Genomic DNA, 121,896 nt, shown 5'->3' with positions numbered 1-121,896 from the left:
TCCGGCCGCACAGAGAGTCCTGATTTTCATGTGTGAGTAGGAGCCTGTCTGCACGGAGGAAATCAGAGCTGGCCTGCAAAAGGCGATCATACCCGTGCTCCGACTGGAGGCCCCTGGGCGCCCCGGGATCCTCATACCCCACCATCACAGCTCACCTGGTGCGGGGACCCCCCTTCTTCTGGCTCAGCTGTGCTGAGTGCACCCCTGGGACTCCCTGCTCCTGAGGTACCGGCAGTGGCTCACCCTGAGTCCCAGGGCATCCGCCGCCGAGTTCTGAGCCACTTCCGATTCGCTCCTTTCGTTGCTTGTGCTTTTGACAAGCCAGAGCCGGAAAGGCCACATGGAGCTGTCGTCCTCCATGTGCCCTGAGCCTTCTAGAATCCTGAGGGAGGAAGGGTCACGTGGAAGAGCGTTACAGGTCACTTGGCACGTCCCAAGGGTGCCAGGGTCTCTCTTGGAACTTACAGAGAACAGGGTTGTTTTATAACTAAAGCGTTTATTTCCATTCAATTCACTAACCGATTGTTCTGCTCAGGTGCCTGCGTTTGCTCACAGGAGGGAGTCTGAGGCCAGACCTCTTGGCGGATGGCTCCCCACGGCCAAGACCTTCAGACCTGGCCCAGTTCTGGTGGAGGGAAGGAGGTGGGAGAGAAATCACACGCTTTCTCCCCAGGGGAGGAAGGAGCATGCCTGCCCCTGTCTCTGGGGGCACCCTCGGGAGGGCTGGCATATCACAGTGAATGATCCGGGTCCCGGCCTCCAGTGCAGCCTGGTTTAGGCTCCCCGAGGCAGAACTGGGGTTTGGCCATCTGAGGGCACGCAGGAACCCCAAAGGGGCCTATTTGCCTGGGAAGTACTAGACAGATCGGGGCAGGAGAGTGGGGAAGTGGGCGAGGACTTCCAGCCCTGCAGCCTCAGGGCCCACTTCCTCCGCAATCTGTCACTTTCATAAACAGTCCTGGAGTGGGATGCACCTCCCCCTGCCCACCCAAATCTCACTCAAGTCTCTGAAGGGCCCAGATGGCCCCGTGGCAGTTGGCTTTGGTGAGGCCTGGTGGCAGGTGGGAGGAGGGAAGGGTGTCAATGAAAACCATATAAAAAATCCAGAAATGTGCATATAAAATCTCGCCCTTGGTGTATTGCCTAAGTCAATAAGCAGAAAGCACCTTCTTCCTGGAGAAGGATCAAGTCCTCAAAAGGTAGGAAATGTCAAAGTGTCACTTCATTGTCATAAAAAAAAAACCCCAACAAACAAACCCCCCAAACCAAAACCACCCCTGACCAAAATACCCCGAGTTCTCGAATCGCTGTAAACAAACCCAGATGCAGGATCAACCCTTCTCGGTGGCAGTCGTAGCTGACGGCCGTCACTGCAGCATCAGCCCTCGAGGTGGGGGCTGGCGGGAGCGGGTGCCAGGCGGGTTGGGGCCGCCGGGCTGTGCGCGTGATCTGTACGTGAAGCTGCAGACCCGGGGGGCCATCCTCAGGAAGGCTGGCCTTTCTGGTGTCCCCGTGTTCTCCCTGACCAGGAGGACAAAAGCCCCTTTTCATCCCCATGAGCCGACGGGAGAAACGGTCTCTTTCATTGGAGTTTCTAAAATATTCTCCAAAGACAGAAAAATGCTTCTGTTTGCCCAGTGGCAGCAGGAATGGATTTTCCCAGAGGGGTTCCAGGGCTGCCTGTCCGCCTGCCCCATCCGCCTGGCACTTGGCTGTGGATGGAGGCCCAGAGGAGCAGCCAGGGACAGGAGAGAAGGGCGGCCCCGTCTCTCCCCTTCACATTTGTTTTCCTGAAAGTGTTTCTTGGCTCTAGCCAGGTCACCTTCCCAGAGGGAGTTGGAGAGAAACTGCTTTTGGTCTCTGATTGGACGAATCGCACGAATCTCCCAAGCCCTTTCTTTTCCCCCCAAGAACGGTCATCGCTTTCCTTATGAGAATCCTCTTGAAAAATTATTCCTTGTATCCCACCCCCTCCCAAGATCGAGTTTCTTTTTTCCCAATTCCCTTTTTTCCGTCGTTTGAGTTGCGTGTGTTCTCGGTGACGTCTCGTGGCTGGAGCGCTGCTTGGTTCTTCCTGTTGCCCGTGGCCTCCTGGCAGGTGGCTGACCCTGCGGTGGACGAGCACCAGGAGGGCCGGCGTGGGGGGCGGAGGGGGCGGGGCCTGGAGGAAGAGGTGAGCCGAGGCCGCTGAGTGTCAAACCTCCACAGACTGAATCTGGTTCATCTGTGCCCGCATCACCTGGATACTGTTCAGGATTTTTTTCTGGTGGCCAGCCAAAGTGACCCCAACCCGGAGAATGTCCCTTTGGGAGAGAAGCACGTGTGTTAGGGAAATGTGGGGGTCAGGGGGGCTCTGTGCCTGGTTGGGAGCTGCCTGGGCTTCCCCAGGGGGTTCGTGCTGAAGGTAGCGAGGGAGGGGGTGCTGGGATGGGGAGTGGGTGGGCGGCCAAAGCTGGAGCGAGTGACGTGGTGAGGTGGAGAGCACTTGACTGGAGTCCGGGCACCGAGATGCCCTTCCCTGCCCTGCTACGGGGAAGGGGAAGGCAATTTGCATTTACTGAGTACCTACTTCCTTTATATCTCCTTGGACCTTCCTGCTAACCCCCAGTTTACAGATGAGAAAACTGAGGTTGATTTGTCCAAGGTCACACACTTCCAGGCAGGCAGACCTGGAAGTCAGTCTGGACGTGACTCCAAAGTTGCCCATCTTGCCCCTTGGTCCCCCAGATCCCTGCTGGGCCACTGTCTATTTCTCACCTTCCAGAGCAGCCCCCTTGGCCGGTGGGGTGGGGGGAGGGGGCACTTACTCCATCATCATCTGAGACACGACGTCGAAGGAGGTGAAGCCGGCGTTGGCGAAGCTCTCCTTGTACTGCCCCATCTTTATGGCCTCCAGCCACTCGTCCACCGTGTTAAAGCTGGTATAGTCGGGGATCGTGCGGTCCAGCAGCGGCAGGTTAATGCTGGTGGGGGCCGGGGTGACAGAGATGGTCAGGGCACATGCTTGCAGGAAGTATGCGGGTTAAGTACGTGCATGGATACTGTGTGTGCACGTGCCCTGTGCCTGAGCGCGGGCATGAGTTTGAGCCTGTGTGGACGAACATGCCCATATGTGTGAGTATGTGAGAGTGGGTGTGTGCAGGTCTCACGGCTGGGGCCACCCGGGAAGTCTAGGGAAGGCCCTGCAGGGGTTGCTGAGAGGCAGGCCTACAGGAGCCAGGAGGGGAAGACACTTGTCATGTTTCTTATTTTCAGGAGGAGGGATTTCAGCTGGACTAACCAGCTCATTATTCATTGTTTCCTCCCCCAGTGCCATTCTCCGTCCTTCTCCGCCCTGGTTTGTGCTATAGGAGGCTGATCTTGGGGACGGCGTCTCCAAAGTCCAGCTCAGGCTGGTGGTGCTCTGGGAATCACCTCCTGGCTTGCAAGTAGTGAAATGACTCTCACGAGGTTAAAAGCCCCCAGTGACTTTATCTGGGGACTCAGGAGTGGCTGACGCAGGGTGACGGTGAGGAGTGACAGGCAGAGGCCAGCATGAAGATCTCTTGGCCACAAGAACTTGGTGGAGGAAGGACTTTGGGCCGAGGAATCTCTGGCCAGAGCCAGCCCTAGATCCTGAGGACACCTGGCTGGACGGCCCTCGGAAACCCTGCTTGATTGTGGGTCCTGGAGAGTGAGTGTGTGCAATGCCAGCAGTGTGACCTGGGCAGCCCCCAAGGAAGGCAGTGGTGAGCTGCAGCCCGGGGGAGCTGCCCTGGGGCCTTGGGGAGAAGGGAAGCACGGGGGTACCTGAGCTGATGCCCCTCAGGCTAAGCCCAGCTCTTATGCATGGGGGCGCTGAGCCAGTAGGGGGCATATACGGGTATGTGATGGGTACTAACTTCTGAATGGGGCTGTATGTGCAGGTGCCTGCGGATGTGTGTATATGTGAGAGCCTGAGACTGTATGTGTATCCGTGTGTGAGATCATGTGTGTGTGAGCAAGCATGAGCATTTGTGCTGAACTGTGTTCATCTGTGTGTGTAGGACTGTATTTGTGCAAGCGTGTATGTGTGTGTGTGTGAGAAGAGGATGGAAATGGAAGTTAGAGGGTTCAGGTTTGAGTGTGAGGATAGCTGGGGAGTAAATCTATTCACCAACTAAGATTCTGGATCCTTTGGTAATATTTCTTTTTTTTTTGAGACAGAGTCTTGCTCTGTTGCCCGGGCTAGAGTGCCGTGGCGTCAGCCTAGCTCACAGCAACCTCAAACTCCTGGGCTCAAGCAATCCTCCTCCCTCAGCCTCCTGAATAGCTGGGACTACAGGCATGCACCACCATGCCTGGCTAATTTTTTCTATATATATTTTTAGTTGGCCAGATAATTTCTTTCTATTTTTTAGTAGAGACGGGGGTCTCGCTCTTGCCCAGGCTGGTCTCGCTCTTGCCCAGGCTGGTCTCGAACTCCTGACCTTGAGCGATCCACCCGCCTCGGCCTCCCAGAGTGCTAGGACTACAGGCGTGAGCCACCGCGCCCGGCCGGTAATATTTCTTAAATGCTGTCCTCTCTGACCATACTTTGAAAGGTGCTTTCTCTACCACCCGCAGGGTGTGTGCCCTTCTACTCAGGACAGTCTGTGTCCTACACTTCCCCGCACCGAAAAGGCAAGGCAGATGCCCAACAAACACTAGTCCTGTTCATCCCCATCCCAGGCTGCAGTGGAGAAGAGCATCTGCCTGAAGCAGGGGACAGCCCTGGCGGGAAAGGGGAAGGACCGGCTGGGCGGAGCCCGGTAGCCAAGGAGAGGGGCGGGGCCAGGGCAGGGCCGACACTGAGAGGAGGGGCGGGACCGTACCCAGAGGGGAGGGGCGGGGCTGGGGCGGGGCTTGGGCGGGGCCGACACTGAGAGGAGGAGCAGGACCGTACCCAGAGGAGAGGGGCGCCATGGCTTTGAGGCTGTTGGGGTTGCGGATCATCTTGTCCAGCGTGTTGACTATCTGGCCGAACTTGGGCCGGTGGTTGCGGTCCTTCTGCCAGCAGTCCAGCATGAGCTGGTGCAGGGCGCTCGGGCAGTCCATGGGCGGTGGCAGCCGATAGTCCTGCTCAATGGCGTTGATTACCTGGGGACAAGGTAGGGGCGGAATGGGGTTGGGTGGATGGGCTGAGGGCATCTGCCCCCTGCCAGGCCCATCTTGCCCCCAGTGCATTGCAGGCCTGACCTATTTGGCGGCTGTGGCAACCACCTGTACTTCCTGGACACAGCTCCCTGGATGGCCCTGACCTGGCTTCCCACCATCTTCAGCCTCAGTCTGGCCTGGCGGCTGGGTTCCTGCCCTACCCTCTGCTAATCTGGGGAAATCGAGCACCCTGAAGTAGCCTCTCCCCCAGGGGTCCACCAGGCTGACCCTCCTGTGCCCCCCTCCACCAGCCCTTCCTCTTTCCCATCTGTGAGCCCCTCCTGGCTTTGATGGCCCTGAGGACTCCCCTCTCTGGCCTCTTGCTTGACCCCAGGAGGTCACATACTCCATGTCAGTGCCACTTACAGCTGCAGGTAAGAGTCACCTCCCCTGTCAGGCCCCACAGCCCCTTCCCACCACCCCCACCTGTTCCTCTGTGGGAAAGGAGCTTGGACGCACCTCTCCAGTCTGTCCTGCTGCCACGGCCAGATTCAGATTTATCCTCCATACCTCGACTGTGGGTCACCCTCCCTGTTCAAGAAGCTTCTTCGAGTCCTTCCTGTCTGCATTTTTGCTAATGGAAATCCCTTGGGTTGACTTTGAAACGCTCTCCAACATGACCCCTCATTATCCCACCTCTGGGCACAGCCTGTTCTTTCCGACCGGAGGCCCTCACGTCTCCAGGTCCTTTTGCCATTTGAGCCCCACCTGTTCTGTGGATGCTTCCTGGCTGCCCGTGCCTCGATGCCTACAGCTAGACCTCTGCCTTCTCCAGCTTAGCACCTGATCATAAAAGGTCCTGATAACTATATCTGTTTCCTTGAATAGTTGTCCCCTCAATTAGGTGGCAAACACCTGAGCGGATATGGTCTCATTCAGGGCTGGCCACGAGGTCCATGCATCCTGAAGATGTGCTGATTTGTGGGCAGGTGGCCTTTCCTACTCCCTTCCCCTGGGAGATTCCGGGGTCCCATGCAGACATTTGAATCGGCCACCGTCTGGCTGGCAGCCAGGCTCTCGATCTCAGGGGCCTATCTCCCTCTCCCTGGGAGACTGGCACAAGGCCAGGAGTCGCCCTTTTCCCCTCCCCCAGCTGGCTGGCCAGAGAGGCTCTGCGTACCCCCTTGGAGACTTACGTCCTGGTTGGTCATGTCCCAGTAGGGCCGCTCCCCGTAGGACATCACCTCCCACATGACGATGCCGTAGCTCCACACATCGCTGGCTGAGGTGAACTTCCGGTACTGGATGGCTTCTGGGGCTGTCCAGCGGATGGGGATCTTCCCCCCCTGGGGGGAAGAGGGGTGGGTTTATGGGTAGGAGGCTGACCTGCCTGGCACCTTCTCTCGATACTCCCCACTCTGTGCCCTGTGCTGCACCAATCTCATGACGCACCTCTTTGTTCCCCAAACTCACTGTGCTGCTTCAGACCACTGGGCATTTGCACACGCTGTGCCCCCTGCATAAAGTGCCTTTTCCCACTCCGCCCTCTGGAAACCTCCTTCTCATCCTTAAAGCCTTTCCCTAGCTCCCAAACAGTTGCTCACTCTCCTTACTCCCACATCTGTGCCTCACATCTCCCCACGAAGGAGGCCGGTCTCATACAGCACAGCACTGAAATTAATTGCCCGTGGGGAACCTGCGGCCTTCTGCTTTCAAGATTGTTCTTTTTTAAGCACCAAAGGGGGGCAAGAAAACCTTCATCTTTCTCTGCCGCACCCCTTTTAATAAAAGGATTTGTTCTGTAAAATTTAGATTCAGTCAAAAGGCCACACTCAAGGATCTAGAAGCCCACAGGCTCCCCAAGGCCGTGGGCTCCCCACCCCTGAGCAGCGGCTCTGAGCTCTTTGAGGGGAGGGACTGTGTCTTATTTCTTTCCATTTAAAACCGTTCAACAACCCTCGCTGTTTTCAGGAGTGAGTCTGGGCATTCAAGGGCCTCAAAGATCTGGCCCTGGCCACCTCTCCAGCACTGGTGCTCACCGCCTTCCCCGTACAGCCAGAATTCCAGGCCCAGGACCTGCCCCGAGAACACGGCATCTGAGACACTTTTACTGGCCCTTCAGCTCTCGGCTCAGATATCACCCGCTCTGGCAAGCTGCATTCTGCCTCCAAGGCTGGCTGCCCCGGCTCATTGCCCTGTCACTGCTGTACTTCCGTGTTCCCCACCAGCCTGGGGGCTCCAAGAGGGCAGGATGTCTCTCTGTGTCTCCAGGGCCCAGCATGGTGCTTGGCACGAGCAGGGGTCAGTGACAGTGTACGGGAGGGAGAGATGGACATTTATGCCCTTTTCTCTAGCGCTATGACTCCCGTGGTCCTTGCCTCCCTCTTACCAGGGCACTGGTGTAGGTGGGGTCTGAGGTATCGTCCTCCAGAAAGCGTGAGAGCCCGAAGTCAGACACCTTGCAGACCAGGTTGCTGTTGACGAGGATGTTGCGGGCGGCCAGGTCACGGTGCACGTAGTTCATGTCTGCCAGGTACTTCATGCCGGCCGCGATGCCCCGTAGCATGCCCACCAGCTGGATGACTGTGAACTGCCCGTCGTTTTGCTTGGGGAGAAGTGGAGAAAACACAGAGTAAATGGAAGAGCAGGCACCAGAGCTCTGGATCATCCTCGCAATGGGGAACCAGAGCAGGACCCTGCCAACCTGGCTTTGGGCTCCCTTCGGGAAGGACTCAGATGCCCAGGCACTTTGGAGAGGCCACCTTCAAGGTGGTGGAGCAAACATGGGCTTTGAACAAGACACACCTGGTTTGATTCTGGCTCTGCCCTTTCCTGGCTGTGCAACCTGGGACATGTGACCTACCTGAGTTGTTTCCTCATTCATGTGTTAAATGGGGATAAGTAATATGCACTTCCCATGGCTGTTCAGAGTTAAACAAGAAGGTACATGGCACATAGAGGTACTTTTACTGAATGGCAGCTAGTCCAGTGGCCTGCTTCTGACAGTCCAGTGCTCTTTGTCTAGCTGGTTGACTGGGATCTCCTGGGAGTGGCCTTGAAACTTTCCTCTGTTGGCCTAGTGCTCTGAACTCCTCCCCCCACAGCCTATGCAGCTTTGGGGAAGTCCAAAATCTGGCAAAAATTCTGAAGGAGGGGTCAAGACACCTGGTTCCAGTGCAAGCTCTTACCTTGATCCTCTAGGTGACCCTGGGCAAACTCTACCTCTCTTTGAGCCTGTTTTCTCCTGTGCACAATGAGAAGGCTGGCTAAGGGCATGGATGGAAACAGATTTCAGGTTGTGTGCCAACTCTGATCAATGGTGTGGCTTCCTGGGGAACCATATTGGGAAGGATTCTGAGATTGCTTCTGGGCTTAGTGGAAGAGAGTGCTAGGATTGATTAGCAATGTCTGCCATGGGTAGGGGAATGGCAAGTGACAGCCTGTAAACAATTCCTGACCCAGTGCTTTTCTAAGACCCCTTCAGGCTCTGACAGTATGAAAATATGTCCACAATTCCTTTTCCTGCCCCACTCATGGGCCCCTGGCACTCTTGGCTTCCCCTACCCGGAGGAAGGAGTCCAGGGAGCCGTTCTCCATGAACTCAGTGATGATCATCACAGGTGTGCTCTTGGTGACAACACCCTCCAGGTGGATGACGTTGGGGTGGTCGAACTGGCCCATAATGGAGGCCTCACTCAGGAAGTCCCGGCGCTGCTTCTCCGTGTAGCCCGACTTGAGCGTCTTGATGGCCACGAAGATCTCTCTCTTGCCTGGCAGCTTCAGGTGGCCACTGCAGACCTCACCAAACTCCCCTGGGACAGATACACCAAGAGAGGCAGAATGTCACTTGCCAGGTGGAAGTGCCACCTCCCTGTTCCCTGTCACTTCCATTCCTGGGGCCTGCTGGTGCTCTTTCTCCTCAATGGTCAACTCATTGCAGACACAGAACCCGTTTGAGAATGTGGGGGCCAGAAAAGTCCCAGCCACCTTTGGGAGAAGAGAGTATTAATGAATTCTCAGGACTGCCCCATGGTATCTGTCTGGGCACGGGGGTGAGGACGCAGGGGAACCTGGGGAGATGGGGACGGGCCCCCGGGATGAATGGCAGGAAGAAGGAAAAGCACTGGATTGAGTCCAGAGAACCGGGCTCCAGACCCAGCTCAATCTCTGACTTGCTGTGCAAGCCCCTTCCCAGCTTTGTGCCTCAATTTCCCCTTCTGTCGGTGAGGTGACCTTTGGGGGCCCTTCTTCCTTGGGCATTCTGAGCCTTCAGGCCTTGAAGGGTCCTTTGAGGTCCCTGTCCCACATCCTGCCCGCTGCCCCAGGAGAACACACTGGAGTGGTCTCTCCACCCATGGCTGAGGCCATGGAACCTATGAGGGTACCAGCCACCTACCTGCTCCGATCACCTGCTCAATCTTGACACAGGAGATGTCAATTTCCTTGGCAAACTCCCGCACTGCCTCATTGGGGTCCTCATAGGTGAAAGGGTCGATGTAGATCTTCATGCCTGGGGTCACTAGGGGACAAGACCGGGCTTGGTCACAGATGGACTCGAGATGCGCACAAATGGAAAAGCGGGAGCCAGTCCCTCCACGGAGGGAATCCACTCCCATGTGGCCCCCGCAAGGAACTGGGCAACCCCTGCAGGTGACTTGACCTCTCTGGGCCTCACTAGCAGAGCAGAAGGGAGAGGGGGTCAGAGAGGCCAGCAGGGTGGCAAATGGGTTCTGGCTCTTGCTCCAGCTCTACCTGTTGCTAATGGCTTTCTGGGCAGCAGAGAGACGGTTAGGACTGATAAGCAGCGTCCGGTATGGGCGTAGGCATAGAAGGGTGAAAGGGTTGATAGGTTTTCTGCCCTTATGTAGAGAATCAAGGGGTGCAAAGTAAAGGAAGAGGAAGGCAAAAGGAAGAGAGAGAACCGGAAGTAAATAATCGAGAGAGTAAACAGCAGGCAACAGGCCTGCTGTTCTTGGGATCTGGCCAAGGAGATTAATTCACGCCTCCCCTCCCAGAGGAGCCCTTCCTGTTGGCCCGGCCCTCCCAGGCAGGGCCCAGAGCCTGGAGGGGCCACCCCACTCACCAGGGGCTGAGGACCCGTGGCTCCTGGGTCCCTCACAAGTCTCACACTTGCCAAGTCTTAACCCTTTCTGGTCCCTGATTCCCTGGTGATCAGCATGAGGCCAGACATGGGGCATATTAATGTGATTTCTAACCTGATGTAGATTTTTATCTTTTGATGCAGAAAGAGAAGAAGGCAACCTGGGTGTCAAAAACTCAATTCTGACTTGCCACGAATCAGCACAACACTTTGAAGGAAGGGAACCCAAACATATTCCTCCTTCTGGATGGATAATGGGTCTTCCACTGCCCACACTTTCTGGCCTTCTCCCAGCCCAGGCCTTCCCCCGGCTTCTCCAGGCCCTGGCTAACATTCTCCCACTGTTCCAGGAACTGTGACTTTGGAGGCAGCAGCTCTAGGAGTTGGGAACAGGAATCCCTGGGTCACCATAAAGCTTGGTTGGTTGGTGAGCGGGGCTATCAACCCTGCTCAGCTGTGTGACCTTGGACATGTGAGTTGACCACTCTCAGCCTCTATGTCAGACATTCTGGGCATCTAGGAGTTGGAGCCCCTAACACAGGGGCTGGCAAATTGGCCAACTGTCTGTTTTATAAATAAAGTTTTATTGGAACACACTATGCTCATTCCTTTGCCTATGCTGTTTTCATGCTACAACAGCAGAGATGAGTAGTTACAACAGAGACCCAGCAAGCCTAAAATATTTATGATCTGGCCCCTATAGAAAAGTTTGCCAAGTGCTGCTCCAGCACATCAGCTTTATGTGGGATTATTTGTGTGGGTGTTTGTCTAGCTTGTTAGGTCAGGGGTTCTTAATTTGTGTCTGTGAGCCAACTTGGCATTCCTGGGATGGGCTTTGGGAGGTCTGTTCACCTCCTGAAATGGAATGCGTTTGATATTATTGCCTTTCTGGACCCAAAAAGTAATTCATGCTCCTTCTAAATAAAAAAATTATGGAAATAAATATTGTCAAAAATAAAAGTTCTTAAAAATCCATCCCTGTGTATAGACATCTGGATTTCTCTATGTTAAAATTTTATGCATATACACACATAGAAAAGATTGTGTTTTTCTGGCCACAGGCTCTAAAACTTTCAGCAGTCTCCCAGGAGTCTGAGACCCCAAAGAGGTTAAGAAGACTGTGAGTTCCTGGAAAAGGGGGTGGGTGCGTGATCTTTTCTCATTTCTCCCGCCCTGGCACACTGCATAAAGCTCTGCACACGACAGACTCTTGGTGTCTGCAGAGCTGAGCAGAATCCAGATGGCACAGAGAATAATAACAGCATCAGCTGTCACTTCCTGAGCCCTTTGTCTGTGCCCAACACTGTGCCAGGCTCTTATACGCTTTATCTCATCTCCTCTGCCCCACGACTCTTGGAGAAAAGGGTAATTATTCCCATTTTACATATAAAGGAAACTGCAGCTCAGAGAGGCCAAGTCATCTGGCCAAGGCCACACAGCTAGCAAATGGTGCAGCCAGGGTTCGAACGCAGGTCTGTCAGACTTGAGCCCAGGGCCAGTATTCTTAGTCGCTATGCTCACTGCCTCCTGGATGAAATACAATGAAGATCTGGTCCATGTCTCCTCCTGGAGTATTCAGCCTTGACTGCCTCCTTCCCCGAGTCAGTAGCCTCAGAGCTGGAGGATCTGCTCCCTGGGGATGCTCTCTTTCTTGTGCAGACTCAATGCATGGCCTGTGGTTCCTGGCGCCTGGCTTTCAGCCCTAGCAGAACAGGGGGAGGCCCCTCTGGCCGGCCAGCCAGGTAGGGAGGGCAGGGATGGCTCGACAGGGAGGTAAGGGGAAGCACAGCAGGAGCTCAAAGCCTCCTGGATCACATCTGCTGCTAACCAGTTAGTCGCCATCCCCCAGCCGTGGCCAGGAGCACTGGTCAGGCGGGCTCGTCACCACTTACAGGACAAAGACAAGTGCCTCTGCCTGGCATTCCCAGCTCCCCAGGACTGGCCCTGTGTCTAGCTCCCTGCCCTCCTTCATGCCGGCTAAAAGGACTTATTTACCTAGGAGTTCCAGACACACTTCACAATTTCTTGCCTCTGAGCTTTTGTTCATGTTGTTCTCTCCACCTGCAGCATCCTCTCCTCTTCCTCTTTGTGACAAGATCAAATGCCATCTCCTCTGTGAAGCCTGCCTGGATTCCTCCAGTGGAGACCTGTGCCCTCTCTTTAGGCTCCTATAGCCCTGTCCCCACTCTTACAGCCCTGATGTTGGTGTGGCTTTTCCACCTTGTACTGGGTCTCCCAGATATGCCTGCCTGCAGGCCCTGCTGCTCCTTTGTGGAACACTCTGCTGCCCTGGAGGGCTTGCTTTACCCTCTCCCCTAGGAGGACAGACGCCAGGTCTGTCTTGTTCATTCTGAATCCCAGGAACTGGCATATAGTGGGTGCTCAATAAATGCTTATTGCATGAATAATAGCACTACTCATTTATGTGCCTTCATTCTCTCTTTCTACCTGTTTGGGGTCATGAATGCATTTGAGAATTTGATGAAAGCTACATATCTGCTCCTTGGGAAAGTATTCCCATGTGTGCACACATCTATACTCCCCATTAATTTTGGGGTGTTCACAGGTCCTTGGAAGCTCTAGGGGTCTGTAAGCCCCAAGTTGTGAGTCCTTGCTCTAGAATGTTGTCTCTGGAGTACATACGTGAAGATTGTATACAGTAGATGCTTAATAAACACTTAGTGAATGTATGTTCAGTGTGGATTCACTAGGTACCAGGCCCTGATCTAGGTACTTTATAGTTTTGGACCCAATTACTCCTCCTAGCAAGCCTACTAGGTAAGTGCTATTATCAGGCTGAACCTTATGAAATTGTCAATATTTGTTTCTGACCTACACAAATAGCAATTTCATTGAGTACGACCCAATATTATCTGTATTTTTCAGATGAAGAAACCGTGGCATAAGAAATGTTAAGTGACCCACTCATGGGGACATGAACCCGGCTCATAAATGGCAGAAGTGGGGTTTGAACCCAGGCCGGCTGCAGAGTCTCCATTTGCAGTTTCTTCTGGGCGCTGCCCTGTCTGTCTCCTAGGACAGAAGCTGAGCCCCTCCTGGCCGGAGCTTCACACAGGGCCTGGCCCCCAGGACGCATTTGCTGAGCTGAGGTTGCATAGGGACCTCTGCAGGCAGAGTCTACAGAAATACCAGGCGTTGTTTGGGTGATTTCTGCCTGGCAGAGCCACTGACCGTCGTCCTGAACTCAAAGGGGGAATTCACGAGGAGGGACGAGGACCCAGGTGTGCAGAGTCCCGAGTTTGAATCCTGGTTCTCCTGCTGCTGATGCTCCCTAATAAGCTGCTTTGTGAGTTTGAATCCAGATCAACCACTGTGTGATCCAGCTGTGTGCCCTTGGGCAGGTTACTTAACCTCTGTGCCTCACTTTTTTCTCCCACCAAATGGGTATAAGAAACAGAACCTATTTCATAAGGGGATTGCAAGGGTTAAGTGAGCGTATCTTGTTCAAGGGTTTAGTACAGTAGTTGGCAAATAGAAAGCACTGAATAATTGTTACCTGTTGCAAAGAAGAGCTGTCTATTATTAAATATCATTATTACAAAGCACTTTAATATCCCTTAATTCATTTAATCCTCACAACCCTGTGAAAGAAGCATCATTCTCGCTACTTCCCACATAAAGATGCCAAGGCTCAGAGGTTTGATGACTTGCCTGAGGTCACCCAGCCGGCCAGAGGCAGAGCAGGGATGAGAAACCAGGTCAGTCCCTCTGGCTCCACATCCAGGCACCAAAGACCGTGGTACTCACTCAGCACCTGCTGAGCAACGGAAAACATGCGACCGTGTGGGTGACTACAAGCCAGTCACACACGTCTCTGGGCCTCAGCTTCCTCCTCTGTCCTGGCCACGCAGGGGTGCTGGGTGGTTCACAGGGCTGGCCGCGCTTTGAAAAGAACAAAGCCCTGCTCAGATCTAATGCTGCCGCTCAGGATGCAGGGAGTGGGAACTCAGGCTTTAAAATGTGTTGATCTGTGAACAAATCCTGGGGGTTATTTTTAAAATAAATCTCACCTATTTTCTTATTACTGACCCACGCTCCAAATAACAACGCTCCCAACGGGCTCCAGGTGACGGAGCACGTGAGCCTATCCTGTCCCAGCTCAGCAGAATGTAGATGGCACAGGGTGGCTGAGAGTGCACTCTGGAGCCAAACAGCCGGGTTCACACCCCAGCTCCTTTCTGAGCAGCTGTGCAACCTCTGTGCCTCAGTTTCCTCATACTCGAAGTGGGAAAGTATAAGGATTAAATGCATAAATATACATAAAGCATGAAGACGATTCTTGGCACATAGAATGTACTCAGCCTATCTAGCCTTTCCACGATCATGATTTTATTACTTGGGGAGAAGGAGGAAGGGACATGACTTATGACTTTTATTTTTAACCTACAGGTGATTTTTATTTCGGTGTAGTTAAATGTGTCCACCTTTTTCTCCTGGACTTTCCATTGCTTTTATGCTTAGAAAGTCCTTTTCCATTTCCATATCCATTAAATAAGTTACCTAAATTATCTTCTAGAAATTTTAATGGTTTAATTATTTTTGCATGTATGTCCGAAAATATTTTTAAACCCAGGAAATCTTGCTTCAGAGCAATGCTAACCCAGAGGCTTAATATCTAGAACTCCCTGACCCTGCTCTTTCTTGCATACCCTAAATCCAATCCTGCAGCAAATCTAGTGGCCCTACCCTCAAAGTATGTCAGAATCCAACGCTTCCCACCACGTCCACCACTGCCACGTGGTCTGGTCACTGTCATATATTCCCTGGATTATTCCACAGCTACTTCACTGGGCTTCCTGCCTCAGCCCCTTCAGTCCATTTTCCACACAGCAGCCAGAGAAGTGCTGCCAAGACTGTAACTCAGCATGTCGGTTTCTGCTCAGAACCTGCTAGCAGCTCCCCATTTCACTCAAGGAAGAGCCAAAGCCTGGCCAAGGCTGGCAGGAATCTGCACGTCGGGCTCCCTCATATGTCTCCTACCCCCCTGTTCACTCTGTTCCAGTCACACTGGCCCCTTTGCTGTGCCTGAAACCTGCCAGGCATGCTCCAGCCTCAGGGCCTTTGCACCAGCTGTTCCACCTGCCTGGAATGCTCTTCCCTCAGATACCTCCGAGCAGCTCACTCCCCCAGCTCTTTTGTCTCTTTGTTCAGATAACACCCCCCAACATGAGGCCAGCCCCAACTGCCCTATTTAAAAATGCAACCCCGACCCCCACAACTCGCAGTCCATTGCCTGTTCCACTGCGCCCTTCCCCACGGCACTTTCATCTCCCAACATGCCACATGCTTTACGCATTTACGACATGTACTTTTTTATTCCCTGTCCCTCCCATTAAATATAAGTTCTTTAAAGGTCAGGACATTTGGTTTGTTTGCTCAGGCATCCCCACACCTAGAACAGGGCCTGGCACACATAGTAGGCCCACAGATGTGTGATAATTGCAGGGATATGACAATGGCCTTCCTTGCCTGGAGGCAGCCACCTGAGGAACCCCTGAGGTGTCCCACTGAGTACCATTTGAGAACCTATACTGGACCGTTCCGAATTCCTTTCTGCTGAACCAGCCGGAGTAAGGACCGGGCTCCCCCAGCCCTGAACTCCCACTACCCGATCGCTGGTTCAGCCAAGGTCAAGTGGAGAGAGGAACCTGCGATCTACTTCTCCCTCTGGCCCTTCAGGAGGGCCACCTGGTTTGGGGGGGTGTGTGGCACGTACACCCCCAGCCCTGGCCTGATGCAGGATGGGACGGCGGGGAAATGGGTGGGGGGAAGCGGCAACCAGCAGAGTCCCCAGGGAGGAACAGGGGAGGGGGCTGGAGCCCCAGAGTGAGAGGAAGGGGCACCTCCTGGGCCAGAGCCTGGGGTCCTCATCGTCTCATTCATTCGTTCAGTTCAATTCACTTATTTATTCTGCGAATGTGTACCTAGTGCCTGCCACGTGCCGGGCACCGTGCTGGTGCCGGGGAGGCGGTGGCAAACGTCAGACACGGGTCCAGGGCTGCAGGGGTCCCACCACAGTGGCAGAGAGACGAGGAAATGCCGTCACAGGCAGCCTGGCCAGAGGGGCTGTGCACGCACAGCTGGGGGCCTAAGGCCAGGGTGGGTGGGGTCAGGGCGCTCTCGGAGGGCTGCGTGGGATGAGGGAAGGGAACGGAGAGGTGCTCCAGGCGGGGGCACAGCACGTGCCAGGGCCGAGAGGCGAGTGAGCCTGGCACATTTCAGCCTGGCTGCAGCACGGTAGGAGGAGGTGAGAGAAGGTTCTAGAGGTCCCTGGGGAACTGACAGGGAGGGGCCCAGGGGAGCCAGCCCCGCTGGGGTGTGTACATACTGTGGCCACTGGTGTAGTGCTGCAGCTTGTCCGTGTACTCCGAGTCGGCACGCTCAAACCCCCGTCTTCTGGAACAAGAGCAAAGGGCTGGAGCCACCTGGAGGCGCCCAGGGAGCTGGGAGCCACAGTAGGTGATAGGGAGAGAGTGGGCAGACCCTGGAAGCCACGCCCCTTCCAGAGGGCTCCCTGCCTGCCCCTTCTGGCCCTACCCGTCCCTTCCCACCTGTCCTGCCTCAAGTCCAGGCTCACTCTTGCCCCCTCCTCTCTCCAGCCACGCCCCTTTCAGAAAGCACAGTCATGTTCCAGCCACGGCTCTGGCCCCGGAAGCCCCGGAGGCTTCTGTCCATCTGGCCTTCTGGTCTGGTCTGAGCGGGGAACTCGGTAAGGAAGAGAGTCTCTCTTTGCTCTGTGCCCAGCGGAAGTCCGGGAACTGGTCCCACCCTCCTGCCTCTGCTTGTGCTGTGCTGGCCACTTGGGGGTCCTTTCCCCACCTCCTCCTGTCTAGGTCCTCCCCACCTTTCCAGCAGCTCAGCCAGGGGGCCTGAACTCGTACAGAAAGCGGGGTGCTCTGTACTCCCCTTCTGCCAGCCCCAAAGCTCCCAGCACCCTGCAGTCCTTGCCCACTGTTCTGAGACATTCCTTCACGCCGCAGTGTTAGCGTCTCAACGTGCCACCCCTCGGGATAGTGGGCTTGTCAAGGGCAAGGCCAAACCCAAAGGGGGCACCGTTTAGGCAGTGAGAGGCCACTTGGCCCGAGTCTCTCCCTGCCCCTGACGACCATGGGAATGCCTGTTCTGTCCCCCAGGTGTTCACGCATGGCTGAATGGATGGAGAGAGCCCATCTTGGACAGCAAGGCCTGGAGCAGGCCTGGGGCCCCCACCCACCTGTTACACACGATGGCGATGACAACCACGGCAATGAGGAAGACCAGGCCAGCGGCCGAGGAGCCGATGATGAGTGGCAGCTTCTCCTGGATGCTTGTCTGGTACTCGGCTGGGGAGAGAGCACAGCGGGGTGTTCTCAGCCCGGCTCTGGGAGTCCTAACACCCACCCCCACCTCCCCACATCCTGCTGGGTCTTCTGGGATCCCAGGCTCTGCTCCTGTCCCTGACAGAGCACCTGTCACATGCCCATGTGGAGATCAGCCGTCACTCATTCACAACCTTGGAAGAGTCCACGAACCATTCCAATCCTCAATTTCTCATCTATAAAATGGGTGTAGTAATACGCACATCTCGATGTTGGTGTGAAAACCAACAATGGCAATAGCTGAGACACACACAGGCAGGTACAAGTGCAGACTCTGGAGCCAACCCCCCCGGCTGTGAGTCCTGAAGGTGTCACTTACTGTCTTCATGAACTCTTAACTCTGTGCCTCAATTTCCTTGTCTGTAAAATGGGCAGAATACTAGTTCCCCTCTCCTAGGATTACTGTGTAAAGCACTTAGAACAACACCTGGCACCTAGCAAGCACTCAATAAATATGAACTATTACTGTTATTGTTTCATGTGTCAATCACTGTGCTAAGTATGTTACGTATCTTGTTTGAGTCCCAGCACAGTCCCATGATGTACTTCCTAGGCACACCTCATTTCCAGATGAGGAAACTGAACTTAGTGAGGTCGTGATTTGGCTCAGGTCACACACACTAAGAAAGGGGCCCCAAAGCCAGCACTTGAACCCAGGTCTGCTTGACCCAAAGCTGGGATTTAAATGAGATCATGCATAAGATGCACTTGGCATTGGCCTGGCTCTGGGAAACCACTTGGTCCATTCTCAATGCCATCGACACCATCGTCGTTTTAAATTTCATTACTTTTACTTCTCATCTGCTCCCTGACCATACCAGGAGCTTGTGAAGGTCAGGGACGGGTCAACTCTAGGTCCTTAGCACCTGCACATGGTGTGGCAAATGGCAGGGCCCCAGCGCACATTTGTTGAATTAATAAAGAAGGGATCTTAGAAAAGTCCCCCAGTTCCCAGTCAGTGACACTCATCCAAGGGCTTAGACAGGGGGAAACAGCTGGCCATGAGGAAGAGGGAGATCTTACAAAGGAGGTAAGTGCTGGAGGAGACGGTGGAGCCCTAGGGATAAGACAAGAATTCAGGAGCCTCTGAAATGTTCAACCAGATAAAGGCCAAGGCCTGTGCCCAGTGGCTGAACGCAGATGCTAACCCAAGGAGGGATGCTGGAATCCGGTCATAGGTAAAGCTACCCTGGAGCTTGGCTGGCTGGGGAAAGGGCTCCCAGACTCATAGCAATGACAGCTATGACATAATATGATTTGGTGAGTGCTAACTATGTGTGGGACCTAGTGCTAACCCTGTGCTTGGTCCCTCATCTTATACTAGTTTGACAATTATTGTGATAATGAGACTGTTGTTGTCTGCCCCATATATGGATGAGAAAACTGAGGGTCACAGAAGTAAGGTGACTTATTCAGGACCACATAGTTAGGGCTGAATCGGCAATGAAACTCCCATCTGTCTGGCTTCAGAGCTTATACTCCTTAAATTATGCTGCTCCTCAAAGATTACTGGAGCGCAGGAATGGTGCTTAGAGACGATGCAGAGAGGGAAACACACAGCACATGGGTTGCAACCTCCCATTCCCTTGCCTAGGGCAGACATTACTAATCCAACCCAGCAGCTCTTCCTGCTGAACTCAGATGTGGCTTCAGAATCCTTCTCAATCTAACTGCAAGTCTTTGGAGTTGTGTATGGACAAAATAGGTTTACTCGCTCAGATTGAATATGATGCTTTCCTTTTATAGATGAGAAAAATTTGGAGCAGGGAATGAGTGACTTGCTCAGCGTGGCTCTGCAAATTAGAGCTGAGCTCCCCAGAATCCCGGCTGACACGATGGTAACAGAGGAGTCCCCATCTTTTCTGGACCACAGAAACAAGGCCCCTCTATATGGCTGTGCAGTTCGTACGGTGCACAAAGGTCTGAGGCCAGGAGGGAGGGAGGGCCCACACCTAGACCAGGGGGTGCCTTTTCTAATCTGCACAAAGGCGCGTCATAGGAATGGTGGCCCTCGAGTTTGCTCTGTGTGTGGAGTCAGTGCCCTCCTCTTGCCCGTTGGACTCCGCTCACCTTCCGTCATGGTCTGGAAGTACATCTTGCCACTGTAGCGCCCATAGCCCGCCACGGTGCGTGCCCGCACCTGGAAGACATAGATGGCGCCGGCTTTGAGGCCCTGCACAGTGACCGTGTTGGTGGGGCTTTTTATGGCTGTGGCGTTGTACTCACTGAGCTCCTGCCGAGGAACAGAGAACAAGGTTAGTGAGGTTGTTGCCCACAGCGGGCCCGGAGCCCACTGCCCGCTCCTGCCACGTGGGGGCACGTCTGGTCACTGGATGCACATCTGTGGCTCCTAATACTTCACTCCCTCGCTGTGATAGAATCGCACGCCCATGCCTTTTGCCACGCGCCTTTGCAACACTTCTCGCCAAAGCAGGCAGAGTATATTTCTCTGCCTCATGGATGTTGGATTTGTCCATGTGACTTGTGTTGGCCAGTGGAACTTCCTAGTGGACATGACCAAGCAGAGGCTTTATGTGTGCCCGCTGATCTGGCTTGGTCTCTTGTGCTTCTGCCATCTGCCCTGGGTAACAGCTGGCTCTAGAATGACAGACATGTGGAGACCCTGACCCAACTCCTAGGATGAAACAGGGCCACCCCAGTTGACTCACAGACAGAAAGCCATGAGTAAGAAAAATAGCCACTTGTTGTTACAAGCCATTGGATTTGGGGGATTGTTTGTTTTGCAGTGTTGTCTCAGCAACAGCTGACTGATACACACATATCGAGTGGTCACTGTGTGCAGACCCTGAGGACTAGACTGTGAGTTCCTGGAGACAGCAGGGAGAGGGCCCACCTCAATCACGTCTGCATGCCCCTCCCTGCCCTGTGCCTTGATGAGCTAAATGGAAGGACCCCCACTCGTCCTCAGCACACGTGGGTGAGGCAAGAACTAAGGCCCCAAAATGGAAAATGATGCTCAAAGCCACACATATCAGTTGGTGGCTGCTTTGGGACTCAAAACCAGGCTCTTGCATGGAGCCACTTCTAATGTCTACACCTTTGGGTACCCAGAACCTGATGTCCCTGTTCTGAGAGATGAAGAGCACTAATCCTGGCCTCCCGAGTACTGCCTAGGGTCACCGTGGGGTCTGCGCCGGGACAAAGACCCAGCTGTTGCTACAGGAGTGACGTGGTCAGGTCGGAGGCTGATGACGCTCATTCGGGCACCTGTCAGCCACCCGGCAGACCTTTCTCAAAGACCCTTTTTGCACTAGGCCTGCGCTGGGCACTGGGGTCCCACAGGGAACAGGCCCCGGCCTTGGGGAGCTCAGTCCAGGAAAGCTAACAGTGTGGGGATTCCGATCCTTTGAAGACCACGACACTCTTCGAGAAGCTGATGAAAATCTGTGAACCCTTATCCAGAAACACACACACATAATCATCATGCTGAACATGTACCTATCACGGGGCGCAGAGCCCCTGAAAACCCTCCTGAAACAATGAAAGCTCAGTGTGAGCGACGTTGTTACAGGCATTATAGCGCAGAGGTTGAGATCACGCACTGGAACCAGATTTCCTGGGTGCAAATCCTGGCTCTGCTGCTTAATTACCTCTGCGACCTTGGGCGAGTTCCATAACTTCTGTGTCTTCATCCATAAAATGGGGTTAGGGACAGGAGCGCCTCAAAGGGTTGTTTAGAGCATACGATAAATCGATATGGACAAAACGCTCACACTGGCAGGGTAAGCACAATGGGCCTGTGACCTCGTCTGGGTGGGGGCCTATCAGGTGAACTCAGGGAAAGCTCCCTGGCAAGTGGGGGGCAATGGACTGGATCTTAAAGAACAAATAGGGCTGGGTGTGATGGCTCACACCTGTAATCCCAGCACTTTGGGAAGCCAAGGCAGGAGGACTGCTTGAGGCCAGGAGTTCTAGACCAGACTGGGCAACATAGTGAGACCCTCATCTCTGCAAGAAAATAAAGAAAGTAGCCAGGCATGGTGATGCGCACCTGTAGTCCTGACTACTCGGGAGGCTGAACTGGGAGGATCGTTTGAGCCAGATCATAGCTCACTAGAGGCTGCAGTGAGCTATGATCGTGCCACTGCATTCTGGCCTGGGTGACAGAGCAACACTTGGTCTCTCTAAAAAAACAAAAACAAAAACAAGTAGGAGTCACCCAGGCAAAGAAGGGCGTTCCTGACAGAAGGAGCAGCAGGTTTAAAGGCAAGAAGGTGAGAAAAAGCTTGGGATGGGGGGATAGAGAAGGGGCTGACCTGCGAGTGTGTCTCCCCACCCATATGGGGGAGGCAGGGATGGCTCGTGTGGGGCAGCAGCAGATAGGAAATCTCTTTTGCTGAGCCAGATCATCTGCCTCCTCCTCCAGGAAGCCTCCTTGACTTCCCAGCCAGATGTGCCTCTCCCTTCTCTGAGCCCAGAGCACTTGCTGGGGGTGCCACAGGAGGAGGTTCCTGCCACACCCCCTCACCTGGGGCGGAGGCTCCTCTTGCGCCCTTGACTGTAAGCTCACGAGGGAGGTGAAGGCTGACCCCTTAGCCTGGCATTCCAGGCCCTGCAGGACATGTCCTTTGCCAGGCTCTCCTGCCACACCCGCAATGTCCTTTGGGCTCCAGCCATCCCCAGCTCCTTCCCCTCTCTTGGCAGGGCTGCCAGATTTAGAAATTAAAATTCAGGATGCTGCTCAGTTAAATTTAAATTTCAGACCAATGACAAATAATTTTTAGCATAAATATGTCCCATGAAACATTTGGGACACACTTATACTAAAAATAAATTTTTTTAAATTTAAATTTAATCTCACGTTCTGTATTTTATCTGGTAACCCTACCTTCCCTGGACACTCTGAGCTTTTGCAAGCACTGTTGCCGCTGTCTGAAATACCCTTTCCTCACCTGTCTGGCAGTTCCCTACTTGTCATTCAAGACTCAGCACAAGGGCCACCTCTGCTGGGGAGACTTCCCAGACGTCCCAGCCTGGGGTTGCATATCCGCTGTCTCCTTTCCCACTGATTGTTCTGATGATGTGGGTTCCCTGAGGGCAGGGACCATGTCTTGTTCATCTCTGGACCCCCAGGCTTGGCACACAGTAGGTGCTCACTAACTACTGACATAATGAATGAACATTAAACCAGTCTTCAAAAAAAAAAAACCAAAACAAAACCGGAACTGCAGTACCAGATGTGACCACGTGGTGCCGCTGTCCAACATGGTATCTGCTCGGGCTTGAAAGAGGTTCGAGTCTGTGCGCTGGGCGGGTGCCCACTTAGAGATGCTGGAGGTTTTAAGTTCCTGATCATACAAGGGAGACGAGAAGTAATTGCTGGTGCCATAGGTGCCTCGGGAGACTGAGGAACCCCCTTAAGCAGATCCCTTCTCTAAAGTGGGGCACAGCAGAGCAGAGGATCGAAGCTCCGTCCTGTGACCCGCCCGGTTCTTCCACTCACCTGCACTGTGACCTTGGGAAAGACCCCTCACTTCCTGATCCCCTGTTTTCTATTCCGGAAAATGGAGCAATACGTGCCAATCTCTAGGGCTGCCGTGAAGATAAAATTTGATCAGGTAGTGGCTGGCACGCTGGGGAAGCTCTAGAGACAGCAATTCCCTCCCGTCTCCTCTCTCTGGAGTGCTTCACCTCGGCAGTGATTAAACACCAAGGGCGATGGGAGCAAGCTCAGTGTGAAATGCCCCAGTCAGTCCTCAGCCTGAGCCCTTGCCTGGAAACCGAGGGCCAGTGAGGCGCTGGCTACGTGTCTCAAGCCTTCTGAGCCTCGGTTTGCTCATCTCTAAAGTGGGATCGCACCAGTAGGTATCACACAGGGTGGTTGTGGGGACTCAGTAGCAAAATACGGGTAGAGCTTTCGGCGCAGGCTCTAGCGCACATAAGGCCCTAATAAACGTGGGCTATCACCATCATCGTTACCGTCAGCACCTTGTAAAGCAGCCCTCGCCGATGCTCACTGAATGGACGCATGGATGCAAAAGTGAACGGATGAGCGAACAAACCCCTCCAGGCAGGTCCTGCTGCAGGGATGCCGGCTCCGACCTGAGTGCAGCCCGGACTGTCACAGTTCACCCCTCTCACCCAAGCCTTGCTCCCTCTGCCTGGGGTGTCCTAACCCTGCACTTCTGCCAAGTAGACACTTCTGTTGAATAAACGCTGAAATCCATGTGGCCCACAAGAGCCACAGGCGGCCTTATGAGTGACTCTTCCCCTCGAGCTCTTGGGGGGCCACGCGGAGCCAGAACCTGTGTGCTCTGGGGTAGCTGCCAAAAGAGGCCACCTCCCCCAGGACGCTGGAACTGACGGAAACAGCCAGCCCTGGGTCTCCAGCGAGGCCAACGCCATTCATCAACGGCACCCAGGAGCCTTCCGGCAAGGTGACAGCTCTGGGCAGGCTGGGAAATCCCGGCGGAGCTGGGGAGAGGCCAAACGGAGAGCCCTGCTCCAAAAGAGCCCTTTCCAAAGAAGGCAGGAGGAGCGGGAAAGAGGTGGGGACAGGGCCCACATGGGCCTGCAGGGCCCAGTATCCGATGCCCCTTCCCAGAAGACTGGAGCCCAGGGAAGGAGGGAACGGCAGTGCAGGGAAGATTCCTGCCTTAGGTGGGAGCCGGCTGTGGACGTGTCAGAATAAATCTCCCACGTGCAGCCTGGCTGTTCCTCCCTGATGGAGGGGGTTAGAGGTGGTGGCTGGGATGTCACAGTCTTGGCTGAGAGGTCAGGGACAGAAACCGCTCCTAGTTCTCCTCCTATCCCTCCGCCTGCGCCAACTCTGACACTTTCATCAATTCTGCCTCCTTTCCCTCTGTAAACCTTGACGTTCTCCTGGAGTCTGTCCTGTTCTGTCCACCCTCTGCACACCCCCCTCCCTGCTCTTAGCTACCCTCCACCCCGGCAAGCACCACGCCTACACCTGACAAGTCACAAACCCACATCTGCCCCAGGAAAAGGTGCCCCATCCTCCGGGCGTCGCCTTTCACATCTCCCCGGTCCCCTGGTCTCTGCCGCCAACACCCCTGGTCCATGCCACCATCGCTTCTCACTTGGTGTCCCATTAGAGCCCTGCACAGGGTCTCCCTGGGGCTCCAGGTCCCCGGCAGTCTATTCTCCACACAGCAAACTACAGGGATCTTTAAAGCAATCTGAGCCATATTGCATCATTCTAGAACTTTCCCAACATACTTTTAATCGAATCCAGACTTCCAAGGCTGGAAGGCCCACCACAACCCGGCCCTGCCTCCCTCTCCACCCTCCTCCCCTGCTGCTCCCTCTTGCTCATGTTGCTCTGCCGCACTTGCCTTCTCTGTGCCCTGAATGCAGCCTGCACATTCCTGCCCCAGGGCCTTTGAGCACGCTGTTCCTCCGCCTGGAAGGACTCCGCTCGCATCACGTGTCTGTCTGGCAAACTCCTGGCATCTTTCAAGGGTCAGCTCAAATGTCACCGAGTGAAGGCTTCCCCTCACCCACGCCAGGATTGCGGCCCCCCATTGGTACCCCTGTGGGACCTTCGCTGGCCCTTCTGTGGCAGTGTCACACCTTGTCTCATGGCTATGAGTGTCTGAGCCTGTCTTTTTCCCTGGACTGTGAAGTCCTCTGGGCCACCTGGTCACGCTCAGTATCCCTGGTACCCAGCTTACGGATGGGCCCAAAGCTGGTGACGGTGAGAGTCGAGTGGACTGGTGTCCATCTCCCTTGGCAGACGCCAAGCTGTCCCCTCTGCACCCCAGGCCCTGCGGGAGGGCCTGGCAGAAGCGAGGCCATGTCTCATCACCGCTGTTCCTCAGGCCGCTGTGCCCTCAGCCCTGTTCCTCTTGCCCTGTCAGAATCTTCAGGGTCCCAAATCTGTGCTTAAAATTCTCCATGGCCGGGGCTGGTCCTGTCAACTTCTTAACAGTCATTCCAGGAAAAACAGGGACAAAACTGGGAGGCAGGAGAGCCAGGCCAGGCCAAGAACAAGAGCACAGGTCCACGTCCTTGCTGGGCACTCTTGGAGAAGTCACATAACTTCTCTGTGCCTCAGTTTCCCCTCCACCCAGAAGATGGATGAGATGCTGGAGGTAACGTGCCTGGCTCATAGTGAGCACTTGTGAAATGTGTGCAGGCGGCGACCTCGGCTGCTGCGGAGCCTGCTGGTCCCACCAGCCGTGGCGGGGCCGGGGATGCCGGGGCAGCGGCAGGAAGTAGGGCACAGCTACCTCCCGGGTCGCACCACCGCCGGCGTCCTCAGGCCTGCCCGCGGTGGTAGGAAGTGGGTCGCAGGCGGGACCCGCGCTGGGATTCCTCATTTCCGTTCCCCTCTTTGGGGACAAACATTTTCAGTTTCATTTAATCACAAAGCTTCTTAATTAGGTTTTTTTTTTTTTTTTTTTTTTCCCCTTTTTCAGTTCTGAGTTGCTAAGCTGTCCCTGCTGGAAGGAGCAGAAACGCCACCCAGGACACCTGGCTCCTTCAAGGCCCACCAGGGCCTGGCGAGGGGTGATACGGCTCCCTCACACCAGCCACGGCTCAGGTGGTCACTTCCTGAGTCAGCCAACAAACACCTCTTGAGCACCTACTGTGTGCCAGGTGTTGGGGACACAGCAGAGGTAACAGCAAGGTCTCCACCCTCAAGGAACTTACTCTCTAGCTCAAAGCAGAAGTAGTAAATGTCTAATTACTCGATAACACTTAAAAAATTATAATTGTGATAAACGCTATGCAGAAAGGCGAGGTACGAGGAGATAAAATGCGGGTCCTGGATGGGGGTCTGGGCAGCGAGGGGGCTTCCCCGAGGAAGTGACATTTAGGCTGAGTCTCAGCTGGCCAGGCGGAGCTGAGGGGCAGGGAGTGGTCTGGATGGAAGGGACCCATCCGTCCACCCACCCCTCACCCATTCATCCAGTCATCCAGCCGCCCATTCGGGTCCCTCTTTCATCCAAAGGCCCCATCACTCACTTTTCTCATTCATTCATTCACTCATTCAGTGTTCACAGTTTGCTGGGGGACACGTGGGCCCCCGCTGCCAGCTTGCGGTGCTTTAACAGAGGGGCAGAGTCTGGGGAAGAAGACGTTCGCTCCTGGTGGGGGTGACATTTGGGTGGGACCCTGAGGATTCTGACAGGCAGAGATGAGGGGAGGGTGGAGGGAACCGTGGGGACAGCAAGGTGGGCAGGTGGGGGCTGGGGCATGAGGTCCCAGGGGTGTTCTGGGGCTCTCTGATGAGCGGGGCACAGGCCACAGGGAGGGACTCGTCCTCTGATTCATTCAACCAACGCTGACAAAGTGTCTCCTTGGTGGCTGGAGAGACGGAGGCGAACGGAGAAGTGTGGCCCCGACTTCTCAGAACGCACTGCCAAGAGGAGGGGACGAGCACCCAATTACGAGGTGCTGGCTCAGGCTGGAGAAGTGTTTGAGGAGCTCCGGGGACTCCCCAGCGTCTGGCTGATCCAGCAGTTAATAGAGTGCCAGGCCCGGGCTGGGCCTCAGAGAGTGGGATTTGGGGGACTGAGTCCATCCCTCTTCCTCTCGGCCTCCAAGGAGAGCCTGTCCCTCCACATCTGGTTCCCAGTGCGCTTGCTCTCAACTAAAGGCCTTCCTATCAGTCATTTACACCTTAGTCTGAATGGAAGCCCAGCGACACCATTACCAGGGGCCTTTGCAGCCTCTGTGGCTGTTTGGTGCCCCAGGAAACAGGTAAGAGAAGTTATTATTCAGAAAAGAGGCTTTCTGGGGCCTCTGAGGTCCAGCCGTATGGGTGGCCAGCTTCTCTCTCTTTCTCCCAGCCCCCATATCGTGCAGGCCTCACGTTCACCTGGCCTTACGTCCTGCTGCCCCTGCCCACTGTACAGCAGGCAGGGCGGGGGAGGACGGAGAGGGAGGCCGGGTACCGTGCTGGGCACCACACCTCGACCTGCACAGCCTCCCACAAGGGACACGTCCCATCTGCACTCGACACAGGTGGACACCAGGGCTCACAGGGAGAAAGACACCTGCCCAGAGTCACACAGCTGGTTAAGGATGGAGCTGGGATTTGAACCTGTGGCTTCATTCCTAGTCCAATGCTCCTACTACAGCCGGGGCCTCCAACCTCGGGTCCCTGAAGGGAGTAATGAGGGTCTGATTTAAAATTGCCCTTTCCCCACACGAAGGGCACGCAGGCGAGTGGCAACAAGAGCTTTAGCTGGGACCAGAGCAACACAGAAGGAGGCTGCAGCGCTCTTACCCTGCACAGAAGCTCTCGAGCAGTTTCAAATCCCTGCTGAAGGACAGGAGAATGACTAATTAGCACTTAATAAGTGCAACTTTCGGAAAACCAGTCTCTTACTGCATCGGGCCCACTGAAGTTAAGATGAAAGGGGTCTTGGTGGGGAAAGGATGTGACTGTTGCCTGCTCCCGAGATCACTGGCTGGATCCCCCAGGCGAGAACAGCAAGACTCAGAGAGGTCAAGGCACCCGCCTGAGGTCTCACAGCCAGGGAGGGCTGGAGCCAGATCGGGGGCCAGGCGGCCTGACTCTGAGGCCAGAGCTCTTTCTGCTGCACCAGCGTGTGTCGTCTTGCAGGAGGGTGGAACCCCCAGGCCCCATCCTGGGACAGGGGCCCTCGGGAAGGCGGGCGGCAGGGAGAGCACCGGGCGCATAGGTACCTTCTCATAGTACTGCAGCTCATAGTCCAGGATCACGCCGTTGGGCTGGTCTGGCTGGGACCACGACAGGGTGATGCTGTCCACCGTGCGGCTCACCTGATGCATGATGGACACAGCCGACGGAGCTGGAAGAGAGGCCAGAGGTCAGGGGTCGGGGCAGGCATGAGAAGGTGCAGCTTCTGGCCTGGCCTTAGAGGTACCTGGATAGATGGAGAGCTGTGGGACCAGAGAGGGCAAGGCACCTGGCCAAGGCCACACAGCCAGTCTAGGGAGCCGACTGGGCAGAGGGGCTTATGCAAGGCTTCGGGGGCTGCTGCTGAGCTGTTATGGGACACTTGTGGGTTACAGACACTGACAACTTCAGCCAGCCCTGGGGAAGCCGGGCCACATCAACTGGAGAGAGACTGTACATGTTGAAATGGTTAACTGTATGTCATGTAAATTTCACCTCAATAAAATTGATCGATCAATCAGTCAATCAGTCGTTTGTCCCCTCCCAGGGATGCTGTTCGTGCTCTCACAGAGGGTGGTTAGACGAAGGAGACAAGAAGTCGAGGGGGCTGTGCTGAGTGCTAGAAGGACGCTCAGCAATAAATCAGTCTAATTCTCCCATTTCACAGATGGAAACTGAGGTCCAGAGAAGGTGTGAGCTGCCTGAGATTCCCCCCGCCCCAAGCAGGTTCACGGCACGAAGCCCTTTCTTGAGTCCTGATTTTGTAACACACCCCAGCCTGCTGTTTTTGCCTCCTTCTCAAGTAGAACAAATGCGCAAAGCACCTACTACGTGTAGCCATGTTCCTGGGCCCTTTACATATGTGTTTTCTGCATCGATTGTTTCTGAGGAGGCAGGATTAGCCTTTCAGGGGTCAGCTTCCCATTGAAACGACACAGTAAGTCCCTTCTGGAGTGTCACAGACTCGGCCAATCTGGGGGACCCCGACTGGGGGCTCATCCCTCTTGCTGGCCCAGGAAGCACCCCCTGCCCCTGATGCCCCCCCTCAGCTTCCCAGCCCCTCTCGGCCGACCCACAGGGCCCTGTCCGCTCAGGTCTGAGTGTGTGTGGCGGGGTGGGGTGGGGTGGGGTGGGGGTGCTCTGAGAAGCCAAGGAGGTTGCTTTTAACTGGCTGCCACAGATCCTGGGGTGACGCCCCTGCCCCCGCCTCCAGGGGCCTGAGGACATTTCTGGCAGGAAGGGCTGGGCGAGGCCATCTCCAGGGCTGCCTGGAAGGCTGATTCCTGTCCCAGAGGGCCGACCAAGCAGGCTGGGGGATGTGTGAAGCTGCCACCCTGCCTTATGTCAGTGGAGCCACAGGGAAGGGTGAGGAGTATTTTGATGCATCTGCTTCCATGTGCTCCCTAGTGCTCCATGCATCTCTGGTGCTCCACGCTTAGACTGCAGAGTGCTCCGGCCAGGACATCCACCAGGCCCCAGAAGGGCCGTCCAGCCTCGCGGCGGGAGCCCTGCGGGTGGAGCCACAGACCTGCACGCAACTCCCCACTCCTCCTCTCACTGATGGGCGGCCTCCAGCAGGTTCCCTTCACCTCTGCGAGCCTCAGTTTCCACACCTGCCAAGTGGGAAGCCTTGGCTGGCGAGGATGCCGTGGGTATGGAAGGGGAAACAGGTGGAAAGGTCTGAGTGTGTGTCGGGCACCCTTCCGGAGGGACACACTGTGAAGGGTACTTCAGTTCGTGGAGTCACCACGGTGCCAGCATGAGGAGAGCCTCACGGGGTCCCCCCTTCCAGGGACTCACGGCTCAGAGGGAGAAGTTTTTCTCAAATCCGTGGCGCCTGCTCCAGGCTGGGCCGCGCTGAGCCCCAGGGCAGCCGTCAGACTCAGAAGCGGGGGCAGCTCCTGGGTTCGAGCCCCGGCTCAGGACTCAGCCAGGGCGACTCGGCCCTGAGCTAGGGCAGGGGCTGCTCCGTTCACCCTGCCATTCGCCTCCCAGCAATGCAGAAAGTGGTAGAATGTGTCCCTCTAGGTGAGTACGCTCTTCAAATTTGAGCAGGCGCGAGAAGACCAGGAGACTGAGTTAAAATTCACTTTGCTGGGCTCCGCCCCCCCCCCCCCCCCCGAGATTCCGAGTCAACAGGTCTGGGGTGGGGGTTGCAGTGTACATTTCCCAGCTCCCAGGCGACGCTGACATTGCTGGTCTGGGGACCACACTTTGGGGAGTAGTGGAGGGAAGTGACCTGTCCAAGGCCACACAGCAGGCAGTGGAGGGGCTGGGACTAGAGCCCGGAGCAGCTGAGTCCTGATCTAGCATGTTGTCTACCTACCCCATGGCTCCTCACACCCTGGCTTCTGCCCTCACCTGCCCCCTCACCTGCCCCCTCACCTGCCCCTGACCTGCCCAGGCTGCACTTGTCACACAGGGCCCTGGAGCTCACAGAGTCTCGAAGCAGTGGCAGAAGAAGTTCTGTGAGGGGGCACAGACCAGGCTGCTCAGCAGGTGGGAGCCCAGGAGCCTGGCCTAGTCCCAAAGGCACCGGGGACTGCAGCAGGGGTGGCGACAAGCGTGCCATCTGGCTTGCCATTCTGACAGCCCCGTGTGCCCCAGGATGTGCAGCCAAAGGGAAAGCCCACTCAGTCACCGCTAACCAAATGCTTTACATCGGTTAGCTCACTCAAACTCCCATCAACCCTGTGAGGCTGGCGTTATTGTTAGACCCATTTTACAGATGAGGAAGTGGAGGCGCAGAGGTGTGAAGTAACTTGCCCTAGGTCACACAGCGAGCATGGAGCCTGGATTTGAACCCAGGGCCACCCAGGTCCAACATCTCCTTTCCCTGCCACTGGCTGGGGCGATGCCGGCTGACCAGGGAGGTCTGGAAACCAGCAGCCCTCGCAGGGCCTCTGAGGACACCCTGGTCCAGCTCCCATCCTGCTGCGCACGGCTCGCTCCACCCGGCTCCCGCTGACTCACCCACCACCCACCCGGCCGCCCCAGCTCTGGGGGTTCAGCTGCTGGCAAAGGCAGGTCCCGCACGGCCATGGGGGTCTGGGCCTGGCGGGCTTAGCTGGCAGGCTTGGGTTACAGGCAGCGAACCCGGGCTCTGATCCCATAAGCCCCGTAACCCTGGGCGCGGCAAGGAGGCGGCATTTGCCAGGAAGATGATCAAGGCGGGCCGGCGGGGGCTGAGCAGGGCTGGCCTTTCTCCTGGAATCCGGGGGGATTAACGGTGGGGAAGGGGGAACAGCTGGACGTTCTCCCACCCCTCCTGCCGCCCGCTGCCCACCCTGGGGTGTCAGGTTTCCCTGTAAGCTGGTCAGCAGGGAGTTCTGGTATTTTCAATTACCAGCCGGGCACGCCGGCAGGGGGATAGGGTCAGCGGTGCCCTGTGACCCCTGCGAGGAGATGGAACCCCAGGGAGCAAGCACAAAGGAGGCTTGTGGACGAGAGGGGCAGCGGAGGCCGGCTGGGGGGGGCCTGCGTGGCTGGAGCAGGTGGTCAGGGGCCCCGCTGCCCCCGGCAAGCCCTGGGGGGAGGTCAGGCCCTTCCTCGGCTGAGACTCGGGGAAGTGGCCTTCCCTCCGTGGGCCTCCGTTCCCTTCCCGGGGCGTGAAGGGGTTGAACAAGGTGGTCTCTAAGGTCCTTCTAGGACTAGGATCCCAGGACAGGACAGGGAGCCAGGAGGCCTGTGACCCTGGCTACTGCAAGAGGGGCTTGGGGGTTGTTCAGCTTCACCTCCAAGCCCTGAGCTCTGAGAGAGGAAGGGGACCCCTAACCTGTCACTAGGCAGAAGAGCCCGTGAGCTAGGGTCGTGCGGAGAGGTCTCAGGGCATTGGGCACCCCAAGCCCCAGACTCGCAGATCCCAGCGCCTCTCTGACATCTTTGCTCCCTGTGGACGGCCCTCCGTGGCTTCCCACTGCTCCCGGATAAACACGGATGCTCTGGCACGGCCTGCAACGCCCACCTGCCTGGCGTCTGCCCCTCGCTCCCGTGCACCATGCGCACCGGCCGCCTTTCTGTTCCCAAACGCACTGAGGTCGCTCCTGCCTCAGGGCCTTGGCTTCTGCCTGGAGACCTCTCCCCCCACATCCTCCACAGCCAGATCCTTCCCGTTATTTAGGTCTCGGCTCAAACATCACCTCCTCAGAGATGCCCTCCGGGACTACCCCTCCCCTCCAGTGGCTCCCATCTCGCACAGCTTTGTTTCTTCACAGCACCAACACCTGTCTCTCACTCGGTCCTTCAGCCCCAGTGCCTGGAACGGTGTGTGGCTCAGAGTAGGCGCTTGACCAATATTTTATAGGAGGAAAAAAAGGAAGGAACGAAGGAGGGAGGGACGGATGGGGGAGGGCAGGAAGGTCTCACCTTTTCTGGCCCCCTCAGGAACCTAAGGGAGTCCACTGACCTTGTGGGCTCAGGCAGTGGTCCCTGAGCAGCGGGTGGAGGCAGCATGGCTCGTGTGACAGCCACTAGCATTCGCTCTCCCCTAGACCCCAGGCCCACCTGCAGTTGCGACCTGCTGCGTGACATGGGCCCCTTGCTGAACGGCCAGCCTATGACACCACGACAACTGCTTGTCATCGTACTCGCCTTCTCCAGGGTCTGCAGCAGGGACACTTTACTCAGGATGGGACTCTTAGAATCCCCAGCTGAAGATGCGACAGCTGCTTTTTGAGTGTTCGTCTCTCAAACCCGTAGCAACGAGGTTAACTTCCAATGTTCCGACTGCAATTCTGGGCGGCCTGGTGATAATTCTCACAACAGAATTTTTGCAAATAAAACTCTTTCAGAAAATGAGCCTTTGTTACTTTGTGATAGGACCAAGGCTCTTAGAGAGTGGCCCGGGCAAGGGAAGAAGGAAAAGCTGGGAACTGGGGCTAGGGTGGCACTGGGTATTTCCTGGCCAAGAAAGTCTGAGAAATACAGAGTTCTAGACCCCTGCTTGTAGAGACTCAGGCTGCAGACTTGTTTATGCAAGGCTCTGAGAAGTCCTGCAGGGGAGAAACCCAGTTAACTTGGCTTAACCTGGGGGTCCCAGTCTCATTTGGCTTCAGAAACCTTTTTTCACATAATAGTTATTAATGTCTTTTGGAACCAGCAATCTGTGGAATATATTAAACAACAAAACAAAAAACTGGGTCCAGGAGACATTATTATAATGTTTTTCCTTGAACTTGAGAAAAGCGCCTCTCTAGGGTGGCAGTTGGCTCTTGGGCTGCTCATTCACGCTTCCCTTGATTCGGCAGATATTTACCGGAGCCTGCCGGGTGCCAGGCCGCTTCCTCCCAATCGGATGGGGTCGGGGTTAATAACCCCCATTCTAAAGACGAGGAAAGGAAGAGGCAGGTAGCAGCGATGGGCTGGGGCCCAGGTCTGCCTGACTCGAAAGCCCAGGTTGGTTTTCTGTCCCCCTGAGTACCTGGATCTGTCTCCGAGTGGGATTTGAGCAGGCGGAGGCCGGGCCCCGGGCCTCGTGCTGGGGAAACATCCAATCGCCCACTTCCCGGTGCGCGGCTGCCTGGCGGGACCAGTCCTACCCCGGCGCCTGGACTGGCAAGACGGCAAGGGCCTCCCAGGCGACTTACCTCAACCCTCTGTGCCTCAGTTTCTCCTCTGTAGAATGGGGACAAAGGTTAAATGAAAACCTGTTCGTAAGGTGCTTGACACAGGACTTGGCCCAGATGAAAGGGTCAGGGGATGATGTCAGCCACATGCAGCCGTCTGGGCCGCTCAGATTCTCAAACAGCAACCCGAGTAGCTGAGTGCTCAGCAAAGGCTCTCGGGTGGTGGGAAGGGGGAGGAGGCGGCGTCCAGGGTTCGGACCCCAGATCTCCCGCTCCCGGGCCACTGTGTGACCTCAGGCAAGTTACTCTCTCCCTGAACCTAGGTTCCTCCCGGTAAAATGGGATGTGGCAGGCATTACTCTCTGCCTATCAAATATCCATTCTCTCTTTCTCATTAACAAAATCCTGGTTATAAGCTAGGCACATCATGTACAAATAAAAGACATTTTCCCAACCCCTCTGGTAGCTAGAAGTGCCACGTGACAATGTGCTGGCCAATGAGATATAAGCTGAAGCATTGTGTCTCCTTCAAAGGGAGGAGCCCTACCCTCTCACTCTCCATCCATCCTGCTACCTGAGACGCGGATGTGATAGCCGGGGGTCTCGCAGCCATTTTGGTCCATAAGGACAAGAAGCTGCGTGCTGAGGAGTCCAGATCCCCGATGATTCCATGGAGTTGCCATAACTCCTATCTTCTGACATTCTTTACACACCAGAAAAAGAAACTTGCATTTTGTCTAAGCCACCTTGTTAGACTGGTTGTATTAACCCCCTTCCCTCCCGTATCTGCACTTTTTGCCCTGTAACTTGTGTAGTCCTCTCTCTCTCTGACTCTGGGCTTGGCCAACAGAATATAAGCAAACGTGATATAGACAGAGGTGTGAAGAAGCACTTGCGTGTGTCTGCCTGCTGTCTTGCTTCCCCGTGGCTGCCATGGGAACATGCCCAGGCCAACCTGCTAGAGGCTGAGACATGGTGGAACAGAGCTGTGGCCCCAGTTGTCCCCCTGGGGCCAGTCCTGACCAGCTGATAGCAGTGAACCCCCACACATGCATTAGAGCCCTGAAAAACTCCTAAGAGCTGCCAGGTGACCCGGAGCAGACGGATGGCAAACATAAGAATGTGCCTCGCCAAGACCAGAGTAACACCCAGCCAACCCTGAGACTCCAGAGCTAGCTAAGTGCTTCTTGTTTCACGCCATCGCCTCTCTGGTTGATTGTTAACTAGCATTTATTGTGGCAGTGGCTCTGTGTTATTTTTCTTCCTGTAATACGCAGCCAAACCCAGCCTTAAATGAGGCCCTGGGCCAGCAATGCCTCCCCTGCAAAATGCTCGGGAGGATCAAAGATGCGTGCGGAGGGCTCGGCCCAGCGCGGGAAGCGCCCTCTCCCTCTCTCTTTCCCTCTCTCTCTCCCTCTCAACCCTCGTTTCCCCAGGCGTGGGCTCACGGGGGGCTCTCTTGGCCCATTTCTCTCTGATCCTCTTGGCTCCCCAGGGCGAGAAGTAGGTGAGTACGTGTTCCTGCCAGTTCTAGACACTGAGCCATTGTGTGCCCGGCCCACAGCAGGGAGGGAGGATCAGAGAATATACATGGCGGGAAAGGCTTTGGAGAGTTGAAAGTCTTTCCACGAGGAAGCCATGCGGAGTGGTGTCACGGAGACCAGGCCAGCGTGCCGGGACCTGCTCTGCCCGGGACCTGCTGTGGGATCTCGGGCAGCCGCTCAGGAAGCTCTCCGGGCCTCAGTTTTCCTCTCTCTGAAAGGAGATGTTTGCATTAGGTGAACTCTAAGGCCTCTGCCAATGCTGACGCGTTTTAATTTAACTTAGGTCACCTTCTGTGACAGGCAGAGTGATGACCTTCCAGAGACGTCCATGTCCTAATCCCTGGGACCTGTGACTATGTTACCTTGTGAGGCAAAAGGGACTTTGCAGGTGTGAGTAAGGTTACAAGCCGGAGATGGGGAGGTTTTCTGGATTATGAAGGTAGACCCAACTTAGTCACTCGAGTCCTGGGAAGAGAGCCCTTCCCAGCAGAGGGTCAGAGACGCGGTGAGCGGGAGAGTGAGAAGAACTCGGTGCCCCGTTGCTGCTTCTGAGATGTTGGGGACTCTGTACCAGGACCCAGGAGAGGCCTTGAGGAGCTCAGGGCAGCCCCCAGCTGACGGTCAGCAAGGAAGCAGAGGCCCCGCTCCTGCAGCTGCGTGGAAACGGATTCTGCTAACAACTCCACTAAGCAAGGAAACAAATCTCCCACTTGCACTGTCAGAAAGGATCACGGACGGCCCTGCCAACGCCGACGAGATCGTGCTAGACTTCTGAACCTACAGAGCTGTAAGACAATCAATGCGTGTTGTTTGAAGTTGCTCCGTCTGTGCAATTTTGTTACGGCAGCGACAGGAAACTACGTCCAGCTGATTGACCACCTACTGAGTGCCGGGTGCTCTGTCCAGGTTCTCTTAATCCCCACAACCTGGGGAAATCTGGCAAAGCCGGAATGGTAGGTAAACGCCCATTTTGTAGGTGGTGGAACTGATGCTCGGGGAAGTGAGGTCTCCTATCCAGCCTGGAACGGGGCCCGAGTGTGTCAGGCCTGGCTCCGACGCCTGTTCTCCAACACCAGCTCCTGGGACGTGACGATGGCCAGCTCTCCCTGCGCGTCCACCCACTGTTCATCAGGGACGGCCCCAAAGGCTGTGGACATCCAGCCAGACCATGGTGTGGACGGGCCATGTGCACAGCCTGCCCCGTCTCCGCAGAGGACACAGGTGTGGCCGACACGGGCCCCCAGTATGCAGTGATGTGATGATTTGGCTCTGTCACTTCCTGCCTGGGTGGCCATCGCTAACCTCTCAGTGCCTTGCTTTCCTTTCATCTGACAGCAGGACCTACCGCCTGGTGCTGCCGTGAGGATTCAGTGTTAAGGGCTGAGCACAGTGCCTGGCACATATCAGCAGTTGACACGTGTGAGCTGGTTTTGTGATTAGAATGAATGGATCGCCATGGTTTGAGGACCTACCTGTGCCAGGCAACCTGGGAGGCACAGGCGCGTGAGCTGAAACCCTCACAGCAGTCCTGCGAGGAGGGGGTGAAGAGGCCCAGAGCAAGACGCGATCAGACACAAGCCGAGTGACTTGTCCAAGGCCACGTGCTGGGGCCCAGCCAGGCTTGACTCAAAGCCAGCTTCGGCTGCCCGCTTCCAAAACCTAGACCCTTCCCAGCCCTTCCCACCACCTCTGGAACCTGGCAGAGGTTGGGGGGTTCAGGGCTTGCTCAGGGGGAGATCCCTGAAGGGCTTAGGCTGTGTCTGGCACAGCCCTAGGGACGGCCAAGAGCACTGGACACAATGGACAGAGGACGCGCCCTGTGTTATTGGAGTGATGTGTCTCCCCCCGGCCCCCGAGGCCCGCTGGCTCCACTAATCGTTCAGATCTCAGCCCAAATGCCACCTCCTTAGAGACGCTCTCCTCCGACCGCCCACCCTAGGGCCCGCCTTCCCTCCCTAGAGCTGTGTTGTTTGTGTTCAGGGGCAGGAGGGTGGCGGGGCTCTCTGTGGACAGCTGCCCGACTCCGGATCTGCCACTTCCCAGCAGTGTGGGCCTGGGCACGGCGCTTGGCCTCCGCCAGCCCTGCGTCCTCATCCTTCCAGCCCAGCCCACGAGCACGACCCACGGATACGAGGCGGAAAGGCATTCTGGAAGGGCGGAGTGTGGTTCGAAGGCAGCATGTCGGCTTTATGAAGTCAGAAGACAGTTCTGGCCCTGCTGAACGCCAAGGGATTGTGAGCAAGGCCCAGTCACTTGCCCAAAAGAAATACTTTTTCCTTTTAAGGCAATGAGCTAGATATTTATATATTGAATTTTAGGGTCTGTTTAAAACCGACCACTGAATGCATTTGTCTGGAAATCGAGTCCCCGGCCTTGTTTTCCAGCCTTATTGCACTTCTCCACACCCCACCTCACTCCATGCTTCTCTGAACCCTTCTGCAAATGTTCCCTGAGCGTTCACTGTGGTGTGTCCCCCTCTAGGTGCCGGGAGAACCATGGTGAGGAAAAGCAGACCTATCGCATACCGCCGTGTGGCGATGGTGGGGGAGACAGGCAGGAACTAAATGATCGATGACCTAAGGCTGAAGTTTCAACCACGGAACGTGAAGGCCATGGAGCTGGGGCTGGGGAGGGAGGTGTCTGACCAAGTCAGGAAGGTCTATGAAATAAACCAAGGTCTGAAAGAAGAGCAGGGTAGGAAAGCCTTCCAGTGGGAGGGAACAGCATGTGCAAAGACCCTGTGGCAGAGGAACCCGGTACTTAGGAAGAACAGAAAGAAGAACCCTCCCTCCAGCTGCCTCCTGTACTTATCCCCCTGGGCCACCTTCCTCCCTGCATGATTCCATCTCTGCTTGCTAGAAGCCCCTCCACTCTTCAAAGCCAAGCTTAAATGCCTCCTCTTCCAGGAAGCCTTCTAGGACATATCCTTTCCTTATTCCCCAGGAGAAAGGATCTCTCCTGCCTGCGATCCCCCCCAGCACCTCCTTGGGCCCTCATTCATGCCAGTTTGCATGTGGACTCTGCATCCATGTCTCATCTCTCCAACCAGACATGGAGCCTCAAGGGCAGGTACTGTGTCTTCTCCAGTGTAGACTGGCAGTCACATGGTCCTGGGTTTAAATCCTACTAGAGGCCACTGAGTAGTGGGACTTTGCATGAAGGACTCCACCTCTCTGGGCCTCAGTTTCCTGGCGAAGCGGGGGAGTGTGAGGGTGTGGCATGGCCACACAGCCCCCAGCTGGGCTCTGAGTAGCCGGGAGAGAACGGGCTCGTCCAGGGGCTTGGAGCAAAGGGGGGGGGGGGGGCTTGTTATTATCCAGAGAGCCTCAGGGCTTCGAGGGCTTCAAGGGGCTTAGACCCACGTAGACCTGAGTTTCCCAAGTTGATCTGATGGCAAGAAACACCTGAGCCACTTGTTAGAAATTCATATTCCCATGTCCCACTCCTGGGGTTCTGATTCTGCAGGTCTGGGGTGGAGACAAGAAACCTGTATTCTAAAAATGCTCCCATATAGTTCTGATGTAAAATTTAGTGGGGACACTGAGGCCCAGAGGGAAGAAGTGATTTTCATGTGTATGTATCAGATTGGATTAATTACCCTAGTTCTTCCTCCCCTGTGACAGGACTGTGCACCCACATCCTTGGCCAAGTAACCCCGCAGGGCCCACGGACGCTGGGCGGGGCCCTGGAACTTACTCTGCTCATGAGCTAAGGGCAGCTGTTTGCGTGGCGTGGCTCCCCTTTGAGAGAGACAAGCCCAGGGTGGTTGCTGGTCCAAGGAGACACGTGAAACAGGCTGAACCCAGCCCCCATTCTGGAGCCCTGCTGGCACAGGGCGCCCAGCCAAGGTCAGCCAAACCCCAGCTGCCCCACAGCCCAGTGAGTGAGAAAATAAGGGTTCACTGATGTAAACTACTGAGTTTGGGGGTGGTTTTGTTATGCAGCATTATTGTAGCAACAGCTGACTAATACACTAAGGTCAATAGCAAATGAATGACAGAGCTGGGATTCAAACCTGGGTCCCTGCTCCTAATTCAGTGCCGTTTCTCACTGCTTCTCTGCCTGTCAATCCTAAGGGCTCCCCTGGTACCCCCATTCCCTGGAAGCCCCTCACTTCCATACTCTGCCCCATCTCTGCTCTCTGGGGACATGCAGTTCCAGACGGGAGGGGCCCATCCCAGCAGCCCAGCCCCCACCCCTTGCTGCTAACAAGCTGGGGCTTCTGGAGCGGGCAGTTTCTCCCTCAGGGCTCCCAGATGGATGAGAGGAGGCCCCCACAGCCAGGGAAGGGGCTCCAGGAGCTTCTCTTCTGGCTTCTCCCAGTTGCAAAGAGCTCCCTCCCGTCCACTCACATTGGGAGCCTGGGCCTGCCCAGCTCAGAGCTTTGTCGAGCCAGAGAGACTCATGGCTGAGGCTTTGTAATCTGTGAGGCGTCTTTGACAGTACCTGCTAGCTTTGGGGGACTCCCTCAGATCGTCTGCCTTGAGTTAGCTCCCTCCAGACCCCAATCTGCGTGGGTTAAATGCACCTGTGGCCCTGCAAGACTGCAGGGACACGCTCACAAACATGCCCTCTCAGCCACAGCAATGCCACAAACAGTCACAAATAAAACCACACTCCTCAGGCACAAACACAGACAGGCAGAGCCACGTTCTGATATGCAAACTCACGCTCAAATGCACAGCACCCCCCAGCCCCATCCCCCGGGCCCCTCAGGTTGAGAGACACACATGCTCAGGAATGCGTGTGTAAGTAAGAAGCCACGTGGCCAGTCACATGCATTACAAACACACAGTCAACACACCCATCAACATGCAGACTCACACGCACAACCAGACCCACGGTCAGAGTCAAGGTTCCTCGGACACACCCTGGACTTTGCCAGAGCACTGGGGTCCGTTAGACCTAGTCAATGCCTGCCTCTCACTCTTCCTGGCTTTGTGACTCAACTTATCTGAGTGTCATCTGTGACAGGGGGACATGGACACCTTTTCAGGGAGGCCAGGGGCATGTAGTGAGGTCCTGCATAGAAAGCACCCCTCAACCAGATGAAGCTGGTTGTCCCTCCCCTTGCATGTCCTTGCATGTGCCTTTCCCCCTTCTCAGAATCCCATTTCTTTCCTTGGTTCCCTTCAACATTCTACTGGTCCTTCAAACTGCAGGTTAAATCCCACCTCCTCCAGGAAGCCTTCCTGGGCCTGCCCTGCACCTCCACCTGTGGATCCCCTGTGTGGGCCCCACTTTGCATCAGAAAAATAAGCAGGGGAGCCCATGAACTTTCCCCCCTGCAGCCTGGCCTCCCTCAGCTCCTCCTTGAGCCCTGCTCGGAACACTCCCACTGCAGGCGCACGGCAAAGGCTGTTGAGTGAATAACTGAGGGCACACTCACAGTGCCAACCGCAAGATCTACCCAAAGGTGCCATAATGTCCTTGATAATAACAATCTCCTGTGGCCTCAGGTCGGGGATGAGGCCGGGAAGCATCTCCGGGACTGGGGTCAGGTGGCCCTGAGGACGCGGTCTTGGTGGAGGTGAGGCAGAAGCCTCAGTGGAGAGGACTGAAGAGAGGGTGGGGGTGAGACTGCAGCGTTTGGCAACTTTTTTTTTTTTTTTGCTGTGAAGGAAAGGAGGGCCGGGCATGGAGGGTGACATGGGGCCACAGGAAGGATTATTAAAGGTGAGTTTAAGGAGAAGAGTTTTGCTGGAGTCAGACTGGAGTCGGATGGGGGTCACAAAAAGCATTTGCCGTGGAAATTGCTAGATGTGCACAACACTCTGTCTCCCCACCTTCCACTGTGACAGCGTTTCGAGTTGGGCTGGGAGACACCACACGTCCCCGCTCCCTGTGTCTTGGGGAGGCCACGTGACCAAGGCCGTGCGGATGGAACGTGTGCAGAAGTGACGGGAGGCACTTCCGCCCTCCTTGCTCAACACGTGGCCGCTGCCCGGGGGCTTCTCTCTGCTCACAGCCGTGCCCGCCACTCAGCAGGGGCCGCGGGGACGAGGGGCAGGGAGGGTGGTGGAGCCACACGGAAGGAACCTGGGTCTGCGGATCTCCGAGTGGATCAGAGCCACCCCGCTGACCTGGACTGCTCACTCCCCGCCCTCTCGGGGAAGAGAAATACGTTTCTGTGTTCTCTAAGCCACCAAACGTCCGGTCTTTTTGTTACAGCAACTTAACTTTTCCCTTCAGTAACATGCGCTCAACAAATGGCAGCAATTATTATAAATACCACTACAATGCGGCGGTGGCACTCACTCTCCCAGGGGGTTGGATCACAGGAAAAGCCTTTGAAGGGGAGAAATCAGTCCGCAGATGTGAGGGAGTCTCTCACCAGGGCTGGCGGGACGCCGAGCCGCACAGCGGGGCAGGGCGCTCCCCGGCCGGCCTTTGAAGCGCCTACCTGCCTGGTTGGTGGTGATGTTCACCGAGGCGAACTGCGGCGAGAAGGGGCTCTGGTCGGTGACGCCGTTCACCGCCTGGATCTCGAAGGTGTACTGGGTGTGGGCCAGCAGGTCGCTGATGTAGATGCGCGGCTCGGTCAGGCCCAGCTGGCGCGGCGCGTACTGCACGTTGTCGCCGCAGCGGGTGCAGGCGCCCCGGCCCGAGCCGCAGCTTTTGCAGATGATGTTGTAGACGAGATCCTCACGGCCCCCGGAGTCGCGGGGAGGCGTCCACTCTAGCATGAGGGACGTCTCGTTGACGCTGGAAATCACAGCCTGGGGTGCGGAGGGGATGGCTGGGGACGGGGAGAGGGGTTAGTCTGTGGGGGCCGTGGCGGTGCCGTCCCCACGAGACCAGTCTGTGCCCACTGGCTCCAGCCCAGGCCTCCCAAAGGACGTCCTCGAATCCTTTCTCCTCTCCACCCACAGGAGAGATGTTTCTAGAATATAACTTACCCTGTCGTGCATCTGCTTAAACCTTTCCCTCTGGGTTCCAGCCTCCTCAGTGCTTGTTACTGGGGACAGCCTTTTTGCGTTTGCGATTACACCTGCCCAATCTCTATTTCTCCTTCTTTTTTATAACACTCAACTTTATTCCTGGTAGCAATATGTCCAGCTAAAAGACAACATTTTCCACCCTCCTGTGATTAAGTGCTGTCCACTGATACAGATCAGAAGTTGTTGAATAGAACTGTCTCTGTTTTCTAAGGAGATAGACAGCTGTCTGTTGCCTAAAATGTATGTGATGGCTGGAACTTCAGCAGCCACGTTGGACTATGAAGTCACCTTAAGAACAGAAAACATTCTCTGGATGGCAGAAAGAGCCAGGTCCCAGAGACCATCGTGGGTTTACCATACTATCCCAGGACTGCCTCCCTTGGACTCCTTTTTGGTGAGAGAATAAATCTGTGTGGTTTGAGCTGCTGGGGTCAGCTCTCTCATTCGCAGCGGAACACCATTCCTGCCTGATGCAGGGGTTGTACTACTGTCCTCTTAGTCACCCCTTTCCTGGAGAACTTTGGCCTGTGATTCAGGCAGCTGCTGCCAGGTTAGAACACTGGGCAGCCTCTTCCACTACAGACACCACCTGCATGGGTTCTTCTCCTGCCAAGCCTCACACCCCTGTCCCTGTGTGAATCAAGACCTTCACTCGCTCCTCCATGTGACTCGGCAGAAGGGGATATGGAGCCAGGTGCCAGCTCCATGGTGACAGCCTGGTGGCAGCACGACCACCCCAGGATGGTCCTTCCTTAACCCAGTAATTGGCTGTCCCTCACTCAGGAAAGCCTGGCTAGAACTGGACAGCCACCCAGTCCTCTCTCTGAGCTTCTCTGCAGGTACACTCGGCTCTCTGTCGGGGGCCCGGGACGTACTTGTGCAGGGCATGTCCAGCGGGTCTAGGTCTGCTCTGTAGTAGCCGTTGCGGCAGACGCAGTTGGTGGCCCCTTCTGAAGTCGTCCGGCTGTTGATGGGACAGTGGGTGCAGGCCTCGTCCCCTTGGTTGGCCTTGAAGGTTCCAGATGGACAACCTGGAAGAGAAGACAAGGAGAGTCACCAGAGAAAACAGATGAGGACTCAGAGGCCACGAGGATGGAGGGACCACATAGCATCATGGCTGGGAAACTCCATCTCCTGAAGCTTTTGGAGTCTTCAGGCTCCAATGTGGCAGTTCTAGCTCTGTCTAGCTACCTGGTTTCTTGTCCCTGAAGCTGTCTGTGGGTTCAGCTGGGGGCTTGTAGCAATCTTGCCTCACCTATCCCAGCTTGGCCGTGTCATGGCCTCTGGGATCGGTCCTGACCTTGTCAGGAGGCATTTGAAGAAGTCTGGAGCAGGGTTCGTGGGGCCCTGTCTTGCTCACTGGTGTCTGGCTGGGCCCTGATTCTTATAACTGGATTCCTGGGTGCCAGACAGTTGAGGCAATTGCTTTGCAGAATACAAGTCCTAGGCCAGTGTGGGGCACGTAGAGGGGTGATGTGGTAGAGCAGAACAGAACTCCGCCTCCGCAATATGACAGACCTGGGTTTGAGTACCTGTTAGGCCTTTTACTAGCTGTGTGGCCCTAGACAAGTGGCTTGACCACTCTGAGACTCAGTTTCCTTATTTGTAAAATTGTGATTCTAAGGCTCATTTCCACAAGGCCATTGTATTTGCAGAAGTATATAAGGCACATTGCCCAAGGCCTTGCACAGTGTAGGTGCCCAGTGAATAGTAGCTGTTATAGTTGGTGTTTGATCAATTTATTAGACTAAAGGGGGCCTGCAGAACCAGGGTTTGCAGTGCTTGACTCCCCTGCCATATTCATCTAGGGGTCTCCTGGCCATGCTCTCAGCTCCCCCGGGATCGGAGCCATGTCTGATTCCCAGCTGCTTGCCCTGTGCCTAGCTCAGAACCTGGCACTCGGCAGGGGCTCTGTGAATACTTCCTGAAGCTGCCTGCTGAAGCGGGAAGGGCTGGGCTCTGGCGATCTCACAAGCAGGAGGGGAACATAGTGTCAGTGTGCAGACTGCCTGGCAGGTCCCAGATCCACCTGTGTGGGCAGGGTGACCTCGGGCAAGTCCCTTAAAAGGTTTCCTTATCTGTAAAATGGGAGACTAGTACCTACCTCCTAGAGTTATAGTGCGTTTTACCTTGGTTAATTTACGTAAAAATGCTTACAATAATTCCTGGCAGTATTAAGCAGTTATCTGGTTCATCAGCAGTGTGCTGAGTGACCTTGGACCAGTTGTCTGACTTCTCTGAGCTACAGTTTCCTCAGCGGTGAGGGCGCATCTACCATATAGTGGCCGTGAGGATGACACGCGATGGACACGGTAGCTGGCACAGGGTCAGAGCGGGGATGTGGCTGTGATCCCAGTGCGTGTGAATGAAATAGGTGCTCAGGAAATAATTCAAGGACAATTGCCCCAGGGACACTAGGAAATGGCACCTCCAGGTTCCACCTTTCCTGCCTCTTGGAGGGAGCTTCCGGAAGGTGGGCCAGCAAAGATGGCAACGATGCCAGTCAACGGCCACCCTGACCAGGCCCTGTGGGGATCTCAGCCCAGCTGAGAAGCAAGGTGGAGACAGGACTTGGATACAACCAACAGGCCACGGTGACACCAACAGGGACGGCAACAAGTGCCTCTGGGGAGTTGTTATGGCCTCTGCCGTAAACCTGGGGAAAGCTGGGGCTCCTGGAGTGTAAATACATAAGTGGCTAACATTTACTGGGCGCTTACTAAGTGCTGGCACGGTTCTGAGGACGTCACCCACGTGAACTCATGTCAGCCTCACCCAGGCCTGTGACAGAGGTCACGCCATCGCTTCCGTTTTCAGGTGTGGGAATAAAAGCATAAAGGGGTGAGGTGACGTTCCGAGGCTGTGGGGTCACCGAGGCAGAGCTGGGATTCACCCCCAGGCGCTCTGGCTGCAGAGGCCACTTCTGTGACACCGTGCCACACTGCCTTTAAGGTACTGACTTTGCATGAGCAGCCCATGAGTGTTGGGCAGCGACTGGCAGCTCCAGTCTCTGGGCACCGTCCAGGGCTCTCTCCACGTTGCTGCGCTGGCTCTGGGGCCCCTGAGTCCTCCTGTCCTCCCTCCCCTCTTCCCTCCCCGCTTCTGCTTAGGCACCAACCTTTCCCTGCGGGCTGCATGAAGGGGCAGCCTCACCACCTTGGCACTGCCCAGGGCTCCTGGGGCAGGCAAGACATGCAGGCTGCAGCCCTGGCGCTGGTCAAACGGTCAAGCTCTCTGAGCCTCAGTTTCCTCCTCTATACAATGGGGGCACAGGGCTCCTGTGAGGGTCCAGGACCATCCAAATAGATGCCAAAGGGTTTTGGCCCCAACATGAGGACCCTCCTGGCCCCCTCTCTGGAGAGAGCCTGTGCAGCTCAGCCTGCCTCCTCCATCTGCCGGGCATTCCCTGGGCCCGGCTGGTGGGTGGCTGTTCTCTTTCCCCTCCGCGCCGTGCCAGCCTCTCCATCTGGACCACCTTCCCAGCTGCCCTCTCCCCCTTGCCATGTCCTGGCCCCTCTCACACTCCCCAGGTCGCCCCTTCCATACGCTGTCCCTCGTTAGCCCCGCTGCCTGGTCACCCCGACCCTCCCGCTGGGCATTGCACGGTTTCTGTGCCTATGGCCCTGTGCTCTGTAAAACCTGCTCCTCTCTGTCCTGGGAGGTGGCATCGCTCTCCACCCTAATCCTCCCTACCCCCTGCAGCCAATCAATTACCAGGTCTTCCCTCCTCAGCAGTGCCTCCTTTCTGCCGCCTCCCCCCGCTGCGGGCATCTAGAAAGCTCTTCCCAGCCGCTCCCCAGCCTCTCGTGCCATCTGGCCTCCTCCCGCCCGCCCTCCAGAGCCAGCGTTCTAGAGCGCAGACCTTTCCACGTCACTTAAAAACCCACAGTGGCACGCACTGGAACATTATTCGGTCATAAAAAGGGAGCGTTGACACGTGCTACAACACGGGTGAACCCTGGACATATTTGCGCGCAGTGAGAGAAGCCAGCCACGGCCGTGTGATGCCATTTCTATGAAATACGTCCAGAACAGGCGCATCTGAGGAGACAGAAAGTCGATCGGTGGTTGCAGAGGGCTGGGGACGGGCGGATGGGGAGTGACCGCTAATGGGTAACAGCGCTTCTTCTGGGGGCGATGAGATGGTCTGAAATTGATTGGGTGATGCTTGCACCATTCTGTGAATATACTAAACCCCTCTGACTTGTACAATTTCAAGAGGCGAATTGTGTGGTGTGTGAACTACATCTCAACGAAGCTGCTATTCAGAACCACGCACGATGGCTCCCATTGGGCATGGTGAGCTCGGTCCTCAGAGCCTCCAGGGCTTGCGGGGCTGGCACGTGCCCCACCCCAAGCAGCCGCGTATGGCGCCTGCCCCCAGCCCACCCACAGCCCTGGCCTTTGTCCCTCTGCCCTTCTGGTCTGGAATGCACTCCCTTCAGCACCAGGCCAACTCCTGCACCCCTTTCAGACACCACCTCTTCTAGGAGGTCTGCCCGCAGCCCCCGGCAGGGCTTGGGTGCCTATTTTAATTACTTACTTATGAATCTGTCTACCCGGCCGGACTGCAAACTCCCAGTCCAATGCCGGGTGCCCACTGGGTGATGGGCAGATGAATGAGGAGGTGGAAGAATATCCAGCTCAACCCACTTGGTTGACATTTGAGGAAACTGAGGCCAGAGGGGGGCAGACAGATGTGGCTCTTCAGTAGCAGAGTCTGATCCCAAGTCTACTTTGTGACCGTGGGGTGTGCTGGGGCCTCAGCTCCTGGGACCTCTTGTCCCCAGGAGAGAGGCCTGGGGTGGCCACCCATCCACAGTGCCCTGGGCCACACTGCCCCCAGCCTCTGGGGCTGGGAAGGCACCTGTCCTGCCAGCATCTGAGTGTCACATGCAGGAGTGCGAAGAAGACAGTGAGACCTGAAGACAGACCTGGGCAGCTGTATCTCTGACAGGTGAGTGGGCTTGGGTCGGTCTCCTCCCCTCTGAAACTCAGTCTCCCTATCTGGAAGAGGCTAATAACACCTTCACGGTACAGAGGACAGGGGGAGCCTCTGAATGGGTCTCTGCTCCATCTGGCCTCCCTGCCAGTCCTCCACATTTGTTGGAGTGACCTGTTTAAAATGAATCAGCCCCGCTGCACCCTGTCTAACCTCACCCGTGGCTCCTCACTGCACTTAGAATGCATCCACGTGCCTACTGTGGCCACACGGCTTGCAAGGTCGGCCCTGGTGGTCTCCCAGCCCACTTCTTGTCCCCCTCCCCTGATCACTGTGCTCCCACCTGTGGGTTGTCAAGGGGCTTCTCACCTCCGGGCCTTTGGCCGTGCTGTACCCTCTGCCCGGAATGCGTCCTGCTTTTCCCATGGCGGGCTCCCTTTCCCCCTTCAGCCCCTGCTCAGATGTCACCTCCTCTGAGCGGCCCACTCCCACCACCCTGGCTAAAGCGAGTCTCTCTTGCTGTGCTCTGTTTATGTCTCTGTTTCCTTCACTGACCCTCATCACAGTTTGCAATTATATCAGGAAGCAGTTTGCAAACCTCCATGTTGTCTTTTCACTGCACTGGAAGTACCTGGAAGGGGAAGGGGAACTGGGCTTGTCTGGTTCTCTTTGGTTCCCCAGCTCCTGGCAGGGTGGCAGGCCTGTAGCGGCACTCAGTATATACCGGGGGAACGAACGAACATGCCCTTACAGGGTGTTGTAAGAGTCAGATGAGAAAGTGGGTGAGCAAATATTTAGCCAAGTAAATAAATGCTCATGAGGGTACCACCAGTGTCATCTCCATCTCTTCAGCCGCCACTGATGCTCAGACCCCTCTCTGCCTCTCATTTCTCCTCCCCATGGTCTTCCCAGGGGCCTGTCTATTAAGTAGTGTGACCAAATCGGTCCTGTTTTCAAACGGCAAGTCCAGTATCTCAGAGGCTCCCTTAGCCTCGGCAAGCCGGGAGGGCTGCCACCCTGCCGGACACCTCTCCCATCTGTCACTCTCTCATCTGCCTGCACCTCCCTAGATCTGGCTGCACACCCTGGTCCCCGTGCCTGAAAGCCTTTCTCCCCCATCTCCCAGTCCCCTCGGGTTGGTAAGTCTGACGCATGTGTCCCCCTCCTGGGGCCTGCCCTTCCCCCACCGACAGCAGCCAACTCAGACCTCCACGGTAGCACCCAAGGCCTGCTCTGCATGCAGTGCTGTGCTGGTAAACTGGCTGATTCGGGGGAAAAAAAGCCCTGATTGGTGTTTGCCGATTTCTGAGGTAGAAATACTCCCAGCCAGTGCAAATTCCAAGCTACCGATCTGAGCTCACTGCACACCGGGCTGGGAAGACGTGTGCACAAGCCAGGCCCACGCAGAGCCGCTCCAGCCCACCCGCCCGTGCGTGATCTGTGATTTATCTGGGTTCTGCCCACTGGTAGGTGAGCCTTGGTTGGGCAGGGGCTGGGTCTCTAGCGCCTCGCACAGGGGCTGGCACGTCGCGGGTGCTCAGCCAATTCAGGTCGCTGCATGGAGGCGGGTCTGTCTCCCTGGCTGGACGACGCGTGGCTCGAGGGCAGGGCTGTGGGTCTGCGTGGGTTGGCGTGCACAGAGCACTAGAACGCGTAGCAGGTGCCATGTCAGTGTCAGCTATTGTTCTCATCCAGAACGAAGGACAATGGTCCTTCCCATTTGTTATGCGCTTTCCAGGCGCCAGGCCCGGTGCCAAGCGCTTGACACGATTCTCTCTCTTATTGCACACGACCAGCCACTGAAGGAGGTACCGTGATCACCCTGTTTTATAGATAAGGAAACCGAGGCTCAGAGGGGGCGAAGTGACTGCCGTAGGGTCACACAGCTCCTAAATGGCAGAGCTGGGGTTGATTTCAGGTCTTTGTGATTTCAAAGACCTTGTGCCCAAATTCCACTGGTCACAGACATTGCCAAGTGGGCGAATGTCGAGGCTGGAGCCTATCTTGTCGGGCCGACCGTGGGGATGGGCCTTGCTGGGGTCTCTCCGCAAGGCAGGGGCAGAGCCTGGCCCTCAGACCCAGGCCTCGGGGCCCAAACGGCCGGCCAGCGCCCGCCTTCTGCAGTTGCCAAGAGCCCTTGGCCAGGCAACCCGAGGCAGGATGGCAGCCGGCCGGGGAAGGGGAGGGAGGATTACAGGGAAACAGATTTTCGCCCCGCCTGCCCCCTGGGCTCTGGGGATAGGTGATAATTGACCGAGGGAGCCCTGAGTCAGGCCGAGGCAGGGCTCCATCTGGGCCTGGCACGGTGGGGCTGCTAATTGGCACTGGGTGATCCTCGGAGCCTCAATGGCTGGCCCCGCTGCCTCTGCTCCCCTCTTCTCCCAGGGACTCCGGTTTAATCCCGAAGACGACTGATGCCACCTTGGAGTCAACTGCTCGGTCAGGCCCAGTGTGCCAGGCCGCGGGGGCTTGGAAGGAGCATCTCTGTCTTCCGTGGGGTCCTACAGACCAGAGCCTCTGTCCGTGGCTCTGGGTAGAGGCGGCATCTGAAAAGGTTTGCTCCCTGGGGTCTAGCTCCCGCCCCCAGCACCTGAGCGGGAGGTCTGACGAAACTGAACCTGTGCACGGACTGCGGAGTCACCGCCAGGGCTGAATCCCAGGCCTGCCTCTCATCAGCTGTGTGACCTGGGCAAGTCACCTAAGCTCTCTGTGCCTCAGTTTCCTGCCTGTACAATGGGGATAATAATAATCCTGACTTTATATTCATTGGGAAGATCAAATGAGTTAACAAAAGTAAAGCAGTCAGAACAGTGTCTGCCTGGCCCATGTTAAGTGCTACGTAAGTGTTTGCTATTATTGTATTCATTCGTTCCTAGCATGTGCCAGGCAATGGGACATTGAGACAAAAGGCCCCAGACCTGGGACGTGAGAGGCCATGAGGAAGCAGGGGCCGGCAGGCCTCCCTCTAAGCAGGCCTACCTGCTGGCTGCTGCGGGCGGAGAGGCCAGCGGGCGGGTTCTGTGTCGGTGGTGCCAGGTCTGCGGTGCAGCCAGCTCCCCTTCCCGCCTTGGGAGCTCCAGGAAGTAAGTTCTGGGTTTGGGCTGGGGAGAGGTGTGTGACTGGATAGAGAAAAGAGCCCTGGGCCGGGGTTGGGGGCCGGAGCCCAGGCCACTTGCTGCCCCTTTGGGCCTCGGCTCTACCTGTCAAAGGAAGGCGCTGGCTGGGACTGTCTCTGTGGCCTCTGGCTGTGGACGGCTCAGGCACCCAGTGCTGGGCCCCTATGTTCTCTGTGAATGGCGGAAAGACCGATTTGCATATTTTCAGGGCCTTGTGCTGTAGGTCAGGGCTGGGCTTGTGGTGTTCTCGTGGCTAGCGGGAGGGGTTTTGGGGTCTGCCTCGTTCAAAGTGGCTTTTGCATGTTGCACGCTTCTTGCTTTTGCTGCCGAGGTTAACCCCGCGGAGTCAGTCCCCCCGGGCTGGCTGGGCAGCGTGCCCAATCCTCTGTGCTGTAGGCAAAGGCGCGCTGGAAGCAGGCGGCCGGCTCCCGGGATGGGGAGGAGGAGCTTCCGAGCACTGCGTGCCTAGGATGTGCCCAGCGCTGGGCCAGGAGCCCCCCAGCCAGGCCCTCACTAGTCCTCAGGACCACCCTGTGCATAGGAGGTGTTATCCCCATTTTAGAGGTGAGGAAACTGAGGCTCACAGAAAGGAAGTGCCTTGTCCAAAGTCTGCCCCAAGGGTCTCGGTGTTCCTTCCCCTGATGAAGGGTTTCCCTCTCTGCCCACTCACTCCTTCCCTCGCCCTTTCTTCCCCTCTTAGGAGGGGGCCTGCCTAGACAAGACGGGTGAAGTCCAGGGAGTGCCGCAGGGCCATCCCCCTGCTGAGGTAGCTCCCACTGGGACCACCCAGGGGTGTCAGTCATCCTGTCCCCCACGCGCCTCTCCCACATGCCCAGGCCCCCCCACCACCCGCCTGCTGGGACCCAGCTTTGTGGAGCCCTGCCAGCAGCTGGCAGGACCACAGAAGTCAGAAGGCAGCAGCGGGAACTGCGCGAACACGCCTCCCCTTTGCTGGAGGGGCACCCGGGCCTCACCAGGCCGGCCCCCGTCCCTGCCATCTGTCGAGTCACTCCTCCGCTCAAGACCCTTTGGTGGCTCCCTCGTGCCTGCAGAGAGTCCGGCCACCTTCACTCCCACACGCTCTCAACTGGCCGCACCCCGGGCTCCGGCCACCGTGGCTGCCTCCAGTTCCCCGGGCAAGCCGTGCTCGGTCTCGCTCCGGGGGCTTGCTCAGACGTCCCTTCCGCCTCACATGCTGTCCTGGCTCCTGCCTAACTCCTTTTCGTCCTTCAAATCTCAGCTCCAGCCAGAACCACCTTTTGGTCCTCCGAGGATGCCGTGCCCTGCCAGGGCTGGGTTTGGGGCTTCTCTCCTATGCTCGTGGGGTGCCTGGCACGTTAGCTCTGCCGCTGCACGATTGTACAGGATCGTGGCTGTTCCCTCTCCTGCCAGGCTGTGAGCACAGTGACAGGGTCGGCAGGCACCCCTGAAGTCTGGCACCTCTCAGCCCCCGTGTGATAGATAGGGGGCCTCAGCCAGTGTTTGTTGACTGACCGACTGAGGCCCGGAAAGGTGGAGTCTTGTGCTTAAGGTCACTCGGCTGTGTGTGGACTGGAGATTTTGTTCTAGGCCCCAGAGCTCCTCCCTATGACCTTGGTGATGGGCTTTCAAGGCCTCCTGCCTTTGTCCTTGGCATTTGGTTAATGTCTGTCTCTCCCTCTCCCACCGCCCCGCTGTGAGCGCCACGAGGGTGGATGCTGCGCCTGCCCTGTTGACTGTCTGGCACAGAGCTGGCACAGAATGGGCGCTCTGTAACAGCACCCTGATGACAGGCTGGAAGGCCAGTGGTTCCCTCTGCCCAGGGCCAGAGTGACCAGAGCTTTCATGACAACTGTGTCTGTTCCCCAGTTGTGTGAGTGTGTGGAGGGGTGGAGCTCGCAGTCTCCCAAGTGAGCCAGACACTGAACCCCACAACCTGCAAAGCCGGGCAAGGCTGTTTCGTGGTCGGGCCCTCCCAGCCCCTGGATCCCATGTCCCTCCCAGCCCCAGCTCTGGCCTGCCCCCACCTTCGTGACATCCCAGCTCCCCCACAGTAGGGGCTGAGAGCTCCCGCCCTCCCAGCAGGCAGCCCCATTCCTCCAATTTCCTCCCAATTAATCAAGCTCTGAACTTTTTAATTATCTGCCTGCAGGGTGGCTCCCCACTCTGGTGAAGCAATTAAGGAAGGACATTTCCAAGTGTTGTGTGGCTGCCGGCAGGCAGTGTTGACCAAGCCCTGATGGAGGAGCTGGTGACAGGAGGGGTGGACAGGAACCCCCTCCCCCAAAGTGGGTCACTGGGAGGTTGTCCTGGGGTCCAATCTGGGGCTACACTGTCCAGGGTAACCCCCTCATGCTCATTCAGTGGCCCTTTCTCTGCAGCTAGAATCTGACTTCGAAGATCGCAGACAGCTACCATGTGCCAGGCACTGGGTCGGGTGCCTTACAATGTCACCGATCTTCCTGTTGACCTGGGAGTAGGAAATGTAATTATCTCGATTTTACCGTTGAGGAAGTGGAGGCTCGAGAGACATTAGGCAACTCCAGAGACGCAGCTGGAATGGGAGGCAGCTCTGAGTCTGCAGCCACCTCACTCTATTGTCCTTAAAAATCAGTGGACGGTCCGAGAAAGTGCCCAGGAGCACTAGAAAGGGGAGTGGGGTGACCGCTAGGAGACAGTCCCGCCCCCCAGCTCAAGGCCTGCAGAAGCACATGGGTTCTCCGCGTGCAGGGCTGCCTGTGGGAGAGGGTGCTGCTCGCCACCTGTGCAAAGGCGCGGAGGCGTGAAACGGCGTCGTGTGTGTGGGGCTACAACTGCTCAGGGTTGCTGGAGTGTGAAGTTCGAGGCCAGGGCAGGTGGGATATGAGGCTGGAGAGGCAGGCGGGGTCTGGGGTGTTGGAAGTTAGCAGAACCTTCACGATCTTCTGGGCTAAGCTCCTCATTTCATGACAACAGAATGCAAGACCCAGACAGGTGCACTGGCTAGCCTAAGGTCACTCAGCAAGCTAGTGGCCGACAGAGCCGGGGCTGCAGCCCAGGTGTCCCGATGCCCGGATTTGGAGGGCAGAAAGAGGAACAGGGGAGCTGGAGTATCACGTCACTGCAGAAGCCTCCTGGCTGGTTTCCTGGCTTTCACCCTCCCCCTCCCCCTCCCACTGCCCTCCTCTGCAGGGGATCCTACAGAACAGGAATCAGCTCCAGCCGCTGCTCTGCCCAAAGGCCTCCAAATCTCTCACTTGGCATAAAAACCAACAGCCTACAAAGCCCCCTTTACTTCTCTGAACTCACCTCCTCGTATGCTGCCTCTCCAGGCCACTCCAGCCACACTGACTCCTGGCTGCCCTGGAGCACACCAGGCCTCTGCTAGCCCCAGGGCCTTTGCATGTGCTGTGTCCTCTGTCTGGGTCAAGTCCTAGCTCAGTCACTTCTTCACTAAGCCTCCTGCCCAGCCTCACCTCCTCATCTATAACTGGGGTAAATGCCACACCCCACCCTCCTGAGGAAATGGGGGACAATCAAGTGCCCCTTCCCGGCCCCCCCCCCCCCCAGCTGGAGACTGTCACTGCAACAGGGCTCGTAAAAGGCTGGAGCCTCCCAGTCTGTACCCTCGGGACTCACAGACGCTGGAAGAGCGAGTGTTAAATAATGATCACAATGTGCCCGAGGGGAAGCCGGATGTGTTCGGAAAGCTTGACACATCTGGCAGGGCCGGGCCCAGGCCCCCCAGCACATCTGGCTGCTGTATTGACAGGTGCTGTCGTGGGTCACTGCGGTAGGGCCTGGCAGGCCCAGTCCTGGTGCCGAATGGGTGTGACAGACCCGACGGAGCTGGGGAGCATCCCCCAGACTGCCCATGGCCCACGGCGCCCCCCGCGGGTCCCCTGCTCAGATACCCACTGTGCCTTACCGGCTGTTCCCAGAGAACTCAGGACCCGGGACCTGGGCCGCCAGATTCCTGAATCCCCGTATGGTCCTTCCTGGTGCTGGCCACCCCTGCTGAGTTTGGGGAGCCTGGGAAAGCCCCTTCCCCTCTCCAGATGGGGCGGGGGGTTCAGGGTCACCACATGTAGCACTTCCCCTTCTATGGGGTCCAGAAATGTGGCCACTGGCTCCACCTGAGGGAGCACCCTGGGCTGAGACCGGCTTCCTCCCTCCTCCCACCTGCCCCAAGAAAGCCATGGTCATTAATAAAGGACACAATTAGCTGTCAGCAGAGAACATGTCTGGAATTCTTTACCTGCTTGGTGAGCTCGGTTAAGGCAACAAACCCGCAGACCCCCCGGGGAAGCAGCTGCCACACACCTTTCAGGGGCCCCTTCGCCCGGGCCCAGGGCAGGAGGGGCCTGTGAACTTTTCCAGTGCGGGCTCCGCAGGCCCGGACCTGCGCAGGGCAGTTTTTTCCAGGCCAGTGGAGAAAGTGAAGAGCCAGAGAGATTCCCGGCAGAAATTGTTTTTTTTTCAACTCAACAGGCAATACGACACAATACAATTTCCTCCCCCATCCTGTGCTGACTTGGGAGCGGTAGGAGGACGTTAGAGAAAAAGTTAGTTCAATCACTTCATCATCGCATTTCACAGCTGGGGAAACCGAGGCCCAGGGAGGGAAAGTGACCTTGTTCACGGCAGAGGGAAATCAACGTGCTTCTTCATTCGTTCTGCGTGGACCCCCGGCTCCCTTAGCACAATTGGAATTTGCTGCCGAAGTCTGAGCGAATGTTCTGAAGTCCGTGACGGCCACCTGCACACACTGCCGGGTCCTGGCTATGCACGGGGGCCGGAGGACGCGGCAAGTGAGGGCGCTTGGTCCCTGACAGTCCAGCGGGTGAGAGACGGAGGGGAAGAAGCAAGGGACAAACGACAGCATGCACAACTTGTGATGCGCCGTGAAGGAGACACACAAGGCCTGAGATGGGGCCTCAGGGGGTCCCTTTCGGGATCAGGGTCAGAAAAGGCCTTCCTGAAAAGGTGACATTTAAAAGGCAACCCCTGGAGAGAAGAGTAGGAACAATCTTTGCAAAGGTGGTAAAATCTCAGCCCCTTGGTCCCTCATCGGTGTAACTGGGATGACAGCAGGATATTAATGGGGACCCGACTCCCATTTGCTCTCACCCCAACTGTTGGTGACCCCAGGCAGAAAGAACTCTCATGTCCTGGGAGGAACTTCCTGCCTGGGCACCTTTGTCCTAACAAAGCTGAGGTTGGAGATTTGTCACCCCCATTCTACAGATGAGAAACCGAGGCTCAGAGCAATGAAGTGCCACCCCCCTGGTCACATGGACGCTAAGCTGGGGAGCCTCAGCCTCTGCCACCTGCCCCTCTCCCCTTCTGCCTTGTTTGGGTGCTTTCCAGAACCTCCACCCCCCCCGCCCCCCCGCCCAGTAACCTGAAAGGTTGGTCTGCTGGAGCCCCGGTGGCCTGTGACTTGAATGCGAATGAAAATCCCACTCCAGAGGTCCCAGCACTTGGCACCTCAGGGAGAAGGGATTAGGAAACACAAATACCGAGGCTCCTGATTGGGGGGCCTGGAATCACTCTCTCTCCTAGGGGTGCAGAAACCGTCGCCTTCCTCCTGTTGGCTTCTGGGGAGCAGGAGAAGGCCTCAGCTAACCCAAGCCATAAATCAAATGCACAAGATGTGGCCTGGCAGCCATCCCAGTGAAAAAGATCTGGGGGTTTGAGTTGACCACAAGCCAAAAGCTGCTGAAAAAGCCAATGTGATCCTGGGCTGTAAGAGCAGAAGTAGAGTGACAGCCCAGCATCCTCCCTGCTGCTCAGCCAGGGCTAGTTTTGGGCTCCACACTTTAAAGAGGTCCATTGAGTGACAGTAGACAGGACATCTCAGACCTCTAGCTTGTTTTCCTTCTGCAGCCATCTCTGGGCGGTGCCGGGTTAGGGGTGAGGTCCCAGGTATAAACTGTTCCAGCAGCACTTTATGGGCACACGGCAGAGTTGTGGAGCCCCCCTTGCCCTGGAGTATTCTCTCGTCTGGATCCCTGAGAAGTATGAGCCCACGACCCCTGGACACTGGGGCTTAGAGATCACGTGTGTGGTTTCACCAGGGCCCACCCTTGATTTGAGGATAGACTTGCTCAATAAAAACACTCCACAAGCTTCTTCTAAACGATCGTTTGTGCCCAGCTCTGTGTGCGGCACCAGGCACAGAGATGAATAAGACACAGGCCTTGGCCTGGAAGCTCACTGTCCAGTTGGGGAGGGAGGGCATGACTAGCTAGGGGTGTCCAGGAAGGCTCTCCAGAGGAGGGGCCGTTTGAAGGGGGTGTCAGAGTCAGAAGAGACCAAAAACATTTCAGACAGAACAGTGCGTGCAAAGGCACGGAGGGGCTGGAGCATGGGGAGTGTGGGGAAGAGGTGACACAAGGCAAGAGAGGTGACCGGGGATCGTGCCACAGAGGGCTTTGTGTGCTGGGTGATGGAGTTTGGGGTTTTCGTTTCTAAGAGCAGGGAAGCCAGGGGCGATCCTATGCCAGCGCTCCATGGCCACATAGCCCGGGTGACCTCAGCCCTCTCCTTCGGCAGCCTGCCCGGCCCCAGCCTCCTTGCGCTCCAGCCACCTGCCCGGCCCAGCTGCCCCACTCCCTGGTCTCAACGCTTTCCTGTCTCCTCCTCTGGTCTGCTCCAGATCTCTCCCTCCCCCAGGTCTCCAGCCTTTCCTCTTCTGCTGTGACCAGCCCCACCTCTTTATCACTAAAAATGACCTGAGCACCTATTACTAATAGCAGCACCATTTATTGAGCACCTAGTGTGTGCCAGGCTGCATATAAGTTATCGGGGGAGGGGGAGGCCACAGATCACAGTGGCTAGGGGAACAGGCTGTGGAGTCAGGGTCCTTCTGGTCTTGAACTGTGGCTCTGCCCCTGACTTTGGGCAAGTTACTCAAGTTTTCTTTGTGCCTCAGTTTCTTTTTTTTTTTTTTTTTTTGAGACAGAGTCTCGCTTTGTTGCCCGGGCTAGAGTGAGTGCCATGGCGTCAGCCTAGCTCACAGCAACCTCAAACTCCTGGGCTTAAGCGATCCTACCGCCTCAGCCTCCCGAGTAGCTGGGACTACAGGCATGCGCCACCATGCCCGGCTAATTTTTTCTATATATATTTTAGTTGTGTGCCTCAGTTTCTTCATCTGGAAAATGGATTTATGAATACGACTTACCCTGTCATGAAGGTTCAGAGTTAATTGCCATAGAGTGTGTTAGCTTTCATCGTCAACTCTCACAGCAACCCCACGAGGCAGGTACCACTGATATTCCCACTTACAGAGGAGACAGTTGAGGTTTTGCAAGGCTCCGTAACCCACTCACAAGCAGTGTCAGAACTGGGAGGGGAATGGTGGGGCATCACAGCTGAGCCCAAAGACGGGGGTCTTAACTAGTGTATCTCATCCTCCTTGAGGGCGGGGCCTGGGTTGGGCCCACGGATCCAAAGCTCAGTGGGCTCTCAGCCTGGCGGGGGAGATGCCCATGTAAACAGGCAGTTTCCAAATGGTGCAAGCAATGCCGGGGATGCACGTGGGGAGGAGGTGCTGGGCCTGGGAGCCCAGAGGAGAGGTCCTTAACACTGTGGTTTCCTGGAGATGGTAACACTTGAGCTGTCTTGAAAGGTGAGGAATGACAAGACAGAAGAAAGAAAGGCAGAGGGAGCAGCCGGGGCAAAGGCGTGGAGGTGGCAGGATGCATGGCGAGGCTGAGGACCTGCAGCTGGAACCCTGAGTCCGTGAGTGCAGAGAGGCAGGACACAGAGCTGAACAGGCAGGAGGGGCAGACAGCAACGAGCCACCTGCCCAGCAGCAGGTGACAGGTGGATGCCTCTGTGCCCACCGCCTGCAGATCAGGCAGCTCTGTCTACGGCAGGACGGCCTGTGAATCCACAGAGAATCGGGAAGAAGCCTGCCCAGTCCCTGCCTTGGACCATTCTTGAGTCATAAAGTCCTACATGGCACAGCAGGGACCTGGGCATCCTAGGCTCCTCTGCAGGGCTCCTTAGAGTCTAACGAATCCCAAACTTTCCTGGGGACAAATGGCTTCCTTTCTTCCTTCCTTCTTATTTATTTAGAGACAGGATCTCGCTCTGTTGCCCAGGCTAGAGTGCAGTGGTGTCATCATAGCTCACTGCAACCTCAGACTCCCAGGAGATCCTCCTGCCTCAGCCTCCTGAGTAGCTGGGACTACAGGTGCACGCCACCACAACTGACTAATTTTTCTATTTCTTGTAGAAACAGAGTCTCACTATGTTGCCCAGGCTGGTCTTGAACTCCTGGCCTCAAGCAATCCCTGCACCTTGGCCTCCCAAAGTGCTAGGATTACAGGTGTGAGGCACCACACCCAACCCAAATGGCTTCTTAAAAAGTTACTTTAAAACACCCCCATTCCAAAAGCTTACAAAGATCTCACACTTACTTAGTTTTAAAGGGTCAAAAGTTGAAAATTATGAGCCAACAGCAAGATTTGCAGCACAAGTGATCTTTGGCCAACAGTCAGGAGACGTTAGGACAAATTGCCCAGACGTGGCCATTTTAGAGTGATCACCTTTAAATGGTGCTTCAACTTTCCTCTAAATGTCTCGTTTATTTGAACAGTGTGTTTATGGGGCCCAGGGCTGCTGTGCTACAGTTTTGTAAAAGAGGAGAAACCAGAGGGGGAAAGGGGAGAGAGAGAAAAGGAGAAAGGGGGAGGGAAAGAAGGAGGGAGAGAGAGATATGTCTCAGAGCAGAGGATGATGACAAACCTCTAATCTTATAGGCCGTTCTCTTATCTCAGCCTTACAAAAATGGGGAGGTCTGGTTGTCTCTAAAAGTGCCTCTGAAAGCTCATAAACTTGACAGGCACTTAGCTCTAGCACCCACAGAGGAAGATTCTAATCCTTGACAACCTGGCGATGAGGAGCTGGGAGGCAACGTCTGGTGAAGGGCAGCGCAGAGATAGCCCACGCTGTCACCAAGTGAGGGCTGGAGACCACAGTTTCCTTGCTTATTTTCTCTGACCTCATGGCAACCCTGTTTGGGAGGGCCTCTTTGGTTACAACAGAGCCCAGAACTAATATTTTAATCTTCTGATAAATAACAGCTCGCACTTAGCATTTACTCTGAAGCAGGCACTGTTTTAAGTACCTTATGTGGATTAATTCATGTAATCTTAAATTATACTATAATTATCTCCATTGACAGGGGAAGCAGGCACAGAGAGGCACGTCACTTGCCCAGTGTCACCAATTCAGTGAGTGGCAGGGCAGGGATTTAGACTGAGCTGGACGCCACGTGCTTTCTCTCACCCACGGCTCATTCACACCCATGGAGTAGGACTCCAGGCTGGGGGGGCCTGACTCAGCTCCGTCACCTACCCCCTTCATCACAAGCTCCTGAGGAACTCCAGGCCCTCTTTCATAGCTGGGGAAACTGAGGCTCTGAGCATTGGAGTGGCTGGGCTGAGAGCACACAGTCCTGCTGTGGGCAGAGCCAAGACCTGCTCTAGCTGCCTGGTTCCAACGCCTGGGCACATGCAGGGCACTGAGCCAGGACTGGACCTAGTGCCCTCTAGATCTGACCAAGGGCCCCCAAAGGGCTGGGGTCAGTCAAGGTCCCAAGTATCAGAATGTGGTGGCCCCGGGCTGTAGGCTTTGTTTATTCTGCTGGGCTCGGAGCCCCTTCCTGAACCTGGGGCTCTGGCGCCCTGCCCAGCTTCATCTCCTCGGAGAGGCAGTACAGAGCCGTGGTTAGCAGTGTGAGCCCTGGAGCCAGGCTGCCCGCCTGGGCTTGACCCAGCTTCACCACTTCCCATCTGAGTGACATTGGGTAAGTCATATAACCTCTCTGTGCCTCAGTTTTGCTATCTGCAAAATGGGAGTAATAATGCTCTTCCGCCTAAGGTTGCTGAGAAGATGGTTAATACTCAGGAAGCACTTGGACCCTGCTGTCCAACTAGACAGTCTCCTGCCCACCCCTAAAGAGCCTTTCATTACAGCCAGCTGCCTGGGCCCCCTGCCAGTCCCTGTCCCTCCTGCCAGTCCCTGTCCCCGCAGAGAAAGCAACACTCTGGGTTCAAATCCCAGCCCCGCTCTTCCTGGCTGAGGCTGCTGGGCACAAGAACACACTGCCTGAGTCTCCGTCTGGTAAAACAAGGGCACTAACACTTGTTTCAATAACACAACGGCAAGTGCAGGGACTTGGAATCAGACAGACCTGGGTCTCTGCTTCTTGTTCTCTGCACGGCCTGCGGGAAGTTGCTTGAACCCCCAAAGCCTCAGTTTCCTCAGCTGTAAAATGGGGATACTGCCTTGTCGGCCTTCATATGGTGAGGACAAAATGAGGTTCCAGCTGGACGGTGCCAGGCACCTGCAGAAGCTCGGTAAGTGGCCATTAGTATTACCTATTTCTCTTGTAGGGATCATTCGTTCAACAGATGTGCTGCCCTACCGAGTGCCAGGAACTGTTCTAGCCGCTGGGACGCAGCAGCAAACAAAACAAGCTGGGTGCTTACTTGAGAGCTCATAATAGAGAGAGGAAGACAGATAATAAACAGAGATCAAATAAATACAGGGTGACGTGCTAGAGGGTGCTGGAGGGGCTGCTTTAGCTGGGGTGGTCAAGGGGGCTTCTCTAAGGAGGTGACATGTGAGCTGAGACCTGGAGGACAAGAAGGTGCTGGTTATGGGGAGAGTGCAAGGAAGGGCATTCCAGGCAGAGGGAACAGAATGTGCGAAGGCCCTTCCTCAGGAGGGAGTGAGTAGGCCTGGGGCATCTGAGGAGCTGCAGAGGCCTCGGTGGCTGGAGCAGGTGAGCAAGGGGAGCTGCAGAGGGGATGGGGCACAGCAGGAGGAAGGAGCCAGAGCCGGCAGCCCCCTGAGGCCACGGAAAGGAGACTGAGTGTGGCTCGAAGTGTGATAGGAAACCACGGGAGGGTTTCAGGCAGGGCTGGGAAATGACTTGTGATTTGAACAGGTCCCTCTGTCTGCTGAGCGAGGAATGGGCCACGCAGGGGACAGGGAGGCTGGGGAGGAGGCTGTACCATGGTCCAGGCAGAGATGACAGTGCATGGATGAGTGGTGACAGTGCAGGTGGAGGGGGTGGTCGGGTTTAACGAGGACCTGTGAGCGCGTTCTTCAGGCTCTCTAGCACCACCCCACGTGCATGTGAGGGGTGGTGGCTGAGACACCCTGCTATCCTTCTGGGGAGGAACAAACGTATTTCCTTCAGAATATTTCACTCTCTCAGCACCGCCTCTCCCTGAGGACTCTCAATCAGCGAGCTGGCTGCCCATCGAGAGCCGGTAATTAGGCTACTGGGACCGGTGCCTGGGGGGCTGGCAGAGCCTCCTCTCCGGGCTGTGCGAGCCTGTAGCCACGCTGCTTCTTGGCAAAAAGTTGAAAGAGAAGAAAGCTGCTCCCGGCAGCTTGTTGCTCCATTTTTAGGGTCCTCCTGTTGCCCCTCATCCAACCCCAGGCATGTGGCTCCTCCAGTCGCCTGGAGGCCCCCAAGGACCCCTGCTGGAAGTCTCAGATCTTGCCCCGCTCCTGGCGTCTGCCCTCTGTGCCCAGCCCGTCTCGTTCTCTCTGAACGCAGCTCCTGCCAGGGATTCTTTGCCAGGGAATCAAAACGTTACGCTGTCTGCACCCCACATGCATTAACGCAGGACCCCTCCTGGAGACAGCAGGCCCCCGTCCCGGGAGCGCATCAGATGACGGACGCTTCCGGCACTGGCACGGGGAGAGCAGGAGTGACGGCGGGGCTGACGGGGATGGGGCTGCCATTCACATCCCGCCATGGCCACCCCCCTGCTCCCACCTTCGAGAGGGACCCGCCGCTGAGACCAGCCTGCCAGCTGCATCTCTCTGGAGCCAGCCCACCTCCGCTTGTGTGTTTCCTAAGCAGGGTCGTGTGTGTGCCTTCCACCCTCACAACTCGAGGGGGACGACGTCGTCATTCCCCTTGTCCTGATGAGGAAAACAAAGCTCAGAGAGGGAAGTGACTGCCCGAGGACACACGGGTGTTTGTGGCAGAAGTGGGCCAAGGTCCTCGCTGGATCTGAGCTGAGTGTGGTCCCCTAGGCACCCTCTGCCGCCCAGGGTCCCTCCTGTTCTACAAGGACTTTAATGACAGCAGGAAGCTTTAAAACTGACCGTGACAACTATTAATACTTAGATACGACACTAACCCATTCGCCGCCCTTTGTCTACGAATACCATTGTTAGGGCCTGTCGCGCTGCTCTCAGTGCTGGTGGTGTGCAGATTCGTTCATCTGCTCATTCTTTCACTTCACAGACACTGATTAAGAACCTGCTCTACAGCAGACACCTGCTGGGGTTCGCAAGGCACTGTCTGCCCTTCGTAATTGCTACCGTAGTCGCTGCCCAACCACGGGCTCCTCCAGTAGCCAAGGGAGTGGTCTTGGGAGTCAGACCACTTTCTGGCTATGTGGCCTTGAGCACCTTTTTGTGCCTCAGTTTCCCCATCTTGTAAATAAGCATAACAACAGTACTTAAGACATGGGGTTGTTGTGGGGACTAAATGAGTTAACATGTGTAAAGCACTAGAATAACGTGTCTGCACAGAATAAATGGTTAGCTCCATTTTCCCATGTTCTCAAAGGACTTGGGACATTTTCCAACCAAGGTTTTACCATCCTGATGGGGACCACTGGGTTTCATTTCTGACAATTGTGTCCCAGGCTCCTGCCTCGTTGTTTTTTCTTCTTTTTATAGACAGGGTCTCACTCTGTAGCCCAGGCTAGAGTGCAGTGGCATCATCATAGCTCACTGCAACCTCAAACTCCTGGGTTCAAGTGATCCTCCTGCCTCAGCCTCCTGAGTAGCTGGGACTACAGGTGTGCACCATGACATCTGGCTAATTTTTCTTATTTTTTGTAGAGATGAGGTCTTGCTGTGTTGCCCAGGATGGTCTTGAACTCCTGGCCTCAAGCAATTCTCTGACCGTGGCCTCCCAAAATGCTGGAATTACAGGCATGAGCCACTGTGCCTGGCTGCTCCCTCCTCCCCTAAGCCTCCTTGCAGATATGCAAAACTCATCCATCAGCAGCTATCTATCAAGAGTGTCTTTATACTTGTGTTTAAACAGTTATCGTTATTCCTTCAATAAATATTTTTTTGAAGGCCAGACATTATGCTAGGGTCTTTAGCCACATCATCTTATTTAATCCTTACAACATCACTATGAGAGACAACATGACATCCATCCATCCACATATCCACCCATCCATCTATCCATCCATCCACCCATCCATCCATCCATCCATCCAACCATCCAACTATCCATCCATCCATCCATCCACCCATCCATCCACCTGTCCTTCCATCCATCCATCCACCCATCCATCCACCCGTCCTTCCATCCACCCAACCATCCATCCATCCATCCATCCACCCATCCATCCATCCATCCATCCACCCAATCATCCATCCATCCATCCACCCATCCATCCACCTGTCCTTCCATCCATCCATCCACTCATCCATCCATCCATCCAACCATCCAACTATCCATCCTTCCATCCATCCATCTACCCATCCACCCATCCATCCACCCGTCCTTCCATCCATCCATCCACCCATCCATCCATCCATCCATCCAACCATCCAACTATCCATCCATCCATCCATCCACCCATCCATCCACCTGTCCTTCCATCCATCCATCCACCCATCCATCCACCCGTCCTTCCATCCACCCAACCATCCATCCATCCATCCATCCACCCATCCATCCATCCATCCATCCACCCAATCATCCATCCATCCATCCATCCACCCATCCATCCACCTGTCCTTCCATCCATCCATCCACCCATCCATCCATCCATCCAACCATCCAACTATCCATCCTTCCATCCATCCATCTACCCATCCACCCATCCATCCACCCGTCCTTCCATCCATCCATCCACCCATCCATCCATCCATCCAACCATCCAACCATCCAACTATCCATCCTTCCATCCATCCATCCACCCATCCACCCATCCATCCACCCGTCCTTCCATCCATCCATCCACCCATCCATCCATCCATCCAACCATCCAACTATCCATCCATCCACCCATCCATCCACTCGTCCTTCCATCCATCCATCCACCCATCCTTCCATCCATCCATCCACCCATCGAAGATTTACTGAGTGTCTATTGTTAGCCAGCCAGGCACTGTGGCAGGGCTAGCTTCAAGTCCCAGCTAGTAACAACGGAGACCCAGTCCCTGCTTTATCAGGCTCCCAGTCTAGCAGGGAAGACCTCATTAAGTAATTAGCAGTATAATGAGGGCCGCAAGTGAGCGAGTGCAGGGTGCAATGGGTGAGTTCAACAGGGGCCCGACAGCGCCAGTGCGTGTGGCCGGGCTTCAGCCCAACTACAAAAGCCAGCTCAGAAACTTCCTGTCCTATCCCCTAAGCTGCTCTTCCCAAGTCCCACCCTTGTCCCTTCTCACACTGCAAACTCCCATTCACCAGGGTGGGTGGTCCCTGCCATGATGCCTTCTCCTCATCTCACACGCCATCCCTGAATAGCCAGCTTGCTCTCTTCTCCAAGTCCCCACAGGAATCTGTGAACATCCCTGACTACCTCCCCATATCATGATTATTTCCCCTTCAACTTTCTTTCCCACCAGACTTTGAGCCTCTTGCCGATAGTAACCAGGCCTTATTCGTATTTGAATCTCACACCAAGCTGGGCACACGGTGGGCACTCACCAAGAGCTGGTTTCAGGAATAAACGGAGAGGCCGGTGGATGAAAACACCTGGGTCTGAGTACTGATCATTGCCCAGGTAGCCCTGGGCAAGCCAGGGTTAGGATTTAAGGTTGGTGTGCAAGTTGCGTGTTGCCCTCCGACTCTGATCAATCGTTGGTGGCTGCCCAGAGTGCTGTGTTGAGAAGGATCCTGAAGCAGCCTCTGGCCTGGCAGGAAGAGTATGGCGATTGACTGCCAATGGCAGCCTCGGATTCAGGGGAGGAGTGGCAACAGCTGCTCCTTATTTCTCATGTCCTGGGAAAGTCGTTTTGCTCCTTAAGGCTTTGTTTTTTCTATCTCCAAAATGAGCAGAATAGACTCAATTATATCTGACACTATAGGAATCTGAACCCCACTCCCCGCTCTAGGGTCACTTTTCTTTGGGGACAGGAGCCACATGCCAGCCTACCCCAGGGCCTGGTGCACTGGAGCAGGAGGTTGTCCGTAAGTGCTGATTGGATGAATAACCATCATAAAACTCTGTAGAGAGAACAGGGCTTCTTACCCATTTTAACATAAGGCAAGCGGGGCTAGAAGAGAAATGACGTGCAGATACAAACCCAGAGCCACACGGAAAGCCGCCACTATTCCCTGAGCCTTTGACTCCTGGCCTGTGCTCCTCTCCCCAGTTAGCCGAACGCACCTCTCTGAACAGATATTTCCCCCTATGTCATTAAACAGCGGTCCCAATCACCAGCTGTGTTGCATTGTGACTCTGCAAAGCATTTTCACATTGCTTATTGCACTTGGGCTTAACAAGAGGTCTGGCGAGAGAGGGGTGACTGTCACCCTCAGTCAGCAGACTGGAATACCGATGCCCAGAGAGGGCACACGATCTGCCAGGGTCACACAGAGCTGGGACTCAAACCCAGGTTTTTTGGTTCCAAACCCCAGGCTCTGTCCACCTGCCCCTTAAGAACCAGCTCTTCCTTCCTCATGGCCACCTCTGCTTTTCTGGGAAAGATGAAAAAGCGTAGACATAAAAGGATGTAACAGGAGCCAAGCTCCCCTCTGCCTTGAGGCCAAGACCCCCTGGGGTTACCACTTGGGGGGGGGGCCCTAGAAGAGGAGAGAAGGGGTCATAAGACCTGAGCCGTGGGGCATCAGCTGCACGACAGGCCTCCTCGGTCTTCCCTGAGACCCCAGCCTGGGTTCACACCAGCTGGGTAAACAGGAGCCAGCCCCTCCAAGGGCAGGGGTGTGGGGGGAGTCCAGCCCCTCTCCGGCTGCCTGTGTGCTGCTAAGGATTCCAGGAAGGAGGCGGGGAAGGCCAAGGTGAGAAGCTGACTGGGAAAGACTGGTCTGGGACTGTCCTCAGGAAGATAGAGATGACCTGGAAACAGATGAGAAATGGCTGCATTTGGCCTGGCATTCACCTTCTCCCTCTCTCCGGTCCATACATGCCTGGTTCAATCTTTTTCTAAGCAATGTGCAAATATGTTACTTGGTCTCCTGTGACTCAACTTTCCTACCTGTAAAATGGGCCCAGGGGTAAATTCTTTAGGACTAAACTTTTTTTCCTTCCACCCACATCCCCTTTTTAGAGACCCCATCCTTCTCATAAACTTGTGACTCTGAACATCGCATCGGCCCCACCCCACACAGCGGCCAGCCAGACCAGGGAAAGCAGGTGTCTGTGTGTGTGTAGAGGAATCACATCAGTGAGTCTCTCGCCCCTGACTTTGGGTTTGGGGGTCCCAGAGTCCCCTGTGACAGTGGGAGGACTGCTTCCTTTCTCCAGGCCTTGGTTGCTTTCTTTGTAACACCTGGGACCTGAAGATATGAAGACCCCCTGGTTGTGGCATCTTTTGAACGACTCTGCTTTCCCAGCTCTGACCCTGCCGACGCAGTGTCCTCGGCATGTGCAGACACCCCAGTCTCCGCGTGCTTAACTCCAGCTCAGAGGCCCCCTCCTCTGGAAGGCCTCTCCTGGTCTCGCTCCAGCCACCTGGAACTACAAGGGCTCTCTTCCCACTCCTGCACCTCACAGGACTTTGCCTCTCTGAGGAAACAGCTTTCTACCTTCCTTGTCAGTGCCCTGGGCTGCCCACCTCCTGGGACTGTGGCTCTAAAAGCGGGCTCTGTCCCATCCTCCTCAGTCTCCCCGGTGCCCAGCGCAGGCCCTCGAGCACAGCAGGTGCCCAGCACGGCTTTGTCCATTGGGTGGAAATGAGCAAGAGGGCGGGTCCTGCCCCCTCCCTGGCCCCGGTGCACGCTACAAAAAGCCAAGGGGGCCTGCAGCTCTGAAATCCACTCATTTTCTTGAAACACCCAGAAAAGGTGAGACAAAAGGTGAGAGAAGGCTCAGGGTTTCGGCCTTCTGTTGGGATCTGCGGCTGCAGGCCACACACGGGGCCCCAGAAGGTCAAGGTCAGTTAACGGCTGGCTGTACGACCTTACCTTGTGAGTCCCTGACCTAGCAGCAGCCATTATGCACTCCCTCCTGCTTGCAGGATAAAAATGTCCAATGCACAGTATTCTATGGATCAATGTACCGAAATACACTGCCCATTGAAGCGACCGCTCACAAAACCACAATAGCTGTCTTCCTCCAGTGTTTTCAAACAATGGGAAAACGGGGACAAGCGAAGGGGCCCTGCTCCACTCCTTGTCTGGCTCATCTTTGTACTCCCGAGAGCCTGGAGCAGAGTGGGACTCGGTGCAGCCCGGGAATGTGTGGCCCACCCCCCATCCCGGCGCGAGCTGCGCTCCCTGCACGCCTCCCCTTGGACACACAGGCTCTGCGGAGTGTAGACGATCAGAGGCTTCAGGGAAATCAAAAGCGGCTACGCAGGAAAGGCCGGGGGGCCCCGCTGGAGAGGCTGCTCTGCGGGGCCACTCGGGCCCCCGGGCCGGTGATTCATGTCTCGCTTGCTCGGGGTGGGAGCGCGGGCTGAGTACGAGCTGAATCCATAAGACCTTCTCTGTTTCATCTCACAGATGTTTCTGGGATGGATGTGTCAAGGAAAAAAAAAAAAGCTGAAGTTGAAAATTCCAACTCAGCACATGTCCTCCAGCCTTCAGAGACGTGACGAGGGAATAAAACGCCTTTTCTCCTCATTTGCCCAACATCTCGGGAGAAAGCTCAGTCGCGTCCCCGTCAGGGCTGCTCTGGGCACCTGCTAGCTACGCAGACGACCTCCTCATTAGTCTGGCTTTCCTTTGAAAGCAGGCTCGGGAAAATGGCATCCTGGGTGCCCGTGCGAATGTGTGTGGTGTCAGACACCCGGCACCGCGCCGCAGAACCCGCTCCCTCTAGGATAAAAGCTAACGTCGGAGCGCTTACTATGTGCCGGGCATCGCACTGAGCCGCCAGTGAGGTCGCTGTTCTTGCCATCCCATGCTCTAGACTCTTTGCCTACACGTATGAACATACGCCCATGCGTGTGCATGTGTACTCGTGTGCACAAAACGTGCTCACACGTGCCTCTCAGTCTTTATAGATCCACGTGCACACATATGTACATGTCTGTGTCCTTGTACATGGAGGTGCATATGTGTCATCCTGTTACGTCCTTTCACTGAACTCGTGGGTAAGACGCCCTGCTTCTCTGTTCTTTGTGTCAGTACTGATCCTCACGAGGTCAATGGTATTATTTCCATCGGAGGTTGGCAAGCCACGGCCCACGGGCCGAATTCGGTTTGCCACCTGTTTTTGAAAATAAAGTTTCTCAGCTGTCTGTAACGCCATGGGGGAAAAAAAAAAAGAAAGAAAATAAAGTTTTATTGGCACGTAGCCGTGCTCACTTGTTTATGTGTACGGCTGCTTTTACGCTACAACGGCAGCATTGAGCAGCTTCGACAGAGATTGTGAGGCCCACAAAGGCTGAAATATCGACTCTCGCCCTTTACACTTTGCTGACACCAAATCAACATCTTTCACACGAGGAAACTGACACTCGGACAGGGCATTTTAATTGTCCAAAGTCAGGTGCCAGGAATTGTTTAGTTAGCTGAACCCTTGGCCACTGCACCAGACCCCCCACATCTGGAACAACTGCCGCTGTTCCTACATACTTGTCGCTCTGTCCCCATGTGCTTATTCACCTGGGGGAAGGTCTGTGGGCCTGTACGAGCCTTTCTGTGTGGCATATCTGGAAAAAAATATGCATTTTTTTATTTATTGGTAGCAGGGCTCTTATTAATTAGGTCATTAAATCTACTAATTTGTGTCTACTTGGTCCGTCGATTTCTGAGAAAGCTATGCTAAAATGTTCCACCAAGAATGTGGATTTGAGTTGACAATTTCTTCTTGCAAGTATATCATTTTTTTAAAAAATGTTTTGAGACTAAATTCAGGAATATTATATCATGTCTTTCAGTAATGATCCTCTTTGTCCCTGATAATGCTTTTTGTCTTAAAGTCTTTTTTTACCTTCTGAAATTTATCTTGCTACCAATTTTATTCTAAATACAATTTGCTGATATATAATTTTCTATCCTGTTACTTTCACCCTTTGTCCATCATGTCTTAGGCTTGGGTTTCGTAAACAGACAGAGCTGGAATGTTTCTCCTCATCCAAACTAAGAATTTCTGTTTTTTTTTTTTTTTTTAACAGTTTTTCATTTACTATGAATACTAATATCTATTTGACCTTATTTATACTCTTATACTATATATTTTATTCATCGTCCATCTAAAACTTTTTTCTCCTCTCTTGCCTTTTTTGGGAATTGACTGAATTTTCTTTATGCTTTTTTATTTCCTCTCCTGGTCCAGAAGGCATATATTCTGTCATTTATGGCACCCTTACATTTTTAACATGCGCATTTGTCTCAACCAAGTCAAAAGTTAATTGCTCTCTCTGTCTACTCCCCACACAATGTGAGTATGTTTTCATTCCAGTCTTGTTCCTCCTCTCTTCCATTTTATGGCTGTATTTTTGTTCTACCTACTATAGAGAAAAATCCCCTACATGGAAAAAAAGTCACCCAAGGATTTTCCTTCCTCTTGTGTTAGCATCATCTCCAGTATTTGTACGTGTCTGCATGGGAGTGGGAGGGTGGGCATCCACGTCAGCTCCATGCACTATGTTCCAGAAAGCTCTCTATTTGTGCACACGTGTACGCACGACCCCACACGTGCATGACTGTGTACATGCAGGACTGTGTGGCTGCACGTGTCAGTCTGTGTGCACTGCTGTGTCCCTCTGTGCGGGTGCAGCTGCAGTCACTGGCACAGTATTTACTGTGTCCCCTCCCCTTCCACTACCTAGAGAGCATTGGCTGGGCCCTCAGAGTCGTAGGTGGGAGCATCTAACAATTGTGACAACCTCTGACAAATGCTCTGACGGGAGTCTCGAAGGCTGGGGGAGAACAGAGGAGGGGTATTTATTTCATCAGGCTCTCATGTGGTCAGGGAAGGCTTCCTGGAGGAAGAGGCACCTGACCTGAACCCTGACAGAGGAACAGGAATCAGCCAGACTGGAGGAGTGGCGTGGCCTGGCTGGGGCGGCCCACTCTGTCACAATCACTGGGGTTGCACCCCAGCCTGAGGGTTAGAAGCTGTGTGATTCTTCCCTTAACCTCTCTGGGAAGAATGCGGCACACCGTGCAGAAGTATTGTGAGCAAATGGATGTCGCAAGCTGAGAAGGGCTATATGGGGTCCAGATCCTAAAACTATAGCAGTGGTAACAGTTGTTTCTTGAGTATCTACTATGTGTCAGGCCCCGCATTACTAATCTGCCCAGTGACACAAAGAGGTGGCATTGGGTGGCTCTTACTACTGAGGAGGAACCTCGAGAGTGGAGAGGTGACCTGACTTATCCAGGGCCATACAGGGCTGGGCAGGCACAGGGGGACGCAGTGTTCTGATGACGTGCGCCCTGTTCTTGCTGCTGCACCCCAGCCTGGATTCTCCTGTCCCCACTGTCTGGCGCTTCCTCCCTCTCCCCAACTCCTGCTCAAAGAGCCAGGGGCTCCAGGGTCCTCCTGGACTGCAAGACAGGAAAGCAGTACCATTGGCTGCTCTATTTGGGGCCTGGGGAAGCCCAATTCTTCCCCTCCCCAGTACCCCTCCCTCCCGGGGCTCCCTCTGCAGGTTTATGTGGGGCAGAGAATCAGGTTAATGGAATCCTGCCTGCCTCTGGCGAGGGGGTGGATAGCCCCCCTCCGGATCCCACCGTGGTCAGCCCCCTGTTTCCAGCCCAGCCTAACACGGCCCCTCCTGAGCCCTTGAAGAGCTGGGGACGGGGGTGTGTGTCAACATTTCACACCTTCCTGAGGGAGCCCAGGTCAGCATCTCCCACCAAGAGCCGCCACAGGGATTTGATTTCCACGCTTATCTTGGACCTCCCTGTTTAATCATCCCAGCCAGCCACTCGCGGTATCTGTGCCAGCGCAGTGCGGTGCAGGGTTTGAAGGCTCTGGATGTGGAAAGCCCTGGATTCCTGCCCTGCTCTGTCTGACCTTAGGCAAACCACTCGGGCTCCTCGAGCCTCAGTTTCTTCACCTGTAAAATGGAAATAATAATGGACTCACTTGTAAGAGTTGCTGGGTTTAGACAAGATGATTCATGCAAAGGGCCTAGCAGGTTGCCCAGCACATAGTAGGAACCTGATATTTTTTAAAAAGAACTGTTATTTTGGAAAGAAATGTTATTACACGATGCCTATAGCTGAGTTTTTATGCAAAATGCTGCCGTGTTTTATTGGGGAGAGGGTAGCAGGGGGCAGCCACTCCCTATCTCAGTTTCGGGTTTGTATCCAGTGCTCACCTGGATGTCTCCCAGGACCTGAACACCTACTATGTGCAAGACACTCTGTGAGGTGCTCTACAGGAATCGCCTCACTTAATGTCCATCACCCGCCTCTCAACGGGGCAGAGAGGCCCCCGGGGTGGACATGCAGAGATGCAGTCGGCGCCTGTGGGACTTATCTGAGGAGCCCTTGGGTTCATGCCTGCCGTGTCATCCCAGGTTCAGACTTTCGGATTCTGGCCTTTATATTTTATTGCCAGCACGGAGTTTTCCCCCTCTTCCTTCTTCTAGCTTCCACTTCTGAGCAAGCAAACATCTGGCCTTTCTGCCTCTGAAATATCTGCTTTAGTTCTCGGGGCCTCTCCTCGGTTTTCCTACCTGTAAAACGGGGTGGTTGGACTAAATGCTTCTTGTTGATTCTGGGGCTGTTGGTACAAAGGGAATGAATATGAATTGTGCGCCTATCTGGGGCTGGGCAGCTATTACCTTCTGGTAGCTCCACGAGGGACGTTCTGTTATCAGCTCCATGTTACAGATGGAGAAACTGAGGCCTGGCGAGGTAATGTCAGGTGCCCAACTCACTCGGCAATATGAGGCCAGTAAGGATTTGAACACAGGCCCATTCGGCCCTTTTCCTGGTGTGCATGGCCCCCACTCAGACATCTGCAGAGACTGCAAAGAACTGGAAGGGATCGTGTGGTCCTGTGTGGGGCCCCTCCCCTCAGAGCACGGTGTCTGCTGCCAGCCTCGGCGGACAAAGGCTGGGCAGGCAGCACCCCTTAGCGCAGCCCTGGAATTCCCGCTGAAACCCTTTCTCTGTAGTTTTGGAGCCAAGCCCGGGCTTGGCCCACCAGTCCTGGGAAGGAATTTGCAGTTTCTTGTTTCTAAGTGAAGGAAAAGCAAATCGTAAGCTCTAGTCCGTCCTTCCCACCCGTCAGACGCCAGCATTATCATGAACTTGCACAGCCGTTTCCCACTCAGGAAGCCTGCCCTCCTTAGCCTGGCACTCCCGGCCTCCGCGCAGGGCCTCAACCTACCCCTCCTGCCCATCTCCCGGACGTGGCACCTTCATTGCTGCCCAAGGAAAAGCTCCTGATGATTCCTGGACACACAGCACATGCGGCCGTCTCTGGGCCTTTGTGTCCTCTGGCTGGAATATCCTCACTGCCATTTCTACAGATCCAAAGTCTGTCTCCTTCTGAGACCAGCCCCTCCTCCAGGAAGGCCTCCGTGATACCCTGCCCACTCCCCACCCTCCCCAACCCCCTAAGCACTTCATCTGTATCCCCAAATGGCCCCATCATTCTGTTTCTTAGGGCAGGGGCTGTCCTGATTCACGTCCATCTCCCCAGGGCCCAGAGCACAACCTGAGCCTCAGAAGGTGATCTGAAAATGTCAGCTGACTGAACGGATGAACGACAGATGGGGGAAGGGTGCTCGGTGACAATCACTGTGGCCATCTGTGCACCAGACAGGCGGGTGATGGTCAGGGCGGGTTGTGGGGAGGCCTTGGGGACCAGCACCCACGGCCCCTCACACCCTGGCTTGGAATCTGGGCGGGTCCCGCAGCGCTGACCCCACCAGGCTGTAGGCAGGGCCCTAAGACACAACTGCTCACCCAGCCTCTCCCCTCTGGGTGTGCGCTGGGGTGAGGAGGGGCTGACTGCAGGCCCCGGCAACTGCTCCCACCTTCCTTGCCAAGACTCCCGGGCCTGGGGGGGCTTGCTTGTGGCTCCCGCCTCCCAGCGCCCCCCCACCACCCGTAGTGGCGTCCGCCTACCTCACCGGCTGCGGTGAGGAGTAATGAGTTTGCCGATGTCTGTGCTTTGCACAGGATCTGGCACAAAACACGTAGGACGTTCTTGCAGCTCTCACGATCTCTTATTCTTGATGCGACACTGTAACACCTGAAGATCGAAATATTCTATAATCTTGACTCTGACATTTTACTACTATAACATTCTGCAATTCCTGCCTCTAAGTCTACAAGTGAATAGTCTCTGTGTGTGTGTGTGTGTTTACTATAATAGTTCATGGTCCTATGGCTGTAACGCTCTAAAATTCCTACTTGTAAGGCTACAATTTTAATATTCTACGGTTGTAAAAGTCTATAATTCTATGATTATGACCTTTTTACGCTTGCAACATTCTAAGACTCCTGCTTCTTAGTCTTCTGTGTGCTCCCATGATTACATGATTGTAACATTTTATAATTCTATGATTATAACCTTCCTAGGCCTGTAACATTCTAAAATTCTTGCTTGACTGTGACTTTAACACTGTGCAGTTCTGTGGCCATAACAGGCAGTGACTGTAATGTCACCCAAGCCCGTGATCCTGGGTTGTCTGACCTTGTCACCTCCCCCAACTGCCAGCCCCTGGCTGCGTGGTGGCTCTACCAGGGTTTGCAGTTCCCTCCGGAAGGTCTCCAGCTTTCTTCTAGTCTGGCCCCTCTGGCCTCTTCCTGCCAGAGCAAGGGTTGGGTCATCTCAATGTTCATGGGTGCAGATGCAGAAGAGGTCCCGGGAGCTCCCAGGTGGGGGTGGGGGTGGGGGTAGGAAGGGCTGAGGGGGCAGGGAGCGACCTGGATACCCTCACTGCTTCCCCGCTCCCATTGTTGGGTGAGTTGGGGGCAGCCTAGGCCCCACCTGCTACTTCCACCAGGATACATGGGGAGGCCTGAGCACCCGTTCCTGAGCCCCAGATTAGAAATAGCCGAGCCACCACGGAGTCCCCCAAATCCCAGTAGATCTCAGCCCCGGGTGGTGTCTCTGCTCTAGGCACTGACCCAAGACCTGAAGCAGCCATGACCCCCCAGGCAGCTGACTCAACCCAGAGGGAACTGGGGGTGTGGCTGCAACCCACCCAGTGGCCCAGGGCAGGGAAGCAGAACAGAGTCCCCCCTCCTCCCTGCCGCTTGGCTTTGAAATGTTTGTCTTTGCCTGGGCTTCATCAAAAGTGGCCCCTTTCTCCTTATTCTGAGTGTGTGGGTGTCTGCACATGTGTGCGCGCGCACACACACACACACACACACACACAACTGCCGGTGCCCTTGTCTGCAGCTCTGGCCCTGTCTCTGCAGGTTTCTCTCTGCATGTCCCTGGCGTGCAGAGCTCTGCACACGTGTGGATGACAACGCCCTATGGAACAAGGCCGAGGGGCCGGTCACCTTTGGTGGGTTATCTCTAAAGTCGCCTGGACCCTGGCCGAGCTATTTCCAGGTGGGAGTGAAGGGGGACAAAGGGGTTAGCAGTCTCACACAGGGCTGGCTCCCAAACTCAGAATTAGGCTTCTTTTAACTCCACGCTGGGTCTGTGTACACCGCCACACCTCTAGGTGTGGGGATGCCAGGGCTCTGGCTTGGGGGCGCTAGCACTCCATCACCATCATCACTGCCGTCATTTATTGAACACTTACTATGGCCCAGGCACGCTACATGGGTTTCCTCAATTAAGTCCTCCCAGTGACCTCACCAGGTAAGTGCTAGCAGTACCTGTTTTCCAGACATGAAAACTGAAACTTCCAGAATGCAGCCCAAAGTCACTACCTGGTTAGGGGTCAGCTGGTTAGGGGTCGGGTTGCATCCAGGCTTGATGACAGCAAAGCCACCCCATTATGTATAAGGCTACCTTGCCATGAGCTGGCCTGGCAGCCACTCGCCCGTTGCCAAGAGCACCCTGGGAGTGAGGGGTAGGTCTCCTCCCCCGCTCCTGCAGGGTCCTGCCGTGGGCTGGCTGGGAGGAGACTTGGATTTGAGTAATCCAGTTCCTGCCACGGATATGGACAACACAGACAGGAGAGGGTCTGAGCCCAGGGAGCGGCAGGTGCTCGAGGGGCTCCAAGGGTGGACTGACACATTCATCCGGGGAAACCAGGGCGGGCTCCCTGGAGGCAGCCTGGTCTGACCGGGGTCAGGGAAACGTGCAGGGTTCCCATGGGCGAGGGCAGGAGAGCAGAGAAAGATGGCCGCCTCTCCTTTCACAGGAATCCTGTGCTCCAGTGGGGAGGGACGGGGCAGGAGCTCGGAATTCCACACTCATTTACTAAGAATTTCAGGAAAAACTGGTTTGGCTCCACTGGACTGAAAGCAAAGATCAACTGGAGGTCAAAGGCAGCGGGAGGGGGCGGTGGGACATCTGAAAGAATTTGCCTCAATTCACAAACCCTCCCTGGGTTCAGACCTGTGTCAGGCCTTGGGACGCCGAGATGAGCCAGAACTGGACCCGGTGTTGCTGGAAGAGCCGTCCTGGGGAAAGCAGCCGAGACAGCATTTCTCAGGGCCCTCTGCAAAGGGGAACGCTCTTTTGGGGCCCTTGGAGACTACCGCTCCAGACCTCAGACGCCAGGCTGGGCAGCAGGGACGCCTTTCCCGCTGAGAGATCACTGGGAAAGAGTGTTGCTTTAGAACTGGTCAAAACCAAATCACTTGTTTGTGTGTTTGCATCAGCATCAAAATCTAAATGCAGACATTTTAAATTCTCCTAGAATTCCTGGACCCCTGAGAATACATTCGAGACCCCCTCCCCATCCTGGGGTTTGCAGGCCCCAGTTTGAGAAAGTGTGAGATACAGCTTGGGAGCAGGTGTCACAAAGAAACTCCAAACATACTCTGTAAGCCCAAGGCCATGGGACAGGGTGATGCGCCCCACCTTTTCTAAAGAGTATGCACTTTCCCTGCTTCTGGCTCATGGCTTTTAGAAGTCTGGCTGAGCCTTTGTCACAGGCCTTCCTGCCTCCTGCCCCCTGATCCAATTCACTCACCCTGCCCCCTGCCAGTAGCCAATCACCTGATCATGCCACTCACCTGCTCAAGAGCCTGCTGTGGCTCCCCAGTTCCCTCAGGGTTACAGCTAAACCCCTTAACTGTCATCCAGGCCTCAGCGGGGGCCTCCTCACTCCTTGGGCCTCAGCCTTCACCCCCCACCCTGCATTCTTAGCTCCCAGCCATTCTGGGACAAGGGGTCTGACTCAGCTTCTGGGCTCTTCCCTCCCCTGTCACCAGCCAGCTTCCCCTCAGATGATCCTCATTTATCTAACTCTCTTGGCAGATGCTTCTCTGGCTCCTGCCAGGGGGCAGGCCTGCTGCTTTGTTTCCCACCTGCAGAAGGGCCCTTGTAACCAAGGCAGCCACAGCCTCTGCAGGTGGTTCTTACTTTGCCTTGCAAAAGGTGGTGGCCTCACCTGGCCCCCGGTGTGGCCCTAGTGCCAGCTCCCACTGGCCGTCCTGCTCCAGATGTGGGTTCTCCAACCCCGGTCAGAGCACGAGAGGGCCCAGAGAGCACCCTGTGCTCCCTCTCCTGCCCCTTCCCACTTACAGATGGAGCGAGGCGCAAGCCCAGAGAGGCTGAGAGGCTGGAGGGTAGCAGCAGGGCCAGGAGTAGGGCCTGGGCCTCCTGAGTCCTGGCTCGGTGCTCTCTCAGCCTGACACAGGCCCCCTCCGGGCCTCTCCGTGCTCCACCCAAGGGTGGCTGCCACAGGCTGTGCTCTGCCTGGATCGTGAGGGGAGTTGGGTGGGCATGCGGATCACCCCTGAAAAACTGCATCTTTGGTGGGAGCTGGGTGCCAACACCTAGGTTATCAGCCCCGTTTCACAGGGGCTCAGAGAGGTCAAGTGCTTTTTCTAAGGTCACACAACTAGAAAGTGCCAGAACTAGAACAAGAATCCAGGTTTTTCTGAACCAGAGCCCATGTCCAGAAAGTGTGGTCAGTTTATAGGGCCTGCTTGAGACCAAGCCACAGTCACAGACTGTACTCCTGACTTATAGCAGTTCTGGGGGCTCCTGGTGATCCGAGGACACTCCCTTGAGGAGGGGAGGAAAGTGACCCATCCCCAAGTTCTCTGTCCCCCGGGCCGGGGAGGAGCCAGGTTCTCCGACACCAGCTCTGCCCAGCCCTGGGCTGCCTGGCAATGCCCCTGGGAACCTGGCTCTGGCCAGCCCACCCCGCCCTGGCCACAGGTGCCCTGGGACGGAATGCTCACAGGGCGGCCATCCCAGGCTGGAGCTGAAAATTAAATTAAAACCACGACAGGGACAGTTAATTAAAGCAGATTAGCGCGAGACTAATTAGGGACACTGACACTGGAACCATCGCACTCCAAGATGTTAATTAGCTGTTCATTAATGTCAGCTCCCCGTTCAAGAGAGAAATATGAACAGCCCTTCTCCGGGGCTTCATTCCGGAGCTGAGTAAACAGGGGCAGCTGCCCAATGGCAGCCCCAGCCTCCGCCCATCTTCCCCCCCTCCTTCCCTCCAGCCCTGGTACCTGCTCCCTTTGTCTCCCTCCTACACCAGCTTCTGAATCTTGGCACTGCCAGAGAGACCCTGGACCCATGGGAAGGAGGAGCTCAGCTGGGGCCCAATACACAGAGGTCCTGGAAGAAGGGTGGCTCATCTGCCCGCAAGCCAGCCTTGTACACAGGGAACCCTCTACCTCTGCCTCCCCACTTTCTGGCCTGGGTCAGGTGGAGGCCATTCTTCCTCCCTTCCCTCCTTCCACCCCTTCATTAATTATCCCATCCATCCCTCCATCCATTCATCTATCCATCCCTCCATCCATCCGTCTCTCCATACAAACATTTTATATTTCCCGTATGCACAAATGCACACACACATTTTGTGTACAATTTCCATCCATCCACCTACCAACTATTCTTCAGTATATCTGTCTAACTGTCTATTGGTTGATCCATCCATCCATCCATCCTTCAGCCCATCCATCCAACCATGCATCTACCCACCCATTCACAAATCCATCCGCAATCCATGTATGCATCATTTTCACTCATCCACCAATCCTTTTTTCAAAAACCTACCTACCTATCCATCCCCTCCCAATATCTATCTTTCCCTTTGCTGATCCATTCATCTAGCCATTCACCTAGCACTAATCCCTCCGTTCACTCTATCCACTATCCATCAACCTGTCTTCCTACCCGCTGATTCACCCGTCTGCCCAGTGAACCTACCATGCCTCTGCTGAGTCTTCCCTCCACATTCAGCAGGCGCTCACCCATTCATTCGCTCACTGCCACTCCTTCATCCGAACGCTGATTCTCCCACCTACCTGCCAATCACTCCTCTGTCCACTCCCCCAAACACGTCTACCCAACACCTCCTGTGTGCCAGGCACTGTGCTAGGCACTGGGGTAGAGGAGGAACACAGAGATGAGGAAAAGCTTAGACGGTGGAATCCGCACTCTCACTCCTGCTTTACAGGTGAGAAAACCAAGATGCAAAGAGGTGAAGTTACTTGTCTAAGGTCATCCAGCAAATTATTCATCCAGCGTTTACTTGATTAATGTTTACTACGTTGCCTGTTTATTACATATCACTTGAGGACAGAGTGACAGACACAGTTCCTACTTGTACGAGCATCACAGTCTAGAGCATACCTTGATTCTCAAGATGACCTAATAAAAGTTGTTAGTATTACTGCTGACCCCTCAAATGCACACATATAACATTTTGTGGACAATTCCAGTGAGTTCACAAACTTCCTTAAAAGCCATCCACGCACCTAGAACAAGATCCGCGGTGCTGCTTGGAGAGACATGCAGGTAAAGAGAATGCCAAACCGGTGTTCTATACATTATAATACAAAAGTGAGGAGGGCTCAGTGAAGGCTTCCTGGAGGAGGTGGTACCAAAGTTGGGTTGTGAAGGATGTGCGAGGTTAGTCGAATGCGGTTAGCTAACCTCCATTCGCACATTCTGTTTTGTGTGCAAAGCTTAGAGGAGTCAGGCAGACGAAGGTGCTTTTCGGGGATCATGGTGTGCCAGTCTGGGGGTGAGAATGGAGCCCGCTGCATGCAGGGGTGCAGCAGAGCCAACTTGGACCCAGCTACCCAGCCTGGCTCTTCCTAAGAAGCAACGAGGACCTGCCTCTGGCCCCACTTTTGCCCTCGCTGTGGGAGTGGATGGGATGCACGCAGGTCTTGGTGGCTCATCTTGGGGCTGGGCCCCAATCGCTGCCCGATTGTCTCTCGGAGGCCCCCGGCCTGCCATCCTCTGCCAGGCAAGGGGAGCTACGTTCCAGGCGTGAACCTCAGCCACGTGGCTCTGTGGGACGGGTCCTCCGTCTGAGAGTGGGGACTGGGAAGCAGGGAGTGGAGGCCTCTGCGGGCACCGTGCCCGGAGCTGTACCGGACCCAGCCAGGCAGCAGGCCGCAGCAGCACAAGGAGATTCTGGCAGTGGGTCTGGGCTCTGGCCTAGACACCAGTGCCTGCCTTGACCCAGGACTGGACCAGTCCCCACAGCCAACACGGCCTTCCCTTTGCTCTTGCCCACTCCAGCCTGCTCTGTGATGGTGGGCACCTGCTCCAGGGCAGCGTCCCATCAGGTCAAGGCCAAGATGCTGGTTGACATCATTGGAGGCAACTAGATACTATCAGAGGAGGAGGAATTTATGAGACAGAAAGTCCTGGGTTCGCATCACACCTCTGCCATTTAGGGCTACGTGACCTCGGGTGGGTCACTTTACCATTCTGACCCTCAATTGTGAAACGGGGTTGATATTAACATTATCACCCTGGCTTTCTTTTCTTGTCTTCATTTTTAATTTATTTTTAGCATTGCTTGTCAGGCCTTTTCCACCCCTTTACTTTTGATCTTTCATCCTTTTGCTTTAGCTAAATGTCTTTATTCTATTTTTCTGAATTTATTCCATTTTTTACCCTATCTAAGAGTCATTCTCTATCAGTAAGGGGATATAACTCACATTTATTGCGGCACTGTACCTGGCAGACACCTAACAAAGGTGATTCTTTCCTCCCAGCATCACCCAAGGACCTTAGTTTTTTGTTCTCCCTTATCCATCACCCCTTCCACAAGTGCCACTCTGGAGCCCCATATGCTGAGGAATATATGGGTAGAGTTAAGTCTACTAAGCACAAGCTACTCTTAGCTTCAGAGTATCTCAGGATTCCTGACTGTCGGAGCAGGAAAGACCTTTAAGATGCTCAGACCAGAAGACTAAGGGCCAAGGTCAGACATCTTTAGTGTGGGTGTTGGGAACAGAATCAGGTCCTCGGTTACTCTACCCAGGGGTTTAAAGAGCCCCCAAGTGCAACTGCCCTAAGGCCCAGGGAAGCGAAAGGGGGAAACGGGGAGGTGAGTGGAATAATCCAAGAACCAGAAGAAAGGCCCAGAACGTGGGAGGGATACAGAGTACTGAGCCGAGAAATTGGGTTTTGTGATCATTGAGACAGGATTTTGAACTTGACCTGTTCCCATTCTCCATTCAGTCCTGAGCAAGTCCCTTCCCCTCTCTGGGATTCAGGGTCCTATCTGGGATAGTAGGAAGCTGGGTTTGATGACTTATCAGCTCGCACCGTAAAATTCCGTCTACACATCTAGCCGGGCAGTTTAGAGTGGTGCGAATGGGAGTCACTGATGATTGCCCCACTAGCTGGCCTGCTCTTGCTCCTCAATAGTAGCTCCTGGTTTTTAGCCGGGCACGTGGCCTCCTGGAGTCAAGCCTGCACTTCCTGTCTGTCTCATAGCCAGGTATGGTCATGTGATTTGGTTCTGGCCCATGAGATGTCAGCAGAAATGGTAGCTGCAATTTCTGGGAAGTGTCCTTAAAAGAAACACGTATATTTATTTTTACCCTTTCCTCTTTCCTGCTGGCTGGAATGTGGATGTGATGGCTGGAGGGCTGGCAGCCAGTTTAGATCCTGAAACCAAGACAGGAACCTGGGTCTTTCATGACCATGGAGCTGCCACACCAGCCCAGGGCTGCCTGCCTTTGTACTTGAGAGAGGAATAAATTCCTATCTTGTTTAAATCAGTTGTTTTGATTTTCTGTTACTCACAACCCCAACTGGTACAAGTGGCTAAAAACGCATGCTGTGGACTCGAACATACCTAGTTTGAATCCTAGTCCTACCACCGATAATCTGAGTGATTATACAAGTCATGAACCTCTCAGTTTCAGTTTCCCTGTCTGTGGAGCGGTTATCACAGTGCAAACTTCTCCACGCAGTTCCAAGGAGGAAACGAAATAGGAACGTAAAGCTATCGGCATAGTCTCTGTTTCATGACTAAGGGCTTAGTAAATAACAGCTGCTGCTTTTGTTGTTACTAATATTATTATCGTCAGCTAATCTCTTCCCCAGGAGTTCCACGAAAGCTGTAACTCCTGTAGCTCTCTGGCTGTTAGGAGCATCATCTTCACTCTCCATGTGACACTTTGGGAAGGCACAGGCAAGAATGGGAACGCCAAGACTCCAATGCCAGAAAGAGCTGGGTTCAAATCTCAACTTTACCATTTATTAGCTGGGTGATCTTAGCCGAGCCTCACCACCTCGCTGAGCCGGCCTCATCTCTTCTCATCTTTTCCTGGGACTGGTGGTACAAATCTCACTAGGGGGGTTTTGAATTTTCAGCCTGACAACCCTGGGGGGGGCCTGAGGCGGGGTTACTGCCAGAGAAAGGGGAGCTGTGGCTACAGCTTCAGGAAGTGTCTGTCTTCAGATGGAAACACACGAGTGGTGTGGGTATGACCAGTCTGATGTCAGCTCTTCCGGAGAGTAAAGTCACACCATCACTCATCTTTTAGCCTAACTGGCCCTGAGGGGGTGGTTAAGATGCGGGGAGAAAAACCAAAGCTCCGGTTTTAAAGAACCCAATCAATTTGCAGCAATCCAAATAAAAGCCATTAGATGTGCTTCCCCACTGGAGATACCCAGGGGCCTCTTCCTCACCAGGCTCCCAGGAAATTGATTGGCAATTACTGACACTAATGGGGGCTGGAGAGGCCTGGCGATTTCCCCATTACTCTCTGGGGACAGTGATGACATGTCAAGATCTGTCAGGCTAAGCTCGTCCTGGGGTGGTCAGGACCCCAGATCTGGTCAGAGACGGGGCAGCCAGCTGGGGTTGAGTCCCCCTTGGGACCCTCACCCCTTTACTTATTTATAGCTTGGTTGGACTCATGGTGAGTTAATGGTCCTACCGGGGCTGTGCAGATGGCGGGTCCTGTGACAGGAGGATGGGTGGGGGACAGGGGAGGTTTCCAGGCCTGCCCTTCGACCTGGATCTGGAATTGCACGAAGGAGGCCTCAGTCCTCACAGGAAGTCTGGGGGCAGAAAGGGAAAGGAAGGGTCACCAGAGAGGCCAAAACCGAGGTTGTGAGAGGCGGAGGCTGGAGTTTCGAGACAGAATGAAAAGGCACAAAGGGCAGCTGGGAGACCAAGCTGTGGGCTGGAGAGCTGGCTGGGCCCTGAGGAGTCATCCAGTTCAAGACTGCTTTAAAATGGATCCTTGACAGCCAAGGCAGAGAGAGGGCAAGGCACTGGCCTGCAGCCTCACAGCTCAGCTCTGGGCGAGCTGGGACCAGCATTGCACCAGCTGCCCCGTGAGCTGGGAAGTGTGATTTCCCCTGGACACGGGGCCTCCTGGGGTTGGGGGCAGCTCTGAGCCTGGGGATGGGGCCCCGTGCAGTGGGGAGGGGGACGTGTACACAGATGATGACAGGGGTGGCAGGGGAGTGTGGGAGCTCAGGGGGTGGCCAACTGTCCCGTCTTGGGGGTGGGTGTGGTTGAGGGATGATTCCTGGAGGAGATGACGTCAAAACCGAGACCTGAAGGATGAACGGGTGGGAAGACAAATGGTGAGGGGGAGGAGAGGGAGAGGGAATTCCAGGCCGGGAGAACAGCATGTGCAAAGGCTTGGAGGCAGGACCAAGCACACCCCCGCTGCGCAGCTTGGCTGGCAGGCAGAGCGGCCGTGCCAGGGGAAGAGGCCAGGGAGGAGGCCGGGCCGGGAGGCGATGGGCCCTCCTGTAGGCTGGGAGGGAGTCTGAGCGGTGTCCTGTGTGTAATCAGGATGTGTTTTAGGGAGATATGACCATGACTGGATTTCCATTTAGAGAGAAAGTTCTGGAGCTGCTGGAGGGGCGTGGACTGTTGGGGAAGGAGAGGCAGGGAGCGCAGTGAGGAGGCTGCTGTGTGCACCCAGGAGGACCATGACAAGGCCTGCACAGGCGGGGGAGTGGGCTGCAGGGAAGGTGGCTGCTCGGAGGTATTTGGGAGGGAAGGGGGACAGACGTGGTGTCTGACCGCAGGGCAGGCCTGAGGTGAGGGGTCCTGGAGGACGACGTGGGGGCGGGACTGAAGGGAGAGGCAGCGGGGGGCTGGCCAGGTGAGCGCAGCCTGCGGGATGGACGGGACGACCACGCGAACCGAATGTGGGTGGACCACCGGGCTCGGGCAGGGGTGAAAGGGAAGCAACAGAACGAGGCCCAGACAGGGCAGGTGTCTAATCCAAGGTCATGGTCACACAGCCGGGGGGGGGTGCCCTGCTTGGTTTAACCCCAATTCCTATACTTGAGCTGCCCTGCAGGGAAGAGATCCACGGGCTGGCTCTTACCACTCAGAGGTTCCACACGTGTGCCCTGACCCCCTGCCCCACCCCCAGCCCAACGTCGGGGAGCTCAGGGCTGGGGTTCTGTCTGTTCCAACCCGTGGCTATGGGTACGCAGGCCTTTGGCAGATGAGCAGTGGGGGGTTGAGACCACTCCAGTCCAAGGGGTGAGGTCCCTGAGGATTCGTGCCAGCAAGGGGGTCACCCATGCCCAGAGTGACTGTGGGGGCCAAGCCCACCTTTAACTGCCCACTCTGAGCTCTGGCAGAACGACGCTGAGCATGGGCACCTGCTGGTAGGAGCCTCTCCCCACCTGTCAAGGAACTCCTGGGCAAAGTACATTCCAAGCCCTGAAAATTCCAAGCAGATCCAGAGCCAGCCCCAATGCCCAAAGCACAAAGGGGGCTGCAGATGCGGCCCCTGAGTGGACATTCTGGGAGGAAGGAGCCCATGGGAGTATGTGGCCACAGAGTGGTCTGTATGACTACAAAGGCAGCAGGTTATCCCAGCAACAAGCATGGGCTTGGAGCCAGGCAGGTGTGGGTTCTCATCTAGCTGTGTGACCTTGGGTGAGTCACTAAACCTCTCTGTGCCACATTTCATCTGTAAAATGAGGATAAGATCAGTACCTGCTTCACAGGGTGGCTGTGGGGATTCAATGAGTTAATCCATGTTAAAAACAAACAACAAACTTAGAGCAGTTCATGGTCTAATAATATTGCTTGAAATGATGACGATGACGATGCCACCATTGTGGTCTGGCCTGGACTGACCCCGTGGAGGGAGCAAGCCTGGTTATATTTATTCTTGGCCCATTCTTACCCTTGGGGGCTGGCTGTGGCATCGAGCGAGGCCGCCCGTGCACCTGGGTATCGATCTTCCTGTCTACCAGGAAGGCACGATGCATTTAACACATCAGTCGGCTGCCGGCGGATCGCCCCAGCTGGGAGCCAGCCCGGCCACTTGCAGCTCCGCAAGTGGGTCAGGGAGTTGGACGGAGCAGAACTTCTCTGAGGGGCGCCCAGGATGGTCAGGGACTCCAGAGGTCAACGCCCTGGTCAGGAGACTCGGACTGAGGTCCTGGCCTGGCCCCCAACCCCCCTGGGTGACCGTAGGCAAATCCCTTAGCTGCCACTAGCCTGATCACTTTAGAGTTTACACACCTGGCTCCTGTCCACCACCCCATCTGACCCTCACAGCCACCCTGGGAGTCAGGCAGAGCGGGAGTCACCATTCCCACTTTATAGCGGGGGAAACTGAGGCTCAGGAGGGCTCCGCCACCAGCCTGCCTAAGGGCACACTGCAGGTAAGCAGGTGGCTTAGCCGGGCTGTGGGTCTGCCTGACGCTGCCCCCTGGGCCTACCCTAAACAGTTGCCATGGGGTGTTTTAGCTCCGGAGGTGACAGAGCCTGGCGAGGAGAGACAGCACGCTGGCCAGTAACACGAGAGAGGCAGTGGAGGCTGGAGGAGAAGGCGCCCAGGGATCCAGGTGGGGTGTGGGAGCAGGGGTGTGGGAGAGGTGGAACAGCGTGAGCGGAGGCCCAGAGGAAGGCATTGCCAAACCTGAGACATAAGGCACAAGTGAGTGGGCACAGGGTGGTTGGGCCAATGGTGAGGATCTAGGGAAGGTGCTAGGATGGCAGTGGGTACGGAGGGCAAGAAGCAGGACTGGCAGTGTGACCAGAGAGGAGCTTCCATGGGGCACGAGCAGGAACAGGCCTCCTGGTCAACTTCAGCAAGTGCATGGCTCCTCCCCAGTGACAGGAACAGCAGGGCTGGGGCCCAGGCGGGCCAAGGACAGAAGGCCAGGCTTCCACCCTGGGTGGAGACCCCAAACCCACACCCAGGAGCAGTGGGGAGAGTGTTAGCCAGCCCCGCAAGGGGTGTTCTCTGACTAATCCCTCAAATGCCTGAGATGAGACTGGAGGGGGAGAGTCAGGTCTGAAGAACAGGGAGTATAAGTCCCATTTTACAGATGGCGGAAAAGGAGACCCAGAGAGGTTAAGTTATTGGCCTCAGGTGGCACAGCACGTGAGTGGTAAAGCTGGATTCTAAATCCCAACCTGCTGCTGCCAACACCCACGCACCTTCTGCTCCTTAGAAGAGCAGAAGCCCGATGGACTCAGTGGCTGCGCAGACAGAGACCTCGGAGGGAAAGCTGGGAGCTCACGCTGCTATTGGCCCCAGTGCCACCCAGGCTCCCAGCCTTGCTTCGGCCCCGGACCTCACGGGACCTTTGCCCAGGGCCTGCGAACCACTCTGGAAACTATGAACAACAGCCCTTGAAAATGTAACAGATTCTGGAATCTTTAAACAGTCTTTGGAGCCTCAAAACAGCTTCCAGGACTGACAAATTGCTTCCAAAATGTTCAAATGCCTTTGGAATCTTTGAACAGCCCCTGAGACTTGGATCAAAATTGAGAGCCAAGGAGGGCCTGGGGCCAACGCGGGGCTCCGGCCGCCCTCCAAGTGTGGGCTGGCTGCCCCCACCCCCCCGGCCGTAGCCCAAAGCTCGGCCCAGCCACACCTCAGGGCTGACGGAGAAGCTTCACGGTGGCCCAGAATGAGCACTGAACTCAGAGTCAGGGCCCAACAAGGCTTCATCTGGCTCCTACTTTGATGGGTGACCTTGGGCAAATCATTTCTTTTCTCTGAGCCTCAGTTTCCCTATTTACAAAATGAGGTTCCTGGTGAGGGTTTTAGGGTGTGTGGGGCTGTAGCCAAGCTTTGGGTTCGAACCCAGCCCTCTGCCCTCTGCCTGCCCCCGGCTTTAGCCTGTCCTGATCCTGGGGCGGGGACGGGGGCGGCTGGGGACAGCAGGCACACGGGGGCCAGAGAGGGCGCCCTAGCCCGCGGTGCTGCTGTCAGTGAAGTGGACTCGACCTTTTCACTTTTCACGGGAACTGGATGTAAACCCTCGCCCCTTGCCCTGGACAAGTGCTTCTCAGGAAAGGCCTCCGCAGGCGCCCCGCCCAGCGTGGCGCCGGCCCCAGCACCTGGCAGCCTTCACGCGTGGCCACAGAGGGCGGCCGGTTTCAGCCACCCAGAGCTGTCTCCATGGTGACAGGCACGGAGCCGAGCTGGGCTTTTGAAGAACACTCATAAAGGCGCAAACTTAGCCCAGATGAGCCAGCATGCATTTGTGAAGCAAAGCAGCTCGGGCCAGCCCTGCGCCTCGCTAACCACGCCTGCCACGGCCTCGGCTGGCCTGGTGAGGACACGGCTGCGGGGCCGCTGGGCGTGGGGCTCCTGCTCCCTCCCAGCCTCCCTGGGCCCCACGTCAGGCCTACCCCCCACCTCGTAGCTTCAAAGGTAGATGCACCTCAGCCGCAGTTGGCTTCTTGGCTGTGTGAGCTTGCACAAGTCCATTCACCTCGCTGAGCATCAGTGTTCTCTTCTGCAAAGTGGGCTTGCGCAGGCTGCCGTGGTGCACTGCAAGGAGCACTGACAGAGAGTTGGATAGGAAGGGCACAGCACGGTGCAGAGTAGGAGCACGGTGGGTGTCACTTTCCTTCCGTTTGTCCCCCTTTCCAGCACCCGCTCTGCATAGGTGCAACCTCCTGCAGGCGGTGTCAGGGTCGCTGCCACCTGCTCCCACCACACCCTGTACGTCAACCTGCATTAGAGCACTTATCACATTGGACTGCGATAGACCATTCACTTGTTTCCCGGATAACTTGAGCAACTGACACCAGTGCCCTACCAGCCACGTCGAACGCTGCTTGGGGTTGGCACTCAACAGGTCCCCAGGAAATAAATACATATGAGCAAATGAATACACGTGGTGACTGTCACTTCTGAGCCTCAGACCCAGGGGTGCAGTCTTTGGAGGACCGGGGGCATAGTTCAGGGGGAGGAGGGAGGTGGTGGGATGGAGAGGAATGTGGTAACTGAAAGGAAGGCCGGCCAGGGTGCCCGGGGCTCGGGGCAAGGGCCCCTCCATGAGAAGAGCTCAGTGTCTCTCATTGGAGGCCCATTTTGCAGAGGGGGAAACCAAGGTCAGAGAGGTGAAGTCACGCGCTGCGGTCACATGGCTGGTAGACAGTGATGCTTCCCCCATGAAACTTCATCCAGGAAACCTGGGCGTGTCCATCCCCTTCTTGGGGCCTCGTGGTGCCTGCCGCTGACCCTGCTTCCCAGCCGGCCTCCACAGCTTCTGACCTTCCGCCCTCCACCGGCACCCCCCTCAGATGGCCATCTCGAGCTCAACCGCCTTGGCAGGGGCCCTCTGTGCTCCCTCAAGGAGCCAGACAGCACCTTGGGACAGGCATCAAGCTGTCCCCACCCTTGGCCTCTGATCTCTGATGCCTGACTTCACCCCATTGTGCTTGGTCCCAACCCTACGTCCTCCCACACCCTACTCTACACCTTCCTGCCAGAAGGCATAAACACCTGAAATACCCCACCCCAGCCGGCAGTGCCCCACAAAGACAGAAGACCCAGGGCTTGAATTCTGGTCCAGCCACTGACAAGCTGTGTGACCTCTGACAAGTTACTGAACCTCTCTGAGCCTGGGTTTCCTCACCTGGAAAACAGAAGGAGAAGAGAACCTGCCTGACAGGTTACTGAGAGGATGAGGCAAGTTGAAGGGTACGGACATGCTTTGTAAACAGAAAAATGCGAGGTAGGTGCTGGAGTTTAAAGAATTATAATGGGTTATAATGTTGAACTATAATGTAAGTACACAATATAATATGGCTAATTATAATAAATTACAAATCATTGATTAAAAGGGTACTAGATGCCAGCAGCTAGCTGGGGGGTTGTGGGTGACAGAAGAGAGATACAAAATACAGATTTAAGTTCCTGTGCCCAATGGGCGTGGTCTCTAGTCATTCACTCGTCCCCCTGTCCATCCGCCTGTCAGTCCACCCACCAAGTTGTCCATCAGGCCATTCTGCCAACACTCGTTGGACTCCTGCCAGGCACAGGGAACTTGCAAAGCCTCAGATGGGGTGAAAGCAGCAACACGTGATCTCCACCCATGGTCAAGATCAATACCAGGTACTGTTCACAGAGCCCCAACTACTGCAAGCTGCTCTAGTCCTCCTTTAATTCTCACAGTTGTTACTGCGCCCACTTCACAGAAGAGGATGCCGAGGCTGAGACAGGCTGGGGCCAGGGTCCAGCTGCACTTGGATGGCCCTGTGGCCTCAGTACCACGTCCCTCCCCCCTGTGGCTGCCCCAATGCCCCCTCCCTCCTGCCTTCACAGGAGCTCATCTCACCGTGTTTTATGAGCACCTAACTCTCCACAGCCCCTGCCCCCAACTTCCTTCATTCTAGAAGTCCCCCCAGCTCAATCGGGTGGGTCTGGCACCCCCAAGGACCACCCTCCTCCCCCTGTGGTTTCCAAGGGCTCATAATTTCCATCTCCATCCGTTTCTGATTAATTTTCTTACAAAAGTGTTCCATGATTTCACTGACATCATTGCTGCCCACTCGCACTGGCAGCCTTGCGGAAAACCCCCAGGTGGGCCCGAGGTGCGCCGCCCCCCACTGGCTCCAGCCCCACGGGCAGGGCCAGCGCCACTGCTCCCTGCAAGGCTGTACCCTCTCCCCGGCCAGGCAGGACAAGTGGGGCATGACCGGCGGTGCCTGGATTCGCTATGATTTCATGTTCCTCCCCACATCCAGAGAGGTGGGTGTGATGCCCGCGTTTCACAACAAATGTCCGGGGGTTCAGCGAAGTGGACTGATTGGCCCCGGGCCGCGCAGCTAAGCAGGGCTGGGATTTGAAGCCCGGTGGGGCTGAAGCCACAGGCTCGTCCCTTGTGCCTCCACACCTCGTGCCCCTTTTCTCTCCACCCACGGGGGCAGACAGGCTTGGGGACAGCCACACTGAGCATGAGAGTGGAGGGGAAAGACGGCTGCCTCCCCAGATCTGGTCTGGACACCCTGAGTCTGGGGCTGACGGAGCTGGCGCTGGCTGGCTCTGTGGCCCTGGTCCTCAGGGTGCCAGGGGTCAAGCAGAGAGGCACGCGGAGAATGTGGGTCTGGTGCAGAGTTCACAAATGTGGGAGCTGAACTTGGCCCTCTGGATCTCCCAGGCCAGAGGTGCCCAAAGCACAGGATGGCTGGGCCCCTCCTCAGACCAACAGCGTCGGGCATGGGACTGGGCCTGGGTGATTCTCACGCACACTTGGGGCAAAGAACCATTCATCTACCCACCTCACTCACTTTACAGATGAGAAAACAGAGGCTCAGAGAGGGCAAGAGATGGACCTAGGTCACACAGTGAGTGGGCTGTCAAGCTGAGACCAGACGCTGTTTCTTCTGACTCCTCAGTTTAGGTCCTTGTCCCCTCACTCCAAGGGCAGGGAACAGGGCATTTTAATAAGAGGCCACGTGGGGGCTGCCAGCAGGCCTCTCGTCCAAATATGTACCCTCTTTGGGGCATCAGGATGCCTGGACGTCCACCCTCTGAGCTGTGCTTCTTTCCCAGCCTTGGGGTGGGGTGACAGGGACAAGCCCAATTTGAGGGGGAGATTAGTGACAAGGAATGAGTAAGATGGGGCTTGGATGAGAGCAGGGTGGGGAGATGGAGAGACTGGAAGATAAACTTCCTGCCTTGACAGCTCTGCTGGGGTCAGTTTTGTCCCTGAATGTGCCCCTTGTCATGGGAAGTCCCTGCCCCCCTGCCCCCATCCCCACGCACTGGGAAATTCCCAAGAGCAGAGATTTGTCATCCATTCTCTCAGAGAACACTGGGACGCACAGGTGTGAGGGTCACGGGTGACTTCTGGTTTAATTCCTTCATTGACTTTGGGGAACCGAGGCCCACAGAGAAGTGACGTGCCTCAGGTCACAGAGTGACTTAGTAATGGCCTAATTTGAGGGGGAGGGGGACAGTGGACAGGTGGATCTGAAGCTCCGGAGGACAGCAGGAGGAGGTGGCTTGGTAACGGAGCACTCAGCTGCCCCCTCCATGCCCCTAGCCACCATGGAGCCCAGCAAACAGGAGAAAGGCTGGAGGACTGGGGACCCCTGGCCTGGCCAGTGCCCCTGCTGTGTGGTATTGAGCAGACCCTTCCTGCCGCAGGATTGGTGGCGAGGGCAGGCTCCTGCTCCCATCTCCAAAGCCTCTTCTCCCTGGCTGGCACCCTGGTGTCCCACACAAGAGCTGCTCAGTCCAACCCTCTTGGCCCCCTGGCTCCAGGGACCTCACCAAACACCCAGCCAGACTGAACTCCGGGTCTCTCCCTAGCACACAAAGCACTGTAGTGTCCATGCTGAATTCTCCACCTGCAATGCCCTTTAACCCTTCTTCACCTGGCAGACTCCTATGCAGCCTTCAAAGCCCAGCACAAGGTTTATTTCCTAAGCATTGCCCTACCCCACCTTCAGAACCTATGCGAGCTGGCTAGACCTTCTTGGGCTTACATATTGCACAGTGAACACGAAACTTCCCAGAGCAGGGGAGGGGTCTCATATTCTCTGTGCCTGGTGCAGAGCAACACACAGGCACGCAGCACACACTGTGTCTTCTCTTGCCACTGGCTCAATCTTGGTGCTTAACACAGCACTATATACACTCAAAGACCAGAAAGGAAGTCTGTTCTACAGCAAGAAGCAGAAGCTTGGAGTTAGACTGTCCTGGGTTCAAGTCCCAGCTCCCCTGTGTGACCTGGGAGATTTCTCCTAACCTTGCTGGGAGTCAGTATCCTCATCTATAAAATGGGCATAATTATGTCTCCCTTGCAGAAAGATGGTGAGAATTCAACAATTCTGGGAGCCTGGCATGTAGTAAATGCTAAATAAACGAATGAATATATATGTTATGTGTATTAACGTATCATGTATTAATAAGAATGAATAAAGACTACAGTTCCCTGGAAACTTGTTCTCAGGCACTGATCCCTTGGAAAAACATCTTCGGAGGGCTTCCACTGATCTGTAGACATCTCTGCACCCCAGCCTAAGCTCCACTTAATTGTCTCGCTCTGAGGGTGCCGAGTAAATACTCCAGGCCAGCTGGTGCCTGGAAACTGCCAATTGCCGAGGAGCAGCTCGTTAATTTTCCCGTCTCTGCACACAGACCCTGTAGCTTCTGCAACTCATCTTGGGAAATTGAGTGGAGCGGGTCAGGCTGGGGCCAGGGGTCACAGGAAGTGGGGCTGGGGGTGCCAGGGGACTTGAAAGGGCCCGCAGAGACACAGCCAGGAAGCTGTCCGGGCTGGAGGAAACGGGCCCGGAGTTGCCGAAAGGCAGACGGATCCCAGGCCTGGCCCAGCCCCGCCACCTCTGACTCAGCTTTCTGGTCTCCACCGGAGTGGGAGAAGCCAGGGCCTCCTAGCGAGGCTGGACACACGCCAGCCCTCAGGGTGGCCAGGGCTGGGGCCATGAGGTCCCATACCGATCGGGGAGAGGCAGCATGGCATGGCGGGTAAGAGTGTGACACTGGAGTGAAGCTCCCTGGGTTTGAGTCCTGGCCCTGCAACGTGTGGGTACACGTCGTTGGGTAAGTTACCTAACGTCTTTGTGTCTTGCTGTCCGCTCTGTAAGACCGGAAGACAGAGACTAACACCCATGTCATAGGGCGTTGCGGGAATTAAATATACATTAAGAGCTTAGAACTATGCCTGGCATACAGAAATCACTCGGTACATATTAAGCTATTATTATTATTCTCTCTTCCTCCCCTTTCAGAAGCATCCTATTTAGATATTTTTATCCGTGAAATGCGAGTGTTGGACTTGACTCTGTGGCAACACGTCAGTTTCACTACACTCCCGGGAGTCTGCCCGGGGGTCCTCTGGACGGGGCGGAGGAGGGCCGTGGTTCATTTGTGATGTCTGCGTCGGGCCCAGAAAGGGAGAGAGGCAGCCACGGGCTCTCCCCTCCGTCACTGGGGCATCTCATTTACTCAGCAGGTATTTCCCGAGCCCCTGCTCTGCGCCAGGCACTGGGCTAGGTCCTGGGGCACACAGGTGAGCACAAACGGTCCCACCTTTGCAGCTGAGAGGGGAGAGGTGCCGTGTTTGAGGGAGGCCGGGCTCCCCTTCTGGCACCAGTCTGCTGTGTGACATCAGCCTTCCTGGTCCCCTGTCCCCGCATCCACAACAGCCACAGTGACATCTCTCCTGGAATTTGCTTTTCTTTTATGTCCCTGGCCTTTTGCTAGAATACTCTTGCCCCACTGTCCTCTTTTCTGAGAACAACTCTTCATCCCTTGAGAACCAGTTCAAATGTTCCCACCTCTCCCTGCACACACTCCCTCCCTCCTTTGTGCTGCCTGAGAATTCTGTAGAGCCTTCCCCTAGCGCAGGGCACCGCCACCGTGTAAGGCTCTGTCGGCGGCATCTCCCTTTACTGGGACCATCTGGAGGGTGTCCTTGCAGTTGTGCCCTCTCCGACACCCAGGGGTTGCCTGGCACAAGGCACAGGCTCAGACCACGGGGGCAGAGGCTGGCAGGGAGCTGGACCAGCTGACACTTTGGCCTCTAGGAGTTGGGGCTCGTCATAGGCTTAGACCCAACTAGTATGCTCAGCTCCAGAGGTCAGAAGGCCTGGCCTTACATGCTGGTTCTGCCACTTTCGTCATGCTGGGCCAAGTGACCGAGTCATTCTGAGCCTTGACATCTCCGTCTATAAGATGGGGATGCTTCAGAATTATGTTCCAGAGTCTCTACGCCCTAGCATACAACAGGTGCTCACTAAAAGCCTTTTCTCCCTTTGCCTTCCTTCCTAAGGTAGTACTCAGGGCCAGTATCTGTGCCCTACAGGGCCCAGGTCAGAGACAGGGTCCTGGGAGAAAACACACAACAGCCCAAACTGAAGGAAGCAGGGCCCAGAGGGACAGAAGGGGAGTAAGGAAGGTGGCAGGTCCCTCGAAGGTGCCCCAGCTGGACTTGGCACCCACAGGCTGTTCCTCGAAGAGTAAGGCCCACAGCCCACATGTGCCAGGCCACCCCAGGGTCCCCCGCTCTTCCCCTCCCCCCTCGCTGGGACGCGTTCCCATCCTGTCTTGAAGCAGAGGCGTCTGCTCTTGGTGCTGCAGCCGGAGCCTTGATAATAAAGGCACCTCTGTGTGTCTCTGGGGAAGTGGGGCTGGGGGGCGGCGGCAAGGGGGGGCCCACAAAGCTCCCGCAGCTGTGTGTTTGCAAACAGGGGAGCTGAGCTGTGCAGAGGGGCTGAAAGCACTAATTGTCTTTAATTAAAGGAGGTTGGAGGCAGTGCAGGCTTTGACAAAAGAGATTTCCAGCCTGTTAGCAGCTTCAGCCTGCACAGGGGCTGGGCCGCCCAGGCGCGCCCCCGGCTTTGTCCCTGTGGGGCCTGGCCCTGTGGAGGGCACAGCTAACACCTGCCTGGTGGGGATGGGGGTGGGGGCCGCAGGGGCCAAATGCTGTAGGACCCTACTGTGCTGAGAAGCTGGGCTCCTGGGGCCTGGGAAGACATCCTCGTGGTGAAGCCCCTCGCTCATTCGTTCATTCACTTACTCAGCAAGCATCCTTGAGCACTTGCTATGTGCCCAGCCAGTGCTCAGACCTGGGGGTACAGAGATGGGACAGTCCCTCATGTTCAAGGGCTTTTAATATATTCTAAGAGGTACAGCGAGCACAGACTCTGGAACCAGCTGTGGGTTTGAATCCTGGCTCTGCAGTTTATAAGCTGTGTGACGTTGAGCAAGTTACGGCACCTCTCTGTCCCTCAATTTTTCCACCTGTAAAAGGGGGCGGGTGATAAAAACGGAACATACTTTATAGGTTGTGTGAAGATTCCTGAGTTATCATTAAATGTTTGCACAGTGCACTTTACAAACATCAATGGTCATTGCTCATTTTTTCATTTATTCAGTTTTATACCTGGCTGGAGTCCCCAAAGGCACTCAGTTGATGGGAAGAACCCTGGTCTAGGAGGCTGGCTGGGTTCCAGTCCCAGCTCTGCCAGTCACTTGCTATGTGGCTTCCGAGCCTCAGTTTCCCCACCTGTGCGATTAGGGCTGGGCAGGATGGAGTGTGAGGGAGGGCTCTGCAGGCGTGCAGGGTCTCAGCTCTCTCTGCGCCCTGGGAACCGAGGCTCCTCTGAAGAGCCGGCCTTGCTGGGCTCCTGCTCCCTGCTGCATACAAATGGGCTCGGCCTCCCACCCCCAGCGGCTGCTCGCTCACTCCGTTCTTTTGTCTTCTCTTCCACCAGCCTCACCCTCAGACACATCTGCAGGCCCCCTGGCAGGCACATATGCGCTAGTGTGTGCGCTCTCTCTCTCTCTCTCTCTCTCACACACACAAACACACACACACACGCGCGCGCGTGTGCACCTGCCTGATTCACATCCTCACCCCCACCTCTACCCCCACCCAAAAGAATCACAGCCCTTCCCCGCCACCCCCCTGAAGGCTTGCTGACCCCAGGGTCCAGGGTGGGCGGGAGAGAGGGGGCTGCTTACAGCCTCTGATCCCCTCCAGCCCAGCTGGCTGGGCTGGGTGGTCGCAGAGAGGTGGAGAGGGGGCAGAGGGCCAGACTCCTCAGGCAGTGGGAGGGGAGGTCGGCTCCTGAAAGCGAGGGCCCAAGTCAGGCCCTGGCGAGGGGCAGGTCTGAATGTCCATCTTGGGGAGCACTCCGGGAGGTTGGGGGACAGTTACTCCAGCCCACTCTGGGCCGGCAGTCCCTTGCTGAATCTACTCAAGGGCCCTGGTGAGGAAACTGAGGCTCAGAGAGGCTGAGTGTGGCTCAAAGACACACAAATGGGGTCATGCCAAACCAGGCACCACTCTGTCCCTTCAGAGCCCATTCCCTAAAGTCTCTCCAGAATCAACAGGCCAGGCCCCTGTGCCCAGCATGGGGCACAGAGATGACCCATGTGTGACGTGGAGTCCAGAGGCCTGATTCCTCCACACCTGCAGGACCCTAGCCCTGGGGGGTGGCGGGAAGGAGCGCCAAGAGTGACACACACACTCTAAGCTGGCCAGGCCTTGGGCCGGATCCCCACCAGGGGCTCCCACAGGGGCCGCAGCCCCAGTGTCACTCAGGACACAGGTCCTCCAAAGCCTCTGTGGCCTGACTTCCTGTAACCCCTGACCTTGGCCCCTCACTCTGCCCTCACTGACCTCAGGGCCAAATGGGCTCTGATCGTGGCTCTACCAGGGTGTCCCCAGAGTCCCAGGGGGTGGATTCTCCCGCTCACCTGCCCTCCTCTTCCCTTTCATCTTCCACGCCACCCCTGAGCACCTACTGTGTGTCAGGCCTGCTTTAGCTCATCTGAGCCTCACACTGAACCCTTCCAGGCAGACTCTTGCCCCCATTTCACAGATGAGAAAACCGAGACCTAGAGAGGTGGAGGCACCTGCTCAGGGTGTGGAGGGAACTGGAACCGGGGCTGTGTGAATGCAAAGCCTGTGCCCAGGCCCAATCTGCTCAGTAAACGTGTGCACAGCAGACGCGCTGGAGAACGAGGAGAGGTGCTCAGCCTGGCCAGGGCAGGTCGGCAGTTTGCAGCTGAGGGGACTAAGGAGCCACCCCAAGTGTGTACACCCAGTCCCTCCCCGGGGGGGGGGGGGTGAGGCTGGAGCTGCTTTCTGACCCCAGCGCGACCCCAGTGTGCCTGGGTTGAGGACAGAGGCTTCACCCTCCAGCCCACAGCTCTCGCCCAGGGCCCTGGCATGTCCAGGCACTGGCAGGTGTCCCCTTAGGGCCTGGGGGAGCCAAAGGAGGAAGACAGGGAAGGGGCTAGAGGGGTGGGGAGGGAGAGAGAGACACACAGAGAGGACAAGAAGGCACCAAAGGAGAAGGGGACAGAGAGACAAAAGGAAGAAGGAGGGAGAGTCCAGCTGAGGGAGGAGGAGTCAAGTTCAGGGAGAGTGGAGGGCAGGGAGGGTGTGCGGTGGGGAAGAGCTGGCAGCAGGGCCAGGAGGAGCCCAGAGGGGCCCCAGCTGGAGCAGGGTGGGCAGGGTGGGGAGGTGACCAGGGGGGCTGTCAGTGAGCTGCTGTCCTAGACCCGGGCACCATCCCGGAGGGCAGGTGGGGATGCGTGAGTGAGCGGGTCTTGCGTGTGTGCTTCAGAGTATGAGTGAATGTGAGTGTGTTTCTGGGTGTGGATGGGTGTGAGCAGGTGTGTGTGATTTCAGGCCCAGGCAGATCACAGTGTGTGGAAGGCTGACTGGGGTGTCTTTTCCTGATCTCTGTGGTCCACTCACCCTCCCCATTTTGTATTTGAGAGCACTAAGCTGAAAGACTAATTCATATTTAATACAGCCTTCACTGGCAAGATGAGGGGTGGTGCAGATTTGTTATTTTTTTTTTTAAAGACACCAGGTGAGGAAGAATTGATTGATAGGTTGCTTGGTTTTCTCCATCCATCCACTCATCCACCACCCACCTGATAAGCACCTACTATGTGCCAGGCGTCGTGCTGGGTGGGAGCACCAACCAACCAAGCAACTAGCCCACTAAATGCGTATGCACACTGGCTGCAGTGGCCCAGGGTGGTGGGAAAGGTCTAATGGGGTCCGGACTTTAAATGCTGGGCCCATAAATTAACATGCTCTGTGAGCCTGAACAAGCCCTTTTGCTTCTTGGAACCTGTTTTCTCACTTGCTCCCCGGGGCTGGTGAGGATCGAGCGAGGGTGTGTGCGGTGCCCAGCACAGCTAGAGAAATGCCGGATCTCCAATGGCTTCCTGACCACTCTCGCTAATTTCCTGACCACTCTCGCTAATCACGATTCTTCCAGAAGATCCTGAGCATCCAGAGGTTGCCAACTCCGCCAGGCCCGGGAGGCGGCCACAGCCCCACCGGGTCACCGGGGTGGGGCGGGTCAGCCCTGCTCAGCCCTGGCAGCTGTGGGATGAGCAAGAGGAGTAGCAGGTGCCCTGCTGGACTACCCAGGGCCTCCTCAGCCTATTTCTGCTTGTCTTCCAGGTCTCCGCTCAGATGCTCCCTCCTCCAGGAAGCCTTCTAGGCCTTCCAGGCTAAGTGTGGTCCCATCCTCACCTCCTGATCTCCCTCCTGGGCCCTCACAGTCCTTACTGCCCGGTTCACACACTTGTGCATCAGGGTCTCCCTGTCTCTTTGCATTGTGAGCTCCTAGAGGCCAAGGCCATGTGGGACTTCCCTTTGGGCTCTGGCCCAGCACAAGGTTTGGCACATGGTAGGTGCCAGCCATGTCCAGAGGGGCTGGGGCATCTGTGCTCCAGGGGCTGAGAGTCAGGCCATATTCTACTTGGTGCTGCCTTCCCTCACCCAGGAAGTCCAGGGAGCTGAGGGGTGCTGGGTGACGAGGGTACCCAGGTGCATGGGGATGGGAAATCTCAGCTCCACCACGACTGCCCTTGTGTTCTTGAGCCAGACCTTTCTCCTCTTGGAGCCTCAGTTTCCTCAGCTTTAAACTAGGAACGTAAATTTCATGGTGGGGCGGGGAAGGGCACAGGCTTTGGCCTTAGACTGGTGGCCCTGCCAAGGGGTGGCTGGAGGCGGGAAGCGCTTTAGACACATCTCTCAATGGCTGTCCCCTCCCCATTCCTTGTTCCCCCATCATATGTAAAGCATTTTGCAAATAAGGCTTCAATACCCTACCCCTGCAATCAAATCCACCTCCCAAAGCCTCTCCCAAGTGGAAATTCTGGCACCCCCGCCCCACAGCAGGCAGATCTGAGCTTGGCTGTCAGCTCTATCCTCCAAGCCTCAAATGGGGACCCAAAGGACCCCCGTGCATCCCCTACAGGCCAAGGCCAGCCCGCCCCCCACCCCTCCTCTCCTCTTCCCCATGCTGGATTCAGCCCTGGGTGGGCCCCCTCCTTCACTGTCCGCAGGGACGTGACATTCACCAGCATCACTTCTGGTCCCATCTGCGAGCGCCCCACCCCCGGCAGCTAATCCCCACAAAGCCCAGCGCAGGGCCCAGCATGACAAGCAGGCCCCGCGCCGCTGGCAGCTCAGCCGAGCGTGCTCGGAAGGGCCGAGGCGGGATTCGGCGCGGCTGTCACTCTCTCGGTCCGCTCCTCTAATTGGATTCCCAACACGCAGAGGTCAGCAGAAACGCTGGGGAGAGGAGAATCAAAGGGAAGGGGCGTCCTGGAGATAAAGAGAGGCATTCTTCCCGGGCCACAAAGACTTGCAGCAAGAGAGGCGGGAGGGGACCCCGCGCGGGGCTGCCCATCTGGAGGGGGAGGGGAAGGGAGAGCCCCGAGCAGGCGGCAGGGCTGAGGCCGGTTCCTCCAGGCGGTGCTTAGCCCTCGCGCGGCTGCTCACGCGGTGTCTTGGGCCCTGACAGACGCCGTCGTCCCCGCCCGTGGGGTCTGGGCATCCTTCAAGGCCCAGCCTCTTACTCCCGCCTGCTTTCAGAAGCATTCCTGGAATGCGGCGGGAAGGCTCTCCTGAGTCACCCGGCCCTGGGTCCCAATCCTGATTGTCACCTGCTCCCTGTGAGGTTCAGCAAGTCCTGGCAGTTCTTGGGGCCTCAGTTTCCTCCTCTGCGGAATGGGGACAAAAGCAGCTGCCACACAGGGTGGCGGCCAGGATGAAATGGAGGGACATCAGCAAGTGCTGGAGCAGAAGACCCCCGTAGTGGGGCAGCTCCTGTGGACCTTCCTCAAGCTCCTCCGCTGGCCTGCCCAGCAGACACAGCCTCTGTCCCCAGGAAGGAGGCGGAAGTGCTTCCTAAACGTAACACTGGCACAGAAGAGAGGGGCATGGCAAGCCCCAGCCTGGCCCAGGGCTTCACCACTCACATTGTCACCGCCACCCTGTGCCTCTCTGGCAGAGCAGGAACCTGAGGCTCTGGAAGTGAAGGGAAAAGGCAAAGGCCACACGGCTAGGAGACAGGAGAGCCCGGACAGGGAGCTGACTCCTGCACCCCTGCAGGGCCCGTGTGTGTGTGTGTGTGTGTGTGTGTTTGTGTGTGTGTGTACGTGCGCGTACAACCAGTGGGAGCGGCGGGCAGGCCAGGCATGGAGCCTCCCTGCAAAACAGGCCCTGTTTGCTTTAAGAACGCTGGAACCACCGACTTCCCTTCATGAAAGAGACATGAAGAGGACCTCAAAGGGAATTTCTGAGAGACAGAAAATCAATGGCCCTGACATCCTGGCCCCCAGAAAGTGTGTGTGTCTATTGATCCAGCATGGGCGCCACACACAGGTGCTCACAAATACCCATTTTCAAGTGCATGTACAACTGGCTGGATAAAATATGCACACATACACCTGAATATGTATACTCCAGCCGATCTCCTTGTAGGTGGGTATGTACCCATGCACACACACACCTACATGACCCAGTGAGTGTGCTCACATAGCGGTGGCGTACACACACATATAGATGGGGCCTCCCTCCGCTGTTGGATGCACACACTTGTTTAGTGCCACACACACATTTTTATGCATGTACTTGTCCGACTGATCCAGCACACACATGAGTGCGTTTCTCCCTGTACACAGATGTGCCGCGGCAGATGAGGCACACACAGGAACACACAGAATACGGGGAGAGTAAAGACTTACAGCGGGCTCCAGGGTGACCTGCGCAGGGATATGCATAGCCCACCCCTGAAATGTCCGTACATGCTCATAGGTCCAGAGATGTTCCAACTACACATGCGGATGCTGGATCTGTGGGTACATTTGTGCACATACAGGCACATAAACAACTCCCAGCATGCCCAGCACACACGCATGCGTACCAGGGACGCTCCATGCTGACCCAGCACATGCGTGCACATCCCTCCCAGGTCTCCGGGGAGCTTCCGCAAGCAGACGGCTCTGACAGTGGGGTGGGGGCAGGGCAGCTCAGGGCCAGGGTTGCCAGGGATACGGACATGGGCTCCCAAAGCTACAAGGCCTGCCCCCCCCAGCACAAAAGTGCCAGTGACCACCCTTAGGTCTTACAGTATTGCTTCTCAGATGGCGATGCCTTTAAGGGGGAAACCGGAAACTTGCGTCGGGTTTCCTGGAAGGAGCCAGTGTGAGCCTGACAGGTACCAGGTCAGGCCTGCAAATCCCCCCAGGGCAGAACCTTTTCTCCCTAAGGCTGACACCAGGCCCTGGGCCCAGAATTTGCTGGGGACACGGGGAGAAAAATAGCACTGCACAGCCCCAAGCCTCACCAAGGCCACATCTCCTGCTCCAGCAAACAATCTGTGTTCAGTGACAGCCACTTACTTGCTGTGTGGCCTGAAGCATGTCACTTGCTTTTGCTGAACCCCACTTTCCTCATCTACAAAAGGGGAGGTAACAGTAATTTTCAGGCTACAATCAGTAGAGCTAACATTTACTGACCGCACTCCTTGTGTCAGATGCTACGCCGCCTTGTGCCAAACGCTTCTTTCTATTATCTCCTTGAGTCTTCATAACGAGATCTGTAACATTCCATATATTATTATACCCATTTTTATAGATGAGGAGATCAAGGCTTTTGGAGAAGAGTCACCTGTCAGGGCCATATAGGTAGTAAATGTCAGAGCTAATATTTGAACCCAGGCAGCCGGCTCTCACCTACTTTGCTAAATCTTCCTGCTCATGGGTGTCTGGGGTGTGGCAGGCAATGTGGGGTCATTGTCCTCTTGTCACAGGTGGTCACAGCTGCCCTGATGGCCTCTTGAGTGACACCATGAGGACAAGGTAGAACAGAATCAGAGGCTGTTAGTGCCTAAAAGTCATTCTACAGATGGTGACACTGAGCTCCGGGGCTGGGAGGAAAGTGGGGGGGAAGTGCTCTGCTGAGGTCCCAGAGCAAGAGGGAGCAGAGCCCAAATTTGGACCCAGGCACCCTGACTCTGTGAACTGCTCCTGTTCTGCTCAATAAAAGCACCCTGGCTACTTAAAACAATGCCATTCCACAAGCACATATTAGGCACCTGCTGTGTGTCCAGGCTTGCTTGTAACTGAGGGGTTATACATTACCATGCCACCCCGCCTTAGACATGTACACACTGCCCTGCTTTCTAGGAACCCTGCCAGGCACTGGGCTGTCCTCCCCCTCCCCCGAGAAACATTCCTTTCTGGAGCAGGACAACCCATTTCCTCCACATCCTCCTCCTGTCTTCTGAGCTCCGTTCACTCCTTTGAGCCCCTTCAAACCTTGGGAAGCTGGGATGATCGGTGCCACTTAACAACACGGAAACTGAGGCTCAGGAAGAGGACCTGACCAAGTCAGCCTTGCGTGTGGCAAGTGGCAGGGCGTGGATCTCTCCTCCACACCAGGCTCCTTCCACCCCCTCTTCCAGCTCTGTGTTTGCACAGACCCAGGCATATGGTGGGAGCTATGAGCCGCACAGCAGGCTCTGGTCTAATCGCAGGGATTCTGAACCGTCAGCCCAGGGCAGAGAACAGAGCAGGGGCTGAAATTACGTTTGTTAATGCAAAACAATGAGCAAGACTGATAGATGCTCTTTGAGGCCTCCAGCTCCAAGGAGGATTTGAGATCTTAGGGAAACCCTGAGTATCAAGAATAAGGACCCTCCATCTGTGCCTAGAAACGTCTGTCCCACCCACAGACAGACCTGCTGGACATCCTGGCCATGCTGGTCCCCCAGGGAGCCCCCCAGAGGGGGCAGGAGGAACTCCAGCCTCTCCAAGGACCTTTGTGGGCAGTGTCACTCACACCAGGGTTGGGAGGGTCCGATGTCCGAGACTAGGGTGGGTGAGACTCTGAGCTAAGCACTGTCCTAGAAACTGGAAGTGCAGCGATGACCGAGATGGACAGAAATGCCTGTCCTCGTGAAGCCTACACTCCGCGCGGGGAGACGGCGGCAGAGGATATACTAGTAAGACACAGTATGTCAGATGGCAGCAAGGATGGTGGAGAGACATAATTCGAGGGTGGGGGACAGGCTGTGTTCCTGCATAAAAACTGGGTGACGGGAACCTCAGTGGGTGACATTTAGGCAAAGACCTGAAGCAACCAGTGTGGATATCTGAGGAGAGAACATTCCAGGCAGAAGAAATAGCCAAGGAGGCCAGTGAGCCCGGAGTGGGAGGGCGAGGAGGAAATGGACGGGGTAGGTCAGAGAGGTGGGGGGGGCAGATCATGGGGTTGGGGGCCATTTTTAGGACCTTGGCTTTGCTCTGTCTAAGATGGAGCCTCAAAGGATTCCGAGCAGACTAAGGGTCCTAGGGACGCCGCTGGCTGCAGGTGGAGACAGACGGGAGGGGCAGGGTGGGAGCAGGCTGGGGGTGTCCAGGAGGCAGCTGGGCAGGTGAGTAGGGACTTCAGAACAGAGGTCCGGGCTGGAGATAAGCCTGGGGAAGGCATTTGGAGCTGTGCGGCCAGATAGAAGCAGCCAGGGAGAGAGAAGAAGAGGACAGGCTTGGGAATCAAACTGACCCAGTGACCCTGTTCTAGTCCCACCTGTGACCCTTTCTAGCAGTGAGCCTCGGGCAGGTCACTTCACCTTGCTAACTAAGCCTTAATTTCCTCATCTGAAGAATGGGGATATGACCCCCTTTACTTCCTAGGGTTGTTAAGAATCAAACAAGAAAAGAAATGTGAAAAAAATTGACTAACAATGAAACACTACAAATGTTCCGGTAGGACGCGTACAGGTTTTGGATTTCATTTCTGGCTCCACTGTCCATTAGCTGTGTGGCCTGGGGTGGGTTATTTAATCTCTCTGAGCTTCTACTTCCTTCTCTGTAATAGTCACTCCCAACTTCTGGGGATTGCAAGGATTCAGCAACGCATTACACCAAGCCGGGCCTATGCACGGTGATACTCAATATGTGCTTGAGTCCTGCCTGGACTTGTATTCCTGTTGTTTACAATTAGAGTCCAGCAAGAGGTGCAGAGAGTTGGGAGGAGGACCCAGAATTTGTGTGCTGGGTCCCTGGACATGTTATTTTATCTAACATCTTTGGGCCTCAGTTTTTTTTTTTGTTTGTTTGTTTTTGTTTTTCTTCTGAGACAGAGTCTTGCTCTGTTACCCAGGCTGGAATGCGATGGCACAATCATAGCCCACTGCAACTCCTGGGCTCAAGTGATCCTCTCGCCTTAGCCTCCCAAGTAGCTGAACTACAGGTGCGTACCACCATGCCTGGCTAATTTTTCTTATTTTTTTGTAGAGATGAGGTCTCACTATGCTGCCCAGGCTGGTCTCGAACTCCTGCCCTCAAGCGATTCTTCTACCTTGGCCTCCCAAAGCAATGGGATTACAGGCATGAGCCACCATGCCCGTCCGGGCCTCAGGTTTTATAATTGTGAGGTTGGTGAGCAGTTGCCTCAGCCCACTTCATTTATGGGGTGTGGGGGACAGAGAGGACAAGAGACAAAGCGCACGTATCACGTTCAGATGCAAGTGAAATGGGAGTGACGTGCCTCTGTGGCCCTCTCCTCGGCCTATTGGCTGGTTGGGCAGACAGGTTACTAAGACCAGAAAACAAATATCTGTGATTTAAACAGCAACATCATCCAGCCGCCACAGGGCTCCGTGGAGAGAGACAGGGAAAGCCTGGGACACAAGTGAGAGCCCCCCAGCCACCGGCCAGGCGAGGGGCTTGTTCCCATCCTGCCAAATCCACCCACCCCTTCCTCTTCACACAATCTCTCCCTGAGGCAGACCCCCCTCTTCCCACCCAGGAAGGAGATAAAGACTCCTGTCCCTGGGGTCTCACCCCTGCAGGAGGAGAGGCGAAGTGGGGTGGGCAGGGCTGTCTGCCTGGACATCCTAGAGATGACCAGGGGTCTGGAAAGAGCCCCGGCCTAGGAGGCTGCAGCACTGGCTCCCAGTCCAGGCTCGGCCCCCCACAGTGTTCTGTGACCCTGGGAAAGTCACGTCCCCTCTTGGCTTCAGCTTTCCTCGTCTCCAAAGTGGTGATAATAACCTTTGCTGTGCTGCTCTCCTGTGGGTACCATTCAGATCAAAGTAGCTCATGGGGTGGGACCAAATGTTACACAAAAGCAGCCTCCAATCTTTTTTGGAACAAAGCAGGGTGTAAGTAAATAAATACTGTACATATGTAAGACATTATAATTACAAATGGCATTTCCCCCCCCAGGCTATGGAAAAAAAACCCACCAGTCTGGTGTGGTGCGAATTCTCATTAGGATTTCAGGAGGCCTGAGTTCGGATTTCAGCTCTGTACCTGACAAGGTGAGCAAACCTGGCCAAGCCGCCCCCATCCCTCTGCCTCAAAGACCTGGTGGGGATCAAACAGATGCCGGTTTTAGAGGGGCTTTGTAAGTTCTGCCAGTGAGGAATTAACAAGGCAGGGAGCCTGGGACAGGGAAGGGACTCAGGCAGCTCTTAGTTCAAGCCTCTCACCTGCTGTGCATCCTAGGGCAATTCCTTTGCCCTCTCTGGGCCTCAGTTGCTCTTGTGAGGTGTGAGGTCAAAGTTCGTACCTGGAGGCTTGGGTCGGGGAGCAGGGAGAAGCAGCAGTGAGGGGTGCTGAGGACAAAGGGCCCCTGGGTGGGGGGGAAGGGTACCCCAACAGGGTGGGGCAGAGGCCAGAGCAGGCCAGTGGGGCCTGAGCCAGCTGCCGCAGAGCAATGAAAATCTCTTAACCACACAGGATTGTTAACGGCTCCCAAATCCTGTTGTACCACAGGCTTAGAAAGGCTTAAACTGTTAAATGTATAAACTTCCTCAATAAACGGGCCTCTCTTGCCAGATCCCGAAGCCCAGCCAGATGAAAAGGCAGTGGCTGGAGGGAGGGGAACTTCCCCAGCTGTTTATGGTCCTGCTGGAACGTTCTGGAGGCAGCCTGCGACCAAATCTGTCAACCTGATGTTTTCAGGGTGCGGACGAGCCAGTCTGGGGGCTGAGAGAAGACAGCGCAGGGCTCACGGTCAGATGGCCTGGGTTCAAATCCTGCCCCTTCCTCGCTTTGTCACCTTGGAGAAGCTGCTTAACCTCTCTAAGCCTCAGTTTCCCCTTCTGTAAAACGGGGATGACCTTACCTAAATCTACAGGGTGACTGAGGGTCAGGGTGACTAAGGGTGCAGAAGGAATCAGAAATAGGAGGCACAAAAGTGCAGACCTGCCTCTGTCACCTAAGAGGGGTGTGATGTTGGCCTGGGCCTCAGTTTCCTAATCTGATGGGAGGGTTCAGGGCAACGGGGCAGGAAGGGCCGGCACGAGGAAGCATTTGGCAGACGCTGTGTGGGACGGATGGGGGGCTTTTCTCTCTGGCCATAGGTCAGCCGGGGTGGGGAGGCTCCTTCCCTGAGGCCTTGTGCCCCTTCGGCATGAGGAGAAGAGGCTCCGGGGGGCTTCCCTGCACCAGGACTGTGCTCCATCCTGCCTCTTGATAGGAAAGAACTCCTCCTTCCAGGCTCAGGCACGGCCTCCCTCCTCCCCTGAGAAACCCTTCTGGTTCCCCAGAAGTGCCACCCTGCAACCCTTGAAGTCCCACAATCCTGGACGTGAGTCCCTCAGCCGGTTCTTTGTCAAACTCCTTTCACTTCCACCATCTCAGGGCTCCTCAGTGACCTAGAGGTGGGCAGGGCAGGGTTTCCTGTCCCCATTTCTCAGGTAAGGAAACTGAGACCCTTCCCATCACACCCTGCTGGTCCCCTCCACAGATTCTGTGGGATGGAGGCTCAGTGGCCAGGTGGACAAGACACGGGCCTCAGGAGTAACAGGGGAGTGCAGTCTGGCATCGGCCGCCCCGGGCCAGTAGCAGTTCAGTGAGACGGAGAGGGCCAGGCTTCAATTCCGGCTCACTACTTAGTGGCTGTGTGGCCTTGGGCAACTTTTTTTTTTTTTTTTTTTTTTTTTGAGACAGAGTCTCACTTTGTTGCCCAGGCTAGAGTGAGTGCCATGGCGTCAGCCTAGCTCACAGCAACCTCAAACTCCTGAGCTCAAGGGATCCTCCTGTCTCAGCCTCCTGAGTAGTTGGGACTACAGGCATGCATCACCATGCCCGGCTAATTTTTTCTATATATATTTTTAGCTGTCCATATAATTTCTTTCTATTTTTAGTAGAGATGGGGTCTCGCTCTTGCTCAGGCTGGTCTCGAACTCCTGAGCTCAAATGATCCGCCCACCTCGGCCTCCCAGAGTGCTAGGATTACAGGCGTGAGCCACCGCGCCCGGCCGGGGCAACTTGATTACCCTCTCTGGAAGGCAGTCTCATCATCTGTAAAACGGAGCTTGTAATATCACAGAAGACTCAATAGGATTACGGAAGCATGACATATAGCACAGTGTGGGCACACAGGTGGCACCTTCCACCTCCCGTCTCGGGCCTCTCCGGGCCACTCGGGACTCCCTTCAGCACCTGCCTCCCTTAGCCTTTGACAGCAGTGGCACTGAAGCCCTGGTCCTCCCACCCTTCTCCTTGGCTGAGAACACCTCTCCTTGGCTCCTGCCCCGAGAGCGGCACCCTGTCCAGGGGCAGGCCAGAGGGAAGGGTTAAGAACAAATGAATATCATTTCCGACCATCTTTTTTCTGGACTAATTTTCCTTTCAGTCCTTGGTTCCTCCCATCCTCCAAAGCCCTGGGAAAATGGCTCCTCCTCCAGGAAGCCCCCCCCCGCCCAGCGCTCTCCCCACTCCCTCCTAAGTGCCGCAAGGTTGCAGTTATGGATGGAGCTGTCTCCTCCACCCCAGACTGGACTCTCCAAGGAGGGCAAGAAGGGCCTTCATCGTCTAGGCAGCTCCCACACCTAGCCCAGGAACCAGTGCAGAGCAGCACCCAGGGAGTGTTATTTGAGTGAAAAATGAATAAGCTGTTCTGGAGCCAAACTTATCCCCTATTTCCTGTCCAGACCACCAGGAATATGTACAGCAGAGAGAAAGAATCATCTCCCACCCTGATATCCAGATCCTGCCACTCAGCTGACTCAGACAGGAGAGAGGGCTGGAGTGACCCCCTGGAGCACGCACCCTGGCACCTCCCCCTGCCCTGGCTAACTCCTGCCCCTCACTCAGCTCCTCTCCAGTGCTCCCTCTCCCCAGAGCCGCCTTCTGACCACTGCTTCCCTGGATGGGCTGTGTCCTCTGTCTGCTTCCTCCTGCTGCTCTGCTTTCTTCAGCACGACACCAGTCTCCCTGCACCTCCACTGTCCACAGATGTGTCTGCCCACATCTCTGGACCGGGTGGCCCTGGAGGGCAGGGGCCGTGACTGACCATTCCTAGCACCCCCTGATGCCGGCACGTAAGAGACACTCACTATGCGTTTGCTTGCTGGTCCTCTACGAAGACATCACTGACCCTCCAAGGAGCAGAAAAAGCAAAAGCTGGTGTTCAGCGGGCGTTTGATGGATGGACGTATCATGGATGGATGGATGGATGGACAGATGGCCCAATGGATGGATAGAAAACGGGAAGTGAGGGTGGGTGTAGAACTTCTCCTGTTTTTAAGAGCAAAGAGCTGATAGCTTGAGTGCCTTGGCCAGGGTCCCTATCTACTCCCCTTCCCAAAAGGCTGGTCTGTGTGGTCTCAGCCCTGGTCTGAGCCTGGAGGTCTTCAGGGGTTGTCTATTATCCCTCCCCCTCCCCCAACTGTGTCTCCACCCTGCCCTTGAAGAGAAGCAGCAGAACTTTCTGTGTGGGGGTCTGGGCCTTCCTTCCCACCCCGCATTCCAACCCTCACACCCTTCCCCAGCCAGCACAGGCTCTGCCAGCTGGCGGCCTCCCTCCTACCCTCCCCCACATTGACCGCACCCCACCCCTGCAGACTCCCCCAGACACATCTGGGCCACTGCTCTGTGAGAAGGCCTGGAGCGGAAAGCAGGGTGGGAAGGAGGCCACCCCAAGGGTGGCCCAGGATCCAACTCTAAGGGCCCAGAGAGAACCCCTGGCCCCCTCCCTGCCTTGGCTGGGGAAGCACGGGGTTCTGGGAGTCAAACAGAAAATAAAGCCACAGGCATAATATCCCATGCTGGTGAGCATGCAGAGAAACAGGCACTCTCAGATCCTGCTGCCAGGATCGGCCTAGTCTTTCTGGAGGGTAATTTGGCAACGTGTATCAAAAGCTCTAAAAAAAAAGTACATGCCCTTTGACCCCACAATTCCACGCCTGGAAATGTATCCTATGCAAATACCAGCAGCGGTGTAAAAAGACAGGAACAATGAAGTTCACCCCAGCACTTGTTTAAGACAGCGAAATTCTGCAAGCAACCTACCTGTGGATCAATAGAAGAGTACAAGACAAATTGTGGTACGTTTATACTATGGAATTCTAAGAGCCTCCCAAAATGATATTGTAGCTCTAACATGACATGTAAAGATGTCCATGAAATATTATCAATTCAAAAATCCTCAAGTATTTTAAGCAGGAGTCCATTTTTTCTTTAAAAAAATCAATATGTATAAATACACATAAATATACCTGGGAAGATTTATACCAGTGGTTATCTCTGGGTGATGGGATTATGGGTGATTTTAATTTTTTTCCTTTTTGCTTATCAGTAATTTCTAAAGATTCTATAAATAACCTGCATTGCTTTTGTGACAGGAAAAGTTATTTTTTCCTCAAAATAAAAAGTTCACCCAGGGGGAAAAAAAAAACCCCAGACTGTTCATAGGCAAAGACAGTGTTCATAGAAGTCCTTATTCTTATTTTTATAACACTCTTCCAGGTATTTGCTTATTTACTCTGCACAACAACCCTTCTGTTTTTCCTGGTTTGCAGATGAGAAAACAAAGGCTGGGAGAGGGTCAATTGCTTGTCCCAGGTCACACGGTTAGTGGGCGGCAGAGCTGGGGTTTGAAACCAGGTCTCCAAAGCCAAGGTCAAGGAGAGGCCGTGGGCAGGGGAGAGAGCCGGCCGGCCGGGGGCTGCACAGCAGGGCAGGGCGGACAGGAGGGAGCGACCGGGAGGAGAAGCCCAGCAGCTGGGAACAGGGGAGTCTGAGCGGGAGCCAGCGAATCAACATGTGCGTGCAACCACCCCGAGCTGGCTAGCAGCCCCTCTCCCCATCCAAGCTAAATATCAAAAATCCCATTACGCCCCGATAGTATCGCAGCAATCATGCTCGCCGTGGAACTGCCTCCAGATCCGTTGCAGATGCCGGTTGGCTATTGGGAGAGAGGAGGGCAGGGCCCCCCCAAAGCGGCTGGGCTGGGGGCCCCTGCTGGGCAGGAGGAAGAGGGACTGATGTGGGGAAGGAGAGACGAAGGGAAGTAGGGATCCAGAGACAGACAGGCCTGGGGAAACTGAGGCAGGGGCACGTTGACAATCAAACCTATAGTGAGCGGGGAAAGAGTCAGAGAAACAGACTTGGGGCCTTGGGTGGGAGCAGCCGCTGCAGAGAAGGAATTCCAGGGACACCTCCTGCCACCCCCGGCAGACTTGCTGGTGAGAAGCCCCAGTGGAGACTGGGACCCTGAGGAGGTTGGGGACTGAGGTAGGGGAAGGGGCCAGAGCTCAAGGAGTCCCAGGGGTCCTCACCTGGCAGCTGTACGGCCAGCGCAGGCCCAGATTAGGCACCCAGTGAACAGTGAATAGGTGAGCGCATAGGGGAAAGTCGCACCCTGGCCCTATGCCCAGCAAAGCACCAGCCACCATCCAACACGTCCTGTACTGTCACACCTCGGGGCCTTTATCCTGCAGGTCCTGACCCACAATTCCCTCCCTCCCTCCCTTCACCCATCCGAATCCTACTCATTCTTCAAGGCCTAATTCAAGTGCCACCTCCTCCTTGAAGCCTTCGAGACCCCCAGTCAAAAGAGATGTCTTCTTCTTCATGCTCTCAAAGTGCTCTGCCTGGAGGGACCTCACTTTGGCAGGACCACGCTCTGCCTTGTTCCCGTGTGCCTGAGTCCCCTGCTCACCCAGGAGCCACTAGGGGCCAAACCCCGAGTGTCAGGGTTTCCCAGGTACCCTCAGCCCTCCCAGGCCCATCAGCGCAAATGACACCTCTTCTAAGAAGCCCTCCCTGAAGCAGATTCACTTTGTGATTTCTTTACCCATCACAGTCTGCAACAAGTTTATTTACTTGTTCATTAACTTTTTCCTCTGTCTCCCCCATCTACCCACAAACTCTGGGAGGGAAATGAGCGTGTCCGTCTTGTTCATTTCTGAATTCTCCCCCACTGGTATGTGCCTGGCTTACAGTAGGTACTCGAGACACGCGTGGTGAATGATTGGCTTCCCGGGCCCCTACCCTCTCCCACTGTGCCCTGCACACAGTGGGCACCGGAGGAACTTGGTCAGATTGAGTCGGTTTAGCCTGTAGTTGTGTAAACCACTGATGGCATCAGGAACTTACAGCAAGCCTTTGTGTGCCATCAGCGCCCACCCCTGGGATGGTGGCCACTCCCCCCGAGGACTCCCCACTCCCCATCTGCCGAGGAGACTTTGTCCAGCCTCATTTTCTCTAATTTATATAAACAAAGTGATGGATTTTTTTCCTATCAAATTGTATCTCAATATTAAATGGATCTTTTCATACCACACCCTCTTAGAGATTCTGCTAATGTCCTCCCCACTTAGTACAGACGCTCCCTGGGGTAGTGTTGGGCTGGGCTGCAGTCATCCCTTTGGCCTTGGGTCCCAGCTCGGTCCAGCCAAGGGTGAGTTATCACATCACGTATCTGAGCTAATGGTCCCGTTACAGAATCATCAGGGCTGCTTGTTTAAAAATGCTGATTCTTGCCCACACCACCAGCCCTGGGGGAAAGGTTTGAGCCAGACCCAGGAGCCCACATTTTAACCAACTTGCCAAGTGATTCTGACCCACAGTCCAGGCTGAGGACCCCTAAGCCAGGGGATGAGAAAGTGGCTGGCTGACCACTCAGATATGAGCTGTAATCACCACTCCTGCATGTCCCAGGCCGGCAGGGGCTTGTCCCGTGCTCGTGGGGCTTGGCTGGAGCAGCCCCACATCTGGGTGGCTGCAGCACAGCTCACAGCAGCAGCTGGTGTCCTTCTGGGCTCCCTGAGCTCATCAATCACACCCCGACCAGCCCCCATTCACACCCACGCTGGCTGGGCAGGGCCTGGGCCATCAGGGCCTGGGGAAGATGGGAGTGGACGGGAGCCAGGGCTGGGCATGTCCTGCTTAGCATCACCTCACACTGTCACGACTTGCAGCCAGAGGCTCTGACTTTGAGAACCTGCCTGTGACAGGCAACCTCTGAGATGGTCCCAGTGACCTCCCCTCCTGGAACTCCTACCCTGCGTAATTCCCACCCCGGGGTGTGTGCTGAATTTGGTGACTTGCTTTTAATGAAGTGAATATGGCAGAAGTGATGAGACATCACTTCTGAAATCAGGTTATAAAATGACTGTGGCTTCCGTCTTGGGTGCTTCCCCATGTTCTCTCTTGGCTCTCTCACTCTGGAGGAAGTCGCTGCACGTGTGAGAAGCCCACGTGGCGAGGGCCAGAGGCCTGCCGATAACCTGGAGTGAGCCTGGAAGCGGATCCTGCCCCTGCCAACCCCGCAGGTGAGACCACAGCCCCAGCCAACACCTTGACTGCAACCTCATGGGGGACTTAGCGCCCAGGGCATACAGCTAAGCCACACCTGGATTCCTGACCCTCAGGAACTTTGAGATAATAGGTGTTTATTGTTTCAAACTGCTAGGTCATGGGGTAATTTGTTATGCAGCAATAGGTAACTAATACACCTCCTCACTTGAGCACCCCTCCAGTGACAGTTCTTCCTACCTCCCTCCTCGTGCCTTTAGCCACGGCCATACCAAACCTGCCTCCCTAATGGGCCAAGCTGATTCATGTCCCCAGGCCTTTATTCACGCAGATCCATCCTCCAGAAGTCCTGGGCCACCTACCCAACACAGCCCTCTCCCAAGACTCAGCTCCAATGTCACCACCTGTGAAGGCTTCTGTCATCTGTGCCCACCGTAGCCTGAGCAGTTCCTATTGAAACAAGTCTAATACATCGCCGCCTTTGTTAATTTACACATCTGCCTCCTGCCCTGGACCATGAGCTCCAGAAGGCAGGGCCACAGGCCGATCTTTCTCTGCAGTACCCGATGCTTGGCACAAAGTCTGACATAGAGCAAGCTCTGTAAAAGTGTGATGCATGAATAAACAACCAACAACGAGTGACTGGTTTCCCATTTGCTTGTTCTGTCCCCCACACCCTGTCTCACCACTGCCATCTTTGAAGGCTGTGCACTTTCATACTCCAGGATATAAAATCAAAGTCGTTATCTTCCCCGAGAAACCAGCCCTTTTTCCCAATTTCCCCATTTTTTTCCCAGAACCATCACCTCCCTACAAGCTGGAATTCCCTGTTATCTCTGACTCCTCCCCCTCCTCCCTTTCTGACCTGTTGTCACATCCCATCCCCCTAACCCTAGATCACAGCCCTGTTCTCCTCCAGCGCTGTGGACGCCCCAGTCCAGGCTGCCATCCTCTCTTGAGATCCTTGCAACAGCTTCCCTACAGGGCCCTGCCTTCTGGCACCCCCGTTCCTCCTCTCAGGGATTTTAAAAGTGCTGCCTTGCTTGTCGTAAAGGGCTGGAGCAAGGAGCCACAGAGATGGTGGATGTGACAAGCATTTTATCAGGCGAGGATCACCATCCCCAGGCTAAACTCTCATTGGCTCTGCAGGGCCATGGAATAGAGTCCAACCTCTTAGCCTGGCATTGAGGCACCCCAGCATCTGCCCTCAACCTCTGATTCCAATGGGGAATGCAAGAGGAAGCAGCACACGTAGGTTTCAAATCCCCTGTGCCACTGCCACCATCACGGCTCACGCTGAGGACCTGCTACAGGCTGGGCTTTGCATACATCACCTCATTTCGTTAATTTCTACAGCACTGCCTGAGCACGGGGAACCATTATAAGTACTGTACATGTCCATAGCTCTTGACTACTCACACGACCCTATGGAAAAGGGTTTTACACTTGGCCGAGGTCATCCAGCTGGTAACGGCAGGGCTGAGACTTGAACCCAGGTCTACCTTCACGGCCTTCATACCACCACGTGGCACCTCTCATGAACTTCTTATGTTTACACACCACCTCCGTGATTCTTTGCCATATTCAAACACCAGCTGTACTACTGTTTATTTAATATATTTCCTTAAATTAACTATGGGGCATGGTGGTTCAGAGGGTGAGCTTTGGAGCCACACTACCTGGGTGAGAATCCCAGATGCTTTGCTGACTCTCTGCAAGAGTTCTCTGAGCCTCAACTTCCATATAAAACAGCACTTTCCCTCGCAGGGTTCTTGTGGGGATTAGGTGAGTTAAGTCATAGAAGTGCTCAGCACACTGTCCAAGTGCCAGTCATGAGGCCCGGCTCCCAGTAAAACTGCACTTCCCCATTTCTTGGAGTTGGCAGTAACCATGTGACTTGCTTTGGCCATTCCAGGTAGAAGCTTTAGAGCCAGTATACAGTCTGTCTCACTCTTTGCTTCTTTCTGCTTCAATAGCAACATTCCTAGTGGTGATCCTCCCTCTGCTCGGCTCCCAGAGGGAAGAGTCCCAAGCAGACCCATGATGGACATGTAGCATTATATTGAGAAACAAATATTTTATTGTCACCTCAGCAGAGCCCAGCCTATACTGACTAATAGAGTAAAACCTCAAAAAATGTTAACTTATTAACATACATATATTTTTTAGAGACGGGGTCTCGCTCTGTTGCCCAGGCTGGAATGCAAGGGCATGATCATAGCTCCCTGCAGCCTCAAACTCCTGAGCTCAAATGATCCTCCTGCCTTAGCTTCCTGGGTAGCTGGGACTACAGGTGCGTACTACAATGCCTGGCTAATTTTCAAATTTTTTTTTTTGTAGAGACGGGGTCTCACTATGTTTCCCATGGTGGCCGCCAACTCCTGGCCTCAAGAGATCCTCCCACCTTGGCCTACCAAAGTGCTGGGATTATAGGCATGAGCCACTGTGCCTGGCCTATAAATGTTATTTATTATGACATACATTTTCTTAAAAAGGGAACATAACACTTTTGTAAGTGAAGAAAAAATGCTACTGGACATGATTAATAATCATATAATTATTAAAATGAAAAACCTTTATCCTATACCAGCCCCAATCATCTGGCATACCACCTGCACCATGTGCATGGATCATCGTTCAGCGTTATCCAAGTCCCACCCCCTAAGACTGCGGTCCCCAACCTGCGGGCCATGGACTGGTGCTGGTCCATGGCCTGTTAGGAACCGGGCCGCAGAGCAGTAGGTGAGAGACGGGTGAGCGAGCGAAGCTTCAAAGCCTCATCTGTATTTACAGCCACTCCCCATCACTCGCATCACCACCTGAGCTCCGCCTCCTGCCACTCCCCATCACCCGCATCACCACCTGAGCTCCGCCTCCTGTCAGATCAGTGGCGGCATTAGATTTTGCATTATGGTGAGTTGTATAATTATCTCATTATATATTATAATGTAACAATATAAATAAAGTACACAATAAATATAATGTGCTTGAGTCATCCCGAAACCATCCCCCTCCACACCAGTCCATGGAAAAATTGTCTTCCATGGAACCGGTCCCTGGTGCCAAAAAGGTTGTGTACTGCTGCTCTAAGAAGCTGAACAATGGTTGCAGGTTTGGAAACCCTGGCCCCAGAGTGCCTCAAGGTCAGCTCCAGGGCTTTGCCCTTGGCAGCCTCAGCTCCGGCTACCAGGCTCAACTCTGCAGACAAGACCACCATGCATTTGCAGGGGCATCTGCCCCGCTGTGGCCCTTACCTCGGCAGACGGTGCCATTCTCCACGGCCTCAAAGCCCGCTTTGCACATGCAGCGCCCGATGGGCACCAGCCACTCGCCGTCCCCGTTACAGTAGAGCTTGATGGGCACGTCCACCTCTTCAGCATTGGCAATGCAGCTGCCCCGGGCAGCCACTAGAGATGTGCTCTCAGCCCCTGACAGTGTCTCCTGGAAGATGGCGCCATTCTGGATGATGCGGGGGCACTTGCGGTAGAAGACACGCACAGCGATGAGGGACATGCAGCCGCCATAGTCCTGGAAGGCCAGGTAAAAGCCGCTGCGGGACACGGGTCCAAAGCTGCGCACCTCGGTGTTGATCTTCATGACCCGGCCCCCCAGGTCCACCTGGGAGAAGCTCTCATCGGCTGCAATGGTATCCACCTTCACCCACGGATTCTCCATCCAGTTGGGGAAGGTCTTGGTGGCGGAGTCAAAGTCAGCCTCATAGTAATACAGATTGAAGGTCTCCTTGCAGGAGCCAGGCACGCTGGGGATGCTGCTGCAGTCCCGCACCGAGAACTTCATCTCCACGTGGATGCGGTGGGCGCCACGGCGCCGGATGAACTTGGTCCGTAGCCAGTTGTTCTGGCTTGACTCAAACACGTTGCACACCTGGTACGTGCGGATCGTGTTCATGTTCTCATCGTAGCCACTCACCTCTTCCCACTGTGGGTGAAATGCTAATCAGGTGGGGGAGGTGAGGGCTCAGCCCCAGCACACGCCCTGTCTGAGGGGAAGACACAGACTCTGCCTCCGGGAATCCTCTGGTCTGAGGATGAAGACATCAGAGAATTCCCAATCTGATGGGGGAGACGTGGCCTTGGCCCTAAAGAGTTCCCCAGTCTATAAGGGTAACATCCTGATCTGATGGGAAAGGCATACACCCTGCTCTTGGTATCCCCCTAGTCAATAGAGAAGATGTGGCCTTATTGTCAAGGGTTCACTAATCTGATAAAGGAGATGTGGACCTGGTCCCAAGAAGTTCCCCCCTGGAAGGGAAAATGGAAAACACCTTGCCCTTAGGGAGCTCCTTCTGATGAAAGTAGACATAGCTTGTGCTGGGGCGCTACCAGTCTGATGGGGGAGACAGAACTTCTGCCCTCTGGGAACTCCCTGTCTGATGGAGGAATGCAGTCCGCACCCCCACTGAACTCCTAGGGCGATGGGGAAGACAGGGCCCTTCCCAGGAGAGCAGCTCTGCCCTGAGGCTTTCTGCAGCTGAGATCTCTCTCTGGTACCTGGAGGGAGACTGCCCGCCCTCCCTGCCTGTGCGAGGCACCCTCAGGGGGTCCCAGCCTGAGCTCTCACACACCCAGCTGAGAGCTGCCAAGCCGCACTGCTGGAGGGGGCTGGGCCAGACGGTGGAAAGTTTGGATGGGAAGGACGCAGAGCCCATGTTATCCCCTCACAGACTCTCAAGGCCAAGCTCATTCCCACTGCTGAGCCTTTGTTCACACTCTTGTGCCCTCCTCGTGCACCCTCCCTTGTCTTCTCTGCAGCAGGCTCTCGCTCTGGCTGCCTGCTCTTGGCACTCTCCAACCTTCCCTTGGGCCTTTGGGGAAGGCCCCCTGTGTCCACTTGGCCCTCTGTGTCCCCTTTGGTGTTGGGTTGGCTTCACCTGGGGTAGACGCAAAGGAGTCCAATGGCAGAGTCCCCCTCCCACCATGCCAGGCCTGGGGCTGGGTGCCCTAACAGAATCTCACTTCTTTGTCATGATTAGCACGTGAGATGGTACGTATGGTTATCCCCATTTTACAGACGAGGGAGTAGAGACCAGAGAGGTGAGGTCACTTGACCCAGCTCACACAGACCCACAGACCATTCATGCGCTTGCCTGTGCTGCTTCAAAACACAAGGATCCCAACAGCGCCCTGGGAATCCTGGGTTCTAGTCCCAGCTCTGCTAACTTGATGGGAGCCTTGGGTGAGTCACTTCTCCTCTCGGGGCCTCTATTTCTCCAACTGCCAAATGTGACTGTGAGGGGTGGCAGGTGATAGGAGGGTGTCACCCTCAAGGGAGTATTCTTTGTCCTTTTCTTGCTCAGATTCTCTGGGCCGAGTTGTGCGGGCAGAATGGGGGCTGCCAGCCTGGGGGGGGGTCGGATGCTATGGGGGGTTGTGCATGGGGAAGGCAGGGCTGGAGCTTGTGGGCTCAGCCTCTTCTTCAATGGCGATGCTGAAGCTCCCTACATTGCATTAAAAAAAATTTTTTTGGTGGCACCATGTGACAAAGTCAGCCCCTTGTTACAACCGCTGCTCTTCTTCAGAACTTAATTAGAGCACTTAATTAGAGCACTCTGCCTTTCTCCCCTCTCTCTAATTAACATGCGGAGGCCCTGCAGCCTAAACACCCCAAATAATTGCGACCGGGGCCCTGCAGCCCAGCCTGGCCTCATTACTGGCAGGGTGGGGCTGTGGGCCCAGCCGCCTTCGCAGATGGAAAATTGGTGACAAGAAAGAGCCACAGAAAGAGGCCTGACCCTGGGGCCCTGCCTATTGAGAGCGCAGGCCTGGGGGGCTGGGGGGGATGCAGCTCCCTGGAGCAGCAGCTGAATCCCAGTGGAGGAGCTGGGGTGGGGGGAAGGGAAGGGACGGATTATGGAGTCCAGAGACCAGGGGGATGAGGAGTGAATTATTCAAATGGATGATGATGATGGTGATGACGGTGATAATTATCACAGCTACGCTTTATTGGGAGCCCAATCTATACCAGTGTTAGACACTACAGGCAAACTTCGCAATAGCACTGTGAGGAAGACGCCATCATCACCATTTCATAGGTGAGGGAACTAAAGGCCAAAGAGATTAAGGAACTGGCTCCAAACCACGCAGTTGGCGAGTGGCAGAGCTGAGACAGAATTCCAGGAGTGTCTGACCTCACGGCCTGTATGCAAGTGCTGGGCTGGTTGTTGGGAGAAGGAGGAATCTCAAATCGTGCCTGATTCCATTCTCAGGGAGCTCACAGCACAGACAAGGGCTCAGACCACCCCACCCAGGAAGTATGATGATATGATGATAAGAGCCCAGGGAGGGGGAGCCTGGAGTTATGGGGACCCAGAGAGGACTTGGTCATAGCCCTGGATACAAACCTGAGCCCTATCACTTACTATCTATAGGGCCCCAGGCAGGTGGCTACACTTCTCTGAGCCTCAGTTTCCTCCTCTGTAAAATAGAGGTAATTCCTCTCTATAGGATTGGGGATGATGTGTGTAAAGGTGCTTAATACAGTATCTGACACAGAATGGGTACTCAGAAAATGACAGTTCACTTTCCTCATCTGTAAAATGGAGGTAGTGTGAGTACCCGCTTCCCACCTCGCCCTGAGGATTGATGGGATAAAGGCTGAGAGCATCCGGCATGCGTGCGTGCTGTCACCATGACTGGTGCTCCATGACAGTAGGGGATTGGGAGAGTGGGGCGGTGACAGGCCTGGCTCTGGGCCCTGAAGGGGGAAAAGGGGCTGGAATGGGAGGGGGCACTCAGGCCCTGCAGCAGAGCCCGAGGGGTCTGGGGACCACTGACTCACCCCTGACGGAGGATGCACCATCCAGCCCAGCTCGGCCGTCGCAGTAGTGGAGTCCATTAGCGTTTCTGTGGGGAGAGCAGAGAGTCACCGCCCCGCCCTGCCTACCGGGCGCTGTCAATCACTCTGTCCTGCCCTAAGACCCCACCCCACGAGGGCCTTCCTCACAGAGCCCCGCCTACTTCCATTGCCCCAGTCGTCGGGTCCCAATTCTTCAGACTGCCCTCCCTTTAGACCCCACCTCTTCATTCCATAATCCCGCCTACTCCCACAGCCTAGCCAATCAACCGCTTCCATTCCTCCAGGCCCCGCCCCTCCAGGCGAACTCCGGCCTTTCCGTCATTGTCACGCCCCTCCCCCCAGCCAATCCTGCGTCCTAACCTAGGAGGGGGAGGGCCTCACATCCGGTAAACCTGGGGTCTGCTGGGTGGGTTTCAGAGGGTCCACTCTGAACCCTAAATATTTTACATCAAACTTCGGGTTTCTGTTTGCTTTTCAGCTTGTGTCAAATTCTGAAAACCTGTCCCAGTTGAGCCCCCTCAGTTACCCCTCCTCTGCCCCGTTCTCCAGGAACCTGGAGTTCTCCATCTTGTCGCCATCCCTGGGGACCCGGCCTCAGGGTTCAGCCAACGCTGCCCCCTGAATAGGACCCTGGGGTGGAGGGGTGTTGAGGGCAAGCGCCCTGCCTGGTGGGGGCCAGTTGGCACATGCCCTCTGGGGGTCCAGGAGACTCAGATCAGCCTCTGAACCAGCCAGGGCCCACTTCCCTCCTCCCAGCAGCTGGAGGGAAGGAGCCACGTGGCCTCGGAGGAAGGAGACCCCCCAGGGCCCTAGAGAGCCCCATTCACCCCCGGTCAGGCTCAAGAACCCCACCTTCTACCCCTTCCCTGCCACTGGGGCTTCAAAACACTTTTCGAATCCAATTACAATGCATTGAATGGATTTAAATTAACCCTTTTCTAGAAGTCATTCAACAAATACATCCTGATGTCCATTATGTATCAGGCTGGGTGCTGGGTACTCTGAGAGAGAAAATCGTGAGCAGCAAGACCCTACTATGGAGCCGTGCAGTCTGGTAGTGGAGAGGAGGTGTGAATGCAAATAGCTATGAGAGAGTGGGTAGAGAGACCTAGAAGGTCACAGTGGGACCTTCCATACCACCCCACTCAGTGAGAGTGGATGAGAGGCAAGCTTGCTGCTATGCGCCAGGTCTGTGCCCAGGGCAGGCATCACTAATTGATCCCCACACTCTGCAGCCACACAATGCTTCTCACCACAGCGTTCCAGGAAACGAATACCGACCATCTGAGATGCTGCCCTGGTCCAGCCCGACTGCCTCATTTTGGGGACAGGGTAACTGAAGCACAGGGAGGGGAAGAGACTTCCTAAAGATCACATAGGAGTTGGTGGCAGAGTGGGAAGGGCAGGTAGGTCCTGTCTCCTACCCTATAAACTTCTAGGCACTTCAAACAATTAGTTTGATGGTCTGGGCTGGATGAACTGGGGCCAGGAGATTGGGGGCAGTGTACCCAGTGTCCAGGCCACTGGGAAGGTCCAAATAGTACATAATGAGGGCTTGAACTATGATGGGGGTGGTGGGGATGGAGGGTGGGGTCAGGGGGAAGCATTTGGACAGAGGTGACCCCAGTGAGACCCATGAGCTAACAAGAGAGGGTGCAGAAGCATCTCCATGAGGGCCTGTGGCTTGTGTTTGTGGTCACTGTGTCCTTCCACACTGGGGGCCGGTGCCGGGAGGGAATGTGAGGTGGGGGTGCCAGGGACGGTGGAGCCAGTGCCAAGGGCATCTTTTTGATGGCAAATTGGAGGGAAGTTCTATTATGCTGCTTTGGAGCTGAAAAAAGGGTTCCTTTTCACACTCCGAATGCTACAGATTTTTCTTCCTGGAGAGAACAAGGGCTGAACTTTTAACCTGTTTTCTCTCATCGGCCTCAGCCAGAGACGCGCCAAGCCGGGCTCTCTGCCTGGGCCAGAGGAACAGCTGCTGGGAGCTGTGTCGAACAAGGGAGAGGAGAGACTCTGCTTGGGACGAGAAAGGGTCGGGCGGGGTAGGCCAGCCCGCCAAGCAGGTGGCCCCACCTCTTGGCTGGATTTCTGGGCTGACCTGCAGGCTAAGCACTAGAGGATTCCACAGCTCGGAGAAGGAGGGGCTGGGAACGGACATCCTCATCGTACGATGGAAACTCAGGCCCAGGGAGGGCAAATGACTTGCCAAAAGTCACACACTAAAAGCTGAGGCTCAAACCCTGGGCTCCTAAGAAGCTGAGGCCAGGGGGTTCCAATGCCCACCTTGTGCCTTCCATCACTCCTGGCCCAAAACATGCTGGGGGAGGATCTCAGCAGGACTGGAAGTAAATGAGCCAGTTGTCTCACAGACAGGAATGGACTAAGAGGGAGTGGGATGTTCCCTAGGGAGCAGGTGGGATGGCAGGTACCTTCTTTGTTCCCATCTCCCGTGCCAGTCCTGGCTTTGCCTGGAAGCCTGGCTCTGTGAAAGCTGTCACTGGGCTGGCAGGAGGCAGCACATGGGTGCTGCTCTCCCCTCAACCTCCTCTTGGCTTTTTGCTTTTCAGGTTTTGTGTGTGTGGAGATAGGGTCTTGCTATGTTGCCCAGGCTGGTCTCCAACTCCTGGCCTCAAGCAATCCTCCTGCCTCAGCCTCCTGAAGTGCTGGGATTACAGGTGTGAGCCACGGTGCCCAGACCTGCTTTTCAATGTTGACGCCTCCCTCTGCCTCTGCACGAAAGGCAGGTAAGCAGAGCAGAGAAACTTGGGGTCTG

General features: G+C 55.5%; 1 protein-coding gene across 1 annotated transcript; it reads right to left on the bottom strand.

Annotated features, from left to right (window-relative positions):
- Nucleotides 1-2,192: 2,192 nt before the first annotated feature.
- Nucleotides 2,193-119,162, bottom strand: EPHB2 (EPH receptor B2). Its single transcript, XM_069477443.1, has 15 exons — nucleotides 119,103-119,162; nucleotides 115,559-116,243; nucleotides 43,093-43,248; nucleotides 41,680-42,015; nucleotides 28,216-28,340; nucleotides 19,645-19,807; nucleotides 17,430-17,538; nucleotides 16,545-16,609; nucleotides 9,491-9,613; nucleotides 8,659-8,906; nucleotides 7,484-7,699; nucleotides 6,291-6,440; nucleotides 4,904-5,097; nucleotides 2,808-2,963; nucleotides 2,193-2,303 (listed from the first exon to the last, which is right to left on the bottom strand). Exons 1-15 carry the CDS (start codon nucleotides 119,157-119,159, stop codon nucleotides 2,195-2,197), a joined length of 2,892 nt encoding a protein of 963 aa, XP_069333544.1. The 5' UTR covers nucleotides 119,160-119,162; the 3' UTR covers nucleotides 2,193-2,194.
- Nucleotides 119,163-121,896: the final 2,734 nt, after the last annotated feature.

Source organism: Eulemur rufifrons, chromosome 8, assembly GCF_041146395.1.
Source record: "Eulemur rufifrons isolate Redbay chromosome 8, OSU_ERuf_1, whole genome shotgun sequence".
NCBI classification, from domain to species: domain Eukaryota; kingdom Metazoa; phylum Chordata; class Mammalia; order Primates; family Lemuridae; genus Eulemur; species Eulemur rufifrons.
Note: the sequence above shows the minus strand (reverse complement) of the source record. Positions and strands in the feature narration are given on the sequence as shown.

Coding starts and splice junctions, on each gene's coding strand:
- EPHB2 (XM_069477443.1), bottom strand. CDS start 119,159: ATGGACTCCACTACTGCGACGGCCGAGCTGGGCTGGATGGTGCATCCT. Junction 42,016..43,092: donor GCTGGACATGCCCTGCACAA/GTACGTCCCGGG, acceptor CCCCGTCCCCAG/CCATCCCCTCCGCACCCCAG. Junction 17,539..19,644: donor CTTCCAGACCATGACGGAAG/GTGAGCGGAGTC, acceptor CTCTCTCCCCAG/CCGAGTACCAGACAAGCATC.